Source organism: Sorex fumeus, unplaced genomic scaffold (assembly GCF_029834395.1).
Source record: "Sorex fumeus unplaced genomic scaffold, SorFum_2.1 ptg000019l, whole genome shotgun sequence".
In the NCBI taxonomy this organism is placed as follows: Eukaryota; Metazoa; Chordata; class Mammalia; order Eulipotyphla; family Soricidae; genus Sorex; species Sorex fumeus.
The window spans coordinates 31,067,408-31,211,586 of NW_026606076.1; the positions used below are offsets into that span (position 1 = coordinate 31,067,408).

Sequence of the window (144,179 nt, forward strand, 5' to 3'; positions counted from 1 at the left end):
CTAAGAGGACGAAGAACCTCCGGCTCCGGGCACATCTCTTTGATTCCACTGTTCTTCCTGCATTAACATATGCCTCAGAGACCTGGGCCCTACGCAAACAAGATGAGAACGCTATTCAGGTCTCCCAAAGAAGAATAGAAAGAGCTATGCTTGGAATATCACTTTTCACTCAAATGAGAGAAAGAATCCGGAGTTCTGACATTCATCGACGATCAAGGATCAGGGACGCTGTCTCATTTGCCAAGGTGTCGAAAATCAGATGGGCTGGTCACGTGATGAGATTTAAAGACGACCGTTGGACTAGAGCTATTACTGACTGGATTCCACGGGATGTCAAAAGACCGCGTGGCCGCCCACCTACCAGATGGTCAGACTTCTTCGTCAAGATCATGAACGATCGGTTTGAGGCCCTTCATGTTCCCGGAGCAAAGAGATGCCATTGGGCTACACTAGCATGCGACAGGGACAAATGGAGACATTACTGGCGCCCGCTCGAGCAAATTGACGACTAACGGGAAGTTAAGTGATTAAGTAATTAAGTGATACTAAGGCTTGAATGTAGAGCAAAGGCCTTTTTAAAAATGTATGGGGTTTCTCTCTGGTATGAAATTTTCTGTTTAGTAAGACATCAACTTTGAATGAAGGCCTTCCCACAGTCCTTCCATATGTAAGCTGTCTGCCATATGAATTTTTCTATGATCACTAAGGCTTGAGGACAAAATGTAGGCCTTCCTGCTTGCCTTACATACATAAGGATACTTTCCAGTATGAATGTTCTTATATGTAATAAGGAGTGAGGTAACTGAATGCCTTCCAATAGTTCTTACATATATAAGGATTCTCTTCAGTGTGTGTTTTCCTGTGCTTAAGGTCTTCCCACGGTCCTTACATGAGTAAGGTTTCTCTCCTGCATGAATTTTCCTATGCACCAAAACCCCTGAGAAGGAAATAAAGGTCTTCATACATTCCTTCTCCTCACATGAATAAGTTTTCTCTAAATGAATTTTCGTATGCATACTAAGTCTTGAGATCTTCCCATATTCCTTGGATGATTAGCGTTTCTCTCCTGTATGAATTCTCCTATGTATAATCAGGTATGAAGATCCATCTAAGGCTTCTCACATTCTTTACATGTCTACAGTTTCTCTCCTATGTGGATATTCAGATGATCACACTTGTGTGGTGGCTGACTCAAATTGTGTCCGTGCTGCTAACAGCTCTGGGACTTTTCCCATCTGAAGACTTCCTGCCTGTCTCAATATCCCCACAGTGATGCAAGCACCACTGCTCACTCGAGACTGTCACAGTGCCCAGGATCAGAGACATTCCACTGAGGCTGGTTGCTTCCCTGGAGAACAGCAGAGGAGAATTACGAATTTTTCTTGATTTCTTGAGAGTCTCCATGTCAAAAAAAAAATCTCGAACCCTGCTGGATTGATGTCTAACATTTCCACCATGCACATACAATTATTGACACATATATGGCTTTTCCTGGAATGACCAAATAGTTTTGTAAGAAGGACATTCAAAATTGACAAAAGTGTTGACATTAAACGTGTGTCCATTTTTTTTCAACTCAATGAAGATCACATTAAGTGTACGGCAGACAATGAACTACATAGAAATTAGTTTAATTAAGGAAGTAAAGGACCTTACGAAGAAAACTATAAAACGGTGCTTATGGAAATAAAAGAGGATGTGAGGAAATGGAAAAGTATCTCCTGTTCATGGATCAGGAGAATTAATGTTGTCAAAATGGCAGTACTTCCCAAAGCACTGTACAAATTCTCATCAATTTTAATCCTAAAATTTTATTAGCAGTTGGGGATTTTTCTCTTTTGTAAATTAAATACATACATACATAACCACCCCTCACTCTGAACTGCCAAGGTTCACCATTGTCTCAGTCTTTGCTCTTATTCTGCCTTGGCCCAGAGGCCCTGTTTTAAAGGAGTTTAAGGCAGAGATCAACCATAATATTGCCTAGAATCATTGTAAATCAAAAATCAGGCAAATCTTGATTCTTCCCGCCTTCCTGTCTTATGCCTGAGTGAGCTGTGGTCAGCCCTGCGGCATAGTATGGGCTGGGATGGCCAAGTGTGTGCAGGGTACAGGTGAACCCCGATTTGCTGGAGTATCTCCCCAGTTGTGAGATACTCACAACTGTGAGTTTATTATTAGTCCAACCTAATTTTTTTGCTTTGTTTGTTTCATTTTGGGGTCCAGCTGGCTATGCACATGGTGACTCCATGGTATGTACTCAGGAATCACTGCTGGTTTGATCCTCGACATCCAATATGGTCCCCAGGCATGACCAGGAGTATTTCCTCAGCCCAGAGCCATGAATAAACACTATACATTGATGTGTCTGACTCAAAACAAACCAAATAAATTAACTTCTCTTTCCACACTTAACCTGTTTTGCTTTTGTTCTTGGTATTGTTTCGAGGACACACTTGGATATCTTTTTCATTTCTAACCTTTAAATTCCATTCATTTATTTTTGGCTGTTGGGCCACACTCAGTGGTGTTCAGGGGTTACTCCTGGCTCTTCCCTCAGTATTTACTCGTGGCAGTTCTCAGGGACCATATGGGATATTGAGATTCGAACTCTGGTGGTTTGCCTGCAAGCCCTGTGCACTATGCTGTCATTACAGCCACTAACATCATTTATTTCTTAGCGTCTCACCCCCTCATCCCAGCATCCCATCAGTGCTTGGAGTCACTTCAAGTGATCTTAGGCGATCAGGTGGTGCCCAGCATCAAATCAGAAGTTCCTGCATGCAAAGCATGTTTCTGAATCCTGTGCATTGTCGCCCTGCCTTCATTGGAGTCTTTAAGGTTTTTAAATTATTTGGGGGTGCCAAACAAGCCAAACCAGCAGGTCTCAGGGTTTGGTCCTGGTCTCTGCACTCAGGGATCATTCCTGGCTGGTGGTGGATAGTATGGGGTTGTCGGGGGTCAAACCTGGATTGACCATTGGCAAGACCATTGCCCCACCTGCTGTAATACCAGCTACCCTATGCTGTGTTCCCCTTTGTTTTTAGCTTAATAGAAATTTGGGGTGGCTTTCCATCCTTGTACTTGCTTGGATGCTTGGGTTTACTCCTGACTCTGCACTCAGTGTGAGTGAACTCAGGGCCTCCAGTTGCTGGTATCCTGCCACAGGGCCCAGCAGTCATTGTTCTCGTGGATAAAGGACAAAGTAGGGTCATTTCTTGGAAAGCTGACTGTGACGACCAATTTTGTGGCAGGAGACAAGGCCTCCTGTGAGCACGCCACATTTCCCTGTCTCTGCACTATAAGGGGGTTAGTTGCACCAGCTTGGGGGGCACTTTCACACCTTTTTTTCACTTGTTCCCTGATAGTGGAGGAACAAAGAGATGGGAACCACAGTTTGATGATCAAAATGGCCCATTTCATGCAGAGTTGAAAGCATACTTACAAATCAACTGAGGGGGGTGTGATACAGGACTGCATTTAGCTGTGAGGGTCATTTGCAGACATAAACTGTTGCAATGGAGGTAATTCTCTTGGGGGGGATTAACTCAAGAAGACATTCTGTCTGACATCTCTGTGGGATTTATTTTTTCCTTGTAGTTGTACATATTCAACAAATAAATTTATTTATTAACACTTGCAGTTATTTGGATTAGTTACAACCTCAGCCCTGAGGGCAAGCAAGGGTACTACTGTAAGTTTTCAGGCTGGTTCAGCTTTTCCTACCCATTGAAAGTCCTTTTCCTTAAGTTACAAGACTTTCATGAAGACTGTGCTTTTATGCTTTCTAGACTGTCCCTTTTTGATGCTGGGTAACTTTGCCGCTCTCCTCAGGTCCATTTAAGACCTTATATGGGACCCCCCCTTTGTTGGGTGTTAGGAATTATGGCAACAGAAGATTTGTCACTAATTTGTGATTCGAGCTCTATGGGGGAAGGGCATTCCCTTGGTGAAGGCTTCAATGATCTCCTGGCTGGAAGGAGGTGCCCTGAGACCAGGGAGGAGAGGCGTGTGTGCAGGTGAGTGTCGGAGGACCCTCCCTGGAGGAGCTCTGGGCCGTGTGGGGGTGCTCTGGGTGCAAGTGAAAAATGCTGCTGACCCCGGAAGCCTCGAACTCCTGGATCCAGGCCTCTGTGCTGTACTCACACTGCTCTTCACTTGTCTGGACTCTCCCTCAATTATGATCCTGCACTTTAGTTTCTTGGCGTTGTTATTATTTATCCTGGTGTGTTAGTGCATACGATTCACAGCCCTTGGCATCCCGCCCCTCCCCCCCCCCCCCCCAGTCTGTACATTAGCAGCCTGGCTGCACAGCCTACATTGGTCGGGTGCCCGCAAAATATCTTTCACCTTTTTCTGTAAATAGTGAATGAGAGATCCCGTAACAAAGCTAATTTGGGCCTGAGTAATAGTATAGTGGGGACGGTGCTTACCGTGCACTCGGCCGAACTTGTTCAATAACCTGCATCCCATATGTGTCCCGAACATCACAGGGTCTGGTCAAAAAGTAAAACCTGAATGTCTTGTGTGGATTTCCATGCTGCTCACACCCATTGTCTAATCAGATCTTCTGTTTGCTGTGGGCCTGTTTGGATTATGAGAACCAAGGAGATGTCCTCCACCCACCCTGCCTCATTCAACTACATTTCTTTCAATGAATTCTTATACTGCGTATTGCATTTGATTTCAGAACTCAAATAGCAGATTCAGGATTTGACACTGCAGCAATTTGATATGAGAATGGTGTCATTGAGTATGAGTGAGCTGGTAACATTTGGAACAGGTATTATGCCGACAGGATACTCGGTGGACCAAGTGTGTGATTTTTAAAGTGGAGGGCTGGGCACTACAGAGAGGAAATCTAAAGCCTAATCCTTGGGGTTGAGGCCCTTAGCTTCACTGGGTGGAGAAATCATTGCTCAAAACCTAAAGAAAGTTCTATTTTTTTCCTGAATCAAAAACTTGATATTTCATTTGATTGAAGCTGTAAAACTGTTTCAAAATAACTATTTTGGGGCGGGAGCAGTAGTACAGTGGGTAATGACCCTATGGGGTGCCAGGGGCCCACTGCTGATCTTGGATTTTGTTTTGTTTTGGGTGATTTTGAAGAGGATGAGCCACACCTAGTGATTCTCAAGGGTTACTCCTAGCTCTGCATTCCAGCATTGCACCTGGTATTGCTTGGGGGACCTGTGAAATAGCTGAGGCCACCAGCTCTACCCATTGTCCCTGGCCTGATATCCTTCTTGTTCCTCCATTATGCTGCTTTGTTTTCTTCCGTATTTATTTTTGTGCCATATTGGAGGCGCTCAGGGCTTCATCTTGGCTCAGTTCTCTGGGTTCACAACTGATGTCATCAGTACCCCCGGGATGTGCGGGCCCCATAAGTGCCCTGGCAGCTACAGTGACTCAGTCCCAAGACGTGTGTTTCCCCTCTTTTGTCTTTTCTGCTCTGGAGAGCCTTGCCTGCTATGTCACACAATCATATTCACACGATGTTGTGCACAATTCCAGGGATGCTCTGGTCCCAGGGAGATGGAGCAGAGGATCTTTGGGACTGAGTCACTACTTTCTGAGACAGGTTTGTGACAACCCTGAACCAGGATTTCCGAGTCCTACAGGCACATATGTTACACAGAGTTTTGAGTACCTTGCTGAACATTGAGTTTCCCTTTTCATTCCTAGGACAAGAGTTGTGTGTATGGGGGGATGCTTAGTATTTGGGGCCACATCTAGGATTACTTTATTGGTCTCTCTAAGTCTATGTTCAGTTGTTACTCTTCAGTGCTCACTGGACTAGAGGTGCTGTCTTTGGCCCTGGGGTGTCTGTGTGTAAGGCTGACACCTAATAGGAACTTTGTACTATAGATTTCTCACATTTTATCAGATCCAGCTTCCTTAGAATGATTTCTGGGGCCTGTCAGCCAGGAATTTTGAGTGGAGGCTTGTTCTTCCTGGGGGTAGACACCCTGAGCTGAATGCTTCTAGATTCCTGGTGGTTTCCTACTCACTGCCAAGGGAATGGGCTGAGAATTGACCCTGACTCCTGCTCCTGTATGTCTCCTGACTGAGGATGCGGTGACCTTTACTCATGTGGCCATAACCCTCACCCCAGGAGTGGATGTGCTTGGCCATATATGAGAGAAACTTTATAGGGACGTGATACTGGAGACCTATGAACATCTGTGGGCCATCAGTGAGAGCTGCGTGGGAGTGTGTGCCAGGAGAGACCCATAAGGCATCTTGAGGACTGGACAGGGGCTGTGTGGCCATTATTACCATTATTCTGACAGCCAGGATGTTTGACAGCTCTGCATTTCGCTGTTTCTCTACATCCTTTCCTTTTCTCTGTTTTTGTTATTGGGCCACACCTCATGATGTTCAGGGGTTACCACGGCCCTTTACTCAGGGATGACTTTAGGTGGGCTTTGGGATCAATCTGAGATACAGGGCATTGAACCAGATCAACCACATGCCAGCGAAGCATCCTCCACATTGTACTGTCGCTCAAGCGCCTGTAAAAAGTTCCTTCCATTGCTAAATTAACTTCTTGTACTACCCTTCACTTCAGTGTGTTTGCTTTGGTTTTGTTTTGGTTGTCCTTCTGGCTCTGTGATGAAGGATCGCTCATAGCAGTGCTCAGGGGCCCTTGGGGGTGCTGTGGATTAACCTGGTCAGCAGCTTACGAGGCTGGTATCTTAACCTTTGTACTACTGCACCAGACCTGCACCTTTATTTATTACTTTTTTTTGTTTTGACTTGGTTTGCGTGCTAGACCCGGTAATGCTCAGAGATTATGCCTGGTTATTATTGAGGAATTTCTCCCGAAAGTGCTCTGGAATCCATATGGATGCCAGGGATAAAACCTGTATGTGTGTATCAGGCACTTGCCCACCATGCTGGGCTATCACTCCAGCCACTAGTTCATTTCTTTCTTAGAGCCTCACCCCATCAGTCTCTGCTCTATTTCACTGCTTGGGGTCACTTCCAGTAGTTCATGGGAGACTTCAGAAGGACCCAAATTTCACTCTTGAAATGAAACTTGGGTCTTATGTCCCTGATATCCACCAATTTGGGGCATATGGAAAGTGGAGATTCTGTTCATGCCTTTTCTGTAATTTCACTTCTTTTATTAGGACACATGGAGTTGTCCTAGTAAGTTGTTACTTTTTTCCTTGTCACTAATCCGTACATTGTCTCTGTGGAAGCAGGGCATTCTGAGGTTGAGTCTGGGTTATCTTCTGGCTGGAAGGAGGAGCCCTGAGGTCGGGGAGGAGAAGCGTGTGTGTGGGTGTGTGTCTGAGTACGCTCCCTGGCTCGAGCCCTAGGCAGCGTGTGGGTGCGGAATGTGTGTGAAACGTGCGGCTGACCCCGAGGTCCTCAGGCTCCTGGATCCAGGCGTCTGCGCTGCCTCATGCTGCCATTCCCTCCCCAGGACTCTCAATCACAGAATGATCCTCACTTTGCTTTCTTGGCTTTGTCACCTCATGTGTCAGGAGTGCAGAATCACGCAATGGTTTCTTGGTGCTCAGTCCCCCTGCCTTATCAGCCTGGCTGTACAGCCTGCAATGTCAAGTCTCTTTCCAGGCACAGCTGGATGCTCTGCCCTCACTGTCATGCTTAACTTTTTTTTTCTTTTTGGGTCACACCCGGCGATGCTTTAGGGTTAGTCCCAGCTCTGCACTCGGGAATTGCTCCTGTCAGTGTTCAGGGGACAATAATGGATGCTGGGAATCAAAGCCGGGTCAGTCACGTGCAAGACAAATGTCTTACCCACTGTGGTATCACTTCAGCCCTGTCATGTTATCTTTGCCATCGGATAATTAGCATGGCTTTTCATAATATCAGCAAAATGATTTTGGTTTTGTTTTGGGCCTGAAATACTCAGCCGTTTTTCCTGGTTGTTCACAGGGGTTACTATTGGTGGTGCTCAGGGATCAGCCCCTGTCAGCCTCTTAGAAGGCAAATGCCTACCTGCTGTTTTCTTCTATCCACTAAGGAATATAGTTGATTTTATGTTTAAATATTGAATGAGGGGGCACATAACAAAGCTAAATGGAGCTGGATAGATAGTACACACAAGTGTGCTTCCCTTCCACAGAGCCAACCCAGGTTGAATCTGGACATCACATATGTTCCCCCAGTCATCACTGGGTCTGGTCAAAAATGAAAACTCAGAAAGCTAATTTGGGGATTGCCAAGCTACTCACAGCAATTCCCTCAATGGACTTCCCTTGCTGTGGGCCTTTGTGGACTGCGAGAACCATGGAGATGTTCTCCACCTGCTCAACCTCATCTAATTATGTTCCATTTAATAAATTCTTTTTTTTTCTTTTTGGTTCACACGTGGCAATGCACAGGGGTTACTCCTGGCTCTGCACTCAGGAATTACTCCTGGTAGTGCTCAGGGGATCATATGTGATGCTGGGAATCAAATATGTATTGGCCGCTTGCAAGGCAAACACCCTACCCACTGTGCTATCGCTCGAGCCCCACATTCAATGAATTCTTACATTGCATTTTTTGTTTAATTTCAGAACATAACCCTGGTATGTGTGGTTGAAGAATCTGCCCTACCTGTTGTACTATCTTTTAGCAGCTAACTTTATATTTTGTATGCATCTGATTTTGTTTTGTTTTGTTTCATTTTTCGGCCATGCTGTGATATTAGGGGTGACTCAGGGTTCTGCACTCACGTATCACTCTTGGTGTTTGCTTGGGGGATCATATGGGATCCGGGGATTGAATTGGACCAGTTGCATGCAAGGCAACAAAAGTGAAGATTGTGTTCTTTGCGTACTTTCAGTAACTTGGCGGGCTATATCAGGGACATATGGGCTAGGCCTCTCGCCTTTTCATTGTCACTAGTCTCTACATTGATTCTGTGGGGGAAGGGTATTCTAGGGTGAAGCCAGCTGTAATCCCCTGGCTGGTAGTCAGAGCCGTGAGGCCGGGGAGGAGAGGTGTGTATGCAACTGAGTGTCTGAGGACCCTCCCAGGCTCGAGTCCCAGGCATCGTGGGTGTGCCCTGAGTGTGTGTGAAACATGCTGCTGACCCCAGGGGTCCTCGGGCTCCAAGATGCAGGCATCTGTGCTGTACTCACACGGCCCTTCGATCCCCTGGGGTGATCTGGTGCTTTGCTTTCTTGGCTTGTTCCATTCTTCTTCATTAGTCATGTGGGTCCTTTGTACCCCTTTCTCTTAATAAGCCTGGCTGCACAGCCTGTATTGCTGGGGTGCCCTTTTCAGGAGCGGCAGAACCACCTTGCACCCCGCCCTCTCTGTCACTAAGCTTGTCTTTACTCTCAGATCATTTGCATTTTTTTGAGTATACGAAGACCTTTTGTTTTGTTTTGGTTTGGGGTCTGATGTTCCCCAAGGGTTTATTCCTGGCGGTCCTCAGGGGTTCTTTTCGGCAGTGCTCAGAATCCTGCCCATGTCAGCCTTATGCAAGGCAGGTGTCCTACCTGCTATTCTCTCTCTGACCCATTACAAAATGTTCTTTTGCTTTTATTTTAAAAAGTTAATGAGTGAGCCCTAAATAAAGCTAGATTGTGCTGAAGTCATAGTGTAGTGGGGAGGGTGCTTGCCTTGCACTGGGTTTGATTCGCAGTATGCTATATGATCCCCAGATATCCCTGGGTCTAGTCAAATAGAAAACTCAAAAGGGTAGTGTGCGATTGCCAAGCTCCTCCCGGCGATACTCCCAAAGCATTTTCCCTTTGCTCTGGGTCTGTTGGACTGTGAGAACCACAGAGAGGATATCCACCTGCTCGGCCTCTTCACCCAGGGGTCATTCGACTAATTCTTACCTGACTTGCTGTGATTTATTTCAGAACTCAAACCGCAGCTTCAGGATTTGGCATAGCTGTAATCTGACTTGGGAAGAGAGTCACTGAATAGGCCTGAGCTGGGAAGATTCACACATTCTAAAATGAATATCATTTTCAGCAGTTTCTTCCAAGCTTATCTCAATTCTCCTCTGATTCTCTTTCTATGAATGTCCTTCAGTTCTCTTGGACTCTGCCTCTCAAATTCTCTCTTGATTTTTCCTTTGTCCACTCTTACAGCCTTAGTTATCTCCCAAATCATCAGGGGTTTGGGGTAGCAATTACACATAGCCAAGGTCATACAATCAATGGATGTATGGTCCCTCTCTTGGGGGAAGCTTCTTCTAGGACAAACTTTTTCAGCACAAGGACCCACCTAAAGGCGAAATGCCATCTTTGGGTGTGTTTTTCCTTCCCTTATTCCAGCAACCATATAAACATTCATCTTAATTCTACTCTTTAATAATATTAATTATTTTGTATGGACACAGTAATAGATACATAAAGCTGGGGACATCTTATTATAGATCTCAGACTACGGTGCTCAGGCACGATTAGTCTTTCTTAACACTAGCATGGTCCTAATCTAGTTGTTACTCTTTGGATCATGACAGAATTTGTCCATGACTATGCTATTATTTTATATGGCACATTGGTCTGGCCCATTTCAATGACAGAGTACCTCACAGCTATCCCTGGGTCCATCCAGTCCCTCATCGTGACAGTGGCTTTGGGGTGCTAGGAACTAAGGGCAACTGAGGTTTAGATTGAGAAAGCAGATATCCAGGTATAAGGTATTATTTGGAGTCAATTAACTCACAAGTTACAAAGTCAGAGTATTAGCTATAGTCCTATGTCTATACGAAAAGGACATTGCTCTAAAGTAACTATGCAAAGGACATAAGGAGAAGGGAAAATCAGTTTTTCACTGATATTTCTGAGGATTCAGACCTTACAAATTAACAGAGTCTGATTAGGAGAAAAAGGTGACGGCCAGTTGGGAAAGCAAATCACAGAGAAGGAAGTTACAGAGAAACACAGAAGAATGGGAGTGACTCAGGAGCACTGTGGTAAACCTAAGCTCCCTGTGGCAAGGGAGGAAGGACATACCAATGTTAAACCAAAAGTGTTTAGAGCTATATTACAAGAAACAGAGGAATGGGTGTGCCTCAGGAGCATTGTGATGGGTGTAATGCAATAAACCTAAACTCCATGTGACAAGGAAGACTGGACATCCCAATGTTAAACCTAGAATGTTTAGAGTTATATTTCCAACAGAATAGTGTAGTAGTTGGGCTGGAGCGATAGCACAGTGGATAGGGCATTTGCCTTGCACGTGGCCCTTGAGGCTGCCCTGAGTTCGATTCCTCTGCCTCTCTAGGAGAGCCTGGCAAGCTACCGAGGGTATCTCGCCCACAGGGCTAAGTCTGGCAAGATCCCCGTGGCGTATTAGATATGCAAAACACAGTAACAACAAGTCTCAGGATGGAGACATTATTGGGCCTGCTCGAGCAAATCGATGAACAATGGGAGGACAGTGTGGTAGTGGGAAGATAGGGGAAGTTGAAGGTAGGGGTAAATCTCGAATGAACTCCAAAATTTGGAGTGTTTGTTCACACCAGCTTGCAGGCTGTTCTGCTAGCCAAAGCAGCAGCCTCCCAAGAGAAATACAGTCTGTTGGTTAGAAAAAAAGCACATCCTGATGCACCTGTCCTTTTCATAAGCACCCACAAAATTAAGTTCACCAGACCCACATCCTGGTTCCCCATAAATTTATATAAGCATAGGGAGGCAAGCATAGTTACCGAAGCAAAGAAAAGCGAATGCAGAAATAAATAATCTATTAATGTTTACTACCTCACTTTGGGGGGACCCTTACCTATTGTTCCTATTTGCACACTGTGATGATCTGGCACCCTAGTGGAGTGGTTACAAGAAATTGAGTATGTTTATGGAATAATTCTGCTAAGAAGCAACCTTGTAAACTAAATTTTATATTTTTACTGTAAAGGTAATGTAAAGGTAAAGGACCTCCCGTTGATCCTCGATTTGCTCGAGCGGGCCCAGTAACGTCTCAATTGGAGACTTTGTTGTTACTGTGTCTGGCATATCGAATACTCTCGGTAGCTTGCCGGGCTCTCTGAGAGGGGCGGAGGAATCGAACTCGGGTCAGCCATGTTGGCCGCTTGTAAGGCGAACGCCCTACCCTCTGTGCTATTTTTACTGTAACAAACACCAAATCATCATAGCCAAACAATAGATCTACATGTCTGAAAAAGAGGCTTTCTTCTCCTGCACAACTGCTATACAGTTTTTCTTGCCCACTGGTTCAAATTTTGAAGAATTATAGCTTAATAAATCAGCAAGTACTAAAATATTAAAAGACTAGCTGCACAGAAGTTAAGGGACTTTTCGTTCATTTGTCTGATCCATGTAGAATCACGGCCATGTAGACCTTGAGCACTGTTTGAAGAGTTGCTGCGCATAGCTCTCACGGAATAACTGCAGAGCACCTTTTGCTCTGAACACACACAAATACAGACACAGGAATTTTTGCTTACACAAATATCTTCCCAGTCATCACCAATCCCCGAGTCCCCTTCTGGGCTACCCCTGACCCCTTTCTGAGCAATGTGATTCACTTAGTTTCTAGCTCTCTCTTATCATTGTGAAAATAAACAGTTGAAGCTACTCCAGACCTGGACTTTCAGTGCGATACAAATGAACGTGGGGACTCAGAGAGATGGTCTGGGTGGCTGTTCGCCAAGTATCTTTGTGAATTTTATTTCCTTCGTCAAAACAAAGACTTCTGATCGATACACTATCTGTTCAGTCGGTCACTCTCCATTTATCGCAGACCTGGCAAACAGCAGATGTCCTGATCACCTGATCCTATCCCAGAAAACGGGAAAAATGAATCTTCTGACCAGGCAAGTACCTGGTCAGGAATATTTGAAGCCTGGCCCTTTAAGGCTCTGGGCGCACTTCCGATGACGTCACAGTATCCGGTTCCTCTTTCCCTGCGCATCTTGAAAGTCCGGGCCGAGGTGCTGGCGGGCCGGCTTAGGTGCGGAAGGTGAGCTGCTGGCGAGGGGGCACCCAGGGAGTAGCGGGGTCTGGGAAGGTCGGTTTCCCGCCGGCTGCCGGAGTGGTCGCTCTGAGCGCCTGAACTCCCCGGTCTCCGCCTTGTGGGCGGAGGGGTCGCTCCGTGGCGCTGTCCCGGGGTGGCGGCCCGTCACCGGGGACGCACCGAGAGCTGCTGCCGAAAGCAGCAGCTTTTAAATCTTATTTAAAAATTGATTTTGAGGGAAACAAGGTCGTTGTTACTGAGAAGAACTTACTTAGAAAGATGCGTAAGGGAGGAACGCTTCCGGCCGGGTTCGATCCCGGCCTCCCACAGCGTCCCGTCCCGGTAGCAGCCTGGAGTGAGCCCAGAGCAGGGGCCAGAGATGGGGTGGGTGGGGGTAGGGGCAGGGCACATTTCTGTGCTTGGGGCTCAAAAGCATTTGGCAGATCCTTTGCTTTTCACTTGTTCCTTGTGCATTCAGTGGGTTCTGGGAGTACAGGGCAGTGGGGAGCTTCTCTTTACTTTTTCTTTTTTTTTAATTTTTGCTTTTTGGGTCACACCCAGCGATGCACGTGGGTTACTCCTGGCTCTCTGTTCAGCAAGCACTCCTAGTGGTGCCAGGAACCATGAGGGATGCCCAGAATTAAACCCAGGTTTCCTGCCCTTGAAACAGATGCTCTTTTGTTTATGCTGTCACTCAGGCCCCGGGGTGCAGAGATTTAAGACAACTCAGGGCTGGGAGAAGGGGCATCAGCAGGGGGTGCATCAGGGCTGTGCTGTGCCACAGCGGGTCTTGTAAGCAAGTGTGTAATCTCAGCATGAAGTAGCTCCGAGATTTCTAGAGTGTGCCCTAACCGCTCTAGAAATGCAATTTCGCATCAATATTGGGCACACCACTTTATTAATTTAAATGAACTAATTATTTGGTCTGGAGGAGTAGAACTGCAAGACTCAGTTACTTCTCCTCCCTCTGCACTCAGGGATCATTTCTGGCTGGGCTCAGGGAACCATATGGGATGCGAGGATTCAAACTTGGTTTGGCCGAGTGCAAGACAAGCACCTCAAGCACCTCAAGCAAAACAAGCACCTCACCTGCTATACGATCTCTCCAATCCCTTTATAATTTATTTTATTGTAGTTTTTGGGCCACAACACCACTCAGTGCTCAGGGATTACTCTTGATTCTGAGCTCAGGCATCATTTTTAAAAGTGCTGGGGTGGGTGAGCGTATGCACTGTTGCATATTGACCCTGGTTTAGCTGCTTGAAAGAAAAGCACCCTATCAACTTACTATCTTTGCTAACCCTGTATGATTATATTTCCTCAAAAAAGAATTTCTGCCTCACCAGTCAAGATTCCAAGCATCCCTCACTGTCCATCTCTCCCACACCAGGGGCGTGCCCTGCTGTTGAAGTGAGTACTTGCAGAAAGGGGTTTTCCAGGGACCAGCTGCAATAGGTTTTAAATGTCTCACTCTTAGGGCCTGGTCAGTAGTATAGTCAGGATGGCATTTGTCTTTCTTGCAGTGACCAGGGTTATCCCCGACATGCCATAGAGTGAGTCCCCTGAGCATCACTAGGTATGGCCACAACCCTCGCACTCCAGAATTTGACTTGACACACGAGCATTCTTTGAACTTCTTTTTGGGTGTTGGGGTATTTCTCCTGACTTTTCCTCCCCTGTTTCCTACAAACTTGGAGATAGTCAGAGTCTGTCCCCCGATCTCTGTGTGTCTGGGATGCAGGGGAAGCCATGCCATGTCCCCCAAAGATAAAGCAGGTGCTTTGCCCGCTGAGCTCCTCTCCCTGAGTCTATCTCACTACTTGGGGAGCAGATGAGGTGAGATTTGGGACCATACCTGGCAGTGCTTGAGTTCTGTGCCCTGCCAGGGGACTAGTGGATAAGGGGTACCAGGGAAGGCCCTCTGGGCTTTCAGTTGGACAGTGTCTGCTTTGGTCTGCTGTGTTCCCTCTTACCCCTCTGTTCATACCTTAATTGGAATTTCTTAGATATGAACATTCTTGAGTCCTTTGAACAAGAGGCTGTTAGGAGGAAAGGAAGCAGTTGGAGGCTCTGAGCAAAATTATGGACTTTAAAATTTCATTTGGGATAAATGCAATTTTTCTTCTTTTTTTTCCCGCTTTTTGGTTCACACTGGTGATACTCAAGGGTTGTTATCCAGGCTCTGCACTAAGCCTCTGCAGTCAGGAATCACTCCTGGCGGTGCTCGGGGAACCATGTGGGATGCCAGGGACCAAACCGAGGTCAGCCATGTGCAAATCAAATGCCCTGCACGCCCTACTGTCACTCCAGCCCCAAGAGTAATTTTTCATCCCCTTCTTGTTTTTATAAAATAACGTACCCATAGGAGTAAAATCATACAGTCTGAAAACCATGGCACTGGAGCAATAGCACAGTGGGTAGGGTGTTTGCATTGCACGCAGCAAAACTGGTTTCGATTTCCAGCATCCCATATGGTCCCCTGATCACCACCAGGGGTAATTCCTGAGTGCAGAGCCAGGAGTAACCCCTGCACATAGCCAGGTGTGACCTAAAAATCAAAACACAAAAGCAAAAAAACTAACAAAAAATATAGTCTGAAAACCTGGCCTGTAAGCTCTGAGCACTTCTGGGTGTGGTCCCAAAACAAAACAAAAAACTGAAAGGACTGACCCTTCTGAATATATTACTAGATTTCACACCTGTGCTGTTGGCAGATAAATTTGTCATTGTCTTTATTTGGGCAGGAGGGGAATTGGCTGTGCAGGCTTTTGTCAAACCCAGCAGTGCTCTGGGATCACTCCTTGGTGATTCAGAATGTGAAGTTGAGTCTGTCACCTGCATGACAAGTGCCCTGCCATTCACTGTGTGCTCTTTCTGGCCCCTGTAAGCCTTTGAAATTGCAGTTAGTACTTCTGGCTCAGCTGTGCACTGGGAGGCCCCAGGTGGCAGCAGCCCTGCCTGGACCTCTACCAGCTGGGCCTTATTCCTGTTTTATGTCTGTATCCTTCTCATAAGGTTCACAGTACTTACATAGACTTTGAATTCCTGGGGTCAGTGATAATCCAGGAGTGCAGGCCCTGGCCTTGCAAGCAGCCTGCGACATGATACAATCTCCTGCACAACGCAGGATTCCTCAGGCACCACGTGGGTGAGCCCAAAGATCTGCCACCTTTGGCTCCAAAACCCAAGTCTGACCTGCATTCTCCAAAACTGAGTGGTGGAGGTTGACTCATGAACAAAAACTTTTTTTTCTGGTCATAACCTGTGGTTGCTGTTTTTTTTTTACCCTGTGTGGTGCCAGGGACTGAACCCATGTCAGCTGTGTACAAGGCCCATACCCTACCAGAATGTAGTTCTGGCACCTAAATTTATTTTTGGTTGGCCACACCCAGCGGAGTTTACCCCGGCTCTGTTGTCATTGATTGTTCTAGGTATGGGGATCCTGTGGGGTGATGGGGATTGAACCCTTGTTACCTGTGTGTCAAACAAGCACCTTGTGATCTGTGCTATCTCTGTAGCCATCATTAAAATGCTTTTATGCTCGGTAAAGTCCAGAAAGTTGTGTTCTTTTTTCCGATTAACTACACAATTCACTTTTTACTTGTGTGTTTTTGTTTTGGGGCCACAGCCAGCAGTACTCTGGGTACTGGAGTAACCTGACTCTGCACTCAGGAGTGACTCCAGGTGGGCTTGGGGGATCCTATGGGATGTGGGGATTAAACCAGAGTAAGCTGCGTTCAAGGCAAGTGCCCTCCCCAATATGCTGTTGCTCTGGTCCGGGGCCTAATTCTTCTCTGTTGCACTATATGTTTAGATAGCATAACATTTTCAATTCAAGTGGAACTATGACCCGTGAGATAGGAGAGGAGGTCAGCTGCTTCCCCTGCCCTTCCTGAGAGCAATTTCAGACTCCAAAGCAGAAACTTCTGGTCAGGGCCCTGGGGTTTGTGCACCTCTCATGCTCACTGATCTTTGCATGGAGCTTCCTGCTGATTCCCGGGAATTATAGGTGGGAGAAGATGATGTTGTGCTGTCTGACACACCTTCCACAAGGAGGAGGAAAGTGACAAATGATATGATGCAGGGAGGAGTGCCTAGGCCTTCAGGGCTGGCTTTACTTGTGTAAACTCATGAAAGGGACACTGCACATTGCGATGGTGGCTCAATCTCTCCCACCGCTGGCGTTCGGTAGTCTCACCCTTCTCCCCCCACCTCCGGGAGGTCGATAGCAATGGGCATGCAAAGGAAGGAACGAGGGCCAGACTGGTTGGTCTTAGTCACAGTTTATTCCAATCCTCTCTCCATCCACATCAGTCTCTCTTCTCCGCCTCTGCCTCCTCTTCTTCCTCCCCCATGCTACTTCATTCTCCTTCTCCATCCCCCTTCATCCTCCTTCTCTGGAGTCTGGATTCTGATCCCTCTTTCTCTTCCCTCTGCTCCCCTTCTCCTTCCTTCTGACCCCCCAGCCCACTCTTCCAGTACAGTTCAATCCCAAAGCATGAGGGTATGGGGTAATCATTACACATAGGTGTAATCACAATCAATAGGGGTAGAATTCTTTCCCTCTTTCCCTGGGGACATCCACTCCTAGGACAGATCCTCATTATCAGATCAATCCACCCTACAGCAGATTCTCCTGGGTGTGTTTCTCCTCTCCTTGTCTAGCAAACATATAAGCATTTATAATATAAATCATTTTGTATGGATACAGTAAGAAATATCTTAAACTTATAGAATTGCCCTCCTAGGGCCATCTCGATCTCGGACTGCAGTGCTCAGGCCAGATAGTCTTTCCCACCCCTAGCAGGATCCTAGGCTGTCATTACTTTTGGATCAATCACAATCACAACAATTACAACCATCCTGTTATTCGTCGATTGCCTGGAGCAGGCCCCAGTAAGGTCTCCTTCGTCCTAGCCCTGAGATTTTTGAAAAAAGTGCCATATTCAAGGCTCTTTCAGAGTTAGGAGAATGAGACACTTCATTGTTACTGATATTTGCCATATTGGGTATGCCACGGGGAGTTTGCCAGATTCTGCCGTGTGGGCAGGTTACATTCGGTAGCCTGCCAGTTTTGGATCATGACGGCATTTGCATATGATCACACTCTTAACTTATAGTTAAGAATCGTGGCACTTTGGCCTGGCCCATTTCCATGCCAGGGTAGCTTACTGCTTGCCCTTGGTCCATTCAGTCCCTCGTTGGGACCCTGCTTTTGGGGTGTTAGGAACTAAGGGCAACTGAGGCTTAAGTCGAGAAAGCAGATGCCTGGGAGTGAATAATATTCAAAGCCAATCAAATCCTAAGTTACAAAGCATAATGTTAACTGTCTTCCTGTATCTATACAAAAAGGGCATTGGTTTAAAGTAAACTGTTCATAAGGCATAAGGAGATGAGAAAGGCAACATTTCACTCAAAATCATGGATTTCTGAGGAATCTCACCTTACAAATTAAGAGTCTCATTAGGGGTAAAGCTGATTAACTGGGTGGGGAGGAGAGCATAGGGAAGACTGTTTACAGATAAACACAATGGAATGGAAGTGCCTCAGGAGCACTGTGGTGGGTGTAACCAGATAAACCTAAGCTTTTTGTGGATGGAGGACAAAGCAATGTCATCCTACACTACTGTTTTTTTTTTTGTTGTTGTTGCTGTTGTTTTGCTTTTTTGGTCACACTGCGATGCACAGGAGTTACTTCTGGTTCATGCATGCAGGAATTACTCCTGCTCGGGGGACCATATGGGCCGCTGGGAATCAACCTAGGTCGGGTGCATGCAAGGCAAATGCCCCACCCGCTGTGCTATTGCTCCAGCCCCCCCCCCCCCCCCCCCCCCCCCGGCTCTACTCTTTTTAAGACTGCTTTTGTCCTTGTTTATTTGTTTTGGTGTATTTGGGTTTAGATCATACTCCACTGAGGAGTAGTCCCAGCTCAGTGCTCAATATTCACCCCTGCCAGGTCTCGTACTCTGTGTGGTACGTCAGATCCAAGACTGACTTCTTTAGCTTTGTTCTGTTTGGGAAGGTTGGGGACCACACCTAGTGATCTTGGGATTTCTTCTTGCTCTGCGCTCCAGCATTTCCCTGGCAGTGCTTGGGGGACCATATGGGACGTAAGATTTACCAGCACTATCCACTCTCCTTTCAGATTTATTTTTGTGCCACAGTGGAGGTGCTCAGGGCTTCCTCTTGCTCTCTGCTCTGGATTCACCCCTAACAGGCATTGGAGCCCCCCGGGCCACATGGCCCCATATGTGCTCTATCAGCCACAGTGATTCAGGAACCTGGACGTGCGTTTCCTCTGTTTCGTCCTTTCCGCTCTGGAGAGCCTCATCTGCTCAGTCACACAGTCTCATGTTCACTAGCTGCTTTGTGTGCGGTTCTTGGGGCATGTGCCAGTACTACGGAGATGGAGCAGAGGATCTTTGGGGCTGGCAGAAGTGTTGGGAGTCAGGTCACTTTTGCCTGCTTTGAGAGGAATTTAGGGCAGCCCTGAACTTGAGTTCATAGTCCCCTAGGCACAAATGTCCACACACAACTTTGAGTTGCTTGCTGGGCATTGAGTGTCCCCTTCCCATCCCTAGTGATTATGGACCCTGGGGGTCGGTTTTTTGTGTTCAGTGTTTTGGTCCAAGCCCATCATTGCTTTTTTAAGTTTTACTTTATTTTTATAAAGTAGTTAACAATATTTGATTACATTTAATATTTGAGCCCCAATCCCACCACCATTACGCCTTCCCACCACCATATTTTGGACGTTTCCATCCTGTACCCCAACCCCTGCCCCAAAGCAGCAACGAAATAATTTATTTTGCATTGTTTCTTACGAATAAACCACTGAAAATGCACAAAAAACTTTTGTTAGAGGAGAGTGTGTAAAGATTGTTGTATTTCACCCAGAGGTCATTAAGCCTTTTTATAAGCGATTACTAATATGTTGTTAAGGCTTGAGCCTTGTGTGCTACTCTCTCTCTATCTCTCTCTATATATATACATATAGAGAGTGATATATATAGATATAGATATATACACACACATATATATATCTGTAAAAATATATTTCCCTCTAAGATTGGTTGCCTTCTACTTTAAAACCACTTCAAATTTGGTACGCTACTCTTGGAGTATGAGTGGTGTGAGGTATGAAATGTCGTGTTTGCGGCGTGCAAGGCAAGCATCCAAACCACTAGCCTGATACTCTCAGTTTAACATCATGTTTCTGAAACTGCCTCCTGGGGTTTTCCTTGTAGCTGATAGTCCACTTTTTGTGTGTTGTCAAGGGGTAGAGCGTTGGCCGGACTGTGCTCTCTGATATTCTTACCAGCCTTTGCTCCTGTTCCAGTGTCTCCAGCTCTCTGGGTTTCTACTAGGTCAGTTCGTCCCTGAGTCCCCAAGGCTGGCTTCAGAGTCGTTGCTTTCAGCCCCATCTTGATTAATTACTTCCCCAAGATACTCATTGTCTCATACCCCACCAGCTACCTACCTGCAGAGTTTGATTTCTTTTGACATGAGAACTCTCATGGCATAGAGAAATAATTGGAATCCTCTGGTGTTCTACGTGGAAGCAGCCAGCCCTGGTTGAATGTCTCTTTCTGCACACTGTGATAAAGGCTTAAGTGAGCAGTTTTGCCCTCATCCCCATGGGGATGCTCAGACAGGTCCATTGTCTTCTGGGGGTGATGAAAATGGCAAGAGTATGCTCGTTCTGACAAAGTCTTCCCCTAGGAAAAGATCCTTGGATGTTCAGCTCAGTCAGCGGACACAACCCCTCCATAGTGGGGCAGCCTCTGCTCTGTGGGAGAGGAATACTGTTTATAATGTGTCTCTCACACTGACAGGCCCACAGGCAGTCATTGTGAACTGAACCTGTCCATGTGTAAGGAATGTGGGGGAGCCTTCCCATGTTCTCAGCACCATCACATTCCTTTAGAAACCCACAGTACTCAGAATTCCCAGGAATGTCATCACTGAGGACAGACTCTTGAGTCTGGTGGCACCCCGGCGGGACTATGTGAATATCCACACAGGAGAGAAACCGCTTGAGTGTAAGGACTGTGGGAAGACCTTCGTTGGATCCTCATACCTTATTCACAGGAGATTTCATACTGGGGAGTTTGTATGCCTGTAAGGAATGTGTCGAGGCCTTTATCTGACTCATACACCTTAGTATGCACAGGAAAAGTCACACTGGAGAGAAACCATATGCTTGTATGGAGTGGGAAGTCTTTGCTTTTTCCACAAGCCTGAGTGCACAGGAAAACTCACACTGGAGAGATAATTTATATGTGTGAGCAATGTGGGAAGGCTTTTGCTTATCCCTGAAGTCTTAGTTTTCAAAAAATTCGTATCAGAGAAAACCCTTATACATGTGAGGTAGGCGGGAAGACCTTTCATTTCTTCTCAGTTTCTTTCTGAGCATAGGGAAGTTCATACAGGAATGAAACATCATTCATGTCACGACTGTGGGAGGGTATTCACTTTCTTTTTTTTTTCCGTATTGGGTCATTCCTAGCTCTGTACTCAGGAGTTAATCCTGGTGGTTTTCAGGGGACCATATGAGATGCTGGGATTCGAACACGGGTCAGCTACATGCAAGGCAAACGCCATACCCGCTGTGCTATCGCTGCAGCCTGGGTCTTCACTTTATACTCAAACTTTTTAGTCCATAAAAAACCCACTCTACAGTGAATCCATATATATGTAAGGAGTGTGGCAAGGCCTTTGCTTATTCTGCAAGCCTTTTGAGGCACAGAAAATTTTGTACTGGAGACAAACCTTATGTTTGTAAAGACTTTGGAAATGGCTTCACTTCCTCTTAACTCCTTATTGAACATAGGAAAATTCATACTTGAAAAAGCACATATTAGGGTGGGAAGATCTTAACTCAATCCACAAGCTTTGCTTTTTGTAAACGACATTTATCCAGGATTGAGGCCTTTCATATGTAAGGTCTGCAGGATAATTTTCAATCAATTAGCATAACTTTCTTAACAGGAAAATTCACATTGGAGAGAAACCTCATAAGTGTAAGGAATGCGGGAAAGTCTTCAATTTGTCCTCAGCCCTTCCTACGCCCATAAAAAGTCATTTTAGAGTGAAACCTTATGTATGCCAGGCATGCAGAAAGGAAAGGCCTTTACTGGGTCTGCAGGCCTTACTATGTATAGATGAATTCACACTGGGGAGAAAGTATATACATACCCACACTCACACACACATATGTAAGAACATGGGAAGTCCATCATCTATAATTTAAAGGCACCTGCAGCCTTTTAAGGCATAAGACAATACTGCAAAAAAAATCTGGGTAAGGGATATAGGAAGGCTTTCGTGTTCCCCTCAAGCCTTACTAAATATAAAAGTTATGTTGGATCAATCAATTCCCTAATAACAATGGCCAGGGTCAGAAAATGGCCCTTAGGTAAAACAGTTTTAGTTTCGACAAGTGGGTGGGGGGTTGCTACAAAAGTACAGTCCGGAAGGAAATAATCCTGGTGCGTGTGAAAACTTCCTGTGACATTAGTACCATAAGGGAAAGGTACTTGCTGATTATCACCTGGACCATGGGTATGACAGAATCCTGACAGTTGGACTTCACATTCTGTTAACTGGTAAATAATGAGTCTTAGTGATAGGGCAAGGTGGACGGAATTAAATAAAACTTAAGTAGGTGGGGGCTATAGGATGGCATATTCATGCTGAAAGTAGACTCTAGACCGAACATGATTGCCACTCAGTGCCTCTTTTGCAAACCACAGTACCCAAAAGGAGAGAGAACAAAAGGAAATGCAGAGTGGGATGGGGGGTTGGAGGTGGGAGGGATACTGGGATTAGTTGTGGTGGAGAATGGGCACTGATGAAGGGATGGGTACTCGATTATTGTATACCTGAAACCCAGGCACAAAAATTTGTAAGTCTAAAACTGTACCTCATGGTGTTTCACTAAGTCTAGAGTCTACTTTCAGCATTCATCTCCCATCCTATATCCCCCACCTACTTAAGTTTTATTTAATTCCGTCCACCTTGCTCTATCACTAAGACTCATTATTTAAATTAAAAAAAATAGGTGGGTGCTTGAGTAATAGCACAATGGTTAGGGTATGCCCCCCAATGCAATAAAAAATAAATAAATAGGTACAAAAATTTTATTTTGCTGGGTATTGTCAAGGCTCACCATGGTTTCATTCGTCGATGTGACTCTGACTTGGCTCAGAGGTCCTGGTTTGGGGGGGGGGGGATCATGGCAGAGATTAACCACGATGCTGCAGAGAACTTTTTGACCTCAGACAGCCAAACCTCCATTCTTCAGGCCCTTGTGTCTTAAGTTCTGGGTAGCCTCATCCCGCTGTGCTGTCCATATTTGGTGTCCAGGTCAGCCGCGTGCAAGGAAGCACTTTACTTGCTGTAGCATATCTGTACTCCTTGTGTTCAGGTTTCCATTAGATTTACACAAACGTTGAGGATAAATGTTTTGAGATTTTTACTTTGAAAGCAGTAAAATCCTAACAATCTAGTATTCACCAGAATGGTAAACACCATGTAGATATGTGCAAAAGGCCAAGCCAGGCTGCAGAGTGACCAGTGTGGTTTGCTGCCTGTTAGCCGCTCCTTTCTGGGGGTTTGTCTATATGCTGTGTTTTATATACTTTTGTTTTGGGGGAAACCTGACAGTTCTTAAGAGTTAATCCATTGCCACCATTGAGGAATGTCTGGGACTGAAATCAGGTTGACCGAGTTCAAGGCAGGTACCCAACCTACCCTTCTGGCCACGTACTTTTTTTTTTTTCTTTTTGTGTCATACCCGGTGATGCGTAAGGGTGACTTCTGGCTCTGCAATCAGGAATTACTCCTGGTGGTGCTCGGGGGACCATATGGGATGCTGGGAATTGAACCCAAGTCAGCTGCGTGCAAGGCAAACACCCTACCTACTATGTTATCACTCCAGCCCTGGCCACATACTCTTGGCTTGAAATCTTGTTTCTGAAACTGCCTCCTAGGATTTCCCTTGTAGGCAAGTGTCCACTGCTCTTGTGTTGCTAAGGGGTAGAAGCCTTTGCTTCTGTTCCAGTGTCTCTGCGGCTCTCAGGGTTGTTACTAGATCAGTTCCTCTCTGCATCTCCAGGGCTGGCTACAGAGTCACTGCTAATACAGGATTGGGGCACTTCTCCTTCTTCCAGATCTCCACTTTGTGACCCATCACTCTGGCCGCCACCTCTCCACTCCTTTATGTGAGCCCATTCCACTTGCAGTACACTTTTTTTTTTCCTTTTCTTTTTGGGTCACACCCAGCGATGTTCAGGGGTTACTCCTGGGTCTGCACTCAGGAATTACTCCTGGCAGTGCTTGGGGGGCCATAAAGGATGTTGGGGATTGAACTTTGGTCAACTGCATGCAAGACAAATGTCCTGTCCACTGTGCTATCGCTCTGGCCCAGCCAGCAGTACACATTTACCTGCTTTGTTCTAGTGGTTTTCTGTGCACCTGATGTCTGGCCCTTTACGGCTGCTTGCAGAAGTGGAAGTGATATCCCAGCAGGTCTTTTAGGGTGCTTGCTTCAGACACTGGATCAGGTCTCCATTTGTCACACCTGTGAAGGGAGCAGTGGCTGTCCTGCGTTGAAAGGGGTCTGTGAGGACTGCTTTTGTGGCAGGGCACAAGCGGCCTCCCATTAGCGCCTGGCGCCTCCCCATCTCCTCACTGTGAGTAGAGTGGCAACGCCAGCTTGGGGGCACTTTCACGCTTCTCTTCCAGTCATTCCTGTGGCGCAGCGGTGACTTTTTGGGGATGTGGTTCTTTGATGAGTATAGCAGGGGCTGTACCGGGGCGCAGGGGTGGAGGGTGTGAGTGAGTGATCCTGGGGATCCACTGTGGCCACAATCTCCTCCAGCTCCGCAAATGGGCAGTGGCGGGTGGGCGTGGGTATGAGTGAAGTGGTTACAGAGAGGGGAGGGGAAGAGGGGGTGATCTTGACCCTCCCAGCACTGGGCTTCGCTGGGCCCTGTCCTGGATCCTTTGGCCCGACATCGTTGCTGTAGAACCTCCAGATTCACTTAGAGGACGGGAGCGATACCACCATGGTTAGGGTGTTTGCTTTGCATGTGGCCCACCCAAGTCCGATCTCCAAGCTCCACCAGGACAGATTCCCGAGCGCAGAGACCAAAGTTTCTCTACTATTGTGTTGCTAGAAATGCCCTCCTTAAAATCTGTGAGCAGGTGTTTTAAATATTTAGTTGTTCCCTCATTACGTGTGCATACATTTAAGTGTGTGATTTCTTCCTGTTGTACGTATCCCTTGATAAAGAGAATATAGCCTTCGCTGTCCCTTCTAATCTTTTTTAACCTGAAAGTAGTGTTGTCGGATACTCGTATGGCCACCCCAGCTTTTTGAGGGAGCTGTTTGCTTTCAGGATTGTTTTCTATCCTTTCACTTTGAGTCTGTATTTGCTCTGACTGTTGAGATGAGTTTCTTGTAAGCAGCAGAATGTTGGGTTCTGTCTCTGAATCCATTTTGCCACTCTATGTCTCTTAATTGGTGAATTTAGATGGTTGACGTTGAGAGAGATTATTGTTATGGGGTATTGTGTCATCTTTTTGTAGGGGTCTGTAGTGCTTGTAGGGTTTGTTTTGTCTTATAGTAGCCCCTTTAGGCCTTCATTGAGGTTTGATTTTGAATCTATGAAGTTCCTGAGCTCTGTTTATCTAGAAAATAGTGTACCATTCCTTCAAGTTTGAGTGAGAGTTTAGCCGGATAGAGTATTGTTGGTGAAGTATTTATTTCAGTGAGTTTTTTCACTATATCCCCCCATTGCCTTCGCACTTGGAGGGTTTCCTCTGTTAGTTCTGCTGTGAAGCTAAGGGGTGCTTCTTTGCGTGTGATTTCCTTCTTTGACCTTGCTGCTTGCAGTATTGTGTCTCAATAGGCAGCATCGATCATTCTAACTATGATATGTCTTGGAGTGTTTTTGTTAGGGTCTCTTTTAGCTGGCACCATTTGGGCTCCTTGAATCTGCATAGCTGCATTGCCGAGCTCTGGGAATTTTTCAGGAATCATTTGTTTCACCGTGACTTTTTCATGGGATTGTTTCCCTCAGCTTCTGGTACTCCAAGGATTCTAATGTTGTTCCTCTTGGAATCATCTCCTAAGACTCTGATTCGCTCTCGAGCTATTTTGAGGTCTCTTGCCATTGTTGTTGCCAGTTAGCTTGGTGCAGCTGATCTTCCAGCTCACTGATTCTGTCTTCAACTGTGGTCATTCTACTGTTGAGGGCACAGCTGAGTTTTTTATTTCATCTAACAGAATCTTTAATTTGTGACATTTCTGTGTGTAACTTTCCAATTTATACTCTCATTTCTTCCTGGATTTTCTCGATTGTCCCATCCATTGTATCATTCATGTCCTTCTTCAATTTATTGGATATCTGTCTGACTGTTTCATTGAGTTCATTGAACATCTTCATGACTTTATATCTGAATTCTTTGTCAGAGAGTTTCCTTAGGTGAGTACCACCTACTGAGGCTTCTGGACTCTTTTCATCGTCCTCCCCACATGGTGAGGATTTGTGTTGTTTCATCATTTTGGTGAGTGGGTATGGGAATTGTGATGTTACTCTAGATTTCTTGGTATGAGCAACTACCTGCATCCGTGTGAGCATTGGCCTGCCTAAAATTAGACCAGGACCACTCCTACCAAAGTGACGCCCACTTCTCAAGAGGCCACTCCCCCACGGGAATGTGGTATGTGTGGGGAGGGGTAAAGGTTGGGTGGAGGAGAAGACGGGCACAGAGTTGGGGATGAAGAGGAAGAGGAAGAGGCTCAGGGCTGCTTTTGTTCTAGGGTCCTAGAGGACGCCAGGGGTGCTTGCAGAGAGAAAGCCAAATCCCAGGTTCGAGTACTGGCGCAAAAACTGACCTGGGTGGGGAAGAAGACCGCCACAGCTTTGGGGACAAAGAGGAAGAGGCTTATTTAATTTTTTTTTAAATGAAAACTTGCCTTCTTGTGGCAGATGAGGTTCAATCCTAGGTATTTCTGATGGTCCCCAGAACCTCGCAGGCCCACACCCAACACCCATGAAAATGAAAAATCCTCAGCAGTGGGGCTGGAGAGAATGCACAGCGGTTAGGGCGTTTGCCTTGCACATGGCCTACCTGGGTTCAATTTTCAGCATCCCATATGGTTTCCTGAGCACCGCCAGAAATAATTCCTGAGTGCAGAGTCAGGAGTAACCCCTGTACATCGCTGCGTGTGACCCAGAAAGCAAAAAAAAAAAAATCTCAGCAGATTTGGTGTGTTTAGATTTTCCAGGGAAGGAAATTGACTGCTGAGGCTCATTATTACCATTTTAAATAAAGTTCTTCCCACCTCACCCCAAGTTCCTCTGACGGCAGGTACCTTCACCCCAAACTTCTGGAGATGTTGGAGTTGGACCTGGCCCCTGCCACCCTCCTTATGGAAACCAGAGGACTTGGGACTTTCCATTTGTATATGAACCCCAAAGGTCGCTTAGGGAGGGAGGAAGATACACTGTCAGAATTGTGGGTTGCTGAGGGATGGGATGATGGGGCTGGAGACCTCTAAGAACTGGTCGGTTTGAAGAGATCGTGCTGTGGGAAGGCACAGTCGTCTTCTGTGCTCACTCTGGGTTCCGACTCAGGTACCATACAGGGTCACCTGAGCTGCCCTGAAAAATGTTGTGGCCGTCCACAGCCCACACCCTAAAATAATTAAGCCAGAGTCACTAGCTTATCAAGTCAGCTCTGGGGGCTATGGATACAGCTCCTCTGTACAGAAATAATTTTTTCCTGCAGAAATTCTGAGGATCTGGGGAGCTGTAGCAGCTCCTGAAGGCAGGTCAGGATCAGGAATATACATTTCTTAGAGAAAAGTCCCAGAGTAAGGACAGAGACGCCCCACAGCATCCTCTTGCGGTGGATTGGTGGAAGAGTTGTGGCCCGACCTCTCCTGCCTAAAGATTTCTAGCCCTTGGGGTCGCTTTCATGTTACCCTGCGGGTCACTAGGGTCCAGCAGGCTGCCTCAGGGCATGGAGTGGTAGCCGAGCATCCAGGGCGCTTGCCTCGCATGGGGCAACCCGGGTGTCTGGATTGAACCCAGCCGAGTGGCAAATGCTTGCCCGCAGTAGAATCTCTCCCTCTAAGCCCCCTTTCCCAAATGGTTCCTGTCCTGGGGATCCCCATACCTTCGCGGTCCTCCTGTCTTCCGTGGAGGAAGGTGGTGGAAGCAAGACTCAGCTCGGTATCCCCAACTTTGGCATGATGGAATCCTCCATGAACGGTTTTTGTTTGTGTTTCGGGAACCACATTCTGTGATATTTTGGGGTCATTCCTTCCCCTGCATTAAAGAATCACTCCTGACGGTGCTCAGGGGGAATGTATGGGGTGGAGGGATAGAACCTGGATTGCACATAGAAGGCAAGTGCCCTACCGGTTCCATTTTCAGTGTTTGATCCATGGTCCTAGGTTACTCAGACCCATACTTTTATCTTATTATTATTTGTTTTCGAGCCACATGCAGTGGTACTCAGAGCTTCCCTCTGTTTCTGTGCTCGGGGATCACTACTGGCGAGTCTCAAGGATCCTCTGGGGTGCTAGGGATGGTACCCTACCCTCTAACGTATCTCTCTGATCCTCAAGGCAGAACTTTTGGGGATGGAGCCATAGCACAGCAGGTAGGGTGTTTGCCTTGCATGCGGCCAACCCAGATTAAATTCCCAGTATCCCATAATGGTCTCTCGAGCACTGCCAGGAGTAGTTCCTGAGCTTGGAGCCAGGAGTAACTCCTGTGCATTGCTGGATATGACCCAAAAAGAAAAAAAATGATTAAAGTAATTATCTCCTAATAAAGTAGGAGAGCGGTAAGGGGCTGGAAAACACCGAACTCTTGCCAAAGCTGTTTTTTCGATGATGTTTCAATGATGAGCACACACGGCTCTCCTCCCTGGCCTCTTGGGAATTTGTCATGGAATGACCCTGTGATTTGCTTTCTTAACGCTGTCTTTATTCTTCCTTAAAAAAAAAATTAAAATGAAATAGGGGCTGGAGAGATAGAACAGCGGGTAGGGCATTTGCCTTGCATGCGGCTGACTTGGGTTCAATTCCTAGCATCCCATTTTTATCCTTTGCCTCCCTCACAAGCACCCGAGTGGAGGAGAGGGGGCGACCATAATGCTTTCTGTTGGGAGGGCAACAGCAGTGCTCAAGAAATCGACGGGAGTCCCCACTGGCAATTCCTGGCCAATTGGGTGGCAGTTCATTGCAAAGTCTTGGGATGAGGTGCTGGAGGTCACCTGGGCTGTTAGATGCCAAACTTTGTTAATTTGTGTTTGGGCCACAGTAGTGGTGCTCAAAGGTTACTCCCAGCTCCATACTCAAGGGTCACTCCTGCCAGGCCTGGGCAACCCAGTGGGCTGACAGCAATCCCAGGCTGATCATGCCTTGTTTTGTTTTGGAGGGTGCTGATGGGGAGGGGCCACACCCAGTGATTCTCAGGTTACTCCTGACTCTACACTCCTGCATTGCACCTGGCAGTGCCCGGGAGGCCATATGGGATGTTGGGGATTACCAGCCCTACCCACTGTCCCTGCATCCACTGTCCTGTTATTCCAGCCTGCTGTTTTGTTTTCTTTCGTATTTTTTGTGCCGTAGTGGAGTGTTTAGGATGTCCTCTTGGCTCTGTGCTGCGGATTTACCCCTGACAGGCATCAGGACCACCAGGGTGTGGTAGCCCTATACGCACCCTGGCAGCTACCATGATTCAGACACAAGTCATGTGTTTCCGGGTTTTTTTTCTTTGATCTGGGGTGACTTGACAATTCAGCGACACAGGCTGTGCGTGGATATACTGTTGATGCCCTTTCATTAATTTGGCCCATTATGTCAGGGACACACGGGGTTCTCTTGTCACCTTTTCCTTGTCACCAATCCATGTCTCTGTCTCTGGGAGCAGGGCATTCCAGGTTGAAGCCTGTGGTAATCTCCTGGCTGGAAGGAGGAGCCTTGAGGACTGACAGTTGAGGAAGAATAACAACAGAGTCAAGAGAGCAAATCAAAGGGTCATTCCATGATGGACTGTCCAAGGTAGTGAAAGGCAGAGAGAGCACGGCACAGATGACTGGATCCAGGCGCCCAAGGTCCCAGGGGTCAGCGGCACATTTCACATGAGCTCAGGGCACCCACACACTGTCCAGGACCCGAGCCAGTGAGGGTCCCTGACAGTCACCTGCACACACGGCTCTCCTCCCTGGCCTCTTGGGAATTTGTCATGGAATGACCCTGTGATTTGCTTTCTTAACGCTGTCTTTATTCTTCCTTAAAAAAAAAAAAAAAAACTAAAAATGAAATAGGGGCTAGAGAGATAGAGCAGCGGGTAGGGCGTTTGCCTTGCATGCGGCCGACTTGGGTTCAATTCCTAGCATCCCATATGGCCCCTTGAGTACCTCCAAGAGTAACTCTTGACTTTATTAACCAGGAGTAACCACTGTGCATTGCCATGTGTAACCCAAAAAGCAAAAAAAAAAAAAAATTTAAAAAAGAGCACTTCTCACTTCACTAATATTAAAGAGGAAAAAGAGTCTGAAACTTATTGTTTTGGGAAGTAGTAAAAATCCCAATAATCTAGTAGTCATATAATACTATAAATCATTTAGGTTGTTGAAAAGGCTAAGTAAGGCCTTTTTACCAGGGAAGTTTGCTAACTGTGAATCAGTATATACTTCCATTCTAGGATGGGTCCTTATGCTCTTTGAGTAATACTTTTGATTTTGGAGGCACACCTGACACTTCTGGTGGTGCTACGGCAACCATTTGGGATGCCAGGGATGGAACTCAAGTAGACCAAATTCAGTACAAGTGCTAACCCACTGTACTTGTAACTCCTGGTCCATACTCTGGGTTTGAAATGTATTTCTGAATCCCCCCATCGAACTTTCCTTGCTGGTGACTTTCCATTGCTCCTGTGTTGTCAGAGGTAGAGCATTAACGCGTAAAGTGCTCTCAGATGTCCTTCGCAGCCTTTCTTCCTCTTCCAGTTTCTGACCACCCTCAGGTGGCTGCTCTCTGTTTTGGTTGTGCTAGTTCCTCTCCAGGGCTGGCTTTTATCCCCATCTTGATTTATTACTTCCCTGAGAAACTCACTGTCCTGTTCCCCACCCACTCCCTACCTGCCTGTTTTACCCGGCTCAACCCTGTTTTAGTTTTCCTGATGGCCTTGTGGGTGAGAGCATTGACTCTACACTTGACTGACCAGTAAAGCATCAGGGGACTTCTTCTTTTTACCTGAGCTCCCAATCCAGCAGCTGCCTCTCCACTCTCTTATGCGAATCCATCCACCTCAAGCCACTGGTTCACCTGGGTGGAGATAATGGTTCTCTGCACATCTGGAGTCTGGCCCTTTAAGGCTGCTTGCAGGACTGGAAGTGACATCACAGCGGGGCCTTCCTGGTGCTTCTCTTCCTGGAAACGGGGTCAGAGAGTCCTTGTTCACTTGGGTGAAGGACAAAGTGGGGTCCCAGTGAGGAAGCGGAACTCTGAAGGGTGATTTTGTCTTGCTGCAGGACAGACCGGGGTGGCCTCCCGTGAGCTCCCTGTGACTCCCCGTCTCCACACTTTGCTGCGGGACCGCGCTAGCTCAAGGGGCCTCTCGCGCTTATTTTTCTTGTGTTCCCCGATATCCAGGCGGTTGCTGAGGTATGTTGGAGTCTTTTGGGGGGTGCGGAGCTTCTGGAGTTTCGTCGGGGGCTGTAGTGGGACGCGGGGTTCACAGTTGGGAGTGCGTGATCCTGGGGAGATTCTGTGGCCACGGTCACCTTCAGCTCCGCATTGGGGCAGCCGCGGGTGGGTGAGGTGCTGAGCGTGGGGCTTGGGGGCCTTGGGATGCAGGATGGGCCGAGGTCGGGGGCTTGGCTGTCCGGACCCTCCAGCTGACTCATGGGACCTTGCCCAAGTTTCGCTGCTGTAGAATCTTCAGATTCACTTTGAGGGTTAGAGCCACAGCCCCCCCCCCACCTGCCCACAATGGCAAGAGACCCTGTTGCCGTCCAGCTTTTTCATTGGCTACCCTCATGGTTCAGGCCTGGGCAGTGGATCTGCAGGTGGCCGGGGTTTGCCAGTGATACTTTTCTTTTGGAGGTATTTCTGGTCTGGGGAATGGGGTGCTCTGCATTCCCGGAGATACCCTAAGGGCTTTCTCTGGCTCTGGCCTCAGATGTTATTCCTGGCAGTGCTCTGGGGGCCGTGGGGATGCAGAGGATTGATTCGTGTCAGCAACGCAAGCATCCTAACAGGTTTACTGTATGTTGGAATAGGAATATCTGCTTCCTCACATCAAGTTGCAAAGTCCTGTCCAGACCCCTGGCTATAGAGGTGAGTACTGGGAGTAAAGGGTCTGTGTGTGTGTGTGTGTGTGTGTGTGTGTGTGTGTGTGTGTATACTAGGGTAAAATGGTTTGTAGATTTGTTTTTTAAATTTGTTTATTTATTTGTTTTTTTGGGTCATGCAGGGGGCCCCGGTAACCACTCTCTGGTCCGTGGAGGTGGCCTGAGGATTGATCCGATGATGCAAGGAGGGACCAACCGAATGAACACGAGACACAAGAGACAGAGTACAGTTTAGAAACAGAGAGAAAAAGGGTCAGGCTTTATTGAGGGATACAGGCTGTTTATATAGGGTCCGGGCAGCTCAGTCAGGAGCAGAAGCAATATAACCATATATGGTAAGGTCAGCAACAAGAGCTTTACCTAACATTCAAGGTAGACATTTGTGAATCAAAGGGTCTTATGGCAGTAGGTGCATCCTGAGCTTTACATTTTGTATATCAAAGGGTCTTAGGGAGTAGATGCATCCTGGAGGTTACTATAGATAAGGCCAGATAAGCTGTCAGCCTGGTGTGTGGCTATAGATCAGGAGATCAGGAAGTCCTGGGAGACTGTCACCAATGTCTGTCCCAAGCAGTTCCTAACATGGGAACCATGGCCAGGGTCAATGAGAGGGCTCTTGACTTCCCACAGGGTCACACCCAGGATGCAAGGGGTTACTCCTGGTTCTGCTCTCAACAATTACTCCTGAGGTGCTCAGGGGACCATATGGGATGCTGGAAATCGAACCCAGGTTGGCCACTTGCAAAGCAAATGCCCTACCCACTGTTCTAGCACTCCAGCCCCTGTTTTTTTTTTAATAGAGAGGGGCTCCCCTAGGCAATTATAGCCCAGAATGTGGCTCTCTCAGGAGGACAGAAGGGGGTGCTGATGCATGGGATATCCTGACCTCCAAATCCTAACTGGCTGGGCCTGTGAGAACCTTCTGTAGGATCCGGGAGGAGTCCCCAGTTCAAGCCAGGGCCGACTTTTCTCTCTTGATGCCAAGCCTAGTACTTGTGTTGTGAAAGACAGCACAGATGCCAACCCATTTTGCTTCTCCTGGGGAGACAGAAGCTTTAGGCAGTGTCTCCCAGGCGGGTCTGTGAGCCAGTGCCCGAGGGCGTGGCTGTTCAGAACTTGGGGTTTTGTTCCTGTCCAGTGCTCACAATTCTGACTTCTCCTCCAGGTTGCTTATCCTCTGGAAAAACAGGCAGGAGAAGATGGTGGTGTGATGCCATCGGACACCAACCCCAGGTAGGAGGAGAATGACAAAATGAGATAATGCAGTGATAGGAGCGTCAGGCTTCCCGGGCTGTCTGTCTCTGAGTTGCTTCAGGAATGACCCTGCTGCCTTGTGGGAGCACCTGGTTCTCTACTCTATGAGGCCACGTGTAAATTCCATTGTATTTGGCTTTTGGACCCCTCCCACCTCATATATTACTGGTGCTCCTCTTTACAATAGCCAGAATCTGGATAAAAGCTGAGTGCCCAAGAACAGATGACTGGTTAAAGAAACTTTGGTACATCTATACAGTGTAGTACTATGTAGCTGTTAGAAAAGGTGAAGCCATGAAATTTATATACACGTGGTACTACATGGAAAGTATCACGTTCAGCGAAATGAGTCAGAAAGAGAAGGATAGACATAGAAAGATTGCATTCATTTGTGGAATATAAAGTAAGAAAACAAGAGACTAACACCCAAGAGTGGCCGGGATTAGTACCAGGAGGTTTGCTCCATGGCTTGGAGGCCAGCCAGACATGCTAAGGGAAAAGGCAGCTCAGATAGAGAAGGATGCACCAAATAAAGGGTTTTGGGAGGATCCTCCCCGGATGGGAGAAGCATGCCGAAAGTAGACTATGGACCAAACATGATTTCCACTCAACGCCTCTTGAAAACTACAACACCCAAAAGGAGAAAGAGTACAAAAGGGAATGCCCTGCCACAGAGGCAGGGTGGGATGCGGGGGATGGGGAGTGGGAGGGATACTGGGACCTGTGATGTTGGAAAATGGGCACTGGTGGTGGGATGGGTATTTGATCATTGTATAATTGAAACCCAAGCACAATAATTTGAAAGTCTACATTGTACCTCATGGTGTTTCTCTAATAAAATTTTTTTTAAAAAATATTACTGGTGCTCAAGGATGACTCAAGGACCTTATGGGGTGCTGAGCATAAAAGGCTGGTGTCTGGGTAATTTTTTTTTGTTGTTTTCTGAACCACATGCAGTGATTCTGGGGATTATACTCTTGGCTTTGCACTCTGGCGTTGCACCTGGCAGTGCTTAGGTGACCCTATGGGATGGCGGTTATCACCAGCCCTACCCACTATCCCCATCCCACTGTCCTGTTACACAGTCATACTGCTTTGTTTCTTTTCGTAGTCATTTTTGTGCCACAGGGGAGATACTCAGGACTTCCTCTTGGCTCTGTGCTCCGGATTTCCACCTGATGTGCCTCATAGGTCCCCAGGTGTGCTGGCTCTGTTTGTGCCCTTGCAGTTACAGTGACTCCGGCCCTAGAGCATGCTGTTCTCCTATTTTGTCCTTACTCTGGAGAGCTTCGTCTGCTCTGTCATATAGTCTCTCATTCACTCTCTGCTCCTTTTGCAGTTCTCGGCATGCACCAGTCACAGGGAAACAGAACAAAGGATCTCTGGGGCCGGCAGAGCTGTTGGGCTTAAGACACTTTGAGAGGCATTTGGGGTGGCCCTGAACCATGATCAGAGTCCTACAGGCACATATGTGCATGCACAGCCTTCAGTCGGTGGCAGGACATTGAGTGTCCCCTTCTCCCTAGAGCATGGGCTGTGGGATGCAGGGGGTGTATGTTTAGAGTTCTGAGCTGAAAGCGGGGTCACTCATTTGGGTCCCAATGATTTTGTGCTCAGTTGTGACTCTCTGCAGTGCTCATAGGAGCAGTGGTGGAATTCCCTGGGGTCAGGAGAAAGTCTGCCACCTTCAGGAACCTTCTAGTAGAGCATCCTCACATTTTCATAGATGCAGCTGTCTTAGAGAAAAGTTGGGACCCGTCTGCCAGGAGTTCAGGTGGAGGCTGGTTTCTCCCTAGGGGACAGACCCTGAGCCCCTCTAGGGCCCTGGGGTCCTGGCCTCACAGCCCACGGATCAGGGTGGGGACAGACCCTGACTCCTGTCCCCTTTGTATGCCGGCTCAGGACACGGTGACCTTCCCTGACGTGGTTGTGATCTTCACCCCAGAGGAGTGGACGTGCATGGATGCCTCTCAAAGAAAGCTCTACAAGGACGTGATGCTGGAGACCTACCAGCACCTGTGGGCCATTGGTGAGAGCAGTGCGGGGCCGACCTTGTCTGGACAGACCCATGTGGGCTCCGTGTGCCAGGCCGTGACTGTGTGTCCAGCAGTAGCTGTGACTGTCGTGGTGAGGACAGCCATGCAGTAGCTTAGTTCCTTCCGTGGTTTTCTTGTTGGTGCTCACTTGGCGATGCTCGGGGCTTACTCTAAGCTCTGCCCGTGGGAATCATTCTCTGTGGTTTTGCATGAATCTGGAGTGTTGGGGATCGACCCAGGTTAGCCCCGTGCATGGCAAGGTCCCTGAGTGTTGTACCATAGCTCAGGTCTCTCTAAAAACTTCTTGGTTCCTGCCAAGGCTGAGTTCTCTGATCACTTCTTGTACTACACATAATTTCTAGTATTTGTTTTGGTTTTGCTTTATTTGGGGCACAACCTTAATCCACTTGTCTCTGTACTGAGGGATCAATCCTGGGGGTGCTCAGGGGCCATGGGGTTCTCAGGATTGAACACGCTTGGCAGCTTACAAGGTTGCTATCTTAATCTTGGTACTGTTGCACCAGGCCCACAACTTTAGTTAATTTATTTTTATTTTTATTATTTTATTTTTTAAAATTTTTTATTAGTGAAACACCAAGAGGTACAGTTGTAGATTTAAAAGTTTTCATGCTTAGGTTTCACTTATACAGTGATCGAGTACCCATCCCTCCACCAGTGCCCATTCTCTACCACCACTAATCCCAGTATCCCTCCCACCCCCCATCCCCTGTTCAGTCTGCCTCTGTGGCAGGGGATTCCCTTTTATTTTGTTTTGATTTGTTTTGGGGTTATACTTAAAAATACTTAGGGATTATTTCTGGCTGAGTATTCAGTTATTAATCCTGGTTGTTGTCCAGGTCATTGTGTGCTGCTGGGGCTCAATCCTGTACATGTGTGCAGTGTCTGTTTCCTGCCTGCCTGCTGTAGGGCCTCACCCCATCAGATGTTGCTCTGTTTCAGTGCTCGCGGTCACTTCCAGTGGCTCTTGGTTCATCCGGAGTCAGGATTTGTCTTTGGAATATGCAATCAGGGATCATATCTGATGGCTTGAGAGACCCTACTGAATGTCAAGATCAAACTTTAATTGACCGTGAGGAAGGCCAGTGCCTGAGCTGCTGGTGGTGTCTGTCTGGATCCGTTTGTGTTTATTTTTATAACCAATATTGTGCTTTGGTCGTCTTTGGCCATCTTTGGATTTGTTAAGCTTTGGGGTTTACTGCAACCCCCCTTTGTTGGGTGTTAGTAACTATGTCAACAGAAGATTTATCACTAATCTGTGATTCGATCTCTGTTGGGACAGGGCATTCTGGCGGTGTGAAGCCCTCAGTGATCTCCGAACTGGAAGGAGGAGCTCTTAAGACTGGGGAGGGGAGTAGAGGCATGTGTGCAGGGGTGTATCTGAGGACCCTCCCTGGTGGAGCTCTGGGAAGTGTGGGGTGCCCTAAATGAAGCTGAAAAATGCTGCTGACCCTGGGTGGCCTCGAACTCCTTGATCCCTTTTTTGTCCTATCTGCTCTGGAGAGCCCTGCTTGCTCTATTACACAGTCATATTCACATGATGCTGTGCACAATTCCAGGGATGCTCCGTTCCAAGGGAGATGGAGAAAGGATCTTTGGGACTGAGTCACTACTTTCTGAGACAGATTTGTGGCAACCCTGAACCAGGATTTCTGAGTCCTATAGGCACATATGTTACACAGAGTTTTAAGTATTTTGCTGAACATTGAGTGTCACTTTTTCATTCCTAGAACAAGAGCTGTGTGTATGGCGGGGTGCTTAGTGTTTGGGGCCATATCTAGGATCACTTTGTTGGTTTATTTGGGTCTGTGTTCAGTTGTTACTCTGTAGTGCTCACTGGACCAATGGCTCTGAGTTTGGCCCTGGGGTATCTGTGTGTAAGGCTGACACCTGGCAAGAACTTTGTACTATAGATTTCTCACATTTTATCAGATTCAGCTTCCTTAAAATGATTTGTGGAGTATGTCAGCCAGGAATTTTGAGTGAAGGCTTGTTCTTCCTGAGGGGAGACCCCCTGAGCTGAATCATTCTAGATTCCTGGTGGTCTCCTCCTCACTGCCAAGTGAAAATGGGCTGGGGATCGACCCTGACTCCTGCCTCTATATGTGTCCTGACTCAGGATGCTGTGACCTTTACTCATGTGGCCATCACCTTCCCCTATGAGTGGATGTGCCTGGCCGTATATGAGAGAAAACTCTATAGGGACGTGATCCTGGAGACCTATGAACATCTGTGGGCCATCAGTGAGAGCTGCGTGGTAGCATGTGCCAGGAGAGACCCATTAGGAATCTTAGGGACTGGGCAAGGGCTGTGTTGCCATTACTCTGACAGGTCAGGATGTTTGACAGCTGTGTATTTTTCTGTTTCGCTACGTCCTTTCCTTTTCTGTTTTTGTTATTGGGCCAGAACTCTTGATGCTCAGGGATTACCACCGCATTTTACTCAGGGATCACTTTAGGTGGGCCTTGGTCCATCTGAGATGCAGGGCATTGAACCAGATCAACCACATGCAAGCGAAGCCTCCTCTGCATTGTACTGTTGCTCAAGCTCCTGTAAAAAGTTCCTTCCATTGCTAAATTGACTTCTTGTGCTACCCTTCACTTCAATGTGTTTGATTTGGTTTTGTCTTGGGGCCACAGTCCACATTCCTTTTTGCTCTGTGCTGAAGGATTACTCGTAGCAGTGCTCAGGGGCCAATTGGGGTAGTATTTACTACCCCTATTTAGTATTTATACAATACAGATGAGATTAAGTTACACTACAAGTCACAAGTAGTTTTGGAATCAACTCTACTTATAGCCGTGACTCAATAGATATACAGAGTAAACCAATGGCAATTCCATAATAAAATACAAGAATTTTCATCATGCAGGGGCTGGAGTGATAGCACAGCGGATGGGGCATTTGCCTTGCAAGTGGCCAACCCTGGTTCGATTCCCAGCATCCCATATGGTCCCTGAGTACCGCCAGGGATATTTCCTGAGTTCAGAGCCAGGAGTAATGCCTGTGCATTACCAGATATTAACCTAAAAAACCAAAAAATATTTTCGTCATGCATTGTTTACAGGCACCTTAAGAGGTGGTCTCTTTAGAGGCAGGATAGTCAAGATTCAACAGACAACGAAATTTTGGCAAGTATTTTTACACAATACTTTTATTTTTTTTTTAATGTAGGAGCACTGCTATTTATTCAGCCACTGATTAGCTGATTGAATTGTTACACAATAACAATTTTAAAGTTACCTTTATAATACATTTTATACTCAATAATTCAAAACTCCCCCAAATAAAATTTTCTCAAGAACCTAACATTATATTTTGTATGCGTCCAATTTTGTTTTGTTTAGTTTCATTTTTCAGCCCCGCCATGATACTTAGGGGTGATTCTGGGTTCTGCACTCACTTGTCAGTCTTGGTGTTTGCTTGGGAGATCATATGGGATCCGGGGATTGAATTGGACCAGTTGCATGCAAGACTCGAGAGGGCCCAGTAACGTCTCCATTGGAGACTTTGTTGTTACTGTGCATGCAAGGCAGAAAAAGTGAAGATTGTGTTGTTTGTGTACTTTCAGTAACTTCACTGGCTACAGGTACATATGGGCTAGGCCTCTCACCTTTTCATTGTCTCTAATCTCTACATTGATTCTGTAGGGGCAGGGTATTCTAGGATGAAGCCAGCTGTAATCCCGCGGCTGGTAGGAGGAGCCCTGAGCCCGGGGAGGAGAGGTGTGTATGCAGCTGAGTATCTGCGAACCCTACCAGGCTCGGGCCCTGGCATCGTGGGTGTGCCTTGAGTGTGTGTGAATCATGATGCTGACCCCAGGGGGCCTCGGGCTCCTGGATGCAGGCATCTGTGCTCTACTCACAGTCCCCTTTGCTCTCCTGGGGTGATCCTGTGCTTTGCTTTCTTGGCTTGTTCCATTCTTCATCATTAGTCATGTGTTCATGAGATTCAGGGTCCTTTGTACCCCTTTCCCTTACCAGCCTGGCTGCACAGCCTGTATTGTTGGGGTGCCCTTTTCAGGAGCAGCAGAACCAACTTGCAACCCACCCTCTCTGTCACTAAGCATGTCTTTTACCTCAGATCATTTGCATGTTTTTTGATTATATGAAGACATTTTGTTTTGTTTAGGTTTGGGGTCTGATGTTGCCAAGGGGTTTATTCCTGGCAGTCCTCAGGGGTTCATTTCGGCATTCCTCAGAATCCTACCCCTGTCAGCCTTATGCAAGGCAGATGCCCTACCTGCTATTCACTCTCTGACCCACTATGAAATATTCTTTTGCTTTTATGTTAAAAGTCATTGAGTGAGCCCATAATAAAGCTAGTTTGTGCTGAAATCATAGTATAGTGGGGAGGGTGCTTGCCTTGCAGTGGGTTTGAGTTGCTGTATCCCATAGGATCCTCAAATATCCTGGGTCTAGTCAAATAGAAAAGCCAAGAGGCTAGTGCGTGATTGCCAGGCTCCTCCCAGCAATACTCCCAAAGGATCTTCCCTTTACTCTGGGCCTGTTTGGACTGTGAGAACCACAGAGATGTCATCTACCTGCTCGGCCTGTTCACCCATGGGTCATTCGAATAATTCTTACCTCACTTGCTGTGATTTATTTCAGAACTCAAACCACAGCTTCAGGATTTGGCGTAGCTGCAATCTGACTTGGGAATAGGGTCACTAAATATGCGTGAGCTGGTAAGATTCACACATTCAAAAATGAATATCATTATACCCAGCGGGATAGCTCAGTGGAGCAAGCATGTGACCTGAAAGGTGGGGGTCCAGGCTCTCTCCCTGCCATTACATCTGTGATCTCTGGACACTGCAAGGAGAAAATCCAGAGTCTTATCCTGGGAGTAAAAGGCACTTATCCTTACTGGGTACTGAAACTGAAAAAAATTCGATTATTTTTCATATCAATAAAGTACTTGAATTTTTTTCTTCTATTGAAAGCAAACACAAGTGCTAATTGTTTCAAAGAACTGGTTTATCATTTCATGTTGTGTATTCAAAAATGAATATGAAACCCCCTCTCTCTGCTCTCTCTCTTCCTCCCCACCCCACCGCCGCCTGAATTTGATGGTCTTAGACTGCTTCCCTGACCCTTGGCCAGCCGATGGCCATGGGTGGATGATGGAGGGAATGAGGGCCAGGCTGGTTGGTATCAATTTCAGTTTCTTCCAACCTCGTCTCAGTTCTTCTCTGATTCTCCTTCCATGAATCTCCTTCATTCCTCTTGGATTTTCCCTCTCAGATTCTCTCTTGATTTTTTTCTCTTGCCGACTCTTACAGCCTTAGTTATCTCCCAAATCATGAGGGAATTGGGGTAGCAATTACACATAGGCGAGGTTATACAATCAATGGATGTATGGTCCCTCTCTCAGAGGAAGCTTCTTCTAGGACAAACTCTTTCAGAAAGAAGACCCACCTAACGGTGACATGCCATCTATGGGTGCATTTTTCCTTCCCTTAGTCCAGGAACCATATAAACATTCATCTTAATTCTGCTCCTTAATAAAATCAGTCATTTTGTATGGACACAGTAATAGATACATTAAGCTGGCGACATCTTACTATAGATCTCAGACTACAGTGCTCAGGCCAGATTAGTCTTTCTTAGCCCTAGCATGGCACCAATATAGTTGTTACTCTTTGGATCATGACAGAATTTGTCCATGACCATGCTCTTAACTTATGTGTCGCTTTGGTTTAGCCCATTTCGATGCCAGGGTACCTCAGAGCTAGCCCTGGGTCCATCCACTCCCTCATAGTGACACTGCCTTTGGGGTGCTAGGAAATAAGGGCAGCTAAGGCTTAGATTGAGAAAGCAGATGCCCAGGTATGAAGTATTATTTGGAGTCAATTAACTCCCAAGTTACAAAGTCAGAGTATTAACTATCTTCCTAGTCTATACAAAAAGGACATTGCTCTGAAGTAACTATGCAAAGGACATAAGGAGAAGATAAAAGCAGTTTTTCACTCAGATTTCTGAGGATTCAGACCTTACAAATTAACAGAGTCTGAGTAGGGTAAAAAGGTGACAGGCCAGTTGGGAAAGCAAATCACAGAGAAGGAAGTTACAGAGAAAACATAAGAATGGGAGTGCCTCAGGAGCACTCTGATAAACCTAAGCTCCCTGTGGCAAGGGAGGAAGGACATACCAATGTTAAACCTAAAGTTTTTAGAGCTATATTCCAAGAAACAGAGGAATGGGAGTGCCTCAGGAGCATTGTGATGGGTGTAATCCAATAAACCTAAACTCCCTGTGACAAGGGAGACTGGACATACCTATGTTAAACCTAGAATGTTTAGAGCTATATTTCCAACAGAATAGTGTAGGAATTGGGCTGGAGCGATAGCACAGTGGGTAGGGTGTTTGCCTTGCACGTGGCCCTTGAGGCTGCCCCGAGTTCGATTCCTCTGCCCCTCTTGGAGATCCTGGCAAGCTACCGGGAGTATCTCGCCCGCAAGGCAAAGTCTGGCAAGCTCCCCGTGGCGTATTAGATATGCCAAACACAGTACCGACAAGTATCAGGATGGACACATTATTGGGCTTGCTCAAGCAAATCAATGAACAATGTGGTAGTGGACAGTGTGGTAGTGGGAAAGATAGGGGAAGTTGAAGATAGGGGCAAATTTCTAATGAACTCCAAAATTTGGAGTGTTTGTTCACACCAGCTTGCAGGCTGTTCTGCTAGGCAAAGCAGCAGCCTCCCTAGAGAAGCATAGTCTGTTTGTTAGAAAAAAGCACATCCTGCCACACCTGTCCTTTTCATAAGCACCCACAAAATTAAATTCACCAGGCCTACATCCTGATACCTCGTAAATTTAGTTATTGAAGCAAGGAAAAGTGAATACACTAATAAATCAGCTATTGATGTTTACTACCTCACTTGGGGGGGTAACCTATTGTTCCTATTTGCACTCTGTGACGATCTGGCACCCTAGTGGAGTGGTTACAAGAAATTGAGTATGTTTATGGAATAATTGCGCTAAGAAGTAAATTTGCGAACTAAATTTCATATTCTTACTGTAACAAACATCAAACCATCATAGCCGAACAATAGATCAATGTGTTTGAAAAAGAGGCTTTCTCCTACACACCTGCTATACCATTGTTCTTGCCCACTGGTTCAAATTTTGAAGAATTATAGCTTAATAAATCATCTAGTACAAAAATATTAAAAGACTATTTAGCTGCACAGCAGTTAAGGGACTTTCCGTTCATTTGTCTGATCCATGTAGGATTCACGGCTATGTAGACCTTGAGCACTGTTTGAATAGTTGCTGCACATAGCTCTCAAGGAATGACTGGAGAGCACCCTTTGCTCTGAACACACACAAATACAGACACAGGAATTTTTGCTTACACAAATATCTCCCCAGTCATCACCAATCCCTGAGTCCCTTTCTGGGCTACCCCTGAACCCTTTCTGAGCCACGTGATTCACTTAGTTTCTAGCTCTCTCCTATCATTGTGAAAATAAACAGTTGAAGCTACTCAAGACCTGGACATTCAGTGCGATATAAATGAACATGGGGACTCAGAGAGATGGGCTGGGTGGCTGTTCGCAAAGTATCTTTGTGAATTTTATTTCCTTCGACAAAACAAAGACGTCTGATCGATATGCTATCTGTTCAGTCCGTTACTCTCAATCTATCCCAGACCTGGCAAACATCAGATGTCCTGATCACCTGGTCCTATCCCAGAACCGGGTAAAAATAAACCTTTCTGACCAGGCAAGTACCTGGTGAGGAATATTTGAAGCCTGGCCCTTTAAGGCACTGGGCGAACGTGCTGGTGACGACACGGAATCGGGATCCTCTTTCCCTCCGGGTCTGGGCGGTGGCGTGGTTGTGCTGGCTGGCCGCCATCGCTGTGGAAGGTGAGGAGCGTGTGAGGGGGCACCCAGGGGAGCAGGGGGGACTGGCATGGTCGGTTTCCCGCTGGCCGCCCGAGTGGTCGTTTGAGCGCCTGAACTTCCGCGGTCTTTGCCTTCTGGGCGGCGGGGTCGCCCCGTGACGGTGGCCCGGGGTGGCGGCCCCTCACCCGGGACGCACCGATCGCCCCTGCGGAAAGCTTTATCTTGTTTATAAATTGATTTTGAGTGAAACAAGGTCGTTGTTACTGAGTAGAACTTAGAAAGATGCATGATGGGGGAACGCGGCCAGCCGGGTTTGATCCCGGCACCCCACAGAGTCCCGGTACCAGCCTGGAGTGAGCCCAGAGCCGGCGGCCAGTGATGGGGTGGGTGGGGGGAGGGGCAGGACACATGTATGTGCTTGGGGCTCAAAAGCATTTGGCAGAGCCTTTGATCTTGTTCCTTGTGCATTCAGTGGGTTCTGGGAGTACAGGGAGGTGGGAGCGTCTCTTTACTTTTTCTTTCTTTTTTTTTTTTATTTTGCTTTTTGGCTCACATCCAGCGATGCACGTGGGTTACTCCTGGCTCTCTATTCCATCAAGCACTCCTAGTGGTGCCAGGAACCATGAGGGATGTCCAGAATTAAACCCAGGTTGGCTGCCTTCAAAACAAATGCTCATTTGTCTGTTAACATTCAGGCCCCAAGGTGCAGAGATTTAAGACAACTCAGGGCTGGGAGGAGGGGGATCGGCAGGGGGTGCATCAGGGCTGTGCTATGCCACAGCGGTTCTTGCAACCAAGTGTGCAGTCTTAGCAGGAAGTAGCAAAGAGACTTCTAGAGTGTGCCGTAACTCCTCTAGTAATCCAATTTTACATCGGTATTGGCCACACACCTCTTTATTTATTTAAATGAATTAATTATTTAGTCTGGAGGAGTACAGCTGCAAGACTCAGTTACTTCTCTTGCCTCTGCATTCAGGGATCACTCCTGGCTGGGTTCAGGGAACCATATTGGGATGCCAGGATTCAAACTTGGTTTGGCCGAGTGGAAGATAGGCACCTCACCTGCTATATGATCTCTAAAATTCCTTTATAATCTTTTTTATTGTAGTTTTTTTGGGCTACAGCGTCACTCAAAGCTCAGGGCTTACTCTTTGTTTCTGAGCTCAGGCATCATTTTTAACAGTGCTGGGGTGGGTGAACATAGGTACTGTTACCTATTGACCCTGGCTTAGCTGCTTGAAAGAAAAGCACCCTATCAACTTATTATCTTTGCTAACCCTGTATGATTATATTTTCTCAGAAAAAAGAATTTCTGCCTCACCTGTCAAGATTCCAAGCATCCCTCACTGTCCATCTCTCCCAGACCAGGGGTGTGCCCTGCTGTTGAAGTGAGTACTTGCAGAAAGGGACCAGCTGCACTAGGTTTTAAATGTCTCACTCTTAGGGGCTGGTCATTAGTATACTCAGGAGGGCGTTTGTCTTTCTTGCAGTGACCAGGGTTATCCCTGACATGCCTCAGGGTCCACAGAGCATCAGTAGGTATGGCCTCAACCCTCCCACTCCAGAATTTGTTTTGACACACGAGCATTCTTTGAACTTCTTTTTGGGTGTTGGCGTATTTCTACTGTCTCTCCCCCCCCATTTGCTACAAACTTGGAGACTCTTCCACCCTCAGTGTCTGTGTCTGGGATGCAGGGGGAGCCATGCCATGTCCCCCAAAGGTAAAGCAAGTCCCCAACCCTCTGAGGTCCTCTCTCTGGGTCTATCTCACTACTTGAGGAGCAGATGAGGTGAGATTTCAGACCACACCTGGCGTGCTTGAGGTCTGTGTCCTGCTCAGGGGGCTAGGGGTACCAGGGAACGCCCTCTGGCTTCAAGTTGGCCAGTATCTGCTTCAATATGATGTATTCTCTCTTACTCCTCTATTCATACCTTAATTGGAAGTTCTTAAATATGAACATTGTTGAGTCCTTTTGAACAAGAGGCTGTTAGGAGGAAAGGAAGGACTTGGAAGCTCTGAGCAAAATTATGGACTTTAAACTTTCATTTGGGATAAGTGCAATTTTTTTCTCCGCTTTTTGGGTCACACTGGCGATGCTCAGGGCTTATTCCTGACTCTGCACTCAGCCTCTGTACTCAGGAATCACTCCTGGCAGTGCTCGGGGAACCATATGGGATGCCAGGGACCAAACCCAGGTCAGCTGGTTGCAAGACAAACACCCTGCCCATTGTACTGTCATTCTGGCCCCAAGTGTAATTTTTCATCCCGTTTTTCTTTTATAAAATCATGTACCCGTAGGAGTAAAATCATATAGTCTGCAAACCTGGCCTGTAAGCTCTGAGCACTTCTGAGTGTGGTCCCAAATCAGAAAAAAAAACCCAAAGGATTGACCCTTGCGAATATATTACTAGATTTCACACCTCTGCTTTTGTCAGATAAATTCCTCATTGCCTTTATTTGGCCAGGAGAGGGATTGGCTGTGTGGGCTTTTGCCAAACCCAGCAGTGCTCTGGGATCAGTCCTTGGTGATTCAGGCTGTGAAGTTGAGTCTGCTGCATGCATGACAAGTGCCCTGCCATTCACTGTGTGCTCTTTCTGGCCCCTGCAAACCTTTGAAATTGCAGTTTGTACTTCTGGCTCAGGTTTGCACCGGGAGGCCCCAGGTGCCAGCAGCCCTGCCTGGACCTCTACCAGCTGGGCCTCATCCCTGTTTCCTGCCTGTATGTATCCTTCTCATAAGGTTCACAGTACTTATAGAGACTTTGATTTCCTGGGGTCAGTGATAGGCCAGGAGTGCACGCCCTGGCCTTGCAGGCAGCCTGTCACACGGTACAATCTCCTGCACAACGCAGGATTCCTCAAGCACCACCTGGGTGAGCCCAAAGATCTACCACCTGTGGCTCCAAAACCCAAGTCTGACCTGCATTCTCCAAAACTGTCTGGTAGAGGTTGACTCATGAACAAAAACTTTTTTTTCTGGTCATACCCCGTGGTTGCTGTTTTTGGTATCCAGTGTGGTGCCAGGGACTGAACCCAGGTCAGCTGTGTACAAGGCCCATACCCTACCATACTATAGTTCTGACACCTAATTTTTTTTTTGTTTGGCCACACCCCGCGGAGTTTACCCCTGGCTCTGTTTTCATTGATCGCTCTTGGTTTGGGGATCCTGTGGGGTGATAGGGACTGAACCCTTGTCAGATGTGTGTCAGACATGCACCTTGTGATCTGTGCTATCTCTGTAGCCATCATAAAAATGATTTTATGCTGGGTAAAGTCCAGAAACTTGTGTTCTTTTTTTCGTTTAACTACACAGTTCAATTTTTACTTGTGTGTTTTTGTTTTGGGGCCACAGCCAGCAGTAATCTGGGTACTGGAGTAACCTGACTCTGCACTCAGAAGTCACTCCAGGTAGCTTGGAGGATCCAGTGGAATGTGAGGGATTAAACCAGAGTAAGCTGCATTCAAGGCAATTGCCCTTCCCAATATGCTGTTGCTCTGGCCCGGGTCCTAATTCTTCTATGTTCCACTATATTTCTGTTTAGATATCATAACATTTTCAGTTCAAGTGGATCTACGACCTGTGAGTTAGGAGAGTAGGTCAGCTGCTTGCCCTGCCCTCCCTGAGAGCAATTTCAGACTCCAAAGCAGAAACTTATGGTCAGGACCCTGGAGTTTGTGCACCTCTGTCATGCTCACAAAACTGACGTCTCTAGATCTTTGCACGGAGCTTCCTGCTGATTCTTGGGAATTATAGGTGGGAGAAGATGATATTGCGCTGTCCTACCCACCGTCCACAGGGAGGAGGAAAGTGACAAGATGATATGATGCAGTGACAGAAGCACAGAGGCCTTCAGGGGTGACTGTCTCTAGAGTTGTTTGAGGAGGGACCACTGGCTCTACTCATATATGTGAGGTAGGAGGGAAGACCTTTCATTTATTCTCAGGTTCCTTCTGAGCATAGGAAAGTTTATACAGGAATGAAACATTATTCATGTCAGGACTGTGGGAGGGTCTTCACTTTCTATTTTTTTTTTGGGTGATTCCTGGATCTGCACTCAGGAGTTACTCCTGGCAGTGCTCAGGGGACCATATGGGATGCTGGGAATTGAACATGGGTCGGCTGCATGCAAGGCAAACGCCCTACCCGCTTTTCTATCGCTCCAGCCCGGGTCTTCACTTTATACTCAAACTTTTTCATCCACAAGAAAATCCACACTGCAGTGAATCCATTTTTGTGTAAGGAGTGTGGCAAGGCCTTTGCTTATTCTGCAAGCCTTTTGAGGCACAAAAAAATTCATACTGGAGATAAACCTTATGTTTGTAAAAACTTTGGCAACGTCTTCACTTCCCCTTAACTCCTTATTAAACATAGGAAAACTCATACTCGAAAAAAAAACATATAATATGGTGTGGGAAGATCTTAACTCAATCCACACACTTTGCTTTGCGTAAAAATCATTTTTCTAGGATTGAGGCCTTACATATGTAAGGACTGCAGGAAGATTTTCATGCAATTAGCATAACTTTCTGAACAGGAAAATTCACACTGGAGAGAAACCTCATAAGTTTAAGGAATGTAGGAAAGCCATCCGTTTGTCCTTTAGCACTTATTACACATATGAAAAGTCATTTTAGAGTGAAACCTTATATATGCCAGGAGTGCGGAAAGGAAAGGCCTTTACTGGATCTGCAGGCCTTACTATGCATAGGAGAATTCACACTGGGGAGAAACTATTCATATATATATATATATTATATATAAATATATATACACACATACATACACACATATACATGTAAGAACATGGGAAGTCCATCATTCGCACCTGCAGCCTTTAAAGGTATAAGAGAATTAATACTGCAAAAAATCGTGTGAGTAAGGAATATAGGAAGGCTTTCGTGTTCCCCTCAAGCCTTAGTAAATTATCAGTTCCCTAATAACAATGGCCTGGGTCACAACATGGCCCTTAGGTAAAACAATTTTAGTTTCGACAAGTGGGTGGGGGATTGCTACAAAAGTACAGTCCAGAAGGAAATAATCTTGGTGCATGTAAAAGCTTCCTGTGACATTAGTACCATAAGGGAAAGGTACTTGCTGATTGTCACCTGGACCCAGGCTATGACAATGTCCTGGCATTTGGCCTTCACATTATGTGAACTGGTAAATAATGAATCTTAGTGGTAAATCGAGGTGGAAGGAATTAAATAAAACGTAAATATGTGGGGGCTAGAGGATGAGAGATGCATGCTGAGAGTAGACTCTAGACCGAACATGATTGCCACTCAATGCCTCTTTTGCAAACGTCAACACCCAAAAGGAGAGAGAGAAAAAAAAGGAATGCCCTAGCGCAGAGGCAGGGTGGAATGGGGGGTGGCGGGGTTGGAGGGATACTGGGATTAGTGGTGGTGGAGAATGGGCAATGTATACTCAATCATTGTATAACTGAAACCCAGGCACAAAAATTTGTTAGTCTACAACTGTACCTCATGGTGTTTTACTAATAAAAATTAGGAAAAAAATAGTTGTGGGCTGGAGTAATAGCGCAGTGGGTAGGGAGTTTACCTTGCACGTGGCCGACCCAGGTTCAATTCCCAGCATCCCATATGGTACCCTGAGCACCACCAAGGGTAATTCCTGAGTGCAGAGCCAAGAGTAACCCCTGTGTGTCGCCTAAAAGCAAAATAAATAAATAAATAGTTACAAAAATTGCATTTTGCTGGGTACTGTCAAGGCTCACATTGGTTTCAATCGTTTCTGTGATTCTGGCTTGGCTCAGAGGCCCTGGATTGCGGGGATCATGGCAGAGATTAACCATGATACTGCACAGAACTTTTTGACTTCGGTTATACAGTCAAACCTCCAATCTGCAGGCCCTTTTGTGTTATATTTTGGGGAGCCACATCCCGCTGTGCTGTCTATATTTGGTGTCCAGGTTAGTCACGGGCAAGGAGTCACTTTACTTGCTGTAGCATATCTCCATTCCTTATATTCAGGTTTCCATTCAATTTATACAAACATTGAGGATAAATGTTTTGAGATTTTTACTTTGGAAGCATTAAAATCCTAACAATGTAATATTCACCGGAATAGTAAACACCATGTACACATGTGCAGAAGGCCAAGCCAGCCTGCAGAGTGACCAGTGTGGTTTGCTGCCTGTTAGCCCCTCCTTTCTGGGAGTTGGTCTATTGTAGGATAACACTCTTTTGTCCTTCCTCAGGTAGCTTAGGTTTGTCAGGTCACACCCATCTAAGAATACTGAACTTGTATTGTAAGCAATGTCCTTTCTGTGTGGACACAGGAAGACAGTTAATATTATGCTTTGTAACTTGGGAGTTGATTGACTCCGAATAATATTTACTCCTGGGCATCTGATTTCTTGATTCAGTGGCCCTTAGTTCCTAGCACCCCAAAAGCAGGGTCCCGGCGAGGGACTGAATGGACCCAGGGCAAGCAGTGAGCTACCCTGGCATCGAAATGGGCCAGGCCAAAGAGCCACAATACTCAACTATAAGTTGAGGGCATGATCATGGACAAATGCTGTCATGATCCAAAAGTAAGTAACGACGAGACTAGGACCCTGCTGGAGCTAGGAAGATTAACCTGGCCTGAGGACTGTGAAATGTATAGTGAGATGTTCTCAGGAATAACCAAACTAAGTTTATAACTCTTACTGTGCTCATACAGAATGACATTGCTAGAAATATTAGAAGTATATTTATTACAACTATTTAAGTAGATTACTAACTGAGGGAAGAACGCACCCTTGTTGGGATCCCACCCTTGGGTGGATCTTCTAGTAATCTGAAGTAATCTCTGTAGATGAGATTTTACCCTTGAGTTAATCTCCTGGAGGAGTGGTCCTACCTCTCTTTGTTGATCCGTCAGTATTCAACCCACCTTTATGTCACCGCCTTATGTGACTACTATATAAACTAAGACGTAAGCTCGGAAAAGGAGTCACAAGTGAGAGAGCTCGGGCTCCAGAGATCCAGAGTCAGAGCCAGAAGAAGAGAGCTTCCAAGACTGGGGCCCAGGAGAGAAGGAGGCAGAGAAAGACAGGCGTGAATAGGATTGGAATAAACTACTATTGATATAGACCGGCCTGGCCCCCGTTTCTTCTTCCGTCTGCCCTTGGCCAACAGCCATTCCGATCCAGGCCACACACAGCGGCTCAAGAGCACCGAACGCAGGCGGTGAGACAGTACCATCCAGTGAGCCCGTGAACACACAACCTTCGGCGTGATAAGATTTTATAGTCTATATGCTGTATTTTATATACTTTTATTTTGGGGGAAACCTGACATTTCTTAAGAGTTACCCCTCATGGTTCCCATGCCACCATTGGGGAATATCAGGGACTGAAATCAGGTTGACCGAGTTCAAGGTAGGTGCCCAACGCACTGCACTACCCTTCAGGCCAGGTACTCCTTTTTTTTTTCTTTGTGGGTTATACCCGGTGATGCATAGGGGTTACTTCTGGCTTTGCTATAAGGAGTTACTCCTGGTGGTGCTCAGCAGGACTGTACTACTGTTCAAGAAGGGAGACATCCATGGCATTGACAACTATGGCCCGATCTGCCTATTGTCTGTCATCTACAAGTTGTTCACTCGAGTCATCCTGAATAGGATTGACAGAACACTAGATGAAGGACAACCATGCGAGCAAGCAGGGTTCCGCAAAGGATTCAGCACCATTGACCATATCCACACGATAACCAAGCTCATTGAGATTTCTCGGGAGTTCAAGATGCCGCTCTGCTTAACGTTCATTGATTTAAAGAAGGCCTTTGATTCTGTTGAGAAGGAAGCGGTCATTGAAGCCCTAGCCAATCAGGGCATTCAAGCCCAATACATCAGGATCCTCCGTGAGCTGTATTGCAGATTCACTACCAGGATCCCACCATTCTACAAAGAAGTGATCGTTGATGTCAAGAGAGGGGTGTGGCAGGGTGATACCATTTCAGCGAAACTCTTCAGTGCCACCCTCGAGAACATCATGCGACGACTGGAATGGGAAGGAATGGGAGTGAAGATAGATGGTCGGCAACTACACCACCTCCGCTTTGCTGATGACATTGTTTTAATAACACCAAACATCAGCCAAGCGGCACAAATGCTGGCCGACTTTAACCGTGAGTGTGGAAAGGTAGGACTACAGCTGAATCTTACGAAGACAATGTTTATGAGATACAGCCTCGTTCCTGACGCCCCATTTGCTCTCAACGGAACGACCATCTCCGAATGCAACAGCTATGTGTACCTAGGTCGAGAGGTCAACATGACAAATGACCTGGCACCCGAGCTGCACAGGAGGAAGAGAGCAGCTTGGAACGCCTTCAAGAACGTCGAAGAAATAGCTAAGAGGACGAAGAACCTCCGGCTATGGGCACATCTCTTTGATTCCACTGTTCTTCCTGCATTAACATATGCCTCAGAGACCTGGGCCCTACGCAAACAAGATGAGAACGCTATTCAGGTCTCCCAAAGAAGAATAGAAAGAGCTATGCTTGGAATATCACGTTTCACTCAAATGAGAGAACGAATCCGGAGTTCTGACATCCGTCGACGATCAAGGATCAGGGACGCTGTCTCATTTGCCAAGGTGTCGAAAATCAGATGGGCTGGTCACATAATGAGATTTAAAGATGACCGTTGGACTAGAGCTGCTACTGATTGGATTCCACGGGATGTCAAGTGACCGCGTGGCCGCCCACCTACCAGATGGTCAGACTTCTTCGTCAAGATCATGAACGATCGGTTTGAGGCCCTTCATGTTCCCAGAGCGAAAAGATGCCATTGGGCTACACTAGCACGCGACAGGGACAAATGGAGACGTTACTGGCGCCCGCTCGAGCAAATCGACGACTAACGGGAAGTTAAGTGATTAAGTGGTGCTCAGGGGACCCTATGGGATGCTGGGAATCAAACCCAAGTCAGCTGTGTTCAAGCAAACGCCCTACCTACTATGCTATCTCATTCCAGCCCCTGGCCACATACTCTTGGTTTGAAACCTTGTTTCTAAAACTGCCTCCTAGGTTTTTCCTTGTAGACAAGTGTCCACTGCTCTTGTGTTGTTAAGGGGTAGAAGCCTTTGCTCCTGTTCAGTGTCTCTCCGACTCTCAAGATTGTTACTAGATCAGTTCCTCTCTGCATCTCCAGGGCTGGCTGCAGAGTCACTGCAAATACTGGATTGGGGAACTTCTTCCTCCAGATCCCTACTTTGTGACCGATCACTCTAGCCACCACCCTTTCTCTCCTTTATGTGAGCCTATAACACTTGCAGTACACTCTTTTTTTTTCTTTTTGGGTCACACCCAGCGATGCTCAGGGGTTACTCTTGGCTCTGCACTCAGGAACTACTCCTGGAAGTTCTTGGGGGACCATAAAGGATGCTGGGGATTGAACCTGGATCAGCTTCATGCAAGAGAAATGTCCTGTCCACTGTGCTGTCGCTCTGACCCAGCCAACAGTACATATTTACTAGCATTGTTCTAGTGGTTTCCTATAGAGGGAAAGGTAAAAGCAATGTACATGTTCCTGGGAGACAGAGTGTCTCCTTGCATGAATCCCCCAAGAGAATTTCCTCTGCCAAGTGTTTATATATGTAAATGATCAATCACACCTATGTCCTTACCTTAACCTCCACCTTCAGATGTTCTATAAGTATGGTAGCTGCTCTACATTAAATGAGCCATTTTCACCATGGGTCTGTGGTTCCCCATCTCTCTGTCTTTCCCTCTGTTGGAAAAGCCTGGGGAAGTGAGGAGTCGGCTCTGGACCGCCAACGCTTCACAGTACCCCCACATTTTACTTCGTGAACTCTCAGTGATCAGTTGCTCTTTATTCCGTTCTCCTGCGTACTTATATCAGTCTCCCACTTCCCCTGATTCAGAATTCGGGACAACACTGAATGTGGAGTTGAGGCCATACTCACTGGCTCACTGGGGTCTCCTGGGGCTCTGAGATCACCAGGTAGCCCCCTGGGGCCCTAAAACATAAACGGGTTCACGATCACTCAAGCTCAGGGTAGCCCTCACTCATGAGCGTTCCCAGAGTGCAAAGGCCCCCCAAGAACAAGGGCTGAATCCTCTCTTTATACTCCCTGTTGGGGGCTCCCAGGGAGAATTGAGCCCCAGGAAAAGGGCACAAATCAGTGGGGAGATGCTAAGAGAGGTCCCATTCTGGCACTCCTCCTGCCGCCCTGCCCAGCTGAGACCCCATGGTGCTGGCGGGAGGGTCCCCACTTGCAACTCCCTCATCATCTGGGATTCAGTCTCAGTTCAAGGATGCTGTGTCAGGGAGGGCATTTGCCTTGCCTCTAGAAACCTGGGTTTGATCCCCAGCATCCCGCATGATTCCCCAGCGCTGCTAAGAGTAATAATCCATGATTGCAGAGCCAGAAATAAGCCCTAAGCACACACACACCCAGTGTGGCCTCAGGACAGAACATGACTGGGAGAGAAAGAGGGAGAGATGTGGCTTCATGGGAAAATGTGGAGAGAGCAGGCTCGGAAGAGAAAGCAAGCCCCCTGACCTGCTCTTTTTTATTTTTGGCCTTGGCGTATCTTCTCCTATTATTACTATGATTATTATTCAAATTACTATTTGGTTTTAGAGTTATTCCTGGATACAGGTGATTCCTCCTGACTTGATGCTAAAGGGTTGACCTTTGTAGGGTCTGGTTTTTTTTTTTTCTTTTTTGGTCACACCCGGCGATGCTCATGGGTTACGCCTGGCTCTGCACTCAGGAATCACTCCTGGCGGTGGTCAGGGGACCATATGGGATACTGAAAATTGAAGCGGAGTCAGCCACATGCAAGGCAAACACCCTACCCGCTGTGCTATCGCTCCAGCCCCAAGTGTTGCCCTTGGTAGGACTCAGGGAGCCATGTGGTACCACGGGCTATACCTGGGGCTCTGGCATGCAAAATGTGCTGCAGCCCTTTAAGGATCTACTCAGACCCAAGGTTTTATCTTATTATTACTTGGTTTGGAGCCACATGCACCGGTGCTCAGAGAATTCCTCTTGTTCTGTGCTTGAAAATCACTACGGGTAAGGCTCAAGGATCCTTTGGCGTGCTAGGGATGGTGCCCTACCCTCTAACCTATCTCTCTGATGCTCAAGGCAGAAATTTGGGGATGGAGTGATAGCACAGCATGTAGGGTGTTTGCCTTGCATGTAGCCAACCCAGATTCAATTCCCAGTATCCCATTATGGTCCCTCGAGCACTGTCGAGGAGCTCGGAGCTCGGAGCCAGGAGTAACTCCTGTGCATTGCTGGATGTGACCCCAAAAGAAAAAAAATTAAAAAATAATAATGTGGGAGAGAGCGCCAGGAGTCTGGAAACCATCGAATTCCTTGGCAAAGCTGTTTTTTCGATGATATTTTCTCCTGTGCTTCCCTCCCAAGCACCCAAGTGGAGGAGAGGGGGCGACCATGATGCTTTCTGTTGGCAGGGCAACAGCAGTGTTCAAGAAATCGACTGGGGACCCCACTGGCAATTCCTGGCCAATGGGGTGGCAGTTCATTGCAAAGTCTCGAGGATGAGATGCTGGAGGTCACCTGGGCTACCCTGGGCAGACACCTGAAAGGGCCTTTAGAGAACCCATCCATTCCTGGGGGATCGAGTCTGTTTGTGGTGCTGCAGATTGAACACACACATACCAAGCTTGCAACCTCACTCCCAGTCCCTGCAATGACACATGTAAAGAGGAGAAAATGCAGGCCCAGGGAAGTGCAGCAGCTTCCCTGAGGTGACACAGCACGAAGAAGTATCCTTTCTCAGGGGATCCTCAGGGCAGCAAGAAGCAGGGAGCATGGACATGCATCCCAACCACCACTCCGCCCCTGTCCCCAGGTCCGAGTGGAATTCCCCCACAAGGAGGCTCCATGCAGGGCGTCCAAACTGGGATCCCCCTGGTGTCAGAGGGTGGTTGTGCTACCTACCTTATCCATACGGTGCCCTATATGCTCATCCCCCTGGAGACCGGTCAGGTGGACGTGGAGGTGAAGGTCGTGAGCATCGAAACCTGGGACCATGTGAGGAAGACCAACTTGGTCCAGGTAATGGACCAGAGAAGAGATGGGGGGCGCGGAGGGACCCTCCCCAGGCTACAGTCTAGTCTCCAGGTGGGACAGTTGGGAGTGTTAGGGCGCGGATCATGATCTCCCTTTAATGACAAAGAGACTCCAGAGACTGCAAACAGCAAGCAAGGTTCATTGTAAGACTGGCTAGCCAGGGTCGAGCCACCTAAACAGACAAGCAGATCAGTTAGGTAAGGCAAGACCCCGAACTTCTTCAAAGGGGATCTTATATAGGCCTTCACTGGCCTTACAGCAAAGCCCTCGCATTTCATTGCCAATAGATTTGTAACAACATATACTTTCTTAACCAATCCGTTTAAAAGTACATCACTCCTTAGCCTATAGATTCAAAGATATGTATTTACATACATAGGCATTGTGGCTAATGGGCATCTGGTAATTAGGACATTTGGTTATCACCTGCCTTCCTTTGATTCTCAGCCCTGCATTCCAGTGGAGGTGGTTAAAGTTCCTAACAGAGGTAATAGATAAGGAAGGCCCAACAGATGGTTCCCGAATTTACATCCCAACAGGAAACAGTCAACAAATGGTTTCAGAATTTGCATTCCAATAAGGAATGGTTTCACTCTAAAGCTCTGCTAGGGAGGGGGCAGGAAAGGGAGAGTTACTAATTTGTAGAGTTTTAACTCTGGAATCTCCCTCAGGGTCCCTTAGGACCTTACCGTAACTACTCCCAGTGGTACCAGGGGACTCTGTGGTACTAGAGGTGAGCCCAAAAAAAACATCTACAGGCAGAGAAATCCTTGATCCCAGGGATCATTGAAATCGCTCACATCTGTCATTCATAAACCTGATCCTCCTGGCATAGCACTTTCTGTTCAATACACAAAACAAGTACTTTTTTGTAAGGGCGGGGGGGGGGGGGTAATGCATAACCAGAAATGCCCAGGAGTTACTTCTGGCTCCACAGGCAGGATCACTGCAGGTGGGTCTGGGAGGGGAAGGGATCAAATCCAGGTCATCCACTGCAAGAAAAACGCCCAGAAATTCCTATTCCTAAATTCCTAAACTGAAATTCTGAATTCAGTTCCTATTCCTAAATTCCTAAACTGAAATTCTGAATTTCAGTTTACCTTGAATACATCATTTAATCTCTCCTAGGCCTTGGGTGGGATACACAATGCATCCATTATCCCTGGGTTCTTCATGGCTTGCCCTTTGATTTTTTTTTTTTCATTTTTTGTGTCCCGCCTGGGTGATACGCAGGGGTTTCTCCTGAATATGCACTCAGGAATTACTCTGGGAGTGTGGTGCTTGGGGGATCCTATGGCAAACACTCAGCTTCAACCTTTTGATCTCTTAAATATACACTCCTAGTTCATTCTTTATTTTACAGTTCTCAAGTTCAAATCAAACTGGTGACTTCAGTACTATGAGGGAAAGGGAATTGCTGATGAATGCAATTCAGGGAAACACAAAGATCTTCCCATTCTGTACACTCTTAAGACTTCTTGCCACTGTGTATTTTCATACGCCTATGAAGATCTGAGTTCCTGGTGAACCTGAATTAACCTCCTGAGTTACCTTATATAGCAAACCATAATAATAATAGTAATGATTATTATTTCCTATGCCAGTGTCCCAGCACTTAGACTTGATGTGTATGTTAACCTGTAAATAATGGGTCCTGTTTTTCTTTTCTTTTTTTTCCTTTTTTTTTCTTTTTGGATCACACCCGGAGATGCTCAGGGATTACTCCTGGCTTTGCACTCAGGAATCATTCCTTGTTGTGCTCTGGGGACCATATGGGATGCTAGTAATCGAACCTGGGTCTTCCGCATGCAAGGCCAGTGCCCTACCCTCTGTGCTATTGTTCTAGCCCCTGTAAATAATGGGTCTTGCTGATGGAATCCAGGTGAAAACTGATGAAATAGGAACTAGTAAATGGTTACAAAACCACCCCTCAATCACAGCTATCAGTGTCACTCTTTTTGGTTTTTTTGGTTTGTTGTTTGTTTTTTGGTCAAACCCAGAGATTCGCAGGGGATACTCCGGACTCTGCACTCAGGGATTACTCCTGGTGGTTCTTGGGGGACCCTATGGAATGCTGGAAATCTAACCCGGGCTGGCTGTGAGCAATGCGAACGTCCTACACGCTGTGCTATCACTCCATCCCGGTGTTTCGTTTTTTTCTTGGACTCCGGTTTGAGGCAGAGACACTGGTTGGGGTGGTTTATGATAGAGACCAACCAGAATATTGCAGTGAATCCTTTGGAATGTCAAAAGAGGCAAACCTCCACACTTCAGGCCTTCCTCTGTTATGTTTTGAGGAGCGCTTTGCTCAGGCCATTCTCTTGGCTCTGAGCTCATCCATACCTGCGAGGGAGGACATAGGTATCCTTATGGGGATCTGGACTTTGAATCCTGATCAGTCTTGTGCAGTCGAGCACCTTCCCGCTGTATCAAATCTGTGCTCCTAGTATTCATATTTTTATTAGATTTCCCTAAGCATTGAGGATAAATATTTCTTAAAAGTTTAGGATAATGGCCCTGTCATTGTTCTTTAATAGGGTGGCTTAGAGATAGTTGAAATGGACTTGACTGTGCACAGAAAGATTTCTGATGGTTCCATGAAAGGATGGAACTGGCCCCTTGATAAAAATATTTTACAAATGGTGGGAACTTGGCAGAGTGCCCAAACTCCCATCTCAGCAGGCAAAAACATCAGCTGTGATGATTAACTATAAAGGGTGGTCACATTCCTGGATTCCACTCTCCTCATTTCAGTTATATAAGGAGAAAAGATGACAAAACCTTGCGTTTGCAAGTGGTATAATCTCAACCCTACTAGCCACTGAATTGATTAAAACCGTGTTTGGTTTGTCCAAAAGACAAAGTCTACAAAATATTCTGGTATGCTGTGGTGCCCATTAGTTACTATGCGTCTCCGATTTTAGGGTTGGTCCATACATGGGATTTATTTATTGAAGTATGTTTTATGTAATTCATGCCATACTTGGAAGTTCTTAGGAGTTTGTGTTGTTTTGGATGCCAGGAATAGAACTCAGGAAAACCATGTTTAATACAAGTATTAAGCCACAGTACTAACCTCTTTCCCCATAGAACTAACTCTTTCCCACAGTACTAACCCCTTTCCTCTTGGTTGAAAACATGTTTCTAGAGCTGCATCCTGGAGTTTCCTTATAAGTGAGAGTTCTCTCCTTGCATGTTTTCAAAGGGTAGAGTGTTCACTGTACAGTGCTCTCTGATGTTCTTCCCATCAATTTATCCTGTCCAGTGTCTCTCTAGCTCCCTGGGTTGCTGCTAGGCCAGTTCCTCTACATCTTCAAGGCTGGCTTCAGATTCACTGCACCCAACTTGATTAATGACTTCCCAGAGAAACTCATTGTCCCAGGAGCCATTCACAACCTACTTGCCTGCTCCTGTTTTACTTTGATTCAACCTGCTTTTGTTTTTATGACGGACGTGTGTGTGGAAGCATTGGCTCCATGTTTGACCAGTACAGGACCAAGGGACTCTGCCTTAACTCGCTGCTCTGAACTCTGTGACAAGTCCCTCCAGCACTTGCTTCTCCTCTCCTTTATCCGAACTACTGTCCCCTGCACTGATTCACCTGGGCTGCCATAATGGTCTGTCTGCACTTGGAACCTGGCACTTTAAGGCTCCTTGGTGAAATGGATGATGACACAGACAGAGTCTTCCATGCGCACTTTACTTCCTAATGATGTCATATGGATCAGGCCTCATCTGGGCATGCGTTTAAAGGACAAAGTGATGCTTCAGTCGAAGGGGGGCACTGAAGGCCAATTAGTGGCAGGACATGAGGACCTCTCACCTCCAGTGCCTCTCATGTGACCAACGGGATCGTGCCAGCTTTTGGGACACTTTTGTGGTTGTTTTTCACTCTCCCCCCCATCCATATCCAGTGAGTTCCTCGGGTCTGCCTTGCTCCAGAGGCTTTAGGATAATGTAGAGCTTTGCTGGTTGCATTGGGAGGATTTATCACGGCACATGTGTCTCAGGTGTGAGCTTGGGGTCATCTTCGTCTCCAGCTCTGCGATGGGGCAGCATAGCCTGGGTGCAGGCCTGAACATGGGGGGCTGTGGGTATTGAGGATGCTGGACCTGCTGATGGAAGAAGTCTTGACCATCCAAACCTTCTCAACCAGGGGTTGTACCAGTCCCTGTCCCGCAGCTTTCTGTGTGGACATGCGTATGTAAAACTGCCAGATCACTTTGAATGGCGGCTCCTCAGCCCGCAATGGTGAGGGACCCTGTTGAAGCCAGTCTTTTTCATTGGCACCTGCCAGGAGGAATCCTGGGGACCTGGTCCTAGCATGTGGCTGAAGGTTGTAAATGAATAAATAATTGAACGATGGGACTCAGAGTGATGGTCTTCGCGGCTGTTTGCCAAGTATTTTAGTGAATTTTATTTCCTTCGTAAATACAAAGACTCTCTGCTCGACATGTTATCTGTTCAGTTCATCCCTCTCTATCGATCCCAGACCTGGCGACCCCCAGCTCTCTGGATCACCTGATCCTATCTCAAAAACGGGAGAAAATGAACCTTTCTGACCAGGCAAGTACCTGATCAGGTCAGGAATATTTGAAGCCTGGCCCTTTAAGGCTCTGGGCGAACGTGCCAATGACAACACAGAATCCGGGTCCTTTATCTGCCTGGACTTGGCGTTCTTTTAGGAAGTGCCAGCGGGTTGCGTGGTTGCGGAAGGTGAGGACAGAATCCGGGTCCTTTATCTGCCTGGACTTGGCGTTCTTTTAGGAAGTGCCAGCGGGTTGCGTGGTTGCGGAAGGTGAGGAGCGGGTTCAGGGACACTCAGGGGAGCAGGGGGGTCCAGGAAGATTGGTTCCCAAGCCACCCTCCCTGGTGGTCACTCTGAGCGCCTAAACCTCTGGGTCTCTGCCTTGTGGCAACGGGGCCGCTCCGTGGCAGTGGCCCGGGGTGGCGGCCCCTCACCCGGGGCGCACCAAGCGCTCCTGCCAAAAGCTTTATCTTGTTTATAAATTGATTTTGAGGGAAAACGGTCATTTTTACTGAGGAGAACTTACTTAGAAAGATGTGTAAGGGGGGAACGCGGCAGGCCAGGTTCGATCCCGCCAACCCACATCATCAGATCACGGCCTGGAGTGAGCCCAGTGCCCGGAGTAAACCCTGGGCATGCCTCCCCCCCATAAATAAAAGGTGGGTGGGTAGATGAAGCATGTGGTCGAGGAGGAAAACGAATTTGAAGTGCTAAGGTCGTTCTGAAAGCTCCAGAAACAAGAACAATAACCGAACAAACAAAAGTGAAAAAAAAAGTTGTTTTAAATATTTTATGTGTTTTTGACCCTTATCCCATGGCGCTCAGGACTCCCTCCCTGGGGATCCGAAAACCCGTTGGGGTGTCTGGATGTGAGGCCAGCGCCCTCCCTGCTGACCCATCGCTGGGGTCCCTCACAAAGCAGAAAGTGTCAGAGCTAGAGGGAGCCTCAGTCTCCCCCAGATCTGATGGGGCGTGTGAGGGCACTTCAGCATTAATTTAGTTTTGGGGCATCTCCCAGCACCTGGTCAGTCACAGGGGTGGGTAAATCATCCCAGCAGTGTCCCCAGGACATCCCGTTACTGGCCCCCTGTCATTCCTTAGTCAGATTGTGGAGTAGGTAAAGCATAGGATTCCCTCATCAAAGGGACCTGGGGGTGCATTCTTTTTCCTCGTGGGGGGTGTTGAGCCCCACCTGGCAGTGTTCAGGGGTCAATTCTGGGGTTGCTCAGGGTACCCCATATCTGGGTCAGCAGCATAAAGGAAAAAACACCGTCCCCTCTGTCCTGTCATTCTTGGGGGGTGTTGGGCCTGGATGGGGGGAGGGGCTGGGCATATTCGCTATGTGCTTGGGGCTCAAAAGCATTTGACAGAATCTTTGATTTTCACAGGTTCTTGTCCATTCAGTGGGTTCTGGGAGTTCAGGGAGGTGGGGAGCTTTTCTTTCCTTTTTATTTATTTATTTTGCATTTGGGTCACACCCAGCGAGGCATTATGGTTACTCCTGGCTCTAAATTCAGCAAGCACTCCTAGTGGTGCTAGGAACCGTGAGGGATGCCCAGAATTAAACCCATGTTGGCCACCTTCAAAAGAAATGCTCACTTGTCTATGCTGTCACTGAGGCCCCAAGGTGTGGAACTTTAAGCCAACTCAGGTTGCGGTCTGGAGGGGTGCATCAGGGTGGTGCTACAGAGGGTCTTGCAACCAAATATGCCATCTTAGCAGGAAGTAGCTTGGTCACTTCCAGAGTATGCCCTAACCCCCCTAATAATGCAAATTAGGATCACTATTGACCACCACACCTTTATTTGTTTAAATGACATAATTATTTAGTCTGTAGGAAGTACTACTGCAAGACTCAGTTACTTCTCCTGCCTTTGCACTCAGGGATCACTCCTGGCTGGGCTCAGGGCACCGTATGGGATGCCAGGATTCAAACTTGGTTTGGCCAAGTGCAAGACAAGCACCTCACCTGCTATACTGTGTCTCCAATCTCTTTACACAGAAATTTCTTTTTTTTTTTGGCTTTTTAGGGTCATATCTTGCTATACTCAGTGTTTACTCAGACTTTGCATTCAGGAGTCTCTCCTGGCAGTACTGGGGGGACCATATGGGATTTTGGGAATCGAACCCGGGTTGGCCGTATGATAGGCAAACTCCCTACTGCTGTACCATCGGTCTGACCCCAGAAATGTCTTCATTGTACTGTTTTGGCCACAGCAGCACTTATTGCTCAGGGGTTACTCTTGGTTCTGAGTTCATGTATCATTTTTAGCAGTGCTGGAGTGGGTGAGCCTATGTACTATTGCATATTGACCCCGGCATAGCTGCTTGAAAGAAAAGCACCCTATCAACTTATTAGCTTTGCTAACCCTATGTAATTATATTTCCTCAGGAAAAAGAATTTCTGCCTCACCTGTCCAGATTCCCAGCATGTCCACTGTCCATCTCTCCAAGACCAGGAGTGTGCTCTGCTGTTGAAGTGAGTACTTGCAGAAAGGGGTTTTCCAGGGACCAGCTGCAATAGGTTCTAAATGTCTCACTCTTAGGGGCTGGTGCAGTACTATAGCCAGGAGGGCGTTTGTCTTTCTAGTGGTCACCAGAGTTATCCCTGCCACAACATCACTAGGTGATACTGTCCCCTGAGCATCACTAGGTATGACTCCAGCCCTCCCACTTCAGAATTTGTCTTGACACATGAGCATTCTTTGAGCATCTTTTTGCGGTTGGACTGTTTCTCCTGTCTTTCCCTCTCCCCCCCCCCCCCGCTCCATTTGCTACAAACTTTGAGATAGTCAGAGACTCTCCCCCTCTTGTGTCTGTGTTCTGAGATGCAGGGGGAGCCATGCCATGTCCCCCAAGGGTAAATCAGGTGCTCAGCCCTCTGACCTCCTTTCCTTGGGTGTATTTCACTACTTGGGGAGCAGATGAGGTGAGATTTGGGGCCACACCTGGTAGTATTTGAGGTCTGTGCCCTGCTCTGTGCTCAGGGGACTAGTGGACACAGGATACCAGGGAAGGCCCTCTGGGCTTCCAGGTGGCTGGCATCTGCTTCAATCTGTTGTGCTTTCTCCTGTTTATACCTTCATGGCAAGTTCTTAGATGTGAAATTTCTTGAGCCCTTTGAACAGATGGCTGTTAGGGGAAAATGATGGTGTTGGAGGCTCTGAGCAAAATTATGCACTTTAAAATCCCGTTTGGGCTAAATTTAATTTTCCTTTATTTTTGGGAGATAGCGGTAATGCTCAGGTGTTATTTCTGGCTTTGCACTCAGGAATCACTCCTGGCAGTGCTTGGGGGACTGTATGTGATGCCGGGGACCGAACATATGCCCTTCCAACTGTACTATCACTCTGGCACTAAGTATAATTTTCCATCCTCTTTTTCTTTTATAAAATCACATACCCATAGGAGTAAAATCATAGTCTGAAAACCTGGCCTGTAAGCTCTGAGCATTTCTGGATGTGGTCCCAAAACAAAACAACAAACCCAGAGAACTGACGGTTCAGAATATATTACTAGATTTCACACCTCTTCTGTTGGCAGTTAACCCCTGACTGCCTTTATTTGGGCAGGAGGAGGATTGCCTATGCGGGATTTTGCCAAACCCAGCAGTACTCCGGGATCACTCCTTGGCAATTCAGGTTGTGAAGTTAAGTCATTTGCGTCCATGACAAGTTCCCTCCCACTCACTGTCAGCTCTTTCGGGCCACTGCAAACCTTTGAAATTGCAGCCTGTACTTCTGGCTCAGGTTTACCCGAGGAGGCCCCAGTTGCCAGCAACCCTGCCCTGACCTCTATCTACCAGCTGGGCCTCATCCCTGCCCCCTGCCTGTATCGTTCTCACAAGGTTCACATTATTTATATAAATTTGAATTCCTGCAGTCAGAGATAGGCCAGGAATGCAGGAACTGTCTTTGCAAGCAGTTTGCCGTGGTACAGTCTCCTGTACAACGCAGGATTCCCCAAGCACCACTCAGATAAGCTCTAAGTTCTGCCACTTGTAGCGCCAAAATCTAAACCTGCATTCTGCAAAACTGATTGGTGGAGGTTGAATTGTGAACAAATTACATATATAAATATAGATATACACACATATACACACACACAGACACACGGTCATACCTTGTGGTTGCTGCCAAAAGGTACCAAACGGTACTCAGTGTGGTGCTGGGGTATACAGGTCAGCGTGTACAAGGCCAGTACCCTACCAAACTATAGTTCTGGCACCTAAATTTATTGATTTGTTTTTGGTTGGCTACACCCAATGGAGTTTAGAGTTTACCCCAGCTCTGTTCTCATTGATAATGCTAGGATTGGGGACCCTGTGAGGTGATAGGGATTGAACCCTGGTCAGCTATGTGTCACACAAGCTACTTGTGGTCTGTGCTATCTCTGTAGCCACCATAAAAATGCTTCTTTGCTAAGTCAAGAACGTTGTGTTCCTTTTTCTGATTAACTACACAATTCACTTTTCTTTTTTTTTTTTTTTTTGCTTTTTGGCTCACCCCCAGTGATGCACAGGGGTGGTTCTTGGCTAGTGCATTCAGGAATTACTTCTGGCGGTTCATGGGGGACCGTTTGGGATGCTGGAAATCAAACCTGGGTTGGTTGAATCCAAGGTAAACACCCTATCCTCTGTGCTATCGCTCCAGCCCCCCCCACAGTTCACTCTTGTGTTTTTGTTTTTGGATTACAGCCAGAAGTGCTCTGGGCTTACTCCTGACTCTGCACTCAGGAGTCACTCCAGGAGGCCTTGGGGACCCTATGAGAAGTGGGGGTTTAAACAGGATTTACACGTTAACAGATGTTCCTGGTCTCTCCTGGCGGCTCTCTCTCACTGTCCACATTTGGTGCTCTCAAGCCACTTCTCCACCCTGGACCGCTGTTGCTTTGGACCGATGAAAGTAGAATGAGGACCAGGCTAGTTGCTGATTAGTTGCACTTTATTCAGTCTCTTGTCACTCCCAGCTCTATCCAACCCTCTCTCTAACTCGCTCTCCAATGCTCACTGTGACTCCTCTCCAATCTCCCCAGTCACTCTTACTCTCAGCTCTCAGCCTTCTCTCTAAGTCGCAACTGTGTCCTCTAACTCTGTGTCTCTTCTTCTCTCACTGTATCATTGTCATCCTATTGTTCATCGATTGACTCAAGCAGGCCCCAGTAATGTCTCCTTCTTCCTATCCCTGAGATTTTTAGAAGTGCCACATTTGAGGCTCTTTCAGGGTCAGGAGAATGAGAACCATCATTGTTACTGGTTTTTGGCATATTGAATACACCATGGGGAGTTTGCTAGACTCTGCGTTGTGGGCAGGATACTTCTGGTAGCCAGCCAGTTTTTCCAGAGTAAGACTAGATAATAAGATTTCATGTGGCGTGCACTTCCCAGAGCACGGTTTTATAGTCTTTGGGTCTTGGCCATTGATGGGATTACACGGCACCAGGGACAGTTAGTGGGTGTAACGCCTACATACTGGAAGATGGGAGATCTGGGTGGAGGATGCCCAGTCCGAATACGAGCAGCTTGGAGATCTAAGCCCCAGGTGCTGCACACCTGGGTTCCTCTGCCGGTTCCTTCATGCGTGAGGCTCGTCCGAATGTGTGGAGATTGGTCTTAAGCATGGCTGTGGCTCGAACCAGAGGTCTTCACCGGGGCTCTGCTTGGGGTGGTGAGGGAAGCTCAACACACCCTCCTCCAAAAGGCCCCAGTAAGACAGCCAGATGTGGATGCAGGAGACTGCGCTGTTCTCTTCCAGGAGCAGGGTTTTATAGTCTCTGGGTCTTGGCTATTGATGGAATTACACAGCGCCGGAGGCAGTTGATGGGTGTAACGCCTACATACTGGAAGATAGGGAATCTGGGTGGAGGAGGACAATTCCTTTTCTCAGTTTCCTTCATTCCCCCTGTCTCCCTGAAGGTGCCCTTTTTCTTCTCTCACCACGACCCCAATCCACACCTCCCCATGGGAATAGAATGACTTTCCCATTACCTGCAGCCCACAAAGGAAAAGCAGCCCTTATGATGTGTCACTGCTCTCCATAGACCAGCAACTTAATTGAAATATTTTGTTTTACTTCCTAATGATTACCATTCTGTATGGACACAGTAATAGACACTTTTAACCTTGTTGGTGTCTCTCCTGGGACTTCTCTCCACAGATTCCGACGACAGTGCTCAGGCCAGATCAATCACTTCTAATACCAGGAGGATCCAAGTTTTAGTTATTACTTTTTGATTCATGACAGAATTTGTCCATGACCAGGCTCATAGATAAGCATTATGGTACTTTGTCCAGGCCCATTTCGATGCCAGGGTAGCTAGCTCACCAATTGCCCTGGGTCCAGCTAGTCCCTCATAGGACCCTTCTTTTGGGGATCAAGGAAGTAAGGGCAAGTGAGGCATCAGTCAAGAGAGCAGATGTCCAGAATGTAATATTATCTGGAGACCATCAACTCTCAAGCTCAGGCTTGTCTTTGTAACTGTCTTCCTGTATCCGTACAAAAAGCAATTGCTCTGAAATAGCTAACCATGCCAAAGACATAAAGGAGAAGAGAAAGACAATATTTAAAAGTCAAAGTCTGATCAGGAGACAAAGGTAATTGAAAGGTTATGGGCAATCAACAAACATAAGCTCTCATCAACCAGGGAGCAAGGTAAGACCACTATTATCCTACAGTACCTTGTGATCCTCAGTGGTTTCTCCTGGTTCTGCACTCAGGTATTATTTCTGATGGTGCTCCGGGAGGCTCTACAGGATCCTGGGGATTGTACCATGGTTGGCCATGTGCAAGCAACAACCTACCCAGATCTACAGTTGCTCTGGTCTCAGGTGGAGAGTTTAGATGCACATAACTGTGCACAGAATGTCGTTTGAAAGGATGGAAGGGGCGCCTTGATGAAATCTTTTATAAGTGGGAATATGGGTCAGGTCCCAAGCTCCCCACATTACAGCAGATCATTCCGTTTAACTGTGATTACTCACAAGGTTGGTCACATACCTGGATCCCACCCGTGTCACTTTACTAATAATAGAGGTAAAAAAGGAAACATTTATGATCGGATAGAACAAAATTCCATCCATCTATGAGTCATATGGTGCTCAGGGGACCCTTTGGAATTCTGGACATTGTACCTAGATTGACTGCATGCAACACACTGTACTAGCCGGATATTGTCAGTTTGAAATCATGTTTTTGAAACTGCCTCCTGTGGTTTTCTTTGTAGCTGAGAGTCCACTGTTCGCGCGTTTTCCAGGGGTAGAGCTTTGGCCGGACCTTGCTCTCTGATGTTCTTACCAGCCTTTGCTCCTGTTCCATGTCTCCAGCTCTCTGGGTTTCTACTAGACCAGTTCCTCTCTGAATCCCCAGGGTTGGCTTCAGAGTCACTGCTTTCATTCCCGTCTGGATTTTTTACTTCCCCAAGAAACTCATTGTCCCGTACCCTATCAGCTACGTACCTGCAGAGCTTGATTTCTTTTGACATGAAAACTCTTATGGCATAGACTAATAATTGGGATCCTTCTCTGCTGTTCTACATGGAAGCAGCCAGCCCTGGTGGAATGTCTCTTCCTGCACACTGTGATAAATGCTCAAGTGAGCAATTTGGTCCTCAACCCCACAGGGATGCCGAGACAGGTGGGATGTCTTCTGAGGGTGATCAGAAGATCACTCTTCCCATGTCCTCAGCACCATCACTTTCCCATAGAAGCCCATATTGGACAGAATCTCCAGAAATGCAAACACTGGGGACAAACTTTTGAGACCAGTATCACCCCGGTGGGATCATGTGAACATCCACACAGGACAGGAACTCTTTAAGTGTAAGGACAGTGGGAAGGCCTTCAATGGATTCTCATACCTTATACACAGGAGATTTCATACTGGAGAGTCCGTATGCATGTAAGGAATGTGCTGTGGCGTTTCTCTGACTCAAACATCTTAGTATGCACAGAAAAAGTCACACTGGAAAGAAACTATATGCATATACGGAGTGGAGAGTCTTTGCTTATTCCACAAGCCTTAGTACACAGAAAAACTCACACTGGAGAGATAACGTATACTTGTGAGCAATGTTGGAAGGCCTTTGCCTATTCCTGAAGTCTTAGTTTTTATAATTTCTGTTTCGTAGAAAACCCTTATGTATGTGAGGTAGGAGGAAAGGCCTTTCATTTCTTCTCAGGTCTTTCTGAGCATAGGAAAGTTCATACAGGGGAATGAAACACTACTCGTGTCACTGCTGTGGGAGGGTCTTCACTTACTATTCAAACTTTTTTGACTATAAGAAAACCCACATTGCAGTGAGAATATATATATATATATATGTATAGACATATATATATATATATATATATATATATATATGGAGTGTGGCAAGGCCTTTGCTTATTTAGCAATCCTTTGATGCACTTTCGGAGAGCCCGGCAAGCTACCGAGAGTATTGGATATGCCAGACACAGTAACAACAAAGTCTCCAATGGAGACGTTACTGGGCCCGCTCGAGCAAATCGACGATCAACGGGAGGGCCTTTACCTTTACCTTGATGCACTTAAAATTTCATACTTGAGACAAATCTTATGCTCGTTAAGACTTTGGCAAAGCCTTCACTTCCCCCTAACTTTAAACATAGGAAAATTAATACTCGAAGAAAGCATATGTAGGGGTGTGGGAAGACTTTTACTCAATCCTCAAGCTTTGCCGTGTGAGAAAAATATATCCTGGATTGAGGCCTTATATATGAAAGGACTGCAGGAAGATATTGATGCAATTGGCATAGCTTTCTGAACAGGAAAATTCACAGTGGAGAGAAAACTCCTAAGTGTAAGAAATGTGGAAAGATGTTCAGTTTGTCTTCAGCCCTTACTGCGCATGTGAAAAGTCATTTTGCAGTGAAACCTTATATCTGTCAGGAGTGTGGGAGGGACTTTCGTTGATCCTTGGGCCTTATTATGCATAGGAGAATTCATACTGGAGAGAAGCTATATATAAATATACATATATATGTATATATATTTATATAAGAACGTGGAAAGCACATTATTCGCACCTGCGGCTTTAAAGAGAATCCTGGAGAAAATCTGTAGGTAAGGAATATAGGAAGGCCTTCATGTTCCCTCAAGCTTTAGTAAATATAAAAGTTATGCTGGATCAATCACTTCCATAATAACAATGGCCGGCATCAGAACAGGGCCCTGAGGTAAAACAATTTTAGTTTCAACAAGTGGGTAGGGAATTGATACAAAAGGACAGTAAGGAAGGAAATAATGTGTTATGTGTGAAAGTTCTTGTGATACTAGTACCATAAGTGAAAGGTACTTGCTGATTATCACCTGCACCATGGTTATGACAATGTCCTGGCATGTGAACTTCCCAGTATGTTAACTGGTAAATAATGTTTCTTAGTGATAAAGCAAGGTGGAAGGAATTAAATAAGAACTAAATAGGTACAAACTTTGCATTTTGCTGGGTACTGTCAGGACTCACCATGGTTTAATTCTTTGCTGTGACTCTGACTTAGCTCAGAGGCCCTGGTTTGGAGAGGATCATGGCAGAGATCAACGAGGGACAAAGCCACGTGGGTTCCAGTGCCGAGATCTACAAGCCTACTCGAATTGGAGTCGAGGATCCTCTACACAGGTCCTCCAAATTCCAGTAGGGGAGGTTCACAGCCACCAACTGTCCCCCTGGCGCCGTGTAATCCCATCAGCAGCCAAGACTCAGAGACTATAAAAACCAGATCCCGGAGGGAGAACAGTGCAGTCTTCTGTGCCCGCGCCTGGCTATTCCTCGCCGGCGCTCCTTGGAGGGAGCGGGTTGAGCTTTCCTCCCCGCTCCGACCAGGGCTCCGCATCCGAAGACCTCAAAGACCAGACACCACCATGCTGAGACCACTCTCCGCACACCTGAAGGTACCAGCAGAGGGACAAAGCCACGTGGGTTCCGGTGCCGAGATCTACAAGCCTACTCGAATTGGATTCGAGCATCCTCCACCCAGATCCTCCAAATTCCAGTAGGGGAGGTTCACACCCACCAACTGGCCCCCTGGCGCCCTGTAATCCCATCAGCGGCCAAGACTCGGAGACTATAAAAACCAGATCCCGGAGGGAGAACAGTGCAGTCTTCTGCGCCCGCGCCTAGCTATTCCTCGCCGGCGCTCCTTGAAGGGAGCGGGTTGAGCTTTCCTCCCCGCTCCAACCAGGGCTCCGCATCCGAAGACCTCAAAGACCAGATACCACCATGCTGAGACCACTCTCCGCACACCTGAAGGTACCGGCAGAGGAACAAAGCCACGTGGGTTCCGGTGCCGAGATCTACAAGCCTACTCGAATTGGAGTCAAGCATCCTCCACCCAGATCGTCCAAATTCCAGTAGGGGAGGGTCACACCCACCAACTGGCCCCCTGGCACCGTGTAATCCCATCAGCGGCCAAGACTCAGAGACTATAAAAACCAGATCCCGGAGGGAGAACAGTGCAGTCTTCTGTGCCCGCGCCTGGCTATTCCTCGCCGGCGCTCCTTGGATGGAGCGGGTTGAGCTTTCCTTCCCGCTCCGACCAGGGCGCCGGCAGCCAAAGACCTCAAAGACCAGATACCACCATGCTGAGACCACTCTCCGCACACCTGAAGGTACCGGCAGAGGGACAAAGCCACGTGCGTTCCGGTGCCGAGATCTACAAGCCTACTCGAATTGGGAGTTGAGCGTCCTCCATCCAGATCCTCCAAATTCCAGTAGGGGAGGTTCACACCCACCAACTGGCCCCCTGGCGCCGTGTAATCCCATCAGCAGCCAAGACTCAGGGACTATAAAAACCAGATCCCGGAGGGAGAACAGTGCAGTCTTCTGCGCCCGCGCCTGGCTATTCCTCGCTGGCCCTCCTTGGAGGGAGTGGGTTGAGCTTTCCTCCCCGCTCTGACCAGGGCTCCGGCAGCCGAAGACCTCAAAGACCAGACACCACCATGCTGAGACCACTCTCCGCACACCTGAAAGTACCGGCAGAGGGACAAAGCCACGTGGGTTCTGGTGCCGAGATCTACAAGCCTACTTGAATTGGAGTCAAGCATCCTCCACCCAGATCATCCAAATTCCAGTAGGGGAGGGTCACACCCACCAACTGGCCCCCTGGCGCCATGTAATCCCATCAGCGGCCAAGACTCAGAGACCATAAAAAGCAGATCTCGGCACCGCGCGGCCGCATATGCGGCCACGCAATATCTTATTATAACATCTCATTCCCACTTTGACAATCTGGCAGGCTACCGAATGTAACCTGCCCACATGGCAGATTCTGTCAAACTCCCTGTGTCGTACCCAATATGACAAATACCAATAACAATGATGGGTCTCATTCTCCTAAAGAGCCTTGAATATAATCTCAGGGCTAGGATGAAGGAGACGTTACTGTGGCTGCTCGAGGCAATCGACGAATAACAGGATGATCTGTCATCTGTGAAATAGCCAAACCTCTATTCTTCATGCCCTTCTGTGTTATGTTCTTGGAGCCACATCCAGCTGTGCTGTCTATAGTTTGTGTCTAAGTCAGCCACATGCAAGGAAGCACTTCACTCGCTGTAGCATATCCGCACTCATTGTATGCAGTTTTCCATTTGATTTACACAATCACTGAGGGTAAATGTTTTGAGACTTACACTTTGGAAGCAGTAAAGTCCTAACAATGTAGATCTGTGCAAAAGGCCAAGCCAGGATGCAAAGTGACCAGTGTGCTTTGCTGCTTGTTAGCCCCATGCATGGCTCCATGCTGGGGCTTGGTCTGTATGTGGTATTTTATGTACTTAATTATTATGTATTTTTAAAAAAAATTTATTAGTGAAACACCATGAAGTACAGTTGTAGACTTACAAATTTCCCTGCTTGTATTTCAATTATACAATGATCAAATAACTATCCCTCCACCAGTGCTCAGTTTCCACCACCACGGGTCCCAGTATCCCTCCCACCCCCATTCCCATTCCGTTTTGTTCTCTCTCTCCTTTTGGGTGTTGTGGTCTCCAAAAGAGGCATTGAGTGGCAATCATGTTTGGTCTATAGTCTACTTTCAGCTTGCTTCTCCCATCCTGGGAGGATCCTCCAAACTACCTTTATTTGGTGCTCCGTTCTCTATCTGAGATCCCTTTTTCTCTAGCATGTGTGTTGGGGAAAACCTGACAGTTCTTAAGGGTTACTTCTGGTGGTTCCCATGCCACTATTGGGGATGTCAGGGACTGAACTCAGGTTGACCGAGTTCATGGCACGTGCCCAACGCACTATACTACCCCTCAGGCCACTGTTGGTTTGAAATATTGTTTCCGAAACTGCCTCCTAAGGTTCTACTTGTAGGCATGAGTCCACTGCTCTGGTGTTGTTAAGGGGGTAGAAGCCTTTCCTCCAGTTCCAGTGTCTCTCTGGTTCTCTGGGTTGTTTCTAGAGCAGTTCCTCTCTGCATCTCCAGGGCAGGCTTCAGAGGCACTGTGCAATACAGGATCAGGGGACTTCCTCCTCCAGAACCCCACTTTGTGACTGAGCACTCTAGCCACCATTTCTCAGTCCTTCATGTGAGCCCATTCCACTTGTAGTACACTTTTTTTTTTCTTTTTGGGTCAAACCCAGCGGTGCTCAGGGATTTCTCCTGCTCTTCTGCACTCCTGGCCCTGCTTGTGGGACCATATAGAATCCAGATGTTGAACCTGGGTAAGCTGCATAGAAGGCAAACCCCCTATCCACCGTGCTATCGCTCCAGCCAACCAGCCTTACACATTTACCTGCATTTTTCTAGTTCTCTGCGGAGCTGGTGCTTTACCCTTTAAGGATGCTTGCAGAAGCGGAAGTGACATCACAGCAGGGCATTTAGGTGTTTGCGTGCAAGAAGCTTGATCAGCCTCCATTTGTTGTGCAGGTGAGGGTCGAAGTGGCTGTCCCGCGTGGACGGGGTCTGTGAAGGCCGGTTCCGTGGCAGGACACTAGCGACCTCCCGTCAGTGCCCCGCCCTGTGCATCCCAGTCTCCGCACTGTGAGGGGCGGGGCCAAGACAGCTCTAAGGACACTTTTACGCTCCTTTTTCAACCGATATCCAGGTGGTTCCTGAGGCACGCCAGGGTTTTGTGGGGGAGGCGGAGCTTTGGTGAGTGCAGTGGGGGCTGTTCCGGGGCACAGGGCTCATGGGTGTGAGTCCATGGTTCTGGGGATCCCATTGAACCACAATCGGCTTCAGCTGAGTCATGGGGCAGTGGCGGGTGGGCGCGGGGCTGAGCGTGGTGGTTACAGAGCATCGAGGCTGGGCCGTCCTAACCTTCCAGCACGGAACTATGCTGGGCGCTGTCCTGGACGCTTTGGTCCCAACCTCAGTGTTGTAGAACATTCAAATTCTCTTAGAGGACTGGAGAGACAGAACAGAGGTTAGGGTGTTTGCTTTGCATCGGGCCCACCCAAGTTCGATCTCCAAGCTCCACCAGGACGGGTGCCTCAGCGCAGAGTCATAAGTTTCTCGTCCATATCGACGTTGATTCCTCCAAAACTATAAAAGGCCTGTTCATTTTTGAGTGGCGGGAGGGGCAACGCCCAAATGGCAAATGACACTGTAGCCCTCAGTCACTATTCATTAGTAGCCTTGATGTCCAGACCATCCTGTGGGCATGGTTCTAGGGGTGGTTGTGATTTGTAGATGAAAATTTACTTTGGGGCTATTTTGGTTATATTTTGGGCGCTTCTGTGGAAGCTCGGGGCTTACTTCAGGAGCAGCCCTCTGGAATACTTTTTTTTTAAGTTCTTTAAGGGTCATGTGAGATGTCGAATATCGATCTGGGTCAGCATGGGAAGCGCCCCTCCCACCAGACTATCTCTGACTCCACATTGTTGTTTTTTCCTAACGTAGGATTTCTGTATCCTAAAATCAAGTTGAAAATTGCACCCAGACTCTTCCTCTCTCCCTGGTCAGGCAAAACTCGGCTATTACACTGAGTACTGAGAGTTGTGTTCCAATAATGTATGGGCATACGCTGTGTGCTTTTGGTGGCTATGATTGTTCTCCCCACCCTGGCCGGTGAAGAGTGACAGAGGATCGAAGAAGGAAACGGAGCCCAGGCTGTTGGTCATCTGCTGGATATTAACCCAAAGTGTTTTAGGCTTCATCTATGAATTGCCTCTTTTCCTTCTCCCAGAGAAGCTTATCATGTCCTTGCTAACATCTCTAATTTAGTTAAAGTTTATCTTTAGCATTTCCTTTTATTTCCCCTCGCGTTGTCTCAGTTCCCCGGGTCAGTCTTGATTACTTATAAACCATAACTTTCTGGTAACTTAACTCTCAACTTTGTATTTGTACTACTTTGTAGTTGAAGTGGCTATGTATTTGTACCTGCTTTCCTGTTTCCCCTATAGCTTTTTTATGTTTTTACTCTACAGCACTGTTCTTTGGTTAAACACAGAAAGACCATCAATGCTCATACTCCTAATATTTGGGAGTTGATGGACTCAAGTATATCCACTCCTGGGCATAATTGCTTTGTCATAGTTACTTGATTCGGGCTTCAGTTGCTGTAGTTCCTAACACGCCAAAAGGGAGGTTCTGCCGTGGGACTTGGATGGACCCGGGGCAAGTGGGAAAACTACCTTGGCTTCAAATGGAACATTCTAGAATGCACATATGCATGGTCTTGATGCAAACTGTTACAACGTTAGAGACAGGACCCCCATGGGGAAGGACAAGCTGAACTGGCCTGAAGACTTAGTCTGAGATTTACAGAAAAAGCCTTGCTTGCTCTCAGAGCGCATAGAAGTAAGTGTTAAAAGCCTTATTTGCTCTGGGGGCTGAAGAGGTAGCAAAGCGGGTAGTGTGTTTGCCTTGCAGGCGGCAGACCTGGGTTTGATTCCCAACATTCCTTATGGTCCCCTGAGGAATGCCAGGAGTGACTCTTGAGCGCAGAGCCAGGAGTATCTCCTTGTATCACCGGGTGTCACCCAAAAAAGCAAAAAAAAAAAAAAAAAAAAAGAAAGCCTTATTTGCTGTCAAAGCCCAGAGAATTAAGTTTTGGGATCTTTGTCTCTTACAGTGTTTATCCAAACAACTACAAGTGTTGATAACTTATACAACTAGAGGAAAAGATAAGAGAGAGAGTGTCTCCTTGGGTGAATCTCCCCATGAGAATTTCCTCTGCCAGATGCTTATCTGCGTAAATGATCAGTCATTCCTATGTCCTTACTTCATGACCCCTCAGATGTTCGCTAAGTATGGTAGCTGTTCTGCAATAAACAGGTCACTTTTAACATCAGGCTATGATTTTCTGTCTTCCTTTCACTCTGTCTCTTTTGGGAAGGGTTCCGGAGTTGTGGAGGCAGCGCTGGGCCACCAACACCTCACCGCACCCCCACATTTTATGTTGTGGACTCACAGTGATGAGTTGCTCTTTATTCCGTTCTCCTGTGTACCTATACCAGTCTCCCACTGTTCCTCATTTCCTCTCCTCACCTGTCTTCCGCAGCCTTTATTCTATAGCCCATTCCACAGAGTTAGGGGTAGCAAATACACAGACATGTGGTTGTACAATCAAAGGATATAAAGCCCTTCCCTCAGGGGGAACTTCTAGGCCAAAAATTTAACTCGAGGAGAGATCAGCTCAAGGGCAGGATTTTCTCTAAGGACATATTTTTCCTTTGCTTAGTTAATATTCCTTGAAACAGCCATCTTAAATTTACACTTACTCTTTCTGTTCATTTTGAATGGACACAGTAAGAGATCTGTTAAGTTTATAGGGTGTCTCCTATAGCTCCCAGACTACACTCCCCAGGACAGGTTAGTCCTTCCTAAGCACAGCAGGATCCTTATCCAGTTGCTTCTGTTTTGATCATAATGGAATTTGTTATGGTGCTTACCTGTCCCTTTTCAATGCCAAGGTAGCTCACAGCTATCATGGGTCCATCAAGTCTCTTGCTTTTGAGTTGCTAAGAACAAAGGGCAGCTGAGGCTTAAGTCTCATAAACATGACAATGCCCAGGAGTATATAGTATCTGCAGTCAATTAACTCTGAAGTTACAAAAGCATACTATTGCCTTCCTTTGTCTATACAAAGCTGAGGGCTGGGGGCATGGCCATCCCAATCCTCCCAGCACAATCTTCCCAACCTGAGACTGCACTGGTCCTTGTTCAGGAGCAAAAAAGGAGATTTGTCTAAAGTAAACTGTAGCAGATATAAAGGAAAGAGAAAGTCAACATTTCACTTCCAAATACAAAATCCAGAGATCTCTGAAGAATCTGACTTTACAATTCAAAGGTTGTGGTTATGGGAAATGAGTGAATAATGTATAAGGGAAGCAGAGCACAGGGAAGTTAAAGATGAATACTAAGGAAATGGGAATGATTGGGATGGGTGTTACTCAGTTAGCCTCAGCACCTTGTAGCAGAGGAGGAATGATGAACCGATGTTAAACCTAAATTGTTTAGAACTAGAATCCAACCAGGGTAAAGGGTTTTGTTTTTTAAGCAATAAAGTTTTGGTTTTCTAGGAATCAGGACATTTGCTCAGGAATCCCACTGGGTGTGGTAGGAGCACATTTACTTAGGGCCGCAGCCATAATACAGTGAGTAAGGACTTAAGCATCCAAGCAATTAACCCAGGTTCTGTCCCCTGCATCCCATAATGTCTGTACCAGAGTGATTCCTGGGTGTAGAGCTAGGAGTAAGCCCTGAATCTTCCGGTTGTGGCCCCGAAACAAAAATCACACAAAGTCACAATTATGTATACTCAAATATATGCACAAACAATGCTGAAAGAACAATAGGGATTCAGGAGAAACTGAATTTCTGTAGCAGGGATAGATCAAAAATAGGGGATATTTTTTTCTTTTTTGGGTCACACCTGGCGATGCACAGGGATTACTCTTGGCTTTGCACTGAGGAGTTACTCCTGGCAATGCTCAGGCGACCATATGGGATGCTGGGAATCGAACCCGGGTTGGTCGCGTGCAAGGCAAACACACTATCCGCTGTGCTGTCTCTCCAGCCCCAAGGATAGGGAAGTTTTAAGGACCAGAAATTTGACTCTTTTAATGTTTCATTCTCGAATTTGTCTTTGTACATCATTTCCCCCCATCTTCGGTTGGATTTGCCTTTTTTCTTGTTATATTTTTCACCACAGCCTACAGTGCTCAGTGTTTACTCTTGTCTCTGAGCTCAAAGATCATTTGAGAAGAGTCAGGGTAACATTCTGTGTTTAGATATCATTGGTCCGATGTTAGGTGACAATGCAGGATCAGGGGACTTCTCCTTACCCCCAGGCCCCCAGTGTGTGACCGACCAGTCCAGCATTTGCCTCTCCACTCCTTTATTCGAGTCCATCCCCCTTGCAGCACAGATTCACCTGGGTGGCAAAAAGGTTCTCAGTGCATAGACTCTGGCTCTTTAAGGCACCTTATGGAAACGGAAGTGATGTCATAAGTGATGTCATAAATGTCATGGTTCATTTTCCAACCCTGACACAGACACTGAGTCCGTTTCTCACTTGGCAAAGGACAAGTAAATTTGCGCTCCTTCCTGGAAGGGGGAGTCTGAAGAAGGATTTAGTTGCAGGACTCGAGCAACCTCATGTGAGCACCCTGTGCCTTCCAGTTTCTACACTCTGAGCCAACTTGGGGGGCACTTTTGCGCTGGTTTTTCACTTGTTCGCCAACATCCAGGTGGATCCTGATGTGTGGTGGAGGTTTTAGTGGGAAGCAGAGCTTTGGGTTGCAGGGGGGGCTGTCTCAGGGTTCAGGAGTGACAGTTGTGAGTTCGTGATTCTGGGGTGCCTCTTTGGCCATGATCGTCTCCAACTCAGGATGGGGCAATAGTGGGTGAATGCAGGACGCAGCCAGGGGCTTGGCCGTCCCAACCCTCCCAGGAGTCCCATGTTTGAACCATCAGCCCTCAGCTCGATTCTGTAGCATCTCCATATTTGAGGGGCAGAACGTCAGCCCCTCCACCGAATGGCAGGAGATCTGTTACTGGTCATCTTCATTGTCTGCCGTGAGAGCCCGAGTCATGCGGGGGATGAGGGAAGGGGGCTTACAGGTGGCTGAGGCTTGCCATTGAAATTGTATTTGGGGGGCTATTTTTGGTTCTTTAGATTTTGGCGGGAGAGAGGGCACATACGTGGAGATGCTCATAACTTACTCGAGTCTCTAAGCTCAGGTATTATCCCTGGTGCTGCTGGGGGCCATATGGGATGCAGAGAATTGATTGTTTCATCTAATCAAGCGCCCAACTCATATTATTGCCTTCTAACCACAATACTGGTATATCTTTTTCAGGTTCATGAATTTCAGCTTCCTCATATCAAGCTGCAAAGCACCCCTGATTCTTGACCTCTCCCTGAGCAGACGACACCTGCCATTGTGGCAAATACTGAAGTCCCCAGAACAGAGTGCCCAGGTGCATGTCCTTGTCCACCCAACAAGAGTGTCAAAGTTTTCCCACTCTAAGTTACATGGTGGAGCCACATTCCAGGCTACAGTTCCCTGGGGGCAGCACTGCTGCCAGCCTGCAAAGGGCGCTAGTGTTCGGAATATCCTGGGCTGAGAGTTGGCCCCTGGCAGGGCCTACAGGGACTTTCTTGTGGGAGCCAGAGAAGAATCCGGGGATCAGAGAAGGCTTTCTTTTCCTCCCCTGTAGCCTGGACGCAGGCTCCTCTCCTGAAGTGCAGCACAGATGCCAACCAAATTTGCATCTCCAGCGGTGACAGGAGCTTCTGCCATTGTCTCCCAGAGGTGGAATTGTGAGGCTGTGCCTGAGGGTGTGGCTGGTCTGAGCTCAGGAGTGGGAGGAGGTGCTCCTCTCTGGTGCTCACTGTTCTGACTTCTCCAGGTCTTTGCACGGAGCCTCCTGCTGATCCTCAGAACAACAGTGACAGGAGAAGATGGTGACGCGGCTTCTGATAAATCGTCCCCAGGTAGGAGTAGACGGATAGAATGACATGAGGTAGTACCGGGAGTGCCCAGGCTTCTTGGACCATCTGTTTTGAGTTTCTTTTGGACGGATTCCAAGATGAGACTTCTGATCAGACAGTCCCATTCTGCTGTTTGAAGCTGCTTTTGTGTTACTTTGTTTTGTTTTATTTGGCTTTGGAACCATGAGGATTACTCAAAGCTCAGTGCTCAGAGCTCATTCCTGACAGGTCTAGGTGACCAATGGGATGCTGGAGGTCCAAAGGTTTCATCTTGGGTTTTCTGTTTTATTAGGGGTGGCAGAGCAAGGATTCTAGCAATCATTCCTTGTGCTGCACTCTGGCATTGCCCCTGGCAGTGCTTGTGGGACCATATGGGATGTTGGGGATCGCCACTTCTACATGCTGTCCCAAGAACAGCTGCCCTGTTACGCCAACCTGCTGCTCCGGCTTCTTTTGCATTGTTTTTGTCATCAGCTGTCCTCTTGACTCTGTGCTCTGGATTCACAAGTGATGGGCCTCAGAGCACCTTGGGGTGTGTTGGCCACGTTTGGGCCCTGGCAACTACAGTGACTTGGGCCCCCAGACTTGCTTTTCTCCTGTTTTGTCCTTGCTACTTTGGAGAAACTACCTGCTAGGTCATATAGTCTTACATTCACATAATCTTGTGTGTGGATTTTTGGGCATGCACCCATCCCAAGGAGAAAGAGCCAAGGACCTCTGAGGCCAGTAGAGATGTTGGGGTCAAGAAACTTCTACCTTGTTTGAGCGGGATTTGGGGCGGTCCTTAGCAGTGAGTTCCTACAGGCACACATACCATGCACTGCTCTGAGTAATTGTCTATATGGACTGTCGAGTTTTCAATCCTAGTTTTCATGTGCTGTGGGGGTGCAGCGGTGAGCATGCAGAGGTTTTTGCTACACCCAGGGATAGTCTTTTGGATCGTACAAGTTTGTGTTCAGGTGATCCTCTCTACAGTACTCACTGGACCAGTGGTGCTCGAATTGGCCCTGGGGTTACCAGGAAAGGCAGGTACATCCAAGAACCTTCTGTATAACGTCCTCCCACTTTAGCAGATCTAGCTGACTTCTGTGATTTCTGGGGCCCGTCAGTCATGCGTGTGCTTGGAGGCTGGTTCATTCGGAGCGGAGTAGCCCATCGACAATATAGGACCCTGGGTCCTGGCCTCAAGTAGTGGGAATGAGGCTAAGATAGACTCTGACTCGCACCTTCTCCGTGTGCTGTCTCAGGACGCAGTGACCTTCCATGACGTCGCTGTGAACTTCACCCTGGCGGAATGGTCATGCCTGGAAGCCTCTCAACGGAAGCTGTACAGGGACGTGATGCTGGAGACCTACCAACATCTGCAGGCTGTGGGTGAGAGCAGTATGGAGCCAACCGTGTCTGAACAGACCCGCGTGGGCTCCCTGGGGTTGGTGGCAGCTGTGTGTCCAACAGTAGCTCTGTGACGGGCTGGGATATTGGACAGCCGTCCAGTAGCTCTTTCCTCCCTCGTTTTTTTAGGGTTCACCTGTGGATACTCAGGGCTTACTCTCAGCTTTGTCCTCAGGAATTACTCTTGTGGGGTAGTCGAACCCTATGGGTTGATTCACGTCAACCTGTTTCAACTGTGTCCATGGGAAAATCCCCATCTGACCAGTTATCGCTCAGGTCCCTTTAAATAGATCCATCCATTGGTGAATCAATTTACTTTGTATACTACACAAACTTTTGTGTGTTTAATTGGTTTTGCTGTTTCCTTTGTTTGGGGGCACAGTCCACAGTTCTCCTGGCAATGTGCTAAAGGATGACATGGGGTACCATGGACTAAAACCTCTTGGCAACTTAAAATGTTGGTGCCTCTCCCCCAGTACTTTTGCACCAGTCACTCACGGTTTTTGCATTTTCTTTTTTCCTTAGGGATTAGGGATTATTCCTGCGTCTGTATTCAGTATCCACACCTGGCCTTGCTCCAAGACCATATGTGTGTGCAGCGCTTCTGTCCTATGTGCTATACTATCTTTCTCCCACCACAGCGGATTTGATATCTTGTCTCTCAACTCATTAGACACTGCCCTATTTCAGTGCTTGGATTTACTTCCAATGGTTCTTGTGAGATTTCAGCAGGATTTAGGATTTGCTCCTGGGATCACTCCTGGCTGGCATGAGGGACCCTAGATGATATGGGGTATCGCAACTGGATTGGCCGTGAGAAACTCCTGTGGTGCTCTCTTTCTGGATACATTTTTTGTAGGAGTACTGCTATTTATTTAGCCACTGATTAGCTGATTGTATTGTGCACGAACTTCACCTTACTTTTTTTTTTCATTGTTTATAATTTTATTTATTGAATCAGCGTGAGAGCATTTACAAAGCTTTCCGGTCTAAATCTTGGTCATACTATGAAACACCTGTACCTTCACCAGTGCCCATTCTCCACCACCAAAAACCCCAGTATACCCCCATCCCATACCCTCCCCCTACCTGTGGGGCAGATGATTTCCACATTATTCTCTCTCTACTTTGATCACATTCAATATTTCGACACCAGACCCACCATTATTATTTGAGATTTTACCCCAACACTCAGATCTGCTGAAAAGGCAACAATAGACAATTTGTGTTCTATTGCTAGTTATGAATAACATATGATGTCAAATGGCTGCAGTAGGGCCATGTGGTTTTGAAATTATGAAAATCTAACACTTAAATCTGGAGCGAGTTCTGCCAAAAGCCACTGAGTTTCAAGATCTGCTCCTGCTTCTCTGGGATCATGGCCATTGAGCAGCTTGTTGAGAAGCCAGAGAGGCCGATCATGGGCGATGACTTGGGGTCTTGTGGGTGTGGGGAGGACAGGCCCGGCTCCACCCCATCCCGTGAGGCCCAACAAGTTTTGTCACTATGGGCCCAAGCCTGACTGTTCAGTGGCCTCTGCAGGATGACGGCCACCGAGCCACCAGAAGGAAACAGGCGGAGGGACATCACCCTTTCCCCCCAGGGGTGGCCCAGCTACAGTAAATTACTGCGGGGTCTGGACACATTTCTGTCAGAAGCTGCTGGCTTTCGAAATTTGTTTCTGAGACTTTGTGATCAAGGGCGTTAAGCAGTTTGGTCAGAAGCCAGAGAGGCCATTCATGGGCGATGACTTGGGGTCTCGTTAGGGTGGGGAGGACAGACCCGGTTGCCCCCTCATCCCGTGAGGCCCAACAAGTTTCGTCACCGTGGACCCAGCCTGACTGTCCAATGGCCTCTGGAGGATGACAGTCACCAAGTCACCAAGAGGGAGCAGGCGGAGGGGCAATACCCTTTCTTCCCTGGGGTGGCCCAGCGACAGTAACATACTGTGGGGTCCGAACGCATTTCTATCAAAAGCCACTGGGTTTTGAGATTTGTTTCTGAGTCTCTTGGATCATGGCTGTTAAGCAGCTTGATCAGGAGCCAGAGAGGCCGTTCGTGGGTGATGACTTGGGGTCTCGTTGGGGTGGGGAGGACAAGCCTGGCTCGACCCACATTCCATGGGGCCCTGTGTGTCTCGTCACTCGGGTCCCAAATCTGACTATCCAGTGGCCTCTGAAGGATGGCGGCCACTGGGATGCCAAGGGGAACAGGCCAAGGCACGAAACCTATTCCGACCTGGGTTAGCCCAGCCCCGGTAGCCTACTACACGGACCAGATGCATTTCTACCTAAAGTCGCTGGGTTCTGAGATTTGTTTCTGAGTCTCTGGGATCATGGCCATTAAGCAGTTCAGTCAGAAACCAAAGAGGCCTTGCCTCCAATTATATAGCTGAGCCGGAGGTGGTTTGTTGGTGTGTTTCCCACATACCTAACTTTTGGCCATTTACTTTCTTGGTAAACTTTGCCCCAAGTTTTTGGGGTCTGGCCAAAGGCACAGCAGAAATTTTTGGGTATCTGGAATTCTGAAGGCGCCATCAGCCTGCTGATGCACTCGCCTCACAGGTACAAATTGACCTACTGGCGGCACCATACCCCCGTCTGGGTACATGTTTTAGCTGAAAAAAATAAGGGTCTCTTGCCACCCTTGGCCATTTCCAGACTTATTCTGCACTTAGTTTTACTGAAATCCGTGATGAGGTCATGAGGGTCTCAGGAAACTGCATTTGTTGCTGGGCCTAGAGAGACAGTGCAGGGAGGAAAGTGATTTTCTTGCAAGCAGCGCACGTGGGTTAAATCCCCGGCATCCCATGTCATCCCTGAGCACCAGCAGCAGTGATTTCTGAATACAGAGTCAGGAGTCACCCGTGAGCATTGCCATGTGAGATCCAAAACAAGACAAAAAAACAACAACATACTGTGCTGATCAACCCCCTGTCGGCCATACACAAGGCCAGGTCTAGAGTATTTGTGGTATTTTCTTGGTTCTTACCTCTCGAATAACTGGAAATATGTGGCATTTTGGAAATGGACATTCTGTTCATGCCTTTCAGCTATTTGCCCAATTAAATCAGGAAAACATGGGGATTTACCTGTCACCTTTTCCCTGTCACTTATCCATGCCTCTGTCTCTGTCGGGGCAGGGCACTCTGGGATGAAGCCTGCGGTGATCTCCTGGCTGGAAGGAGGAGCCCTGAGTTCGGGGAGGAGGGGCATGTGTGCGGGTGAGTGTCTGAGGACCTTTCCTGGCTCAGGCCTGTGCAGTGTATGGGTGCGCTGAGCATGTAGGAAACACGCTTCTGAGACCGGGGCCTTGGTGTCCTGGATCCTTGGGTCTGTGCCGCACTCACGCTGCTCTTCATTCCCCTGGACTGTCATTCACAGAATGACCCTGTAATTTGCTTCCATGGCTTTTGAATAAGTAAGACCATAAAGAGCCAGTTTGAATCTGAACGATAGGACAGCAGGGAGAGCCTTGCAGTGCCCGAAAGTGACCTGATCGATAATTTGTTCAATAACCTGGTTCCCCAAACATTACCAGGTCTACTCAAAAACAAAAACAAAACCTAGTGTAGAATTGCCAAGATCCTCACAGTTTTCTACTATCCAAATCTTTTCTTTAGTGCGGGACTCTTTGGCCTTTCAGAAACACAGAGATGTACTCTTAACTACATGGCATCATTTTGCTACATTTTTTGACAAGTGCTTGAATTGCATGTTTTGTTCAGTTTCAGAATGGAAACCGCAGCTTCAGGATTTGGCATTACAGCACTTTGATTTGGGAATGGGGTCAGCAAGTACGAGTGAATTGGTAAGATTCACGAATTCAGAATAAATATTATGCCAGCAGGAGTGGACCAAGTATGTGATTGTTAAGGTGGAAGGCTGGGAATGGCAGGGAGGAATTCCAAAGCCTGATGCTTAGAGTAGAGGATCCTTAGCTGCACTAGGTGCTGAAATCAACCATGTATAAAAATACTGTGAGTTTTGATTTGCTTGACAGTGGTAGTTGTTTAGAAAGCTAATTCGTGGGCCCTGTAGATACAGCAGTGAGAAATATACTTTCTTTTCACAGGGATGGATAGTCCTTACCCAGCACACCTTATAGACAGCATAGACCAAAGATCTGATCCTAGACACTGCATGGTGTGCCCCTCCACCCACCCTACCCCCAATAAATAGAAACTACAAAACAGAAAGAACAAAAAACTTCATTGATCCTGAAAGGCATCACTTGTGGTGAGAGCTTTGCAGTGGCCACGTGGTCTGTCTCAGCTGCATGACGATGCAGCGTTGTCTTCACCCCTGCATCACAGGTTCCACATGGAACTTTAACCAAACCCACATGTGGATCTATTTCATTGTCTCTTGAAATAGATGCATCCGTTTTCTATAGAAGGTAGTGTTTCCAGTTGTATTCCTTCATTAATTTAAAGAGGAGAAAGTCACAGAATTTACTGACTCTGCATCCATCAATTTTGTGTGTCCAACTTACAGTAACATGAAATTATTCTATCGTAAGACAATTCATATGTCGGTAATTGCATTTGTGTGGTGCATATGTGTGAAACCACAGCTGAAGGGCTCAGTTTTTTGTCAGGAAGACTCAGTGAATAAGTAAATAATTAGAATCCTCTGTTGTTCTACAGGAAAGCTGCCAGCCCGAGTGGAATGTCTCTGATCCGACACTGTGTCACAATGTCTCTAGTGAGCAATCCTACCCTCAGTCCCATGAGGACGCCGAGACAGGCGGGATGTCTTCTGAGGGTGATCAGAATAGCGAGAGCTACCTCAGTCTGAAGAAGCCCTCTCCTGGAAAAAGTTCCTTGGAGTGTGTTATTCTCAGTTCACAGGCAAAAAATTCCCCAATGGTGCACCTGCTAGGGAGAGGAGCACTGTTTATAGTGAGTCCCTCACAGCAACATACCATCAACCACAGTCACCGTGAGCAGAACCCATCTACATGTAAGGAATGTGAGGGAGCCTTCCCATGTTCTCAGCACTGTGGTGTTCCCTTAGAAAACCACAGTGGACAGAATCCCCAGAAAAGTCAGCCCCGAGAACAAAGTGTGAGTCAAGGGTTACCCCATCATGACCATATGCATGACCATATGAATATAAATGCAAGAGTGAAACGTTATACATGTGAAGAATGTGGGAAGGCCTTCAATAAATCATCACATCTTATTTTGCATAGGAGAATTCATACAGGAGAGAAACCATATAAATGTCAGACTTGTGGGAAGGCCTTTATTCAGACCTCACATCTTAATAGACACATGAAAACTCATAGTGGAGAGAAGCCTTATTTATGTCAGGAGTGTGGCAAGGCCTTTACTCAGTCGTCAGGGCTTAGTAGACATGCAATTATTCACACTGGAGAGAAACCGTATAGATGTAAAGAATGCGGAAAGGCCTTTGTTGGGGCCGCAAATCTTAGTGTACATAGGAGAATTCACACTGGAGAGAAACCGCATATATGTAAAGAATGTGGAAAGGCCTTTGCTAGAACCTCAAAACTTACTGTACATAGGAGAATTCACACTGGAGAGAAACCATTTATATGTAAGGAATGTGGGAAGGCCTTTGCTCAATCCTCAACACTTAATGTACATAGGAGAATTCACACTGGAGAGAAACCGTGTATATGTAAGGAATGTGGGGAGGCCTTTGCTATATCCTCAAGACTTACTGTACATAGGAGAATTCACACTGGGGAGAAACCATATATATGTAAGGAATGTGGGAAGGCCTTTACTGTATCCTCAACACTTCGTGACCATAGGAAAATTCACACTGGAGAGAAACCATATATATGTAAGGAATGTGGAAAGGCCTTTGCTGGAGCTTCAAGACTCACTGCACATATGAAAATTCATCTCAGAGAGAAACCTTATCAGTGTCTGACATGTGGAAAGGCATTCCCACGGTTCTCTTCAATTACTCTGCACATGAGAATTCATACTGGAGAGACTTCTTAGATATGTATGGAGTGTGGAAAGACCTTTACTTCTTCCTCACAATTGACTGTACATAGGAGAATTCACAGTGGAGAGAAACCGTATATATGTAAGGAATGTGGGAAGGCATTTGCTACAACCTCAAATATTAGTATACATCGGAAAATTCACACTGGAGAGAAACTGTATATGTAAGGAATGTGGAAGGCCTCTGTATTTCCTCAATACTTACTGTACATAGGAGAATACGCACAGGAGAGAAACCATATACATGTAAGAAATGTGGAAAGGCCTTTTGAGAAGCCTCAGATTTAGTGTACAAAGGAGCATTCACGCCAGAGATAAACTTTATATAGGCGAGAAATGTGGGAAGGCCTTCTGACATTCTGAATCCTTGCTAAGCACAGGAAAATTAACAGTGGAGGGAAACCCTTTCAGTGTCCGACTTGTGGGAAGAGCTTCATTTGGTGCTATTCTCTTACTCAGTATGTGAGAATTCATACTGGAGACAAACTGCATGTATGTCAGTAATGTGGGAATGGCTTCATGTACCCCTCACACCATAATAAACATAAATATTCATACTGAATAACAGTCTCTAAGGACAGAACAGGACAAGTCAGTCAAGCAAGTTCCCTTTGGAAACAATGGTCAAGGGTGTTAAAGAAGTGCAGTTAAGAGGAAAGTAAGCCTGCCTGCTCGGAACAGGCTTCTCATGTCACTGAATGTTACCTGCTGATTTTCACCCGGGCTGCACCTATGCCAGTATTCTAGTGCTTGGAATTGCTTGTGTGTTAACTTGTAAATAATGGGTCCTGGTGATGAAAATAAGGAGGAAGGTGACTGAATGAACAGGTACAGAAACACCCCCCTGCTAAGAGCTGTCACGGCTCACTACTCTGTCATTGTTTGCTATGCTTCTGACTTGGCCCAGAGGGGCTGTTTGGTGGGAATTATGGCAGAAATCAACCAAGATGCAGCACTGAATTCTTTGAAAATGGAAAATCAGGTAAACCTTCATTCTTCAGTCTTTCCTGTGTTAGAATTTGGAATGTTTGAGCATCCTGAAAATCCCGGTTTCGGAACTTGAGCGGCAGTTCACGCCAGCTTGTAGGGCACTTTCATGCTTTTTTTTAACTTGTTCTGGATATCCAGGCTTTAGGGTTGTGGAGCTTTTGAGGGGTGCATTGGGGGCTGTTTTGTGGCTCAAGTGTCATGGGTGAGGGTGCGTTATCCTGAGGGCCCCTGCCGCCACGATCGCAACCATGTCCGAGATGGCAAAGGAGAGTGGGCACATGGACTTAAGGCCTTGGTGTGAGGAGCCTGCAGAGAGTGGGGGTCTTGGCCATCTCATTCCTCCCTACTCGAGACTGCGCAGGACCATGTTTGAAGCCTTTGAACTGGACATAACACTCATCGAAACTCCAGATATGTTCCCCGGCAGCTCCCAAAGGAAAGGAAAGGTACACTTTTGCGATCGGTCATTTTCATTGGCTTCCGTGCTGGGTTTGGGACTTCGGGGCGTGTTTGGACAAGTGAGAGATATTTGCCTCTGAAAATTTACTCTTTGGGTTCTTTTTTTTTTTACTTTTTGGGTCACACCCAGCGTTTCACATAGGTTTCTCCTGGCTTATGCACTCAGGAATTACTCCTGGTAAAGCTCAGGGGACAATATTGTTGCTGGGATTCGAAACCGGGTTGGTCATGTGCAAGTCAAACGTTCTAACCGCTCTGCTATCACTTCAGCCCCACTTTGGATTAATTTAATAGCTATTTTTAATTCAGGGGAGTTGGAAGGGATTCTTTGATGCTCAAGGTTTACTTCTGGTTCTGCAGCTCAGGAATTATTCAGCAGTGCTACTGTGTTCCTATGGGATCGCGAGGCTTGACCTGGATCAGCAAGGCAAGCATCCTACTCGCTTTACAGTGAGCCCAACCCCACTATTGGTGTTTTTTTCCATATATAGAATTTCTACTTCCCAGGTGTATGGTACCACCAGCAGGTCAATATGTGCCTGTAAGGCGAGTGCATCAGCAGAATGATGGCACCATCAGACTTCCAGATACTCCAAAATTGCTGCTATGCCTTTGGCCAGACAACAAGAACTTTGGGCAAAGTCTTCCAAGAAAGTAAACGGCCAAAAGTTAGGTATGTGTGAGACACACCAACAAACCATTCCCGACTCAGCTATAAAATTGGAGGCAAGGTCTCTCTGGTTCCTGATCAAACTGCTTAAAGGCTATAATCCCAGAGACTCAGAGACAAATCTCGGAACCCAGCGGCAGAGATGCGCCCTGTTCCCGCAATGAGATACCAGTGACAGACCACCACAAAGGGAAAGGGTGTGTATCTCCGCCTTATCCCACTTGGTGGCTCGGTGGCCACCATCCTCCAAAGGCCATTGGACAGACAGGTTTGGGCCTGCAGTGACAAGACATGCAGGGCCTCATGGGATTGGGGTGGACTCTGCCCTTTCCTCCCCACATCAATGAGACCCCAAGTCGCTGCCCATGTACGGACTGTCTGGCTCTTGATCACTCGGCCATGATCCCAGAGTCTCAGTAACCAATCTCTGAACCCAGCGGCTTTCAGCAGAAATGTGTTTGGTCCCCACAATAGGTTACCAAAGCTGGGTATTTCAGGTGGCAATAGGTTTCTTGCCTGGTGGCTCAGTGGCCACCATCTCTAATGGCTTCTTGATGGTTAGGTTTGGGACTGCTGTGAGGAGACATGCAGGGCATAATTGGATGGTGGTGGAGCCGGCCCTTTTCTCCCCACCCCAACGAAACCCTGAGTTGTCTGGCACCTATGATTGACCTATGTGGCTCGTGATCAAGGTGCGTAATGGCCACGATCCCAGAGATTCAGAGACAAATCTCAAAACCCAGCGCCTTTTAGCAGAAATGCATCTGGACCCTGCAGTAGGTTACTGTCCCAGTCCACCCCAGGGGAAATTGGAGCTGTTCCTCCAACTGCTCCCACGTGGTGGCTCGGTGGCCTCCATCCTCCAAAGGCCTTTGGAAAGTCAGGTTTGGGCCCTCACTCAGGAAGATACGTGGGGCCTCTCAGGATGGGGTGGAGCCGGCCAATTCTTCCCCTCCCCAACAAGAGCCTATGTCATTCCCACGAACCGCCTCTCTGCCTCGTGGTAAAGTTGTTTAATGGCCATAATCCCAGAGACTCAGGAACAAATCTCGGAACCCAGCGGGTTTTAGCAGAAATCCCTCCAGATTTAGTTGTTAAAATTTCAGAATTCCAAAATCATATGTTATTTTTAACCACCAATCGAAAAAGAATTGTCGATGTTGCATTTTCGCCAGATCTGAGTGCTGGGGTAAAATCCCAAATAATAATGGTGGTCTCGAGTCAACATATTGAATGTAATCAAAGTAGAGAGAAGAATGTGGAAATTATCTGCCCCATAGTTAGTGGGAGGCTGTGGAATGGCGGTATACTTGGGTTTTTAGTGGTGGGAAATGGGCACGGTGAAAGGACGGGTGTTTTATTGTATGACCGAGAATTAAATCTGAAAGCTTTGTAATTGCTCTCATACTTTTTCCCGTTTTCTCTGATTTATTTAGAAATGGCCAGAGAAATAGTAGGGCAAGTAGGATGCTTGCCTTGCGTGTGGCCAACCCAGGAGTCCTCCAGTCCACAACATCTTTTAGTTGCTCATTGGACATTGTGTATCCCCTTCTCATCGCTAGACCATGTGATGTGGAGGTGTGGCATGGGGTAGGGCTGTCTTCTCCCCGGAGCTGTTCATCACGGATAGATCCTGTGCTTTGCTTTCTTGACTTTGTTGTCATTCTTCCTTATCTGTCAGGTATGTCGAGTAGTCCATGTGTTTCAAGGCCCTTCTGTTCCCGGCTGTATAACTAGCCTGACTGTACACCTAAAAGGTCAGCTGCCCTTTCTGGACTCCGCTCAATCTGACACCATGCATATCTTTGCCTTTGGATCATTGCCATGGTTTTTTGAATATGGGAAGAAATTGAGTTTTCTTTTGTTATGGGGCCTGGGGATGCTCAGCAGTTATTTCTGGTGGTTCTCGTAAGTTGCTTTTAGCAGTGTGTAAGGACCAAACCCTGTCAGCCTCATGCTAGGCAAATGCCTACCTACTGTATGCTTGTATGCACCAAAAACTGTTTTATTGTGTGTATGTTAAATTGTGACTGTGAGCCCATAGTGAAGTTAATTAGGACGAGAACAGCAGTGCATCACGGTGGGTTCTCGCCTTACAGATGCCGCCTACCTTCAATGTCCAGCATCCCCTATGTTATCCCAAGCATCACTGGGTCTGATTAAAAACAAAACCCAAAAGGCCTTTTTGGGGATTGCCGAGCTCCCCTTCGCAACACTTCCCGCGGATTTTCCCTTTCTGTAGACTTGCTTGGGCTATGAGAAATATGGAGTTGTCCTCCACCTGCTTGGTCATTCAACTGCATTCCATTCAACATTGGACTAATTCTCATTGTGGATATTGTTTGATTTCAGAACTCAAATCACAGTTTTAGGATGTGGCATTACAGCAATTTCTTTAGGGAACAGGGGTATTACATACAAGTGTGCTGTAAGATTCTCTTGTTGAAACTAACTATTATGCCATTGGAGTGCTCAGTGGACCGAGCATGCGACTTGAAAGGTGGGGACCGGCTCCATCCCTACAACCACATCTATGGTCTCAGCATCACAGGAAAAATATAGGAGCCTAATGCTGGGACTAGAGGGTCCTTAACCTCAGTGGGTGCTGAAATATAGAAATTTATTTTATTGTATTGTTTTTTAAAGTTTTCATTAAAGTGCCAGTATTTTCAAAGTTATTGATAGTTGCATTTAGGCGTACAATAATTGAACAATTCCTATATCAGATTCCCTCCACCCGTGTTCCTATATTCACTCCCCACCCCAGTCCCCACTCTACCCCCGCGTGTCATCTGGACAAGCACATGACTAGGTTTCAGTGGTTACAGCTTAGATCACTTGTTTTCAGTTCCGTTGCATCTGTGTTTTGGGTAAATGACTATACCCCTAACTCACGTCACAGGCATAAATGAATCCCTGATCCCTGTAAACTTCTGGTTCTCTTCCAACCCAAGTTTCTTTTCTTCTTTGTCCGGTTTCTCTCTAAACACTGAAATCAGGGATGATTTAAGCAGTCCCTTTACAGTACATTTCCACATCCAGTGTTTGGTATTCCACAGATGAGTGAACATTATCCTGTTTTTGTTTCTTTTTCTGGCTAACTTCACTCAGGACGGTATCTTCCAGTTCCAATCGTGTTGCTTCATAAAACCAGTAATTCTAAAACCTAAAAAATATATCACTTGATCACTTGATCTCCATTTATCCATCGATTTATTTGAGTGGGTGCCAGTAACGTCTCCATGCATGCCTGTTGCGTGCTAGTGTAGCCCAATGGCATCTGTTCATTCTAGGAACATGCAGAGCCTCAAACCAATCATTGAGGGTCTTGACAAAGAAGTCTGACCATCTTGTAGGTGGGCATCCACACGATCTTTTGACGTCCTGTGGTATCCAGTCAGTAATGAGTCTAGGCCAGTGGTTGTCTGTAAACCTCATTACGTGTCCAGCCCATCTGATTTTTGATGCCTTGGCAGATGAGACAATCTCCCTGATTCTTGACCGTTGACAGAGATCAGAACTCCTGATTCTATCTCTCATTTGAATGATGCGTGATATTCCAAGCATAGCTCTTTCGATTCCTCTTTGAGAGACCCGAGTAGCAATCTCATCCTGTTTTCGTAGGGCCCAGGTCTCTAAGCCATATGTTAATGAAGGAAGAACAGTGGAATTGAAGAGATGTGCTCATAGCTGGAGGTTCTATATCCTCTTAGTTATTTCTTCAACGCGCTTGAAGGCATTCCAAGCCGCTCTCTTCTTCCTGCATAACTGAGGTGCCAGGTCATTCATCAAGTATCTTTCTCGAACTAGGTATTTATAACTGTTGTATTCAGAGATGGTGGTGCATTGAAGGCGAATGGAGCGTCAGGAATGAGGCTGCTTCTCATAACCATTGTCTTCGTAAGATTCAGCTGTAGTCTGACCTTTCCCCACTCATGGTCGAAGTAGGTCAGCATTTGTGCTGCTTGGCTGATGTTTGGTGTTATTAAAACGATGTCATCAACAAAGCGGAGGTGGTGTAGTTGCCGACCATCTATCTTCACTCCCATTTCTTCCCATTCCTGTCACCGCATGATGTTCTCAATGGTGGCACTGAAGAGTTTTGGTGAAATGGTATCACCCTGGCCAACCCCTCTCTTGACATGGATAATTACTTCTTTGTAGAATGGTGAGATCCTGGTAGTGAATCCACAATACAGCTCACGGAGGATCCTGATGTATTGAGTTTGTACACCCTGATTGGCTAGGGCTTCTATGACCGCTTCCATCTCAACAGGAAAAAAAGGCCTTTTTCAAATCAATGAACATTAGACAGAGCGGCATCTTGAACTCCTGAGAAACCTCAATGAGTTTAGTAATTGTGTGGATATTGTAGATGGCACTGAATCCTTTTCGGAACCCGGCTCGTTCACATGGTTGTTCTTCATCTAGTGTTCTGCTAATCCCATTGAAGATGATTCGAGTGAACAGTTTGCAGATGACAGACAATAGGCAGTTTGGGCGATAGTTGCCAATGTCATAGATGTCTCCCTTCTTGTATAGTAGTACAGTCTTGCTGGTTTTCCATTGGGATGGAACCTTGCATTCAGACAGGTAGCGTGTGAAGAGCTGAGCCAGTGTATTGATGAGTACTGATGGTAAGTTCTTCAGGTGTTCAGGTCTGATCTTGTCTGGGCCAGGTGGTCTTGTTTCTTTACCGAAGAGATGGTGTGTTAAATTTTGGAAGGGAGAACATTGGGACCAATATGTCAATCGTGCAGAATGTGGTATGTGGGAAAGTGGACATGGCTATTAAAGAGATCTGAGTAGAAGTCATGAATAATCTTCTCCATTGCCCTTTTGGAAGATGTGGCAGATCCATCAGGATATCGGAGGGTAGTCATCTTGGTCTTGTAGTTGATGAAGGACAGGCGGGCATTACGAATGCTTTTCCCGGCTTCTGCCGCATCTACCAGCATCGCTGTTCTCCTGTATTTGAGGTCATCCTTGATGGCTTCTCTGCATTGTTTTGCGAGCTTGGACGTTCGCTTGCTGTTTCCTGAGGCATGTGCCAAGCCACGTTGGCGAATAAGTTCAAGAGTGTTTGAACAAAGGCAGTTTTTTCGTGGTTATCTCTCTCAGCCCCGAGAGTCCCAGCAGCAGGAATCCCTGAACAATGCTAGTGTGACCCTCTCTCCACCTAAGTAAATAGAGCAAGATAACAGAAAACTCATTGATCCTCGAGAGGAATCTGCTTCATGTGAGATATTTTCAAACGTCTGTCTTAGCTATGTGGGGATGCATCATTGTGTTCGCACGTGTATCCCACTAAGATATCCCGCTAAGCTCCACACTAAGCTAGTACCCAACCCAGTCTCGGGCCTCTATTATTTTCACTCTAAACTGGTGCTTCAATTTTCTGCAGAGGGAGTTATTTCCACTTACTGTGTCTGTTATTTGAATTGGAAAAAATTACACAGCTATGTGACCTGCCGTCCGTCTATTTTGCTCGTCCATCTTGCTGAAACGTTAGGTCATTGCCTAGAAAATCCACCCACGTGTCAGAATTGTAACCAAGTCGGGTAAATGTTAGAAACCAACCTGCAGGTCTAGAATATTTTTGACGAGAAGACTATCAGGCACAGCACAGTAATTGGAAGTCTTCTCTGCTGTTCTTCGGGTAGCAGCAGCCCGGGTGGAATTCTTCTGGTCATGCACACTGTGACAAAATCTCGAGTAAGCAGTTATGCCTTCAGCCCCATGATGATGCCAAGACAGGTGGGATGTCTTCTGTGGGTTACCAGTAGGAAGTGAGTGCCATGCTGCAAACAAGCCCTCCGCTGGCACAAGGTACTCAGAGAGTGTTCTGCTCAGTCCATGGACACAAACCACCCCAAGGGAGAAGCCCCTGGGCTGTGGGATAGGAGCACTGTTTATATTGAGTCTGGTTATGTACTCCACAAAGATATGAAGACTGGAATCAAACCCAGGTTACCGAAGTGAAAGAAAGCTCTCACACTCTTTGGCTCTCCATACAGTCCCACGATCATGCCTGAGTGCTTCCTGAGTGCAGAGCCAGGAGAACCTCTGCGCGTTGCTGGATTTGTGTCCCCCAAACCATGAACAAACCAAATAAAACCAAAACAGCCTCAGTCCCTTATTGAAGGATTAGCTCACCCCAACATGGGTGTTTCTGAGATGTATCTTGCTGTATCCATGCTGCCTCTTCCTCGTAGAAGAGGGTTGGGTACCCTCAGAACGTGGGGTGATGAGGTGTGGGTTGCCCATAGCAGGAAATATTTCTAAATAGTTTCGTCACAGACATAACAAAGTGGCTTCAGATGCTTTTTAGCTCAGAATGTCACAGTCAGTGTCCTCCCATTGTTCATTGATTTGCTCAAGGGGGGCCCAGTAACATTGTGAGACTTGTTACTGGGTTTGGCATATCAAATACATCATGGGTAGCTTGCCAGGCTCTGCCGTGTGGGCAAGATACTCTTGTTAGCATGCCAAGAGGGTGGAGGAATTGAACCCAGGTGGCCATGTCGGCCGCATGCAAGGCAAACGCCCTACCCGCTGTGCTATTGCTCCAGCCTTGCAGCTTTGCCTTGCTCTTTCCACGTCAGGTTCAATCCTCTGCTCCCCTCTTGGTCTAGAGGCAAAGATGCAGCAGTCCACTCAACCCCCAAGGTGGTTCAGCCATGTATCCCACAAGATCTGAAGGCGGAAATCGAATGCTGGTCACCCATGTGAGAGACTCGCAACCTCAAGGCTCTCTGACCACTGCCCCTTTGAAGCTCTGTGCTTGATCTTTAATTACCCCATACTTAACACAGAACCAAACCTAAGGGTGAAAAATTCTTAGAAAATTGGGCCTGGAGAGGGACGGGATCGCTCACAGCTCCATCTCGTGGCATTTCAGCATAACTTCCGCGGTCCAAATTTTCCCACATTTAAGATTTTCAGCCCTTCTCTTTGCTTAAATATAAAGTATGGGGTCATTAAGGATCCAGCACGCAGCTTAGGCCGCTGCAACAGGAGCAGAGTGGATAGGGCTTTTGCCTTGCATCCACAGGACTCGGGTATAGTCATAGATTTCCCCTATGGTTCTTCAGTCATGTCCATAGTGATTCCTGAGTGCAGAGGCAGGGGAAGGCCCTGAGCATATCCGGGTGTGGCCACAATCATAAAGGAACAAACAAGAAAGAAAAGTAAAACACAGAGTTTCAGTTCCTTGATGGCGGATTCCATCACCCCGACTAGATGGTGTCAGAACTATATATTCTTCCATTCCCCACAACCGTGTAGAAGACAGAGTACCCTCCTAATGTGGGGTGATGGAATGTAGGTTGCCCATAACAGGAAACATTCAAAGGGCTTGGTCACAGGCATCACAATGTGCATTCAGAATCTTTCTTGTACAGAGAGAAAAGAACAATGTGAGAAAATAAACTTGCCTTGCTCAGTAAAGGTTCAGTTCAATCCTCTGCACCCCTCCAGGTTCAGAGACAAAGCTAGTACAACCCACTCGACCCCCAAGGCTATTCAGCTATCCATCCCACAAAGATCTGAAGGCTGGAATCGAACCCAGATTACTCAAGTGAAAGACAAGCAACCACAGGCTTTCCTTCCTACTGCTGCACCTGTGGAAGAGGCTTGCTTGATACTTTATTACCCCATACTGAAGACTGAATCAAACCCAAGGGTGGAAAATTCTTAGAGAAACGAGCACATTTTGTTACTTTATGTTCCCCAGATGAAAGCAATCTTTCTATGTCTGTCATTTTGTTTCAGACTAACACCTGAAAATAGCCAAGATAAGTGCCAGGAGGTTTACTCCATCGCATGGAGGCCAGCCGCACACGCTAGGGAAAAAGGCAGCTCAGATAGAGAAGGGAGCACCAAATGAAGGGTGCTGGGAGGATCCTCCCAGGATGGGAGATGCATGCTGAAAGTTTACTATAGACCGAACATGATTGCCACTCAATGCCTCATTTGCAAACCACAGCCCCCAAAAGGAGAGAGAGAACAAAAGGGAGTGCCCTGTCACAGAGGCAGGGTGGGATGGGGGATGGGAATGGGAGGGATTAACTGGGATCAGTGGTGGTGGAGGGACGGGTACTCGATAATTGTATAACTGAAACCCAAGCACAAAAATTGGTAAGTCTACAAGTGTACCTCATTGTAATTCACTAATTTAAAAATAAATAAATAAAAACAGAGAAACAAATAAATAAATAAAACAAAGAAACGATCCTGGAGAGGGACAGAAACGCCCACAGCGCCATCTCGTGGTGTATCGCCAGAACTGCTGCGGCCCACCTTTCTCACGCTTTAGATTTCCAGCCCATTTCTTTGCTTCAATGTTAGGTATAGGGTCATTAAGGATCAAGGAAGCCACTTGGGTCGCTGCAGCGGGAGCAGAGTGGTTACTGTTCTTGCCTTGCAGTCACGGGCCTCAGTTCTTTCTCTGGCTCTCCATACAGTCCCACCATCATGCCGGAGTGATTCCTGAATGCAACATCAGGAGAACCTCTGCCGTTGCTGAATTTGTGTCCCCCAAACTATGAACAAACCAAATACAACCAAAACAGCCCCGGTCCCTTATTGGGGGATTCCCTCACCCCAACGTGGGGGTTTCTGCGCTGCATTTTGCTGTATCCTTGCTGCCTCTTCCTTGTAGTAGAGGGTTGGACTCTCAGAATGTCGGGTGCTGGGGTGTGGGTTTCCCATAACAGGAAATATTTCTCAATGGCTTGGTCACAGACATAGCGAAGTGGCTTCAGAAGCTTTCTAGCTCAGTGAAGAGAACAAAAAATAAATGACTTTGCCCTGCTCTTTCCACATCAGGTTCAATCCTCTGTACCCCTCCTGGTCAAGAGACAAAGCGTGAGCAACCCATTTGACCTCCAAGAAGATTCAGATATGTACCCCACAAGATCTGAAGGCTAGAATCGAACCCAGGTTACTCTAGTGAAAGAAAGCACTCACACAGTTATCGTACAGCAGCATCTGTGGAAGCGACTTGCTTGATCTTTAATTATCCCATACTTATCACTGAAGCAAACCCAAAGGTGGAAAATTCTTAAGAGAAACAGACCTGGGGAGGGACGGAAATGCCCACAGTGACACTTTGTGGTGCTTCGCGGAACTGCCGCCGGCCGTCCTTTCCCACACTTAAGATTTCCAGCCCTTTCCTTTGCTTCAGTGTTAGGTCTAGAGTCATTAATCAGGTAAGCCGCTTGGGTCACTGCAGCCGGAGCAGAGCGGTTATTGCTCTTGGCTTGCAGTCAGAGGTCCCTGGTTCTCTCTTTGGCTCTCCATACAACCCCACCATCATGCCGGAGTGATTCCTGAGTGGAGAGCCAGGAGAACCTCTGAGCCTGGCTGGTGTTGGGGCCTCAAACCACGGACAAACCATGGACAAACCAAATCAAACCAAAACAGCCTCAGTCCCGTGATGGCAGTTTCCCCACCCAAACTTGGTGGGTTCTGAGCTGTATCTTGCTGTATCCCTGACCCCTTTTCTTTCTAGAAGACGGTCGGGGCATCCTCAGAACGTAGGGTGATGGCACGTGGGGTTGACTATAACTGGAAACCTTTCCAAAGAGCTGGGCCACAGACAGAGCAAAAAGGGCTCATAACTTTTCTTGTTCAAAATGAACTGAACAATGACAAAATAATCTCACACTGCTTGTAACCGACCAGGTTCAATCCCAGGTACACAATGGTCCCCAGAACCCTATGGGCACACACAAAAGCAGGCCCCCAAAAAAACCCCTCAGAGCCAGAAGTATAGTATAGCTGGTAGGATGTTTGCCTTGCATACAGCCAACCCAGGTCCAGTGCTGGGCATCCCATACCAAGTACCACCAGGAGTAATTTCTGAGTGCAGAGCCTGGAGTAACCCATGAGCATTGCTGGATGTTACTCAAAAAGCAAAAAAAAAAATTCCATGGCAGAAGTGAGGTATTTAGATTTTCCAGGGAAGGAGATTGCCTAGTCTTAGGCTCATTATTACTGTGTTAATTAAAATTCTTCTTAACACACCCTAGTTTCTCTGATGGCTGTTACCTTCACCCCAGACAACTGGAGATGTTGGAGTTGAATCTGGCCTCTGCCACCCTCCTCCACTCCACGGAGAACAGAAGATATGGGACTTCTCATGTGTATAAGAACCTCAAAACTCAGGACAGAAGATGGCACCCTCAGCAATGTGGGGTGCTGTGATATGTGGACGTGGGGTCTGGAGACCTTTAGAACTGATATGGTTGGACACATCGTACTGCAGGAAGGCAAGCCTCTCCTATGCCACCCTGTTCACTCTCGGGTAGCTGGCTCTGAGCACTGCCCACTGGGTGTGCCTCCAGACATAGAGTGAGTGGGGCGAGCCCCAGGCAGCAGGGACACCCGAACACAGATCCCCAGTTTATTCTCTGACCCAAGTCCCAGTCAAACGCGGGCAGGGCCGGAAGATGCTGGACTCCCTCATCCCCTCCAGCCCTTTGCAGGTGTAAGAGAGTTGAATTTACCAGAGGTGGCTCCTCTTGGCACACGGACCCCTCGAAAATAAAGCGGCACCATTGAGGTCTCGGGTCATCCCCCAATCCCCACCCCACCCCACCTGGTCCACACCTCCTGATCTGACTATATAATTTGGGGCAGGGGGTCGGAAGCACTGGTAGGGGGCCCCACATTCTTCTGGAGTCCGACATTGGTTCCAACGCTCGGGGACCCCCCACTTGCCCTGCTCCCGCAAATGTCTGGGAAAGCCAATGAGCGGTCTCCCTGGAACAGAAGGGAATCCAATCTGGGCTTTTACCTAGGTCAAAGACCCGTTGCTAAGGAGGTTGCCTAGGCAGGTTGGGAGTGGTGATGTTCTTTGAAATTCCTTTCCTGGACTTTTGTTTCTGCAGGAGCTTCTCTGGGTCTGTTGCTGGCCAAAGGTGAGGGCGTGATCAGGCCTTAGTTCCTGTTTTCTGCAAGGTTGGCCTTCACAACTTCAGAGCTATTCCCAAGAAATTTACTGCTTTTACCTTGGGAGGGGGGACCTTCTCTATCTGCCTGCATGCCTACATCAATTCCCTCCAAACCATTAGGAGGTGCTGGACGTTAGGACTTTAGAAGACCTCAACCCGTGCCCCAGAGGAGTGACTCCTGAGTGCAAAGGCAGGAATAAATAGGCCAGGAGCACTACTGACTGTGTCTCCCTCCCCAAAGATGCAAGTCCTAAGGCTCCCAGTGCTGCCCAGGTTGTAACTACTCCCATTGGTACCGGGGGACCATGTGGTACTGGAAGTGAGCCCAGAAAAACCATATACAGGCAGAGAAATCCTTGATCACAGGGATCACTGAAATCGCTCACATCTGTCATTCATAAACCTGATCCCCCTGACATAGCACTTTCTGTTCAATACACAAAACAAGTACTTTTTTGTAGGGGTGGGTCTTGATGATGGAATCCAGGTGAAAACTGATTAAATAGGAACTAAGTAAACGGGTACAAAAAACACCCCTCGATCACAGCTGTCAGTGTCACTTTTTTTGTTTTCTTTTGTTTTTTTTTTTTTTTGGTCAAACCCAGAGATGCACAGGGGTTACTCCTGGCTCTGCACTCAGGGAATACTCCTGGCTGTTCTTGGGGGGCCCTATGGAATGCTGGAAATTGAACCCGTGTTGACTGCATGCAATGTGAACACCATACCCACTGTGCTATCACTCCAGCCCAGTGTCTCATTTTTGCTTGGACTTGAGACAGAGACCTCGGTTGGCGGGGTTTATGATAGAGATCAACCAGGATGTTGCAGTGAATCCTTTGGAACGGAGAAAGAGGCAAACCTCCACACTTCACACCTTCCTCTGTTATGTTTTGAGGAGTCACACCTGCTTTGCTCAGGCCGTACTCTTGGCTCTGAGCTCATCCATACCTGCGAGAGAGGACATAGGTATCCTTATGGGGATCTGGACTTTGAATCCCAATCAGTCTTGTGCAATCAAGCACCTTCCCGCTGTATCAGCTCTGCACTCCTTGTATTCAGATTTTTATTAGATTTCCCTAAGCATTGAGGATAAATATTTCTGAAAAGTTTAGGATAATGGCCCTGTCATTATTCTGTAGGGTGGATTAGAGATAGTTGAAATGGATTTGACTGTGCACAGAAAGATTTCTGATGGTTCTATGAAAGGATGGAACAGGTCCCTTGATCAAAATATTTTACAAATGGTGGGAACCTGGCAGAATGCCCAAACTCCCATCTCAGCAGGCAATAACATCAGGTGTGATGACTAACTATAAAGGGTGGTCACAGTTCTGGATTTTACTCTTCTCATTTCAGTTATATTAGGAGAAAAGACGACAAAACATTGCGTTTGTAAGTGGTAAAATCTCAACGCTACTAGCCACCAGAATGATTAAAACTCTTTTTGGTCTGTCCAAAAGACGAAATCTACACAATGATCTAGTACACTTTGGTGCCCATTAGCTCCTATGTGCCTCCGTTTTTAGGGTAGTTCCATACATGGATTTATTTATTGAAATATGTTTTATGTAATTCATGCCATACTTGGCAGTTCTTAGGAGTCTGTGTTGTTTTGGATGCCAGGAATGGAACTCAGGAAAACCATGCTTAACACAAGCATTAAGCCACAGTACTAACCTCTTTCCCCATACTCTTGGTTGAAAACGTGTTTCTAGAGCTGCGTCCTGGGTTTCCTTGTAGGTTCTTATATAGCGTGTTTTCAAGGGGTAGTGTGTTCACTGTTCAGTGCTCTCTGATGTTCTTCCCAGCCTTTGCTTCTGTCCAGTGTCTCTCCAGCTCTCTGGGTTGCTGCTAGGCCAGTTCCTCTGCATCTTCAGGGCTGGCTTCAGAGACACTGCACCCATCTTGATGAATGACTTCCCAGAGAAACTCATTGTCCCAGGATCCATTCACAACCTACTTGTCTGTTTTACTTTGAATCAACCTGCTTTTGTTTTCATGATCGATGTATTTGGGAGCATTGGTTCTGTTTGACCAGTTAAGAGACTCCACCTTAACTCGCTGCCCTGAACTCTGTGACCAGCTCCTCCAGCACTTGCCTCTCCTCTTTTTGATTCGAGCTCATCCCCCTTGCACTGATTCACCTGGGCTGCCATAATGGTCTGTCTGGACTTGAAACCTGGCACATTAAGTCTCCTTGGTGAAATGGATGATGTCATAGACGGGAGTCTTCCGTGTGCACCTTTATTCCTAGTGATGTCAAGTGGATTAGGCCTCCTCCGGGCACACGTTTAAAGGACAAGTGATACTTCAGTCGAAGGGGGACACTGAAGGCCAATTAGTGGGAGAACACGAGGACCTCTCACCTCCAGTGCCTATAATGTGACCAACGAGATTGTGCCAGCTCTTGGGGCACTTTTGTGGTTGTTTTTTTACTCCCCCCATCCATATCCAGTGGGTTCCTGGGGTCTGCCTTGCTCCAGAGGCTTTAGGAGGATATGGAGCTTTGCTGGTTGCACTGGGGGGATTTAGCATGGCACAGGGGTCTCGACTGAGAGTACATTATCCTTGGGGCATCTTCACCTCCAGCTCTGCAATGGAGCAACATGGTCCAGGGTGGAGATCAACATGGGGGGCTGTGGGTCTTGAGGATGCCCCACCTGCTCATGGCAGAAGTCTTGACCATCCCAAACTTCTCAACCAGGGGTTGTGCCGGGCCCCGTCCTGCAGCTTTCTGTGTAGACATATGTATGTAAAACTGCAAGATCACTTTGAGCGGCCGCTCATCAGTCCGCAATGCTGAGGGACCCTGTTCAAGCCAGTCTTTTTCATTGGCACCTGCCAGGAGGAATCCTGGGGGCCTGGTCCTAGCATGTGGCTGAGGGTTGTAAATAAATTAATAAATAAATGAACACCGGGACTCAGAGAGATGGCCTTGGTGGCTGTTTGCAAAGTATTTTTGTGAACTTTATTGCTTCGTCAATACAAAGACTCTCTGCTCGACATGTTATCTGTTCAGCTCATCTCTCTCCCATCTATCCCAAACCTGGCGAACCCCTGATGTCTGGATCACCTGATCCTATCCAGAAAACGAGGAAAAATGAACCTTCCTGACCAGGCAAGTACCTGGTCAGGAATATTTGAAGCCTGACCCTTTAAGGCTCTGGGCGAACGTGCAAGTGACGTCACAGAATCCATGCCCTTTATCCGCAGGCCTTGGCCATTCTGTGCGGAAGTGCTGGCGGGTCGTGTGGTTGCGGAAAGTGAGGAGTGGGTGAGGGGGCACCCAGGGGGGCAGGGAGGTCGGTTTCACTGTTGCCCGCCCGGGTGGTCACTCTGAGCGCCTGAACCTCCGCAGTCTCCGCCTTGTGGGCGGCGGGGTCGCTCCATGGCGGTGGCCCGGGGTGGTGGCCCCTCACCCGGCTCGCACTGAGAGACCCTGCCAAAAGGTTTATCTTGTTTATAAATTGATTTTGAGGGGAAAACGGTTGTTTTTACTAAGTAGAACTTATTTAGGAAGATGCATAACGGGGGAACGCGGCCGCCCGGGTTCGATCCCGGCACCCAACAGCGTCCGATCATGGCCTGGAGTGAGCCCAGAGTCCGGAGTAACCCCTGAGCAAAGCCCCCCAGCCCCCCAAAAATAAAAGGTGGGTGGGCAGAGGAAGCACGTGGTCGAGGAGAAAAACGAATTTGAAGCACGAAGGTCGTTCTGAAAGTTCCAGTATCAAGGACAATAACCGAACGAACAAGAGAAAAAAATTTTTTAAATTTTTTTATGTGTTTTAGACCCTTACCCGGTGGCGCCCAGAACCCCCCTCCCTGGGGATCCGAGGACCCTTCAGGGTGTCGGGATGCAAAGCCAGTGCCTTCCCTGCTGACCCATTGCTCGGGCCCCTCACAAAGCAGAAAGTGGCAGAGCTAGAGGGAGCCTCCGTCTCCCCCAGATCTGATGGGGTGGGTGAGGGCACCTCAGCGTTATCTTAGTTTCCAGGCGATGACCAGCACCTGGTCAGTCACAGGGGTGGGTGGGTCATCCCAGCAGTGTCCCCAGAACATCCCATTACTGGCCCCCTGTCATTCCTTAGGCGGACTGTGGAGTAGGGCTAAAGCGTGGGATTCCCTCATCAAAGGGACCTGGGGGGCATTCTTTTTCCTCGTGGGGGTGTTGAACCCCACCTGGCAGTGTTCAGGGGTCAATACTGGGGTTGCTCAGGGTACCCCATACCTGGGTCAGCAGCATGAAGGAAAAAACACCCTCCCCTCTGTCCTGTCGTTCTTGGGGGGTGTCGGGGCTGGATGGGGGTGGTGGTGCTGGGCACATTCTTCATATGCTTGGTGCCCAAAAACATTTGGCAGAGCCTTTGATTTTCACTGGTTCTTGTGCATTCAGTTGGTTCTGGGAGTTCAGGGAGGTGGGGAGCTTCTCTTTCCTTTTTATTTATTTATTTTGCATTTTGGGTCACACCCAGCGAGGCATTATGGTTACTCCTGGCTCCAAATCCAGCAAGTGCAAATCCTAGTGGTGCTTGGAACCATGAGGGATGCCCAGAATTAAACCCAGGTTGGCCACCTTCAAAAGAAATGCCCATTTGTCTATGCTGCCACTCAGGCCCCAAGGTGTGGAGCTTTAAGCCAACTCAGGTTGCGGTCTGGAGGGGTGCATCAGGGTGGTGCTACAGTGGGTCTTGCAAGCAAATATGCAATCTTAGCAGGAAGTAGCTTGGGCACTTCCAGAGTGTGCCCTAAACCCTCTAATAATGCAATTTAGGATCACTATTGGCCACCACACCTTTATTCGTTTAAATGAAATAATTAATTAGTCTGTAGGAAGTAAAACTGCAAGACTCAGTTACTTCTCCTGCCTTTGGACAAAGGGATCACTCCTGGCTGGGCTCAGGGCACAGTATGGGATGCCAGGATTCAAACTTCCCTTGGCCGAGTGCAAGACAAGCACCTCACCTGCTATACTGTGTCTCCAATCTCTTTACACAGAAATTCCATTTTTTTTTTGGATTTTTAAGGTCACACCCAGGATGATCAGGGTTTACTCAGGCTTTGCATTCAAGAATAACTCCTTGAAGTGCTGGGGGACCATATGGGATTTCAGGAATCGAACCCGGGTTGGTCGCATGGAAGGCAAACTCCCTACTGCTGTACCATCGTTCTGGCCCCAGAAATGTCTTCATTACTTAATTTATTTTACTTTTTTTGGCCACAGCAGCACTCAGTGCTCAGGGGTTACTCTTGGTTCTCAGGTCATATATCATTTTTAGCAGTGCTGGAGTGGGTGTGCCTATGTCCTGTTGCATATTGACCCCGGCTTAGCTGCTTGAAAGAAAAGCACTCTACCAATTTATTAGCTTTGCTAACCCTATGTGATCATATTTCCTCAGGAAAAGAATTTCTGCCTCACCTGTCCAGATTCCAAGCATCTCCATAGTCCATCTCTCCAAGACCAGGGGGGTGCCCTGCTGTTGAAGTGAGTACTTGCAGAAACGGGTTTTCCAGGGACCAGCTGCAATAGGTTCTAAATGTCTCACTCTCAGGGGCTGGTGCAGTAGTACAGCCAGGAGGGTGTTTGTCTTTCTTGCGGTGACCAGAGTTATCCCTGCCACAACATCATTAAGTGATATTGTCCCCTGAGCATCACTAAGTATGACTCCAGCCCTCCCACTTCAGAATTTGTCTTGACACATGAGCATTCTTTGAGCATCTTTTTGCGGTTGGACTGTTTCTCCTGTCTTTCCCTACCCCCCCACTGCATTTGCTACAAACTTGGACGTAGTCAGAGACTCTCCCCCTCTTGTGTCTGTGTGTCTGAGATGCAGGGGGAGCCTTACCATGTCCCCCAAAGGTAAATCAGTTGCTCAGCCCTCTGAGCTCCTCTCCTTGGGTGAATCTCACTACTTGGGAAGAAGAGGAGGTGAGATTTGGGTCCACACCTGGTAGTACTTGAGGTCTGTGCCCTGCTCTGTGCTCAGGGGACTAGTGGACACAGGATACCAGGGAAGGCCCTCTGGGCTTCCAGGTGGCTGGCATCTGCTTCAGTCTGTTGTGCTCTCTCCTGTTTATACCTTCATGGAAAGTTCATACACGTGAAATTTCTTGAGCCCTTTCAACAGATGTTGTTAGGGTAAAATGAAGGAGTTGGAGGCTCTGAGCAAATTTATGGACTTTAAAATCTCGTTTGGGCTAAATTTAATTTTTCTTTTTTTTTCTCTTTTCTTTTTGGGACACATTGGTAATGCTTAGGTGTTATTTCTGGCTTTGCCACTCAGGAATGACTCCTGGGAGTGTTTGGGGGACTCTATGTGATGCCAGGGACCGAACATATGCCCTGCCAACTGTACGATCACTCTGGCTCCAAGTATAATTTTTCATCCTCTTTTTCTTTTATAAAATAACATACCCATAGTAGTAAAATCATAGTCTGAAAACCTGGCCTGTAAGCTTTGAGCATTTTGGATGTGGTCTCAAAACCAAACAACAAGCCCAGAGGACTGACCGTTCAGAACATATTACTAGATTTTGCACCTCTGATGTTGGCAGTTAACTCCTCATTTCCTTTATTTGGGCAGGAGGAGGATTGGCTATGCGGGATTTTGCCAAACACAGCAGTTCTCCGGGATCACTCCTTGGCAATTCAGGTTGTGAAGTTAAGTCTTTTGCGTTCATGACACGTGCCCTGCCACTCACTGTCAGCTCTTTCGGGCCACTGCAAACCTTTGAAATTGCAGCCTGTACTTCTGGCTCAGGTTTGCACCAGGAGGCCCCAGGTGCCAGCAACCCTGCCCTGACCTCTATCTACAGCTGGGCCTCAACCCTGCCCCCTGCCTGTATCTTTCTCACAAGTTTCACATTATTTATATAGAATTTGAAATCTTGGGTCAGAGATAGGCCAGGAATGCAGGACGGGTCCTTGCAAGCAATATGCCATGGTACAGTCTCCTGTACAAAGCAGGATTCCCCAAGCACCACTCAGGTAAGCTCAAAGTTCTGCCACCTGTAGCCCCAAAACCCAAACCTGCATTCTACAAAAACTGGTTGGTGGAGGTTGACTTGTGAACAAATTAGATATAGATATAGATATAGATATACACACATGCACAAACAAATATATATATATATATATACATATATATGGTAATACCCTGTGGTTGCTGCCAAAATGTACCAAATGGTACTCAGTGTGGTGCCTGGGTATACAGGTCAGCCGTGTACAAGGCCAGTGCCCTACCAGACTAAAGTTCTGGCATCTAAATTTATTGATTTATTTTTGGTTGGCTACACCCAATGGAGATTAGAGTTTACCCCGGCTGTGTTCTCATTGATAATGCTAGGTTTGGGGACCCTGTGAAGTGATAGGGATTGAACCCTGGTCAGCTACGTGCCAGACAAGCAACTCATGGTCTGTGCTGTCTCTGTAGCCATCATAAAAATGCTTTTATGCTAAGTCGAGAAAGTTGTCTTCTTTTTTCTGATTAACTACACAATTCACTTTTTTTTTATTTTTGGGTCACCCCCGGTGTTGCACAGGGGTTATTCTTGGCTCATTCATTCAGGAATTACTCCTGGCTGTTCTTGCGGGATCATTTGGGATGCTGGAAATCAAACCTGGGTTGGTCATGTCCACGGTAAACACCCTATCCACTGTGCTATTGCTCCAGCTCCCCCCAGCCACACACACATAGTTCACTTTTTTGTGTTTTTGTTTTAGGATTACAGCCAGAAGTGCTCTGGGCTTACTCCTGACTCTGCACTCAGGAGTCACTCCAGGGGGCCTTGGGGACCCTATGAGAAGTGAGGGTTTGAACAGGATTTGCAAGATAACAGATGTTCCTGCTCTCTCCTAGCGGCTCTCTCTCACTGTCCACATTTGGTGCTCTCGAGCCACTTCTCCACCCTGGACAGCTGTTGTTTTGGACCGATGAAAGTAAAATGAGGACCAGGCTGATTGCTGATTAGTTGCCATTTATTTAGTCTCTTGTCTCCCAGCTCTATCCAACCCTCTCTCTAACTCGCTCTCCAATGTTCTCTGTGACTCCTCTCCAATATCCCCAGCCACTCTTACTCTCAGTTCTCAGCCTTCTCTCTAAGTTGCATCCGTGTCCTCTAACTCTGTGTCTCTTCTTCTCTCACTGTATCATTGTCATCCTGTTGTTCATCGATTGACTCAAGCAGGTCCCAGTAATGTCTCCCTCTTCCTATCCCTGAGATTTTAAAAAGTGCCATATTTGAGGCTCTTTCGGGTCAGGAGAATGAGAACCGTCATTGTTACTGTTTTTTGGCATATTGAATACACCACGGGGTGTTTGCCAGATGCTGCAGTGTGGGCAGGATATTTATGGTAGCCTGCCAGTTTTTCCAGAGTAAGACTAGATAATAAGATTTTGTGTGCCCATGCACTTCCCAGAGCACGGTTTTATAGTCTTTGAGTCTTGGCCATTGATGGCATTACACGGCACCGGGGACAGTTAGTGGGTGTAACGCCTACATACTGGAAGATGGGAGATCTGGGTGGAGGAGGCCCAGTCCGAATACGAGCAGATTGGAGATCTAAGCCCCAGGTCCTGCACACCTGGGTTCCTCTGCTGGTTCCTTCATGCGTGAGGCTCGTCCGAACTTGTGGAGAGTGGTCTTAAGCATAGCTGTGGCTCGAACCAGAGGTCTTCAGCTGTCGGGGCTCTGCTCGGGGTTGGGAGGGAAACTGAACACACCTAGTAAGACAACCAGACGCAGAGTTAGGAGACCGGGCTGTTCTCTTCCAGGAGCAGGGTTTTATAGTCTCTTGGTCTTGGCCATTGATGGGATTACACAGCACTGGGGGCAGTTGGTGGGTGTAACACCTACATACTGGAAGATAGGGGATCAGGGTGGAGGAGGACCATTTCTTTTCTCAGTCTCCGTCATTCCCCCTGTCTCCCTGAAGCTGCTCATTTTCTTCTCTCACCACGACCCCAATCCCCGCCTCCCCACGGGAAGTTCGATGAAAAATGGTTTTCCAGACTTCCGCAACACCTGCAGCCCATGAAGGAAAAGCAGCCCTTAGGGTGTGTTACTCCTCTCCCTAGACAGACTAGCAACTTATTTGCCATATTTAGTTTTGCTTCCTAATGATTACCATTCTGTATGGACACAGTAATAGACACTTTTAGGGTTGTGGGTGACTCTCCTGGGGACTTCTCACCACAGATTCAGACTACAGTGCTCAGGCTGGATCAATCACTCCTAATCCCAGCAGCGTCCAAGTCTAGTTACTACTTTTTGATTCATGACAGAATTTGTCCATGACCAGGCTCTTATAGATAAACATTATGGTACTTTGTCCACGTTCATTTCGATGCCGGGGTAGCTAGCTCACCCCTTGCCCTGAGTCCATCTAGTCCCTCATCGGACCCCTCTTCTGAGGACCGAGGGAGTAAGGGCAACTGAGGCTTCAGTCAAAAGCGCAGATATCCAGGAGGTAATATTATCTGGAGACCATCAACTGTCAAGCTCAGGCTTGTCTTTGTAACTGTCTTCCTGTATCCATACAGAAAGCAATTGCTCTGAAATAGCTAACCATGCAAAAGACATTAAGGAGAAGAGAAAGACAATATTTAAAAGTCAAAGTCTGATCAGGAGACAAAGGTAATTGAAAGGTTATGGGCAATCAACAAACATAAGTTCTCCCAGGCCAGGGAGCAAGGGTAGACCACTATTATCCTAGAATACCTGGTGATCCTCAGTGGTTTCTCCTGGCTCTGCACTCAGGTATTATTTCTGATGGTGCTCTGGGAGACTCTACAGGATCCTGGGGATTGAACCTAGGTTGGCCATGTGCAAGCAACACCCTACCCCAATCTACAGGTGCTCTGGTCTCAATTGGAGAGTTTATATACACGTAACTGTGCACAGAATGTCGTTTGAAAGGATGGAAGGGGTGCCTTGATGAAATCTTTTATAAGTGGGAATATGGCACAGGTCCCAAGCTCCCCACATCCCAGCAGACCATTCCGTTTACCTGTGATTACTCACAAGGTTGGTCACATTCCTGGATCCCACCCATGTCACTTCACTAATATTAGATGTAAAAAAGGGAAACAATTATGATTGAATAGACCAAAATTCCATCCATCTATTAGTCAGATGGTGCTCAAGGGACCATTTGGAATTCTGGACATTGTACCTACATTGACTGCATACAACGCATTGTACTAGCCTGATACTCTCAGTTTGAAATCATGTTTCTGAAACTGCCTTCTGGGGTTTTCTTTGTAGCTGAGAGTCAACTGCTCGCGTGTTGTCAAGGGGTAGAGCGTTGGCCGGACCTTGTTCTTTGATGTTCTTACCAGCCTTTGCCCCTGTTCCAAGTCTCCAGCTCTCTGGGTGTCTACTAGGCCAGTTGCTCTCTGAATCCCCAGGGTTGGCTTCGGAGTCACTGCTTTAATTCCCATCTGGATTTATCACTTCCCCAAGAAACTCGTCCTCTACACTACCAGCTACCTACCTGCAGAGCTTGATGTCTTTTGACATAAAAACTCTCATGACATAGACTAATAATTGGAATCCTCTGTTCTTCTACATGGCAACAGCCAGCCCTGGTGGAATGTATCTTCCTGCACACTGTGATAAATGCTCAAGTGAGCAATTTGGCCCTCATTCCCACAAGGATGCCGAGACAGGTGGGACGTCTTCTGAGGGTGATCAGAAGATCACTCTTCCCATGTCCTCAGCACCATCACATTCCCATAGAAGCCCATATTGGACAGAATCCCCACAAATGTAAGCACTGAGGACAAAGTTTTCAGTCCAGCATCACCCCGGTGGGACTATGTGAACATCCACACAGGAGAGAAACCGTTTAAGTGTAAGGACTGTGGAAAGGCCTTCAATGGATCCTCATACTTTATACACAGGAGATTTCATACTGGAGAGTCCATATGCATGTAAGGAATGTGCTGTGGCGTTTCTCTGACTCATACATCTTAGTATGCACAGAAAAAGTCACACTGGAAAGAAAACATATGCATATACGGAGTGGAAAGTCTTTGCTTATTCCACAAGCCTTAGTAAACAGAAAAAATCACACTGGAGAGATAATTTATACTTGTGAGCAAAGTCGGAAGGCATTTGCTTATTCCTGAAGTCTTAGTTTTTATAATTTCTGTTTCATAGAAAACCCTTATATATGAGAGGTAGATGTAAAGGCCTTTCATTTCTTCTCAGGTCTTTCTGAGCATAGGAAAGTTCATACAGGGAAATGAAAAACTATTCGTGTCACTACTGTGGGAGAGTCTTCTCTTACTATTCAAACTTTGTTGTCCATAAGAAAACGCACATTGCATTGAATTCATATATATATGTAAGGAGTGTGGCAAGGCCTTTGCTTATTTCACAGTCCTTTTGTGACACTGAAATTTTCATACTGGAGACAAACCTTATGTTTGTAAAGGCGTTGGCAAAGCCTTCACTTTCCCTTAACTCCTTTTTAAACATAGGAATATTCATACTCGAAGAAAACATATGTAGGGGTGTGGGAAGATTTTTACTCAATCCTCAAGCTTTTCTGTGTGAGAAAAATTTATCCTGGATTGAGGCCTTATATATGAAATGACTGCAGGAAATTTTGATGCAATTGGCATAGCTTTCTGAACAGAAAAATTCACAGTGCAGAGAAACCTCATAAGTGTAAGGAATGTGGAAAGGTGTTCAGTTTGTCTTCAGCCCTTACTGTGCATGTGAAAAGTCATTTTGCAGTGAAACCTTATATCTGTCAGGAGTGTGGGAAGGACTATCCTGGATCCTCAGGCCTTATGCATAGGAGAATTCACAATGGAGAGAAGCTATATATAAATATACATATTTATATATATATGTAAGTATATATATATATATATATATATATTTATGTAAGAACGTGGAAAGTGCATTGTTCGCACCTGCAACTTTAAAGAGAATCCTGGAGAAAATCCTGTAGGTAAGGAATATAGGAAGGCCTTCATGTTCCCTCAAGCTTTAGTAAATATAAAAGTTATGCTGGATCAGTCACTTCCATAATAACAATGGCGGGCATCAGAACAGGGCCCTGAGGTAAAACAATTTAGTTTCAACAAGTGGGTTGTGGGTTGATACAAAAGGACTACAAGGAAGGAAATAATCCTGTTACGTGTGAAAGCTTCCTGTGATACTAGTACCAAAGTGAAAGGTACTTGCTGATTATCACCTGCACCATGGTTATGACAATGTCCTGGCATGTGGACTTCCCAGTATGTTAACTGGTAAATAATGGATCTTAGTGATAAAGCAAGGTGGAAGGTATTAAATAAAAAGTAAATAGGTACAAAATTGCATCTTGCTGGGTACTTTCAAGGCTCACCGTGGTTTCATTCTTTGCTGTGACTCTGACATGGCTCAGAGGCCCTGGTTTGCAGAGGATCATGGCAGAGATCAACCAGGATGCTGAGGTGAACCCTTTTGACGTTGGATAGATAGCCAAACCTCCATTCTTCATGCCCTTCTGTGTTATGTTCTGGGAGCCACATCCCGCTGTGCTGTTTATAATTTGTGTCCAGGTCAGTCACATGGAAGGAAGCACTTCACTCGCTGTAGCATATCCACACTCATTGTATGCAGTTTTACATTTGATTTACACAAACACTGAGGGTAAATGTTTTGAGACTTACACTTTGGAAGGAGTAAAATCCTAACAATCTATTATACACCAAAATGTCAAACACCATGTAGATCTGTGCAAAAGGCCAAGCCAGGATGCAAAGTGACCAGTGTGCTTTGCTGCCTGTTAGCCCCATGCATGGCTACATGCTGGGGCTTGGTCTGTACGTGGTGTTTTATGTACTTAATTATGTATTTTTTAAAAATTTTTATTAGTGAAACAGCATGAGGTACAGTTGTAGACTTACAAATTTCCCTGCTTGGATTTCAATTATACAATGATCAAATACCTATCCCTCCACCAGTGCTCAGTTTCCACCACCACGGGTCCCAGTATCCCTCCCACCCCCATTCCCATTCCCTTTTGTTCTCTCTCTCTCCTTTTGGGTGTTGTGGTCTCCAAAAGAGGCATTGAGTGGCAATCATGTTTGGTCTATAGTCTACTTTCAGCTTGCTTCTCCCATCCTGGGAGGATCCTCCAAACTACCTTTATTTGGTGCTCCATTCTCTATCTGAGCTCCCTTTTTCTCTAGCATGTGTGTTGGGGAAAACCTGACAGTTCTTAAGGGTTACTTCTGGTGGTTCCCATGCCACTATTGGGGATGTCAGGGACTGAACTCAGGTTGACCGAGTTCATGGCAAGTGCCCAACGCACTATACTACCCCTCAGGCCACTGTTGGTTTGAAATATTGTTTCTGAAACTGCCTCCTAGGGTTTTTCTTGTAGTCATGAGTCCACTGCTCTGGTGTTGTTAAGGGGTAGAAGCCTTTCCTCCAGTTCCAGTGTCTCTCTGGTTCTCTGGGTTGTTTCTAGAGCAGTTCCTCTCTGCATCTCCAGGGCAGGCTTCAGAGTCACTGTGCAATACAGGATCAGGGGACTTCCTTCTCCAGAACCCCACTTTGTGACTGAGCCCTCTAGCCACCACTTCTCAGTCCTTTATGTGAGCCCATTCCACTTCCAGTACCTTTTTTTTTCTTTTTGGGTCACACCCAGCAGTGCTCAGGGGTTTCTTCTGGCTCTTCTGCACTCCTGGTCCTGCTTGGCAGATCATATAGAATCCAGATGATTGAACCTGGGTAAGCTGCGTAGACGGCAAACCCCCTATCCAATGTGCTATCGCTCCAGCCAACCAGTCTTACACATTTACCTGCATTTTTCTAGTTGTTCTCTGTAGAGTCAGTGTCTGACCCTTTAAGGATGCTTGCAGAAGCGGAAGTGACACCACAGCAGGGCATTTAGGTGTTTGCGTGCAAAAAGGTGGATCAGCCTCCATTTGTTGCGCAGGTGAGGGCCGAAGTGGCTCTCCCGCGTGGAAGGGGTCTGTGAAGGCCAGTCTCCTAGCAGGACACTAGTGGCCTCACAGTGAGCGCCCTGCCCCGTGCCTCCCTGTCTCCCTCACTGAGGGGCGGGGCCAAGCCAGCTCTAAGGATACTTTTAATCTCCTTTTTCAACCGATATCCGGTGGTTCCTGAGGCGGGCCAGGGTTTTGTGGGGGACACAGAGCTTTGGTGAATGCAGTGGGGGCTGTACCGGGGCACAGGGGTCACGGGTGTGATTTTGTGGTTCTGGGAATCCCCTGCAGCCACAGTCGCCTTCAGCTCCGCCGCGGGGCAGTGGCGGGTGGGCACAGGGCTGAGCGTGGGGGCTACAGAGCATCGGGGCTGGGCCGTCCTGACCCTCCCAGCATCAGACTGTGCTGGGCGCTGTCCTGGACGCTTTGGTCCCAGCCTCAGTGCTGTAGAAACTTCAGATTCTTTTAGAGGACTAAAGAGATAGCACAGCAGTTAGGGCGTTTGCATTGCACCTGGCCCATCCAAGTTCAATCTCCGTGCTCCACCAGGACAGGTGCCTGAGCACAGAGTCGGAAGTTTCTTGTCCATATCGCCGGTGGTGCCTCCAAAACTATAAAACGACCTCATTTTTGAGGGGCAGAGGGGCAGCTCCCCAATGACAAATGACACTGTAGTCCTCGTTCACTATTCATTAGTAGCCTTGTTTTCCAGACCATCCCTTGGGCGTGGTTCTTGGGGTGGTTGCAGTTTGCAAATGAAAATTTACTTTGGGGCTATTTTTGGTTGTAGTTTGGGCATATGTGTGGAATCTCAGGGCTTATTTCAGCAGCAGCACTCTGGAATTATTTTTTTAAGTTCTTTATGGGTCATGTGAGATGCCGAATATCGATCTGGGTCATCATGGGAAGCGCCCCTCCCCGCTTACTATCTCTGACTCCACATTGTTGTTTTTTTCTAATGAAGAATTTCTGTATCCTAAAATCAACTTGAAAATTGCACCCCAACTCTTCCTCTCTCCCTGATCAGGCAAAACTCGGCTATTACACTGAGTACTGAGAGTTGTGTTCAAATAATGTCTGGGCATGTGCTGCGTGCCTTTGGTGGCTCTGATTAGTCTCCCCACCCTGGCCGGTGAAGGGTGACAGAGGATCGAAGAAGGAAACAGGGGCCAGACTGTTGGTGATCTCCTGGATATTAACCCAAAGTGTCTTAGGCTTCATCTGTGAATTGCCCCTTTTGCTCCTCCCAGAGAAGCTTATCATGTCCTTGCTAACATCCCTGATTTAGTTAAAGTTTATCTTTAACATTTCCTTTGTATTTTCCCTCCTGTTCTCTCAGTTCCCCAGGTCAGTCTTGATTACTTATAAATCATAACTTTCTGGTAATTCTCAACTTTGTATTTGTACTGCTTTGTAGTTGAAGTGCTGTGTATTTGTACCTTCTTTTCAATTTCCCCTATAGCATTTTTATGTTTTCACTCTACAGCACTGTTCTTTGGTTAAACACAGAAAGACCATCAATGCTTATACTCCTAGTATTTGGGAGTTGATGGACTGAAGTATATCTACTCCTTTGCACAATTGCTTGGTCATAATTACATGACTCGGGCTTCAGTAGCTGTAGTTACTAACACCCCAACAGGGAGCTTCTGCCGTGTGACTTGGATGGACTTGGGGCAAGTGGCAAAACTACCCCAGCTTCGAAATGGAAGATTCTAGAAAGCACGTGTCCATGGTCTTGATGCAAACTGTTACAACATTAGAGACAGGATCCCCATGGGGAAGGACAAGGTGAACTGGCCTGAAGACTTAGTCTGGAATTTACAGAAAAATCCTTGCTTGCTCTCAGAGCCCAGAGAAGTAAGTGTTAAAAGCCTTATTTGCTCTGGGGGCTGGAGAGATAGCACAGCAGGTAGGGTGTTTGCCTTGCAGGTGGCCGACCTAGGTTCAATTTCCAGCATCCCATATGGTCCCCTGAGCAATGCCAGGAGTAACTCCTGAGTGCAGAGCCAGGAATAACCCCTTATATCACTGGGTGTGACCCAAAAAAGCAAAAAAAAGCCTTATTTGCTGTCAAAGCCCAGAGAACTAAGTGTTGGGATCTTTGTCTCTTACTGTGTTTATCCAAACAACTACAAGTGTTGATAACTTATACAATTAGAGGAAAAGATAAAAGCAACTTAGATGTCCCTGGGACATTGTGTCTCCTTGGGTAAATCTCCCCATGAGAATTTCCTCTGCCATATGTTTATCTGCGTAAGTGATCAGTCACTCCTATGCTATGGTGCTTACCTGTCCCTTTTCGATGCCAGGGTAGATCACAGCTCTCCTGGGTCCATCCAGTCTCTTGCTTTTGGGGTGCTAAGAACAAAGGGCAGCTGAGGCTTAAGTCTCATAAACATGACAATGCCCAAGAGTATATAGTATCTGCAGTCAATTAACTCTGAAGTTACAAAAGCATAATAATATTGCTTTCCTTTGTCTATACAAAGCTGAGGGCTGGGGGCGTGGCCATCCCAATCCTCCCAGCACAATCTTCCCAACCTGGGACTGCACTGGTCCTTGTCCAGGAGCAAAAATAGGATATTTGTCTAAAGTAAACTGTAGAGGATATAAAGGAAAGTCAACATTTTATTTACAAATACAAAATCCAGAGATTCCTGAAGAATCTGACCTTACAATTCACATGTTGTGGTTGTGGGAAGCCAAGAGCCCTCTTATAGACCCTGGTCATAGTTCCCATGTTAGAACTGCTTGGGACAGACATTGGTGACAGTCTCCCAGGACTTCCTGATCTCAGCGGATACCTTATCTATAGCCACACATCAGGCTGACAGCTTATCTGGCCTTATCTATGGTAACCTCCAGGATGCATCTACTCCCTAAGACCCTTTGATATACAAATGTAAAGCTCAGGATGCACCTACTGCCACAAGACCCTTTGATGTGCAGATGTCTACCTTGAATGTTAGCTCTTGTTGCTGACCTTACCACATATGGTTATATTGCTTCTGCTCCTGACTGAGCTGCCCAGACCCTATATAAACAGCCTGTATCCTTCAATAAAGCCTGTCCCTTTTTCTCTCTTTTTCTATTTCTAAACTGTACTCTGTCTCTTGTGTCTCGTGTTCATTCTGTTGGTCCCTCCTTGCACCATCGGATCAATCCTCGGGCCACCTCTGCGGGCCGGAGAGTGGTTACCGGGGTCCCCTGCATGTGGTTATGGGAAATGGGTGATTACGTATAGGGGAATCACAGGACAGGGAATTAACGATGAATACTAAGGAAATGGGAGTGATTGGGATGGGTGTTACTCAGTAAGCCTAAGCTCCTTGTAGCAGAGGAGAAATTATGAACCAATGTTAAACCTAAATTGTTTAGAACTAGAATCCAACCAGCGTAAAGGGTTTTGTTTTTTTAAGCAAGAAAGTTTTGGTTTTCCAGAGTAAGGACATTTGCTCAGGAATCCCACTGAGTGTGCTAGGAGCACATTTACTTAGGGCCGGAGCCGTAGTAAAGTGGGTAAGGACTTAACCATCCAAGCAATCGACCCAGGTTCTGTCCCCTGCATCCCATATGGCCTGTACCAGAGTGATTCCTGCGTGTAGAGCTAGGAGTAAGCCCTGAATCTGCCGGTTGTGGCCCCGAAACAAAAATAACACAAAGTCACACTTATATATACAAATATATATTCGCAAACAATGGTGAAAGAAAAATAGGGATTCAGGAGAAACTGAGTTTCTGTAGCAGGGATAGATAAAAAAATAGGGGATTATTTTTTCTTTTTTGGATCACACCTGGCGATGCACAGGGATTACTCCTAGCTTTGCATTCAGGAGTTACTCCTGGCAATGCTCAGGGGACGATATGGGATGCTGGGAATCGAACCCGGGTTGGCCCCGTGCAAGGCAAACACCCTACCCACTGTGCTATCTCTCCAGTCCCAAGAATATTGGATTTTTAAGGACCAGAAATTTGACTCTTTTAATGTTTCATTCTCGAATTTGTCTTTGTACATCATTTTCCCCCGCTTCGGTACAATTTGCCTTTTTTCTTGTTATATTTTTCAGCACAGCCTCCAGTGCTCAGTGCTTACTATTGTCTCTGAGCTCAGGGATCATTTGACAAGAGTAAGCGTAACATTCTGTGTTTAGATATCATTGGTTCGATGTTAGTTGACAATGCAGGATCAGGGGACTTCTTACCCCCAGGCCCCCAGTGTGTGACCGACCAGTCCAGCATTTGCCTCTCCACTCCTTTATTTGAGTCCACAGATTCACCTGGGTGGCAAAAAGGTTCTCAGTGCCTAGACTCTGGCTCTTTAAGGTACCTAATGGAAACGGAAGTGATGTCATAAATGTCATGGTTCATTTTCCATCCCTGACTCAGACACTGGACCTGTTGCTCACTTGGCAAAGGACAAGTAAATTTGCGCCCCATCCTGTTAGGTGGACTCTGAAGAAGGATTTAGTTTCAGGACTCGAGCAACCTCCTGTGAACACCCCGCGCCTTCCCGTTTCCACACTCTGAGCCGAGGGGCCGAGGCAACTTGGGGGGCAATTTTGCGCTGGTTTTTTACTTGTTCGCCAAGATTCAGGTGGATCGTGAGGTGTGATGGAGGTTTTAGGGGGATACAGAACTTTGGGGGTGCAGTGGGGGCTATCTCAGGGTTCAGGAGTGACAGTTGTGAGTTCGTGATTCTGGCGTGCCTCTTTCACCACGATTGTCTCCAGCTCTGGGATGGGGCAACAGTGGTGAATGCGGGAATCATCCAAGGGCTTGGCTATTCCAACCGTCCCAGCAGTCCCATATTTGAACCATCGGTCCTAAGCTCGCTTCTGTAGAATATGCAGATTTGAGGGGCAGAGCTTCAGCCCCTCCACCTAATGGCAGGAGACCTGTTGCTGATCATCTTCATTGTCTCCGTGACAGCAGCAATCATGCGGGGTGTGTGGGGGGGGGGAAGGGGCCTGAAGTTGGCTGAGGTTTGCCAATGAAAATGTAATTGGGGGGCTATTTTTGGTTCTTTATATTTTAGGGGGGAGAGAGCACATACGCGGAGATGCTCATGAGTTACTCTAGTCTCTAAGCTCACGTATTTTCCCTGGCGCTGCTGGGGTCCATATGGGATGCAGAGGATTGATGGGTTCACCTAGTCAAGCACCCAGTTCACATTATTGCCTTCTAACCACAATACCTCTGTATCTTTTTCTGGTTCATGAATTTCAGGTCCCTCACATCAAGCTGCAAAGCACCCCTGACTCTTTATCTCTCCCTGAGCAAACGACACCTGCCATTGTGGTAAATACTGAGGTCCCCAGGACAGAGAGCCCAGGTGTATGTTCTTGTCTACCCTGCAAGAGAGTGTCGAAGGTTTGTTCACTCTAAGTCACATGGTGGAGCCACATTTCAGGCTACGGTTCCCACGGGGCAGCACTGCTGCCAGCCTGCAGGGGGGGGCGCTAGTATTCGGGAGATCCTGGGCTGAGAGTCAGCCTCTGGAAGGGCCTATGGGGACTTTCCTGTGGGAGCCAGAGAGGAATCCAGGGATCAGAGAAGGCTGTCTTTTCCTCCCCTGTAGCCTTGGCCCAGGCTCCTCTCCTGAAGTGCAGCACAGATGCCAACACAATTCGCATCCCCAGCTGAGACAGGAGCTTCTGCCATTGTCTCCCAGAGGTGGAATTGTGAGGCTGTACCCGAGGGTGTGGCTTGTCTGAGCTCAGGAGTGGGAGGAGAGGCTGCTCTCTGGTGCTCACTGTTCTGACTTCTCCAGGTCTTTGCACGGAGCCTCCTGCTGATCCTCAGAACAACAGTGACAGGAGAAGATGGTGACGCGGCTTCTGATAAACCATTCCCAGGTAGAAGTAGACAGATAGAATGACATGAGGTAGTACCAGGAGTGTCCAGGCTTCCTGGGTCATCTATTTGAGTTTCTTTCAGACGGATTCCAAGATGAGACTTCCGATAGGACCGTCCCATTCTGCTGTTTGAAGCTGCTTTTGTGTATGTTTGTTTTGTTTTATTTGGCTTTGGGGCTGACCGAGTGGTGCATGAGGAGTACTCAAAGCTCAGTGCTCAATGCTCATTTCTGACAGGTCTAGGTGACCAATGGGATTCTGGAGGTCCAAAGGTTTCATCTTGGGTTTTCTGTTTTATTTGTGGTGGCAGAGCAAGGATTCTCACAATCATTCCTTGCTCTGCACTCTGGCATTGCCCCTGGAAGTGCTTGTGGGACCATATGGGATGTTGGGGATCGCCAGTCCTACATTCTGTCCCCGGAACAGCTGTCCTGTTATGTCAACCTGCTGCTTCGGTTTCTTTTGCATTGTTTTTGTCATCAGCTGTCCTCTTGACTCTGTGCTCTGGATTCACAACTGACTGGCCTCAGAGCACCCTGGGGTGTGCTGGCCCCATTTGCGCCCTGGCAACTACAGTGACTTGGACCCCCAGACTTGCTTTTATCCTGTTTTGTCCTTCCTACTTTGGAGAGACTACCTGCTTGGTCATATAGTCTTACGTTCACATAATCTTGTGTGTGGATTTCTGGGCATGCGCCAATCCCAAGGAGAAAGAGCCAAGGATCTCTGAGGCCAGTAGAGATGTTGGGGTCAAGAAAATTCTACCTTCTTTGAGCAGGATTTGGGGTGGTCCTGAGCAGTGAGTTCCTACAAGCAGTCATGCCATGCACTGCTCTGAGTAGTTGTCTATATGTACTGTCGAGTTCTCAATCCTAGTGGTCATGTGCTGTGGAAGTGCAGCGGTGAGCGTGCAGTGGTTTTTGCTACACCCAGGTATAGTCTTTTGGATCGGACAAGTCTGTGTTCAGGTGATCCTCTCTACAGTGCTCACTGGACCAGTGGTGCTCAAATTGGCCCTGGGGTTACCAGGAACGGTATATACATCCAAGAACCTTCTGTATAACGTCCTCCCACTTTAGCAGATCCAGGTGCCTTATGCAATTTCTGGGGCCCGTCAGCAATTCGTGTGCATGGAGGCTGTTTCATTCGGAGGCTGTTCCATTCGGAGGGGGAGGCCCAGCGACAATATAGGACCCTCGGTCCTGGCCTCACAGTAGTGGGAATGAGGCTAAGATAGATTCTGACTCGCACCCTCTCCGTGTGCTGACTCAGGATGTAGTGACCTTCAATGACGTGGCTGTGAACATCACCCTGGAGGAATGGACATGCCTGGAGCCCTCTCAGCAGAAGCTCTACAGGGACGTGATGCTGGAGACCTACCAGCATCTGGAGGCTGTCGGTGAGAGCAGTATGGAGCAAACCGTGTCTGAAAAGACCCACGTGGGCTCCCTGGGATTGGGCCACAGCTGTGTATCCAACTGGATTGGCTGTAAGAAACTGCAGCTGTGCTCTCTGGATACATTTTTTTAGCTTAAAAAAATAAGGTTTTCTTGCCACCTTTGGCCATTTCCAGATTTATTTAGCACTTAGTTTTGCTGAAATCCGTGATGAGTTCATGAGGGGCTCAGGAAACTCCATGTGGTTCTGGGCCTAGAGAGACAGTACAGGGAGGAAAGTGATTTTCTTGAAAGCAGCTCACATGGGTTAAATCCCCAGCATCCCATGTCATCCCCGAGCACCAGCAGCGGTGATTTCTGAATACAGAGTCAGGAGTCACCCCAGAGCATTTCCAGGGGAGACCCCAAACAAGACAAAAACCAACAACATACTGTGCTGATCAACAGCATACTGTGCTGATCAAGGCCAAGTCTAGAGTATTTGTGGTATTTTCTAGGCCCACCTATTTCATTCTTAAATTGAAACCTGGGTCTTACCTCTCGAATTACTAGAAATATGTGGCATTTTGGAAATGGACATTCTGTCATGCCTTTCAGATATTTGCCCAGTTATATCAGGAAAACATGGCGATTTACCTGTCACCTTTTCCCTGTCACTTATCCATGCCTCTGTCTCTGTTGTGGCAGGGCACACTGGGATGAAGCCTGCAGTGATCTCCTGGTTGGAAGGACGAGCCCTGAGGTCGGGGAGGAGATGCATGTGTGCGGGTGAGTGTCTGAGGACCCTTTCTGGCGCAGGCCCTGTGCAGTGTAAGGGTGCCCTGAGCATGTACAAAACAATCTGCTGAGGCCAGGACTTTGGGCTCCTGGATCCAAGGGTCTGTGCTGCACTCATGGTGCTCTTCACTCCCCTGGACAGTCTGTCACAGAATGATCCTGTAATTTGCTTCCGTGCCTTTGTTGTTCTAATTGCTCTCTGTCAGTCCATGAGATTCACAGCACCTGATACACAGCCCCCCATCTATGCCTTACCAGTTTGGCTTCACAACCATGGTGTCACTATACCTGGAAAAAATATTTTTATGCCTTTTTGTTTAAATCCGAATAAGTGAGCCCATACAGAGCTATTTTGAATCTGAACGATACTATAGATAGTACGGGGGGAGTGCCTTGCAGTGCCTGAAGGTGACCTGTTCAGTAACCAGCATCATGTATGGTACCTCGAACATCACCAGGTCTGCTCAAAAACAAAAACAAAACCTAGTGTAGTATTGCCAAGATACTCACAGTTTTCCACTAACCGAATCTTTTCTTTAGTGTGGGACTGTTTGGACTTTGAGAAACACAGAGATGTACTCTATGGCATCACTTTGCTACATTTTTTGACAAGTTCTTGAATTGCACGTTATGTTCAGTTTCAGAACTGAAACCGAGGCTTCAGGATTTGGCATTACAGCACTATGATTTGGGAATGGGGTCAGCAAGTACGAGTGAGTTGGTAAGATTCACTAATTCAGAATAAATATTATTATGCCAGCGGGATAGCTCAGTGGACCAAGTATGTGATTGTTAAGGTGGAGGGCTGGGCGTGGCAGGGAGGAATTCCAAAGCCTGATGCTTGGAGTAGAGGACCCTTAGCTTCACTAGGTGCTGAAATCAACCATGTATAAAAATACCGTGAACTTTTATTTGCTTGATGGTGGTAGTTGTTTAAAAAGCTAATTTGTGGGCACTGGAGATAGTGCAGTGAGAAATATACTTGCTTTGCACAGGGATGGATGGTCCATGCCCAGCACCCCTTTTGGTCTCCATAGACCCACAGAACTGATACTAGACACTGCATGGTGTACCCCTCCGCCTGCCCAACCCCCAATAAATAGAAACTACAAAACAGAAAGAACAAAAAAGTTTGTTGATCCTGAAAGCCATCACTTGAGGTGAGAGCTTTGCAATGGCCCCGTGGTCTGTCTCAGTCGTGTGACAAAGCAGCGTTGCCTTCACCCCTGCATCACAGGTTCAACACTGAGCTTTAACCAAACCCACATGTGGATGTATTTCATTTTCTCTTGTAACGGATGCATCAGTTTTCTATAGAAGGAATTCTTTCCAGTTGTGCTCCTTCATTAATTTAAAGGGGGGAAAAGTCACAGAATTTACTGACTCTGCATCTGTCAATTTTGTGCGTCCAACTAACAGTAACATTATTCTGTAAGTTGTTCTACAGAATAATCTATAGTAAGACAATCCACAGCGGTAGGGCATTTGCCTTGCACGCAGCCAACATGGCCGACCCGAGTTCGATTCCTCCGCCCCTCTCGGAGAGCCCGGCAAGCTACCGAGAATATCTCGCCCACACGGCAGAGCCTGGCAAGCTCCCCGTGACGTATTCGATATGCCAAACACATTAACAACAAAGACAATCCATATGTTGTTAATTGCATTTGTGTGCTGCATATGTGAAAAACCACATCTGAATGGCTCAAGTTTTGTGACAGGAAGAGTCAGTGAAGAAGTCATTAATTGGAATCCTTCTCTGCTGTTCTACATGGAAGCAGCAAACCTGAGTGGAATGTCTCTGATCCTGTGCGCTGTGTCAATGTCTTGAGTGAACAATCCTGCCCTCAGTCCCTTAGGGACACCGAGACAGGCAAGATGTCTTCTGAGGGTGATCAGCATGGCGAGGGTGACCTCAATCTGAAGATGCCCTCCCCTGGAAAAAGTTCCTTGGAGTGTGTTCTCAGTTCACGGGCACAAAATCCCGCAGTCTGGCAGCCCCGAGGGAGAGAAGCACTGTTTATAGTGAGTCCCTCACAGCGACATACCCTCAACCAAAGTCACCGTGAGCAGAAACCATCTGAGAGTAAGGAAAGGGGGGGAGACTCCCCATGTTCATGTTCTCAGCACCGTGGCGTTCCCTTAGAAAACCACAGTGGACAGAATCCCCGAAAAAGTCAGCACCGAGGACAAAGTGTGAGTCAAAGGTTACTGCATCATAACCATATGAATATAAATGCAAGAGTGAAACCTTATTCATGTGAAGAATGTGGGAAGGCCTTCAATAGATCAGCACATCTTATTTTGCATAGGAGAATTCATACAGGAGAGAAACCTTATGAATGTCAGACATGTGGGAAGGCCTTTATTCAACCCTCAAATCTTCATAGACATATGGAAACTCATAGTGGAGAGAAGCCTTATATATGTCGGGAGTGTGGCAAGGCCTTTACTCGACCCGCAAGCCTCAGTATGCATGCAAGTATTCAAACTGGAGAGAAACCTTATAGATGTAAGGAATGTGCAAAGGCCTTTGCTAGGTCCTCAAAACTTAGTGTACATAGGAGAGTTCACACTGGAGAGAAATCGTATATATGTACAGAATGTGGAAAGGCCTTTGCTACAGCCTCAAAACTTACTGTACATAGGAAAATTCACACTGGAGAGAAACCATATATATGTAAGGAATGTGGAAAGGCCTTTGCTAGGCCCTCAAATCTTAGTGTACATAAGAAAATTTACACTGGAGAGAAACCATATATATATGTAAGGAATGTGGCAAGGCCTTTGCTGAAGCCTCAAGACTTAGTGCACATAGGAGAACTCACACTGGAGAGAAACCGTATATATGTACGGAATGTGGAAAGGCCTTTGCTGAAGCCTCAAGACTTAGTGACCATAGGAGAATTCACACTGGAGAGAAACCATATATCTGCAAAGAATGTGGGATGGCCTTCTGTAATACTCGGTCCCTTAGGATGCACAGGAGAATTCACAGTGGAGAGAAATCTCACCAGTGTCAGACATGTGGGAAGAACTTCACTCTGTCCTCTTATCTTACTGCACATAAGAAAATTCACATTTGGAGCTGGATCAATAGCATAGCGGATAGGGCCTTTGCCTTGCTTGCGGCCAACCCCGGTTCGATTCCCAGGATCCCATATGGTCCCCCGAGCACCACCGAGTGATTCCTGAATGCAAACCCTCCTGTAACCCCTGAGCATCGCTGGGTGTGACCCAAAAAGTGAAAAAAAGAAAAAAAATTCATCTTAGAAACCTCATCAGTGTTAGACATGTGGGACGGCATTCACACAGTGCTCTTCCCTTACTCTACACATGAGAATTCATACTGGAGAGAGGCCTTATATGTGTCTGGAGTGTGGAAAGGCCTGTACTTCATTCTCACAATTGACTGTACATAGGATAATTCACACTGGAGAGAAACCGTATATATGTACGGAATTTGGTTAGGCCCTTGCTGGAGCCTCAAGACTTAATGTACATAGGAAAATTCGCACTGGAGATAAACTATATGTAGGGAATGTGGGGAGGCCTTTGCTATGACCTCAGTACTTAATGTACATAGGAGAATTCACACAGGAGAGAAACTGTATATATGTAACGAATGTGGAAAGGGCATTGCTGGAACCTCAAGACAGTGTACATAGGAGCATTCACGCCAGAGAAAAACCTATATGCAAGGAATGTGGGAAGGCCATCTGCCATTCTGAATACATTGCTAAGCACAGGAAAATTCACAGTGGAGGGAAACCTTATCAGTGTCAGGCATGTGGGAAGGCCTTCACTTGGTGCTATTCTCTTACTCGGTATATGAGAATTCATACTGGAGAGAAACTGCATACGTCAGCAATGTGGGAAGGGTTTCATACACCACTCACGCCTTAGTAAACATAGAAAAATTCACACCGGATAATTTGATCCTTTAATAACAGCCTCTACAGTCAGAACAGGAGTGCTCAGTAAAGCAAGATGGTCAAGGGTGTTACAAAAGTGCAGTTAAGAGGGAAATAAGCCTGCCTGCTTGGGACAGGCTTCTCCTTATGTCAGTGAAAGGTACCTGCTGATTCTCACCCAGGCTGCAGCTATGCCAGTGTTCTAGTGCTTGGACTTACTTGTTAGCTTGTAAATAATGGGTCTTGGTGATGAAAATCACGAGGAAGGTGACTGAATAAACAGGTACAAAAACTTCCCTGCTCAGAGCTGTCACGACTCACCACTGTTACTGTTTGCTCTGCCTCTGGCTTGGCCAGGAGGTGCAGGTTAGCAGGAATTATGGCAGAAATCAACCAAGATGCTGCGTTGAGGACTTTGAAAGTGGGAAAACAGGCAAACCTTCATTCTTCAGCACTTTGTCTTTTAGGATTTGGAATGCTTGAGCAACCTGCGCCTCCTGGTTTGGGAAATTGAGAGGCGGGTCGCACCAACTTGTAGGGCGCTTTCACGCTTGTTTTTTTTCCTTACTTGTGACTAATCCATTCCTCTGTGGAGCAGGGGATTTTGCGGTGAAGCCTGCATTAATCTCCTGGCTGGAAGAGAAGCCCAAAGGCCAGGGAGGAGAGGTGTGTGTGCACGTGAGTGTTGAGGACCCTTAATGGCTGGGTCCCTGGGCAGTGTGTGGGTACCCTGAGCTTGTGTGAAACATGCTGCTGGGTCCTCGTGCTACTGGATCAGACATCTATGCTGCGCTCATGCTGCCCTTCACTCCCCGGAGCTGTTCATTACAGAAATACCCTGTGCTTTGCTTTCTTGACTTTGTTGTCATTCTTCCTCATCTGTCGGGTGTGTTGAATAGTGCATGAGTTTCAAGACTCTTGCCCCCCCCTGGCTGTATAACTAACCTGACTGTACACCTACAGGGCCGGGTGCCATTTCTGTACCCCACTCTGTCAATCTGATGCCATGCTTATCTTTGCCTTTGGATCATTGCCATGGTGTTTTAGTATAGGAAGAAATTGAGTTTTGGGGCCTGGGGATGCTCAGCAGTTATTCCTGGTGGTTCTTGTTGCTTTGGGCAGTGCTCAGGGATCAACTCCTGTCAGCCTCATGCAAGGCAAATGCCTACCTGCATTTGACCATTTAGACCATTACCTAACCTCTTGTATACACCAAAACATGTTTTATTGTGTGTATGTTAAATTGTGAGTGTGAGCCCATAGTGAAGCTAATTGGGACCAGAAAAGAAGTGCATCAGAGAGGGTGTTCGCTTTACAGACACCGCATCCCTTTTATGTCCAGCAGCACCTATGGTATACTGAGCATCACTGGGTCTGATCAAAAAACCCAAAAGGCTTGTTCGGGTATTGCCAAGCTACTTTCAGCAACACTTCCCACAGATTTTCCCGTTCTGTAGGCTTGTTTGTACCGTGAGAACCATGGAGATGTCCTCCACCTGCTCGGCCATGGAATTGCATTCCATTCAACATTGGGCTAATTCTCATTGTGCTTTTTTGTTTGATTTCATAACTCAAATCACAGGTTCAGGATGTGGCATTACAGCGATTTCATTTGGGAACACGGGTATTGCATACAAGTGTGCTGTAAGATTCTCTTATTGAATCTAAATATTAGGCCATTGGTGTGCTCAGTGGACCAAGCATGAGACTTGAATGGTGGGGTCCGACTCCATCCCCACAACCACATCTATGGTCTCAGCACCACAGGAAAAATATCTGAGCCTAATACAGGGACTAGAGGCCTTTAACCTCAGTGGGTCATGAAATCTGGAAATTTATTTCATTGTGTTGTTTTTTTAAGTTTTCATTAAAGTGCCAGATTTTCAAAGTTATTGATAGTCGTACTTAGGCATACAATAATTCAACACCAATCGCTGCATCAGGTTCCCTCCACCTGTGTTCCCGTATTCCCTCCCCACCCCAGACCCCAGTCTACCCCCGCCTGTCATCTGGACAAGCCCATGACTAAGTTTCAGTGGTTACGGCTTAGGTCTCTTGTTTTCAGTTCTGTTGCATCTGTGTTTTGGGTAAATGGCTACACCCCTCACTCGTGTCACTGGCATAAATGAAGCCCTGATCCCTGTAAACTTCTGGTTCTCTTCTGCCCGCACATTTCTTTTCTTCTTTTTCCGGCTCCTCTCTAACTCTCTACACTGGGATCAGGGACGATTTAAGCAGTCCATTTACAGTACATTTCCACATCCAGGGTTCTGTATTCCACAGATGAGTGACATCATCCTGTTTTTGTTTCTTTTTATGGCTAACTTCACTCAACACGGTATCTTCTAATTCCGACCGTGTTGCTGCATAAAAGCAGTAATTCTAAAACCTAAAAAAAATATTTTTTTGCTTTTTGGGTTACATCCAGCGATGCTCAGTGGTTACTCCTAGCTCTCCGCTCAGGAATTATTCCTAGTGATGCTTTGAGGACCATATGAGATGCCTGGGATTGAAGCTTGGCCGGCTGTGTGCAAGGCAAATGCCTATCCCTGTACTATGGTACCAATGCCCCAAAAATCTTTTGATTAGAGGGGAAATACTGTGACTTTACATTTGATAGACAACAAGGACAAGTGGTGATTGTTGAAAAGAGCTCGATGGTTCAGCACTAGTGGTTTTGCATTAGGAATGGCACTTGCTTGGCACCGGGGAGAAAACCTGGGTTCCATCCCAACACCCCATATTGCCCACAGTGCCCCAGCAGCAGCAATACCCAAGCAATGGTTGGTGTGACCCTCTCCTCACCTAATGAAATAGAACAAGATAACAAAACACTCATTGATCCTGGACAGGAATCTACTTCAGATGAGATGTTCTCAAAAGTTTGTCTCGGCTGTGTGGGGATGCATCATTGCATTCGCACATGTATCCCGGGCTCCAAACTGAGCTAGAACCAAAACCAATCTCAGGCCCCTTTTAATTTTACTCTGAACTGGTACTTCAATTTTCTGCAGAGGGAGTTATATCCACTTACTGTGTCTGTCCTTTGAGTTGGAAAAAAAATTACACAACTATGTGACTGCTGTCGGTCAATTTTGCGTGTCCATCTTGCTGAAACGTTAGGATGTTGCCTGGAAAAATCCATCCACGTGTCGGAGTTGCAATAGAGTCGGGTAAATGTTAGAACCCAACCTGCAGATCTAGAATTTTCGGGACAAGGAGATTCTCAGGCAAAGCACAGTCATCAGAATCCTTTTAAGCTGTTCTTCAGGATAGCAGCCAGCCTAGGTGGAATTTTTCTGATCATGCGCACTGTGACAAAATCTCGAGTGAAGAATTATGCCTTCAGCCCCATGAGGATGCCAAGACAGATGGGATGTCTTCTGTGGGCGACCAGAAGGAAGTGAGCGCCCACACTGCAAAGAAGTGGTCCCCTGGGAAAAGCGATTTGGAGACTGTTCTGCTCAGTTCATGGACACAAACTGCCCCAGGGGAGAAGCCCCTGGATGGTGAGAGAGGAGCACTGTTTATAGTGAGTCCAGTTATGGACCCCCACAAGATCTGAAGGCTGGAATCGAACCCATGTTGCCCAAGTGAAAGAAAGCACTCGCATTCTTTGGCTCTCCATACAGCCCCACCATCATGCTGGAAATCTTCCTGAATGCAGAGCTAGGAGAACCTCTGAGCATTGCTGGATCTGTGGCCCTCAAATCATGAACAAACCAAATAAAACCAAAACAGCCTCCTCAGTCCCTTATTGGAGGATTGTGGGGGTTTCTGAGCTGTATCTTGCTGTATCCATGCTGCGTCTTCCTTGTAGTAAAGGGTTCGGTACTCTCAGAACGTGGGGTGATGCAGTGTGGGTTGCCCATAGCAGGAAATATTTCTAAATGGTTTGGTCACAGACATAACAAAGTGGCTTCAGATGTTTTTTTTTAGCTCAGAGTGTCACTGTCACTCTCCTCCCATTGTTTATAGATTTGTTCAGGTGGGCCCAGTAACATTATGACTTGTTACTGTGTTTGGCATATCGAATATGTCACGGCTACCTTGCCAGGCTTTGCCGTGCAGGCAAAATACTCTCAGTAGCTTTCTGAGAGGGGTCTAGGAATCGAACTCGGGGTGGCCATGTCGGACCGATGCAAGACAAATGCCCTACCCGCTGTGCTGTCGCTCAAGCCTTACAGTTTTGCCTTGCTCTGTCCATGTCAGGTTCAATCCTCAGCACCCCTTGTGGTTCAGAGGCAAAGATGGAGCAGCTCACTCGACCCCCGAGGTGATTTAGCTATGTGCCCCACGAGATCTGAGGGTGGGAGTCGAATGCTGGTCACCCGTGTGAAAACTAGCACCCTCGAGGCTCTCTTACCACTGCCCCTTGAAGCTCCGTTCTTGATCTTTAATTACACCATGCTTAACACAGAAGCAAACCTAAGGGTGGAAAAGTTTTAGAGAAAGGAGCCTGGAGAGGGACGGAAAAGTCCACAGCTCCATCTGGTGGCGTTTCAGCAGAACTTCCACGGTCCACATTTTCCCGCATATAAGATTTTCAGCCCTTCTCTTTGCTAAAATGTTAAGTATGAGGTCATTAAGGATCTAAGTATGAGGTCATTAAGGATTCAGCATGCATCTTGGGCCGCTGCAACAGGAGAAGAGCAGATAGGGCTTTTGCCTTGCATCCACTGGACCCAGGTATATTCATAGGCTTCCCATATGGTTCTTCAGTCATGTCCATAGTGATTACTGAGTGCAAGAGGCAGGAGAAGGCCCTGAGCATATTTGACTGTGACCACAACCATAAAGAAACAAACAGGAAAGAAAAGTACAACACAGAGCTTCAGTTCCTTGATGGTGAATTCCCTCCCCCCCAACTTGAGGGTGTCATAACTGTATATTCTTCCATTCCCCACGATGGTGTAGAAGATGGTTAGAGTACCCTGATAATGTGGGGTGATGGGGTGTGGGTTTCCCATAACAGGAAACATTCAAAGGGCTCAGTCACAGGCATCACAAGATGCGTTCAGAACTTTTCTTGTACAGAGAGAAAAGAACAAAAAATATAAGAAAATAAGCTTGCCTTGCTCATTAACGCTCAGTTCAATCCTCTGCACCCCTCGAGGTTCAGAAACAAAGCTAGGGCAACCCACTCGATCACCGAGGAGATTCAGCTATCCACCCCACAAAGACCTGAAGGCTAGAATTGAACCCAGATTACTCAAGTGAAAGACAAGCAACCACAGGTTTTCCTACCGCTGCACCTGTGGAAGCAGCTTGCTTAATCCTTAATTACCCCATACAAGGGTGGAAAATTCTTAGAGGAAGGAGTCCGGAGAGAGACAGAAAGGCGCACAGCGCCGTCTCGTGGCATTTTGGCGGAACTCCCGCGGCCCGACTTTTCCCACACTTAAGATTTCCAAGCCATTTCTTTGCTTCAATGTTAGGTATAGGGTCATTAAAGATCAAGCAAACCGCTTGAGTTACTGCAGTGGTAGCAGAGCGATTAGTGCTCTTGGCTTGCAGTCACAGGGTCCTGGTTCTTTCTCTGGCCCTCCATACAGCCCCACCATCATGCCGGAGAAATTCTTAAATGCAGCGTCAGGAGAATATGTGTGTTGCTGGATTCGTGGCCCTCAAATCATGAACAAACCAAATACAACCAAAACAGCCCCAGTCCTTTATTGGGGGATTCCCTCACCCCATCGTGGGGGTTTCTGAGCTGTATCTTGCTGTATCCATGCTGCCTCTTCCTTGTAGTAGAAGGTTGGGCTCCCTCAGAATGTGGGGCGATGGGGTGTGGGTTGCTCATAGCAGGAAATATTTCTCAATGGGTTGATCATAGACGTAGTAAAGCGGCTTCAGAAGGTTTCTAGCTTAGAGTGAAGAGAACAAAAAATAAAACTAAATGACTGCCTTGCGCTTTCCACGCCAGTTTCAATCCTCTGCAGCCCTCATGGTCCAGAGAGAGAACAGGAGCAACGCACTCTAGTCCCGAGAAGATTAGCTATGTACCCCACAAGTTCTGAAGGCTGGGATCGAACCCAGGTTACCCTATTGAAAGAAAGCACTAGAACGGTTCTCCTACTGCAGCACCTGTGGAAGCGGCTTGCTTGATCCTTAATTATTCCATACTTATCACTGAAGCAAACCCAAGGGTGGAAAATTCTTAAGAGAAACGGGCCTGAGGAGGGACAGAAATGCCCAAAGCGCCGTCTCGTGGCGTTTCTTGGAACTTCCGCGGCCCGACTTTCCCATGCTTAAGATTTCAGCCCTTTTCTTTGCTTCAGTGTTAGGTATGGGGTCATTAATCAGGTAAGCCGCTTGGGTTGCTGCAGCGGGAGCAGAGCGGTTAGTGCTCTTGGCTTGCAGTCGCAGGTCCCTGGTTCTCTCTTTGGCTCTCCATACAGCCCCACCATCATGCCGGAGTAATTCCTGAGTGCAGAGCCAGGAGAACCCCTGAGCATTGCCGGTGTTGGGCCCACAAACCATGAACAAACCAAATAAAATCAAAACAGCTTCAGTTCCTTGATGGCGGATTCCCTCACCCCAACTTGGTGGGTTCAGAGCTGTATCTTGCTGTAACACTGACCCCTTTTCTGTGTAGAAGAGGATTGGGGCATCCTTAGAACGTGGGGTGATTGCACATGGGGTTGATTATAACTGGAAACCATTCCAAAGAGTTGGGTCACAGACAGAGCAAAGAGGGATCATAACTTTTCTTTTTCAAAGTGAACAGAACAATGACAAAAAAATCTCACCCTGCTTGTAACTGACCAAGTTCAATCCCAGGTACTCAATGGTCCCCAGAACCCTGTAGGTACACATCAAAGCAGCCCCCCCAAAAAAATCCCTCGGAGCCAAAGCTATAGTATAGCTGGTAGGATGTTTGCCTTGCATACAGCCAACCCAGGTCCAATCCTGGGCATCCCATACGTCCCCCAAGTACTACCAGGAGTAATTTCTGAGTGCAGAGCCTGGAGTAACCCACGATCATTGCTGGATGTTATCTAAAAAAGTAAAAAAAAATTCCTTGGCAGAAGTGATGTATAAAGAATTTCCAGGGAAGGAGATCGACCAGTCTTAGGCTCATTATTTCTGTGTTAATTAAAATTCTTCTTAACACACCTTAGTTCCTCTGATGACTGTTACCTTCACCCCAGACATCTGGAGATGCCAGAGTTGAAATCTGGCCTCTGCCACCCTCCTCCACGGAGAACAGAATACATGGGACTTCTCATGTGTATAGGAACCCCAAAACTCAGGACGGAAGATGGCACTCTCAGCAGTGTGGGGTGCTGTCATGTGGGGGCGTGGGGTTGGAGACCTTTCAACTGAGTTGGTTGGAGGCATCGTACTGCGGGAAGGCACAGGCTCTCCTGTGTCACCCTGTTTGCTCTCGGGCAGCTGGATCTGGAGCACTGCCCACTGGGTGTCTCTCCACGCAGAGGGTGAGTGGGGCGAGCCCCAGGCAGCACGGACACCTGGACACAGTTCACCAGTTTATTCTCTGACCCGAGGTCCAGCAGGGCAGTGCAGAGCCAGAAGTTGCTAGACTCTCATCTCCTCCAGACCTCGAGGGTGTAAGTGAATCGAATCCTCCAGAGGCGGCCTCCTCTTGGCACATGGATCCCTCGAGAAGGAAGGCAGCACCATTGGGGTCTGGATTCATCCCCCAACCCCCACTCCATCCCACCTGGTCCACACCTCCTGATCTGGCTATATGATTCTGGGGTCAGGAGTTGTGGGGCAGTGTCTGGAGTTGGGCTGAGGTGGTGGGGGAACACACACGCTCCGCCAGGAGGACCCACATCCTTTTGGAGTCCGACTTTGGTTCCCACACTCAGGGAACCTCCCCCCGCCCTGCTCCCACAAATGTCTGGGGAAGCCGACGAGCAGTCTACCTTGAACAGGAGGGAATCCAGTGGTCAACAAGGAGGTCCAGAAGCACCAGATATTTGGGGGAACAGGGAGGGAGGCAGGTTTAGGAGGACTGTATGAGCTCCAAGCTGGAATTCCTTTGTATGTGGTGCAGGGGTGCTAAACTTCCAGCTAAACTTCCGCTGTGCCCCCAAGAGAGGAGGGGAGAGGCTTGGGGGTCCCCCCAGAGGCTGAAGAAGGAAGGAGATTCCTCCTGTCTGACCGGGAGGCAGTTGAAGAAGAAGATAAATAATGTTACTCGAGGCTACGGCACCTTTGGTGCCCCTATGTGGGCGTCCCATCTGTCCCCCATTCTCCTCCGCGACCCCCTAGACACTCAGCTACTGAAGCACACAGGCCCCCTGCTGGAAGCTGAATTTCTGGTCGGGCTGTCGGAAGCCGGCAGCCGCCACATCCAGCAGCGGCAGGACCCGTCCCGGGGGTGCTGAATTCCAGCAGGGTCTTGGCCTGGCCCCTCCGCGGGCACGGGGACACCCCTGCACGCTCCCACCACCTGCTCCGCTGACCAGGCAGCCGTCCTGGTGGGCCAGAGGGCGGCCGCCACTGTATGGTTGAGTCACAGCTCCTGGCCCTCGGCCCACCGTGAGCACAGCGTGAGGCCTTGGCCCCCCGCGGCCACGTCCAGCCTGGTGGTCGAGGTTTGGCACAGGCTGGTGAAGGTCTGCCAGGGGCCAGCGCTCAGCAGTGACAAGAAGGTCAGCGGCACGCCGCCCACCAGGACACCTTCGGCATTCACATAGAACTGCAGGTGCTCGGCAGGAGTCTGGGGGCCAGCTGGCCGCCAGGGGAAGGACGGCCAGCCCTGGCTCTTCCTCCTGTTTGCACTTGGTTTTATTTTTGCACACCCGGAGGTGCTCAGTGATAACTCCAGTCGCGCCTCAGGGAGCACAATGGGGTGCCCAGGATCGAACCCCAGTCGAGACAGCAAGGCCAGCGTGTTCCCGCTGGACACGCTGCAGTCCGACTAAGCTTCTTTCCCTCTGGAGACACCTGTGCTCACTCCCCAGCGTGTACTTCTCTCTAAACCTTTCTAAGTAAGTTTCTATAAAAACTTTCTTGTTGGGGCCCGAGTGATGGTACAGTGGGGAGGGCACACAGCCTTGCACACAGCAGACCGGGATTAAATTCCTGGCATCAAATCCAAGAGTAATTCCGGACACAGAGCCAGCTGTCAGCCCTGAGTATCGCTTAGTGGAGCCCAAAAAGGAAAAGAAAAAAGAAAACTATCTTGCTTCACACACACACACACACACAAACACACGCACACACACACACCACGATCACAATCACGACCATCCTGTGTTTGTCGATTGCCTCGAGCAGGCCCCAGTAACGTCTCCTTCGTCCTAGCCCTGAGATTTTTAGAAAATGCCATATTCAAGGCTCTTTCAGAGTTAGGAGAATGAGACCCATCATTGTTACTGGTATTTGGCATATTGGATACGCCACGGGGAGTTTGCCAGACTCTGCCGTGTGGGCAGGTTACATTCGGTAGCCTGCCAGTTTGTCCAAAGTAGGAATGAGATAATAAGTTGTGCGGCCACAAATGCGCCTGCGCGATTCCGGGAGCTGGGTTTTATAGTCTCTGAGTCTTGGCCATTGATGGGATTACATGGCGCCAGGGGGCCAGTTGGTGGGTGTGACACCTGCCTACTGGAATTTGGAGGATCTGGTTGGAGGATGCTCAGCCCCGATCAGAGCAGGTTTGGAGATCTCAGCCCCGGGACCCACATGCCTTTGTTCCTCTGCCGGTACCTTCATGCATGTGAAGAGTGGTCTCAGCATGGTGGTGGCTGGTTCTGGAGGTCTTCACACACTACAATTTTTAAAAATCCAGCCGAGTCTCTCGACTCTGCACTTCTGCAGAGTCTCTTCCTGCGGCTGGCACACTTGTCCCTGTTCTGCCAGTCAATGACCCCAGTCATTGCTCAGGCCTCAATCAGGCTGAATCTTGTACCGGGGAGGCCAGTGGGTCCTTCTGGAACACATGGTCCCCAAACACCCACCATGTGTGTGGGTCCTGCGCCCTCTCCCGTGAGCCAACCTCTCTCCTCCAGGCCCACCTGCAGCCCAACACCATGACTGACCTTCTTCCCTCGTTGAATGGAGCTGTACTAGCAAGGCAAGCGCCTCCCTACTGGATAATCTCTCCGGCATCACATATATTTGTTCTTTTAAAATAAAAACAGGTTTTATCTGTTTGGACGCTCTGAGGAAGGGGGGAGAGAGAGAGAGAGAGAGAGAGAGAGAGAGAGAGAGAGGTAGAGAGAGAGAGAACACGTTCGTCCCAAGTAGAGCAGGCCCAGGACCCAAATGTGGCAATTCGGGAAGAAGGGCTTGTCTCAGGAGACCGGGGCCAGTGTGATGGACACGATCCCCAGCATCCCATAGGCTCCCCCAAGCACTGCCAGGAGTGGCCTTGATGCAGTGCCAATGTGCTTGTAACTATATCTCACAGTGATTCAATTAAACACACACACACACAAAACAACCTTGTTGAATGTGTGAGTCTCTCTCCTTTCTGCCCCTTAAATACACCCGGAGGACTGGAATGTTCCCTTTGATCCCAAGCCATTTTCCAGTTGATTCTCAGTCACTGGTCATCCACCTACAACCTCTATCATTGTAAAGTTCTTTGAACCCAAATCACTGTCATCCCTCCACAGATTCTAATCTCTGTGGCACTGCCTAACACAACCCCTGCTCCATTTTGGTGGTGTGATGCTCAGGAAAACCATCCCCCTCACCCTCTGACACTCGTTTATCCTCACTTCTCACTCTGGTTGTGGCCTTACTCACACATTCTGACTCTGCTCACAATATAGAAAGTTGGCATCCGGGTTGAAGCCATAGTGCAGCGCTACATATTTGCTTTGCATGAAGCCAGCTCCCCTTGGGCAGAATGAACGGTTTTAGAGGCCAGGACCCAACTGACACAATTTCCCAGGGTTTTTCAGTGACTTGCTTTCTTTTTCTTCTCCAGTGACAGTTTAGATGTGTGTCTTAAGGAGTGCCAGCAGAAATTGGACCACCAGGTAAGCATCCGGCTCTTTCAAAATTGGTTCCCTGATCTGTAGACCGGATATTGATGACTGAGGCTCTGCTGGGGTCAAGGAAGATGCTGGGACAGAAACGGCCTGTCTGGAGTCAGTATATCAAATTGAGATGGTGGGATCTGATAAGGGCAGTGAACTGGGAGGGCAACAAATGATGAAATCACTGCAAGTTCTCAAAATATTTCAGAAGAATTCAAAGCATGTTAATGTTGTTTCCTATTATAATAATTATGTAAATACTTGAAACATATTTGGGCCACAACAAGCGGTGCTCTGGAATCAAACCCGGGTTGGCCACGGACAGGGTAAGTGCCCTCCTCGTTGGACTATCGTTCTGGCCCACTGATATTTTTTTTCACATGGGCTACACTCCATTAGAATTTGGGGGCTGCTAGGGCTATAACTAATGGTGCTTTGGGGCGCATGCAAGCGTGAGATGGAACTCAGGGCTTCAGATGAGTGAGGCATATATTCTACCACTTGGGCATTTTTCTCTAACCCAGATAAACTGTGTATTTTGAGGAAAAACTTGAAAATTACCTGAGCCAGTCGTGACTTGCACCATCTTTTCACCGATAGCCCAGTGAAAAATAAGAAAAACATTTCATACACCACAAAGGCAGAGCTCAAAAGCATGATTTTAATGCAAATATTTCTATATATCACTAGTTATAATAATGTTACCACCATGTGCTGCTGAAGTGCCAGATGTTAAGCGTCATGGAGTTCTTTTTGCAGATCAGCAGGTAATTATAGTGGAGTGTCAGTCCACAAAAATACCACTGAGAGAATAGAATGTTTCCCCCATTCTAATTGCCAAAGGAAGAAAATTAAGACAACTAGAAAAAGGATAAGAAATGTACATATTGGGGGTTGGAGCGATAGTACAGTGGGTAGGGCATTTGCTTTGCACGTGGCTGACATGAGTTCAAGCCCTGCCATTTCCTACTATACCTCAAGCACTGCCAGGTGTGAATCCTGAGTGCAGAGCAGGGAGTAACACCTGAGCATTGCTGGGTGTGACCTCCCAAAAAGAAAAAAAAAGAAAGAGAAAGAAATAAATATTGTTATCATGCTAAGTTCTGAAATGAGTCAGAAAGAGCGGGACAGACATAGAATGACTGCACTCATTTGTGGAATATAAACATGAGACTGACACCCAAGTGCAGTACACACAAGGCCCAGGAATATTACTCCATGGTTGGTAGCCTGCCTCATGAGCTGGAGAGAGGGCAGGTGGAATAGTGAAGAGATTGCTAAGTCATGATGGTTGGAAGGATCACTCGGAATGGGAGATGTGTGTCAAAAATAGATAAAGGACCAAAGGTGATAGCACCTCATTATCTGTATTGCAAACCATAATGCCCAAAAGTAGAGAGTATGGGGGAGATTGTCTGTCATAAAGGTAGGGGGGAGACATTGGTGGTGGAAAATGGAGGGATGGGTATTCGATCATTGTATGACTGAAACTCAAACTCAAGCTTTCTGGCTATATCTCACAGTGATTCAATAAAAAAGAAAAGAAATGTTAATATTGTATCTGCCTAAGACCATTGTGTTCCTTGCTTTTTCCCTTTTCTAACGTGTACATATTTCTACTTAAGTAATTAATTTGATGGTTCAAGGCTTGCAACTCACTACTGAGCCACATCCCTGACCAATATATTTAAATTTGAAATTTGTGAGCCTGATTTGATAATAATCATCATTACTCTGTGTCTTTTCAGTAGACTTAAGTCACAGTCATAGATTTTTTTTTAAATTTTTATTAGTGAAACACCATGAGGTACAGATGTAGACTTACAAATTTTTGTGCTTGGATTTCAATTATACAATGATCAAATATCCATCCCTCCACCAGTGCCCATTTTCCACCACCATGGGTCCCAGTATCCCTCCCACCCCCAAACTCCGCTTCCCACCCTGCCTCTGTGGCAGGGAATTCTCTTTTGTTCTCTCTCTCCTTTTGGGTGTTGTGGTTTGCAAAAGAGGCATTGAGTGGCAATCATGCTTGGTCTATAGTCTACTTTCAAACTGTAATTTGGTCTATAGTCTAGCTGGGAGGATCCTTCCAACATTTGGTGCTCCGTTCTCTATCTGAGCTCCCTTTTCCCCTAGCATGCGTGGCTGGCCTGCAAGCCATGGAGCAAACCCCCTGGTACTAATCTCGGCCACTCTTGGGTGTTAGTCTCCTATTTTGTTACTTTATGTTACCCGGATGAAATCAATCTTTCTATGTCTATCCCTCTCTTTCTGACTCATTTCACATAACATGATACTTTCCATGTAGGACCACTTGTATGTAAATTTTATGATTTCATCTTTTCTAACAGCTACATACTACTCCATTGTGTAGACGTACCAAAGTTTCTTTAACCAGTCATATGTTCTTGGGCACTCAGGTTTTTTCCAGATTCTAGCTATTGTAAAGAGTGCTGCAATGAACAAACAATTGCAGATGTCACTTCGACTATACTTTTTTTTGCCGCTCTGGGATATATTCCCAGGAGTGGTATTGCTGGGTCAAATGGGAGCTCAATTTCTAATTTTTTGAGAATCGTCCATACTGTTTTCCAAAAGGGCAGAACCAGTTGGCGTTCCCACCAGCTGTGAAGGAGGGTCCCTTTCTCGCCACATCCGTGCCAACACAGGTTGCTTAAGTTCTTTTGGATGTGGACCAGTCTCTGTGTTGTGAAATGATATCTCATTGTTGTTTTGATCTGTATCTTCCTGATGATTAATGATGTAGAGAATTTTCTTATGTGCCTTTTAGCCATTCGTATTTCTTTTTTGAGAAAGTTTCTGTTCATTTTGTTGCCCCATTTTTTGATGGGGTTGGATGTTTTCTTCTTGTGGAGTTCAACCAGTACTTTGTATATCCTTGATAACAACCGCTTGTTGATGTGTATTCGCCGAATATCCTTTCCCATTCTGTGGACTGTCTTTGTATTTTGGTCACTGTTTCTTTTGAGGTACAGAAACTTCTTAGTTTAAGATAGTCCCATTTATCTATCTCTGTTTTCACTTGCTTGGCCATTGGCGTGACATCTTTGAAGATACCATTAGCTTCAATATCATGGAGGGTTTTGTCAACTTTGTCTTCAATGTACCTTATGGATTCCGGTCTGATATTGAGGTCTTTAATCCATTTTGATCTTATTATTGTACATGGCATTAAGCAGAGATCTGAGCCTACTTTTTTGCATGCAGCCATCCAGTTTTGCCATCACAATTTGTTAAAGAGGCTTTCCTTGCTCCAATTCACTTTTCTTGCCCCCTTATCGAATATTAGATATTCATATGCTTTGGGAGAGATGTCAGTATATTCAAACCTGTTGCATTGGTCTACAGCTCTGCCTTTGTTCCAATACCATGCTGTTTTAATTATAATTGCTTTTTAGTAGAGTTTGAAGTTAGGGAGGTTGATTCCTCCCATTTTTCCCCCAAGAATTGCTTTAGCTATTCTTGGGGGCTTATTGTTTCATATAAATTTCAGGAGTGTTTGCTCCATTTCTTTGAATAATGTCATAGGTATCGTAATAGGGATTGCATCGAATTTGTACAGTGATTTGGGAAGTATTGCCATTTTGACAAAGTTAATTCTCCCAATCCATGAACAGGGGATATTTTTCCATTTCCTCGCGTCCTGTTTTATTTCCTGAAGTAGCGTTTTGTGATTTTCTTTGTACAGGTCCTTTACTTCCTTAGTTAAGCTGATTCCTACGTACTTGATTTTCTGAGGCACAACTGTGAATGGGATTGTTTTCTTCATGTCACTTTCTTCTCTTTCACTATTTGCATATAGGAAAGCCATGGACTTTTGGGTGTTGATTTTATAGCCTACAACGTTACTATACTAGTCTATTGTTTCTAGGAGTTTCTTGATAGAGGTTTTAGGGTTCTCTAAGTATAGTATCATATCATCTGCAAATAGTGAGAGCTTGATTTCTTCCTTTCCTACTTGGATGTCCTTAATATCTTTTTCTTGCCTAATCGCTATTGCAAGTACTTCCAGTACTATATTGAACAGTAGTGGAGAGAGTGATCATCCTTGTCTCATCACTGATCTTAGGGGGAAGGCTCTCAGTTTTTCCTCATTGAGGATGATGCTTGCTGTAGGCTTCTGGTAGATGGCTTTAACTATATTGAGGAAAGTCCCCTCTATCCCCATTTTGGCGAGGGTTTTCATCATAAACGGGTGAACAGTCATAGATTGTTGAGAAATGAATTTTATCAGACTTAAAAATAGATCTTCACAGATAATCAATGAAGATCAAGGCCTGTACTTGCCTTCCCCAGGCCTACTTATCCATTGGCTGAAAGGAGGAACGATCATTTAGAAGGCATTTTGTAAACATCAAGAAACTCCCAGTTTGAAGTAACAGTTCTCCACCTCGCTTTCCTGAGTATAATATCACATTTTTCCACCCCCCAGATAGAACTATTTGAGAAAAAGCAGAGATGCAAGAACCTGGATCCAATGATGGTGTGGTCAAATCCTGTTACTGGACTTCCTCTTGCAAAGGAGATAAGTGGGAAGAATCGATTCCATCTGAGGTCATCTTGTCCTCCTGGCATCGATTTTATCCTGCCTGGTGTGTGTTCACCAGAGTGCTTCCTGCTGGAGGACAGTTTCTGCAGCCATAGAGAAGGTGGGAAGAGGGACCAAGGGGCCGGTTTTAGCATCATTCAAAACCACATGTCAGGTATAATAAAGAAGTGGACTTATCAGTGGGAAGTTTCTCTGTCTCTGTCTCTCTCTCTCTCTTTAGCTTTTTCTTTGGTTACACCCTGTGATGACTCAGGGGTTACTCCTGGCTCTGTGTTCAACAATCACTCCTAGCAGTGCTTAGGGGCCCCCGTGGGATGTTGGGAATCGAACCTGGGTTGGCTGCATGCATGGCAAGCACCTTACCAGCAGTACTATTGCTCCAGCCCCCATCTATTGAGTGTTCTTGGTGTTAGGCTTCTAAAGTACAACATAATGTTTATTTGAGTTAGTAAAACATGGTAGAGTGAACACCATTCCTTTGAAACCAGACAGGTAGAAGAGAAGCGGGATTATTTGATGGTTCTAATTCTTAGGCGCATCCTAACCAACCGTGACAGAAAATCACATTCTTCCTTTGGTTTTCCTTTCCTTTGGCTTCTAGGAGCTGTTGACTCAGCTGCCAACACGAGGTCCAACATCAGGATTCAGTCCCAAACTCTAAACTCTTCTGCTAGGTTGAGCACTGCAATTGGTGAGGACAGGAAAGACTTGCAGATAGACGCGGTCACAGGTCACCTTCTCCTTGATATATTGTTGGGGAACAGAATGTAGGTATTGGGTTTTTGAGACATAGCTGACTGTGCTCAGGGACCTCCCATGGTAGTGTGGGGGAGGATATGCCAACCCGAGTTGGTTGGGTGCAAGGCCTAACCCATGATCAAATCCTTGACTTATCGTTGGGATAAAATAAATGAAAAAGAAAATATCTCTGGGTGGGTGAAAATTGTGTTTAAAGCAGCTTTTGGCTTAACAGGTGACAACATTAGGCATTTTGGCTGCTGATGATACTAATATTTTCCTATTAGGAAACACAAATAAGGAAATTAAACTAAATTAAAAATATCAGCAGCATTAGTTATTGCATTTGATTCTTTTATTTCATTTAGAGCATTACAGTGCTATGCTTTTTTTTTTTTTTGAGGTAGGCGTCAGATTTTGACACCAAAGTGTGTTCAGGGCTTACTCTTGGTCCAGTGCTTGGGATTCAACCTCAGTGTACTTTCTGGGGACCTTGTGGTGCCAGAGATGGAATCTGGCTCTCCTCAGTGAGATACAACCCACATTGAGCTCTTTCTCCAACCTTCTGTGTTGGATTCTCATCTGAGAAAGGATAGCAGAGTCGGGCTGTAGACAAATTGCCCTGCAGCATAAAGACTGAGTTTGGAGGAGCGAATCTGGATGCAGAATCATCCAGGGATGGTTTAGGCTACATGCAAGGCCAATGCCCAACTCACTGTACTATCACTCCAGCCCAATTTCTGTAACTTTAATCCTCACTTCTCCTCTTCATCCTCAACTCAAAGCACTTTATACCTTTACACCTGATACCTGCTGCATCCTGAATTTTCTTTTGAACTCAGTGAATATTCCTAAATTTCTCATTGAACACTTCCATTTGCACTATCCTGAGCGGTACCATCCAACACAATAGCCTTTCATCCCATGCTATATTATTACGATCATGATCATCCTGTTGTTCGTCGATTTTTTCGAGCAGGCACCAGTAATGTCTCCTTCTTCCTAGCCCTGAGATTTTAAAATAGCCATTTCAGTGCTTTTTCAGGATTAGGAGAATGAGACCCATCATTGTTACTGGTATTTGGCATACTGAATATGACACGGGAAGTTTGCCAGACTCTTCCGTGAGGGCAGGATACTTTTGGTAGCCTGCCAGGTTCTCCAAAAGAAAGATAATAAGATGTTGCGTGGTCGCAAATGCGGCCACGTGCTTCCGGGAGCTGGGTTTTATACTCTCTGAATCTTGGTCATTGATGGGACCAACCTGGTGCTGGTGGCAGCTGGTGGGTGTGACGGCTATCTACTGGAAGATGGGGCTGAAGTCTCTAAGCCATGATATATTATATATATTTTTCTTTATTTGCAGGAGATTTTTCTTTTTCTTTTTTCTTGTTTTGGATCATGGTGAGATACAGTTACAAAGCTTTCATGATTGAGTTTCAGTCATACAATGATCAAACACCCATCTTTCCACCAGTGCGAAATTTCCACCAATGTCCCCAGTATCCCTCCCGTCACCTTCAACCCATTCCGTGCCCTGCCTCTGTGGCAGGCACCTTCCTTCTTACTATCTATACTTTGAGGCATTATGGTTTGTAATACAGATACTGAGGCCATTACGTTTGGTCTTTAGTCTAATTTCAGCACACACCACCAATCCTGAGTGATCCCTCCAACCATCATTGACTTAGTGATCCCTTCTCTATCCCAGCTGCTTTTTCCCACCATTGTGGGAATCTGGCCCTTTAACTGACCAAGGGCCTACGTGCCTGTGGCAGGTATGGCTATCTTGACCTATATGACCCTCAGCAGGTAAAGCCTGTGCTAGGTAGGGCTATCCTGACCTACGTGACCCTCGGCAGGTAAAGCCTGTGCTTTGTATGGTTATCCTGAGAAAACATCTGTCATGGCTGTAACTGACAATGATTAACTTGGTATAAACTTTGTAATGCATGGTATGTCAAACTTATAGACTCTGTAACTTTCCTAACCACATATGGGCACGTCCCTTTTTGTGTAACTGCATTGTGCTTTTCCTGTACTGATAGGTATTTAAGCCCCTGGTGCCCTGAATAAAATTCTGTTATGTCCTATCCTATCCTGTCTACTGTCCTGTCTGCTCTGTCCTGTTTTCTCTGCATTATGTCTCTTGTGTCTTGTGTTCATTCGGTCAGTCCTTCCCTGCACCTACGGATCCTAGGGCCATCTCCGCGGGAGAGAGTGGGCTGGCGGGCCCCCCCGCAGTATCTCACTTCACTCAAGTGAGAAAAGGAAACTGGAGTACTGACCTCTGTCGATTATCAAGACTCAGGGATGCTGTCTCATTTGCCAGGGCACCAAAAATCAGATGAGCTGGACACGTAATGCCATTTGGAGACGAACGCTGGACTAGAGCCGTTACTGACTGAATTCCACAGGACATCAAAAGATCACGTGGCTGCCCACCTATGAGATGGTCAGACTTCTTCATCAAGACCCTGAATGAACGGTTTTAGGCTCTTCGTGTTCCTGGAGCGAGCAGATGCCATTGGGCTACACTAGCACGCAACAGGGACAAGTGGAGATGTTACCGCTGCCCGCTCGAGCAAATCA

General features: G+C 47.0%; 1 pseudogene; it reads left to right on the forward strand.

The window, feature by feature from the left end:
• The first annotated feature begins 12,820 nt into the window (after window positions 1-12,820).
• LOC130022176 (zinc finger protein 479-like) lies at window positions 12,821-86,487 on the forward strand (annotated as a pseudogene).
• Window positions 86,488-144,179: the final 57,692 nt, after the last annotated feature.